Source organism: Eleutherodactylus coqui, chromosome 1 (genome assembly GCF_035609145.1).
Source record: "Eleutherodactylus coqui strain aEleCoq1 chromosome 1, aEleCoq1.hap1, whole genome shotgun sequence".
Lineage (NCBI taxonomy): Eukaryota > Metazoa > Chordata > Amphibia > Anura > Eleutherodactylidae > Eleutherodactylus > Eleutherodactylus coqui.
The window spans coordinates 129373788-129517966 of record NC_089837.1 but is presented as its reverse complement, the minus strand read 5'-3'; the positions used below and the strand labels follow the sequence as shown (position 1 = coordinate 129517966).

The window sequence follows — 144179 nt, the reverse complement described above, 5'->3', positions numbered from 1 at the left end:
AGCTCATATCTTTTCACCACTGCAGCCTTAATCTAGCGGGTGGGCCAATTCAACGCTGCAAACTCCCTTGCCACATTGTCCCCATACCACTGAGACTGCAGTTGTGATTCACCATAACTGCAGTCTGTCAGTGCATTGTCGGCCGCGTGATTGGTCTAGCCGGCGATGTCTGGTTGTGGAGGAGGGGAGCATGCTGGTATAATCTAGGTATGCTCTGTATATAATTACAGTATCTATGGACATATGGTATAAGTTATACTGTAGAACTCATACCAGCTGTATATATGTAATTATATACAGGAGATACCTAGGTTACGCCAGCATCTCCATATCACTATTTACAGGATATGTATAACTTGTACCAGCTATACATATATAACTATATACAGGAAATACCCAGGTTATACCAGCATGGTCCATATCACTATATACAGGAGATGTATAACTAATACCAGTTATACATATATAATTATATAGAGAAAATACTCAGGCTAGGCAGCTTTCAATTCTGCGCTGGAACTCAGACTACACCAGCATGCTCCATATCTCTATATACACGAGATGTGAAAAACAGCCAAACCTGGGTATCTTCTATATATCATTATATATGTGCAGCTGGTATAAGTTTTACACCTCCCTGTATATAGTGATATAATGTAAATGTATTTTGCAGCTGTTTAGATATGGGTACAGGTACAGATGTGTGTGGAGTGAGCTGAATTTTGGCCCCTGAGCCTTTAGCTATGCCTCTGCAGCAATATCTAGACACAAGAGCATTTTTTAATGATTCTAATAGAAAATATGATACAGAAATTAATATTTAAATGTGGGACTATGCCATCCGCCCAAACAATACACGCTAATAGGCGGGCATCGAAAAGGCATGGACTTTTGCTGGTTCGCTCAGACGTGCGGGTAGGAATTTTGGATTTCACGAGAGGCAGAAAACAGGGGGCCTCTTGGAAACCACACTGTGAGAGGGCATTCCCCATCACAGGTCCAAAATGCTTCTAACTCCCCAAAACTGTCTTTTATACCTAGTAAGTATGATCTATTGCTCGAATATTTGCATCGCAAATATCAATGCATAGAGTTGCTTGTCCGAAAAGGTCACAATCTGAAGTGACCATTAACCAGATCAGACAAACAAAACTGATTCTTAAAACAATGACAACACTAAGCTTCAAAAATACATAAAGTCCCATTTAGACGGGACGATGGACTAGCAGATCGCTGATCGCTTAGTGTAAATAGGAGCATTCAGTACTGAACGGCCGCTATGTTATGTCAATGGAAAGGGGCGGGGAAGTGCAAGGAGAGAAATCTCCTGCAGCCTCCCCGCTGTGAGCCAGCGATACTAGCTACCGTGCAGGTGCACGGGAGCTGGTATGTGCGGGGACGAGTGTCGGGCATCGTTTGCCCGACACTTGTCCTGTCTAAATGGGCCTTAAAGGGGTTGTCCCGTGAAAGCAAGTGGGGTTAAGCACTTCTGTATGGCCATATTAATGCACTTTGTAATATACATCGTGCATTAAATATTGGCCATACAGAAGTTATACACTTACCCCCTCCGGTGCTGGCGTCCCCGTCTCCATGGCGCCGACCGAAGCCTTCTTCTCCTTCTATTAGACGCGCTTGCAGCAGAAGACCTGTGCGGCGCGAGCACGCCGGAGCGGCCCCATTCATCAGAACAGAAGAGCGGACTGCGCAAGCGCGTCTAATGGAAAGAAAAGAAGGCTTCGGTCGGCGCCATGGAGACAGGAACGCCAACACCGGGGGGGGGGGGGGGGGGGGGTGTAAGTGTATAACTTCTGTATGGCCAATATTTAATGCACGATGTATATTACAAAGTGCATTAATATGGCCATACAGAAGTGCTTTACCCCACTTGCTTTCACGGGACAACCCCTTTAAGGCCCCAGTTCAGTCTTAAGACAATGATGATAGATTTGCATGATTAATTAGACAATAGAATCACAAGACTCAATAGACAATGGTGGTAGAATTACAAGACAATGGTGACACTGTGTGCCGATATCAACATGGTTCCAACAAGTCTATAAGACTCAGTTATACAATCCTTTTTATTTATACATTAAACATTTATGGCTGTTTGAATACAAGATGGAGGGCTACAAATAGCCAATTATCTTTGCACCACACTCGCTCACGAACTTCTCACTGGTTTTCACTCAGTGCTTCACCTTCTAAGTGAAGCGCTGAGCGGGGAGCATTTAGATGTAACGAGAAGCCAGCGATCTAGCGATAGTTTTTATGCTGACTGAAAGTCAATGATTACGACAAGTGAACAAATAGTAAGCAACTTTTGTGCATTGACACTGCATGATTGCTGCTCAAATTTGCTCGTTTTAATAAATGTTGAGCATTAAACGTTACGTCAGGGGCGTAACTATAGAGGATGTAGGGGATGCGGTTGCACCCGGGCCCAGGAGCCTTAGGGGGCCCATAAGACCTCTCTTCTCCATATTGGGAGCCCAGTACTATGAAAAAAGCATTATAGTTGGTGGCCCTATTACAGATTTTGCATGGGGGCCCAGAAGCTTCAAGCTTCAAGTTACGCCTCTGCGTTATGTGTAAATTGTCCATTAAACTAACCGTGAACTGTTTTTCAGTTATATAAATAACAAAAAGATTAATACTGAAAGTGTTGGCTCTTTAAAAAATAATGTAGGAAAAATTGAAGAGGGTGATGAGGAGAAAGTTAATCTATTAAATAGCTTTTTTTCCAGTGTATTCACAGAGGAGAATGAAATGTCAGATGAAATGCAGAATGATTAGGTAAACTCTCCACTAAATGTCACCAGTTTAACTCAGGAGAAAGTGCAGAGCCATCTTATAAAGATTAAAAAAAAACAGATCGCCGGGTCTCAATGGCATAAACCCAGGTTTTATGGGGAATTGAGTAATGTGATAGACCGACCCTTGTTTCTTATAGTTAAGGACTCTATTGTGACAGGGTTACACTGTACTGGCGTATAGCTAATGTGGTGCCAATATTCAAAAAGGGGTCAAAAAGTCAACCTGGAAAATACAGGCCGGTAAGTCTTACTTCTATTGTGGGTAAAATGTTTGAAGAGTTTCTAAGAGATGCTATCCTGGAGGACCTCAAGGAAAATAGCATTTATAACTCCATATCAGCATGGGTTTATGTTAGATCGCTCCTGTCAAACCAACCTGATGAGCTTCTACCAGGAGGTAATTTCTGGACTGCATTGAGGAGAGTCATAGGATCTTGTGTATCTGAACTTTTCCAAAGAGTTTGATATTGTACCGAATAAAAGGTTGGTATGTAAAATGAGAATGCTGGTCTGGGCGACTATGCGTGTAAGTGGGTAAGTAAATGGCTCAGTGATAGAAAGCAGAGGGTGGATATTAATGGTACATACTCTGATTGGGTAACCGTTACTAGTGGGGTACCACAGGGGTTGGTTTTGAGCCTTATTCTTTTTCATATATTTATTAATGGCCCGGTAGAAGGATTGCATAGTAAAATAGCAATATTTGCAGATGATACAAAACTATGTAAAATAATTAACACAAGAGAGATCAGAATGTGGTTACAAGAGGATCTAGATAAGTTAGGGGCTTGGGCAGAAAAGTGGCACATGAGGTTTAACACTGATGAATGTAAGGTTATGCACATGGGCAGGAAAAACATGTCACTATTGCACACTAAATGGGAAACCACTGGGTAGATGGTATATGGAAAAGGATTTGGGGAATTTAGTTACCTGTAAGTTTAACTGGAGCAACCAGTGTTGGGCAGCTGCTGCCAAGGCAAATTGGATCATGCGGTGCATCAAAAGAGGTACATGGGCACATGATGAGAACATTGTTCTTCCTCGTTACAAATCACTGGTCAGACCACACATGAAATATTCTGTACGGTTTTGGGCACCAGTACTCAAGAAGGATATAGCAGAGCTTGAACTGGTTCAAAGGTGGGCAACTAATGTAATAAATGGACTACAATATCCAGAGGGGTTATCAAAAATGTGATTATTTAGTTTAGAAAAAAGACAGCTGAGGGGCGACCTAATAACCATGTATAAATATATCAGGGGACAATACAGAGATCTCTCCTATCATCTATTTACACCCACGACTGTAACAAGGGAGCATCCTCTGCGTTTAGAGGAAAGAAGGTTTCTACAACAACATATAAGGGGATTCTTTACTGTAAGAGCAGTGAGAATATGCTACTCTCTACCTAAGGACATGGTGATGGCAAAATTGCTAAAATAGTTCAAGAAAGGCTTGGATGCAATATGTCGACACTTATGACTTCAGGAGGGTTGTTGATCCAGGGATTATTCTAATTGCCAGATTAGAGTCAGGACAGATTTTTTTCCTTAAATGGGGAAAATTGGTTGCTACCTCATTGGTTGTTTTTTTTTGCCTTCCTCTGGATCAACATTGGTGGTGGGGGTAATAGGCTGAACTGGATGGACATATGGCTTTTTTCGGCCTTAAATAATATGTTACTATGTTACTTCTAACTGCAGTGAGCCAGCAATGATGTCACTGACAATAGGGACATGTGACCCCAGCTGCCAATCACTGGCTTACTTCATTGTCGGAATGTCAGTGCCGCCGCAGCTGGAAGTGTAGGACAACAAGGGACTGAGCATTGGTGGAATGGGAGTCACAAGGATTGAGTGAAGTGAATATGGCTTCTTTTTTCTTTTTCCAGAGTTTATTTCAGTTTTTTTCCTGCCCATATAACTCGTTTAACTACCGTATTTTCCGATGTATAAGACAACTGGGTGTATAAAACGACCCCCAACTTTTCCAGTTAAAATTTATAGTTTGAGATATACAGTGGTGCCTTAACATACGAGTTTAATCCGTTCCGAGACAGAGCTCGTAAGGCAAAAAACTTGTATGTCAAGCACTTTTCCCCATTGAAATGCATTAAAACACCATTAGGCTAGGTTCACACAGGGCGGATTTGCCGCGGTTTTGCCGCGGCAAATCTGCCCGCGGCCGCTAATCTCGGGATTAGCCAGCCATGTGGACGAGATTTCTCAGAAATCTCGTCCACACGGGACGGCCAATCTGCTGCGGTAAGTCAGACTGAAACCGCGTCTGCGGCGGCCGCAGCCGCGGTTTCCAAAGATGCAGCATGTCTGTTTATTATTTACTTTCATCGCGGCCGCGCTCTCCTCTATGGGAGCGACGGCCGCAACGGAAAAGTGAGCGGCTGGCCTGCTTCAAAGCCGCGGCGGCTTTTTCCGCGGCACTTCTCCCGGCGGAAATCTCGCGGTTTTTGCTGCAGCCAAACCGCGGGATTTCCGGCGGGAATACGCCCCGTGTGAACCCAGCCTAAATGCGTTCCAACGCATTTCAATGGGGAAACTAACTACCTGTCGTCTTATATGCCAGACTAACCACCTGTAGAAAAAAAAAATCAATACTCACCTCCCGCGGCATTCTACGATGATCTGCGGCGCTGCTATAGGCTGTCGCTCCCTCCTCCACGCCAACAGAGCATTGCTTTCTGAAGGCGGGGCTTGAATGCCCTGCCTCCAGTATGCTAATGTTCTGATTGGCTAACTTAGCGCAACGTCAGCCAATGAAAGCCGGCCTGCGTTAACCAATCACAGCCATTCAATGATGTGGCTGACGCCGCGCTGAGTTTGCCAATCAGAGCATTAGCTTTCTGGAGGCGTGGCATTCAATTCCGCATCCAGAAAGCAATGCTCTGTTGGCGTGGAGAAGGGAGCGACAGCCTGCAGCAGCTGCGCCACAGATCATCGTAGAACACCGCAGAAGGTGAGTATTGATTTTTTTATCTACAGGTAGTTAGTCCGGCATATAAGATGACCCCTGACTTTTAAGAAGATTTTCCTGGGTTAAAAACTCATCTTATACGCCGGAAAATAGGGTAAGTTTAACCTGACAGAAAATATACATTTTTGCAGGAAAACAGGATGCTGTCTTGATGGAGAATGCCATCTCTAAAAACTAAGGTATCCTAGAACAAACACTTGGTGAGCTTAAACTTTCCAAGTCTGCATAAAAATCTAAATATCAGTTTCAGAACTTCAGTTGTCTGTGTACGGGCATTTGAAAGGTTCAAAGAATATGCCTTTTTAGTAGATAAATATATCTCCGGTTTCAATCAAGAATGCCTTAAGTGGAATAAATCTAATGTAAACATTTTGGGAATGTCACTGAGCAGTCAGATTTGGCAGGATGACATTAAGTTTATTTACTAGATTACTTGGTTAAACATCATGCTTTATCCCTGCTTATATTTGTATCTGCTAGTATGACAAAAAGAGTCATAAGGTAACTATATACTTACATTTGTTTATGTAGTGGCCCAAAACACGTCTATATCTGGCCCCTCCATAATTGTCATACATGTCATGTCTTCAGTGTGGATGCACTGTGCAAATTGCCTTGTCTCTAGTTATGTGTATTGCACAGCTGCAGCGTGTAAGAGGTTAATGTCTGAGAGTGGCTGGGATTTGCCTGGAAAATGTTACAAGTTTGTCTAGTCACGTAATGTTGAATGATAAATATGAGTGAGTGAGAGGTGTCTGGGTCTTTTGGATCTTGTTTCATCTGCTTCCACGGTTGAGAGAGGAGTGAGAGTGCCAGCCACATAGGGGTACCTTGAACCCTCATGTGGTGAAGGGATGGAAGCTGGAGAGAGGTACCCTGAGGTCTCCAATTCCAGGAACCCCTTTTGAGGAGTGAGAGAGGAGGATTGAGTCCGCCCTGCAGCAATTAAACTACTAATTTTCAAGTGAGTGTCTGCAGAGTGTTGTGTCCTCCTACGGTGTTATCCTGCATCCCGGAGTGTGTGTGTCCAGCAGCAGAGTCATACAGAGAGCAACTGTAGGCCCGGCCTTCTAAACTGTCTTTCCTGCACTGGCATGTAAAGCTGTATCTTGCAAACAAGAAGTAAAATTTCCAGTCACTGCCCATTCCTAGTGATTGAGTTTTCAACGCTAACAGTGTGTGGACTTTATTATTTCTACCGCCAGAGAATCAACGGTGTGAAGGAACGATGGTGTCACGAGTGACAATGTTTTCAGTCGATTACACATATGCAGGTAGCCGCTATCCCAGCATTGCCTGGAAGAGGCTTAGCGGTGCCTTGGCCGAGGTTGTACGCACCCCTCTGGGGAGGAGTTTGGTAGAGCCATCGTGTAAAATGCCATCTCTACCCCGCCAGCTCCTCAGCGTGGGCCTTGTGTCTCAATCGCTGCATTTATCTTCTGTTTTTGGCAACAAGCAGTGTATTTTGATCATTTGGATTAAGGTAAATGCACTGACAATAACTTTATTATTCAAGATCTTGAAGAAATTGCTAAAATTGAATCCTCTTGAGACTTCTAGTTCTTCTGGGAAGCCTGCTGTTTTTTTTTAAAAGATGGTAAATCTCTACTCATTTTTATAAGAAATGGATGGCTGTGAGAGGGGGATTAGTTTATATCGACCACATTTTTTTGACTGTAATGGAATGTTCACGCGGTAGATTCCATGGTAGAATTTTTTTACGAGTGGGATCTAACTGCAAAACCACGTCAGAAATCTGCAGCTATTCTGCAGCGGGTCCAAACGCAGATTTAGCCATATCACTGGGCAAAATTTGCATGCAGAATTACCAACATGTTTCTGCACAGATCCATGTGAAGAAGTGACATGTCACTTCTTCATGCGGATCTACACGAAAATGCATCACAAATTTGGCGTGTAGATTTTGCCCATTGAGAGTTTTATATCCACTGCAACACAATAGCCGCTGATTTCTGCAACGGTTTTATAGGCAGAAAATTACATGGCTGAATCTGCTATGTCACCATACCATAAGATGAATATTTTAGCAAGAAACAGTTTTACTAAAAAGTGCCTGTGCCTTATAGTCCACAGTCAGGGGGTTTGGCGTGCCAGAATCCCATGATTGCTGCCTTAAAAGGGTATCCTGGCAATTCAAAGTGAAAGTTATATGCTTCATAAAGTGCTAAAATGTAATTTTGCAATGGAATGTTATAACTAGTTCTACAAAGCGGCTTTATCTCTGGTCCCCCTCCCACCCTCGCTTAGGTCTCCATTGTATTCAATGGTTACAACCTGTATACTGCATTGTTTTATTAGTCAGGAATCCTCCCTGCCTTCAAATGCCGTAATGATCACACTGTTTGTGCAGTTGTGAATGCGCGCTTATCAGTAACTGGCAGTGGGGCATTGTGGAGATATAGTTTTTGCACTCCTGACGACCATTTTAAATAATAATGTGAAAATCTAAGACTGCCCGAAAAGCATCAGTGGCGCAGGTCGGTAAAAAAAAAGGTACTGGAGTTCAATTTGACAATTTAGATGGAAGTTTGAAATAATAGCAATCAGTGGAAATGTTAGGAAAATTTAGAAAATTTCACCCAGTCTCCAGATTATCCCTCTATTGATCAAGTTGACTGCTCATAAAGTGATCAAACACTAATGGGAGGATTGGAAGCACTGCGCTGTGCTGCTCATGTGCAGTTTAGAGTGCCGGAAGCTCTTCTTCAGCAGCTCTCTCTGGCACCCTTCGTGAGAGGGAGGTTGGTGCTGGTAAGTTGTAGGACCTGTAAGCTGGGGGCGGAGCTACATTGCTGGTCGGTAAACAAGCTCTATGCCTGCTGGGAGTTGTAGGTAACAGTCTGTTGTTGTGTTTACTGTGAAAGTGATACATGTAAAGACAGCGGCAGATTAGCGGCTGCATGGGATGAAGAAGAGGGTCCAGAGCAGCAGATAAAAGGTATAGGTTGTTGTTACTTAGCTGAACCTCCTAGATTTCAGAATTTTCAGATTTCACATTAGGTGCCTGGAAAACACCTTTAAAAAAGAACTGCAGTGAAATAAGCAAGAATAGTAACCTGTCCACTTAGGCCCAATCTCCACGGGCGGATTTTCATTGCGGAATCTACACGGGGCACCCGCGCGGATGATCCGCAGTTCATGCCGCCCATAGGGAAACATGGGCGTCCGCAGCTGAATAAAAAATGCGGATTTAAATGTGCATGTTTGCATAGGGAAATCAAATCGCAGCATACTCCATTTTAGTGCGGTTCCTGCATGGACGGCTTCCATTGAAGTGCGTCCTGGCCTCAGACGCATGTTATAATCAGAGCAATATGATATTTTATTAAAATAGATCTCTGTCAGTTATTAGCTTCCTTTTTCCTTTTAAATATGTTTTTGAGGATTTGATTCTTTGTAGAATTTATGTCATAGCGGCAAGTATCCCATGCAGCAGCTATGTAAATCTAAAGTCTTACTTCAAAGCAGCAGAGTGCTTCCCTGTGTGGGCTTATCGTCCTAAATTGACCTCTTTTTCAGCATCTGCCCAGTGATAAAGGATACAGTAATATCTGTTTCTGGGCATGCGAGTACCTTGATAGCCAATCATAGCGATCACTATAAAGTTTGTTTCAGAACAAGCTTCTAGTACTGCCCCATGTCACTCAGCCTCCTTCCCTCTGCTGTCAGCTAGCTGAAGAAGGAGAATGATTGATATAGGCAGCTAATGTGAAGAGTTGTGAAGAAAAAAAAAAGCAGTTAGTTATAAAAATAATTATATCCATATACAGTATATACACTGTTTCTGACAAAATATCAAGCATCTAGGAGAAGTGGATGTTTTGCTGCAGAACACAAATGATTAGAGTTGTGGCGTGGTTAGATGAACGGTCTTGTCACCTGAGGCCCTAAACGTGGTTCCACCCTTGGCCTATAAAATGCTTTCTGAGGCTACTTGTGTGTAGTAGACATCTTTTTCTGCTTGTGTAGAGCTTGTTGAAGTGAAAGGGACCTTGAACATTTGCTCTGAAGAGTTAGGCCTCAAGTCCACGAGTTGGTCGAATTCCGCAGGCAGGAGTCCGCAGCGGAATCCCACCCTGCCCACGGCAAGATGACACTGCTCACCTGTCCGGATCCTCTGCTTGGCTGTGCAGGTCCCTCCATCTTTGCCAATGCAGATGTGGGCTGGCGCGCCGGCTGCTGCACAGCCGCACATGCGCAGTGGAGGTTTTTGTTTAATTTAAATTTCCTGCGGGATCTGCGGCTGACACTGCGGACGTGCCGCAGATCGGACGGCTTCCATTAAAGTCAAAGGACCTGCAGAAAAATGGAGCATGTTGTGATTTTTTTCCCCGCGCATGCGATCCTCAAATCAGGAAAAATGACATCCGCAGGTATTTATTTACCTGTGGATGTCAAAGGATTGTCTATGGGCTGATTAAACTGCGGATCGCACGTGCAGATGACAGACGTGGATTCCACAATTCAATTATGCCCATGGGCATGAAGCCTTAAAGAAGAAAGTGAGCGCATGGAGCTGTACCTCAATATAAAGAAAAGAAAGGTAATGATGACAGCAAGTAATAGTACAGGCCACATAAAAATCAACAATGAGGAAATTGAAGCGGTTAAAGATTTCCTCTTCCTCGGATCTAAGATTGATGGCATTGGAGAATAAGAACCAGAAATCAAACGAAGAATTGTATTTGGCTACAGCACAATGCAAGGAATAGCAAGGATATGGAACAGCAAAAATATTAGCATTTCTTCAAAGATCCGAATGATAAATGCAATCATGTTTCCGATCTCCTTTTACACACGTGAAAGTTAGACACTCAGGAAGGCAGACAGAAGGAAAATTGATACTTTGGAACTGCGATGCTGGAGAAGAATGCTGCGTATGCCATGGTCAGCAATGGTTACCAAAAGATGGTCCTAGAGTGTATAAAACCAAATATATTGCTAGAGGGCAAAATCACCAAACGGCGGCTCTCATACTTTGGACATATCATGCAAGCCAATTCTTTGGAAACAACATTGATGCAAGGCACAGTTAGTGGGTCACGAAGAAGAGGATGCCAAAGAACACGCTGGCTGGATGCAATCAAGGCGGATACAAACACCTAAAAGAACTGAAAGAAGCGGTCAAGAATAGGAAAGCATGGAAAACGAATAAGGTGGACGAAATTCGGCCTCAACTGAATGGCTAAATATCATCATAAGAGCTAGCTGACCACTAGACATGCCTCTACGATGCATTCAAAGACATTTTGCCCATTTAACAGCGTTTCATAGGAGGTGCATTTTTGAAATGTGAGAAGCTGGATGGTTATATCAATGAATTCTGACCAAAGCGTTGGGACCAGTGGATGTATGAGGGCATACGTACAAGGCAACAGGACTCAGTATGCCCTCAACAGACCACCAGTATCATTTGGAGATTTGGTTAAAATGGTCAAAAACGGACCAGTGTAGAAGGGGAATGAGAATCATTTTAAGAAAGGTGCGTAGGGTAGATATGTGTTTTGTGATTTTTATTTTATGTTTAGGAGTTGATTCAGGTCCATTATTGTTTCATGCGGATGGATCTTTTCTATCAAGATTTCAATTTGAGGCAGTGCTTAATAAAGTTCTGGGAGTTTGGGGTTTGGTAAATTCGGGGGATTCGTCCCATTCCTTTAGGATTGGGGCAGCAATAGAGGACGCTGAGTGGGTCCAGCAGTGGTTCAAAAAATAAGGCGATGGGAATTTAGCCGTTTTTGGTTATATGTGCGACCGGATGGTTGGTTCAGGGGTCTGAATTCAGATAATTTAGTGCGGGTAGTGGTATAGAGGAATGTTTTAGTCATGCGATGGGTGGGGGATCGTGAGCAAAGATTTGAATGGACGTCAACTAGGCATTTCCAGGAGGGATGCGATTATCCGTTGGTTGGGATTCAGAGGCATGATGTGGAGGAGGGTCCTGCCAGAGGTAACACACTTTACAGAGTTGGACAGGGCTCTGGACATTTTGGTACTACGTGTTAGGGACAACGATTTGGGTGGTCGCCCAGCAAGGGAATTGTGTAGGGACATCCAACACTACTTTCTGAGGTTGCGCAGGCTATTTCCGAGTATGGTGATGCTTCCTAGAAAGTCATGAAGGAAGGCCAGGCCTGCGGAGAAAATAAATAAGGCTAGGATAAAAATAAATAGGCATATATCTGCATTTGTCATACGAAATAGGGGGGTATGAGTTCGGTATGTTAACTTGAAAAGGGGTGATGGCGGTTTTTGGTTAAGGGACGGGGTACATTTAAACAAGATGGGGACTGATATATGGACACTGGCAATACAGGAGGGGATAGAGAGGGTGCTGCTTTTGTGGGGGGCTGCGCAGAGTTAGGGGGTAAGTCGTGGCAGCCTGTGGCGAGTGGGGGGGTCCTTGGAGCCAGGTTTTTTATACTTGGTGGAAGTAGTTTGGTGTTTGTTCATCGCGGTTGGGTCTGGTGCATTGGGTAAGGCCAGGGAAGGGATCCCGGGTGGCCTGGATCGTTTTTTGATACTCTAGCCCCCCAGTGTGGGGAGGGGGCTAGTGGTGTCTCCGAGCTGGGTGTACGGTTGGAGGCAAGGTTCAGTTTTATGTGTGAAAAAACAGACTTTTTGTTGTGGCTCCTAGGACATCCTCTCCACCTCCTAAAAAGAGTTAATGTATCGTTATTTTGTTAAATAAAATGGCTGCTGTGGCCAAAATATAAAACGAATATGCTATGGTGTCAGGGTATCATTGAGGGGGTAAAGTAGCAAGGTGGTCAGGTCACAGTGGAGGTGACTCTAGCATATCTGGGTCAAGTACAGGGCAGTTCGGGGGTCCTAAGTGGAGGCCCTACATGATAGGGTTGCTAGATAGCCAGAAGGGGTGAAAGAGTTAATAAAAGAGAGTAGGAGGTAAAGGGGGGTGTGGAGGTTAAGGAAGGGAAAGATGGGAATTGGGGGAGATAGAATTAGGGGAGTGAGTTAGAGAAATTGATAAAAGGGAGAAGTTTTAGGCGGGAGCGCCACTTTAGGAAAGAATAAAGCGAGAAGAGTACTGCCCACCCTTCCTGGAGAGGTGAATGGTGAGAGGAAGTATTCCATGAGTTTCAAGAAGTTCAAGTGATACGAATATGTCTGGTGGTAATTGTGTATGTCCTGTCATAGCAGCCCATGGTGGGTGGTCCTTGGCGCCAGGTTTTTTATTATATTACATGGAGGAAGTTTGGTTGGTACGGCCTCAACTTTAAGACTGTATGGGCTAGTGGTATCTCCGAGCCGGGTGTATGGTTGGAGGCAAGGTTCAGTTTTATGTGTTAAATAAAATGGCTGCTGTAGCTAAAATATGCAACGAATATACTATGGTCTCCATGTATCATTGTGGGGATAAAGTAGCTAAGTGCTCAGGTGACAGTGGAGGTGACTCTAGCATACCTGGGTCATGTAGAATGTGCAGAGAGTCAGACCTCCACTATCTCATATTGATGACCTTTGCTAAAGATAGGTTTCATTTAACCTCTTCAGGACCTGTCTTGGGTTAGGACCTAAGAGGCTGCAGTGCTGTTTTGAGTTAAGTAGAGTAGCCATGTGTTCTTTTCTTTTTTTACTTCCATCAGCTGCACTGGTCTCCATACTTAGAAAACATAACGTTAGTTAATTACAGTCAAGGAGTTGGCCTCAAACTTCCCCATCATGACTTTCAGGAGATCAAGAGGCACTACACTTGGAAAAGAGCAGGGATGCCTTTGCATTTCGAATCATGCAGTTGGAAAACTCATTTAAATGATAGAAAGTGCATGTTCTTATGTTGTAGGGGCAGCAACGGACTACACAAGCCAAAGGCAGCAGGAGAGGGCATGAGCAGAAGAGAGCAACAGGTGCTGACTGCAGGAGTAAGGTATGGAGGCAGTATTGTATCATACTACAGAATTTCCCGATAGTTTAGAGGGTTATGGTTTAACAACCAACGTTTTAGTCCAGCTCACAGTCCAAATTACATTACATGTGCAAGCCTAATTTTCCACAGATATATATGGTGTGGGTTAACATTAGAGATGAGCGAGCATACTCGTCCGAGCTTGATGCTCGTTCGAGTATTAGGGTGCTCGAGATGCTCGTTACTCGAGACGAGCACCACGCGGTACTCGTCTCGATTAAACGAGCACTGACCATTGAATTCAATGGAGCCGGCAATACAGCCGGCTCTATTGAAAGCAATGGGCTGCCAGCGATCGCGGGATGAATTGTCGGGAAGGGGTTAAATATATAAGCCCTTCCCTGCAATTCATCCAGAAATGTGTAAAAATAAAAAATATATACATACTCACCTGGTCCCGGCAGATGGAGTTTAGCGCGGCAGGCTGCAGTTCTCCTGAACTGCTCTGAACAGCTGTGAGTAGTATTCAGCAGCCGGGGATTTAAAATCCCCGCCTGCTGAATGAGATGCCTCTGATTGGTCACAGCCTGACCAATCAGAGGCATCCCTCACTCACACCCATTCATGAATTCATGAATGGGTGAGTGAGGGCTGCCTCTGATTGGCTCAGGGGCAGCTCTCAGCTGTCCCTGCGCTGAGCCAATGAGGGGCAGCCCTCACTCACCCATTCATGAATTCATGAATGGGTGTGAGTGAGGGATGCCTCTGATTGGTCAGGCTGTGACCAATCAGAGGCATCTCATTCAGCAGGCGGGGATTTTAAATCCCCGGCTGCTGAATACTACTCACAGCTGTTCAGAGCAGTTCAGGAGAACTGCAGCCTGCCGGGCTGAACTCCGTCTGCCGGGACCAGGTGAGTATATATATATTTTTTATTTTTACACATTTCTGGATGAATTGCAGGGAAGGGCTTATATATTTAACCCCTTCCCGACAATTCATCTCGCGATCGCTGGCAGCCCATTGCTTTCAATGGAGTCGGCTGTATTGCCGGCTCCATTGAATTCAATGGGCTAACATCGTTCTGCCAGGACCAGGTGAGTATATATATATTTTTTATTTTTACACATTTCTAGATGAATTGCAGGGAAGGGCTTATATATTTAACCCCTTCCCGACAATTCATCCCACGATCGCCGGCAGCCCATTGCTTTCAATGGAGTCGGCTGTATTGCCGGCTCCATTGAATTCAATGGGCTAACATCGTTCTTCTCTGCCACAGCTGTTACAGCTGTGGCAGAGGAGAACGATCTTTACGCTGACAGGGGGGGGGGGTCTCACTCTTGCCGCTATTGTGGCTTAATAGTGGGACCTGGGAACTTGAGATGCAGCCCAAAATGTAGCTCCTCGCCTGCCCTATTCGTTTCTTTGTCGTTTCCATCACTTTCTTGTGTTTTGCAGATTTTCACAAATGAAAACCTTAGCGAGCATCGGCGATATACAAAAATGCTCGAGTCACCCATTGACTTCAATGGGGTTCGTTACTCGAAACGAACTCTCGAGCATCACTGAAAGTTCGACTCGAGTAACGAGCACCCGAGCATTTTGGTGCTCGCTCATCTCTAGTTAACATCCATAACATGCCCCTGGGTTCCTTTAACTAAAAGAACCCTTTTTAAGTGGAAAATGTTCTTAATGGAACACATTGTGAAAAATAAATATATAAAATGAAATTATCATTTGGATACAGGTTCGTATAAATGTTCAAACTCTTCCCATCCAAATGCATTGGCAGGAGGTTACTTGGCACTAATTGCCACAAAATGGTGCACACAATAACTAGGTTGTGATAGTAACCAATTATTTGCAATAGATAGTTTTAATCATTTTTTTCAGCTTTGCCATTTGATAGGTGACCAGACGGTGCGTGTTCACAGCAGACACATAAATGCCACCATTCTCCACTACACATATCTCTAGAATAAGATTGCTTTTGTTCCAATTACACACTGTGATTATACCCATACACAACAAAGACTTCTTTATAAAGAAATATTGTGCTTCTTATCAAACTAGCCATAACTTTCCTGTTTAACAGAAGATATCGCTTTATCATGGCAACATTGGCATATAGAAAAACAAGATACCAGCAGAATCATAAGTGCTGTTCTCTCAGAACTCTGTACACGTTATCATATCTAACTAGGAAAAGAAAAAAGAATTGTACATGTCATAAAGCTGGCAATGACAGAAGTGGCCGATTGTCTAAAATATCAAATCTCTACAAGGGGTTGTCGGCATATTGGTCCACATTTACTGTGACTGAGCTTCTAAATCGTGCAAATGTATAGGCTGTCAAAATTAGCATGCCAAGAATTTCTATTGGTGATAAATCTGGCTACTGGGCAGCCATGGAAGTGTGACAATGTTGTGGAGGCATTCCTGTGACCCCCTTGCTGTGTGCGGCTGAGCATTATGCCTCTTGGAAGCCCTGCCATGAGGGGCAATGTGGCTGCAGGATGTCCTAAACATATCGCTGAGCTGTCATTGTCCCTCGTACCACTACTAGGGGTGACCAGCTGTCATATGTGATGGTCCCCCAGTCCATCACATCAGCAGTGGTGAGCAATATGTCACTCCCCAGCAAAAGCAGGATTTAGGTGCTCAATCCTAGGTCTCCAGGCACAAACATAGAAGTGCCTAAACTAAACCTGGATTCATCATTGTAGACAACCCAGTTACACTCTCTAGCAGTCCAGTTTCGTTGTTCATGACACAACTGCAAACGGAGGCAACGGTGGGTGTATGTCAGAGGCAGTATATGTAATGGGCAGTGTGAGACCAAAAAATGTCCTTCAGCCAAGCTGATGGAAATAGTTCCAACAGACACGGGGCCTATAACAATAGTGCCACCTGTTTCTGTAGTGGTGGACAATGAAACAGTTGGAGCTGCTCTTGCTTGTCGGATGATCAACAGACCACCAGTAGAGAGGATTGTCTGAAGGGACCCTAAGCGTCCCAACACTTCCTAACTGTCTGGTCCGAACGGCGCAGGTGGCGGGCAATTCGTCAATATGACCATCCAGCTTCTCACATTCTAATAATGCGCCCCTATGAATCTCTGTTAAGTGGGTGAAATCTCTTTAATTGCATCGTAGAGGCACTAGTAGTTAACAGGCTCTACACAAGTGGAAGAAGAGGTCACTACATACTCTCTGAGATGTAACTGCATGCCGAGTTCTGCAGCAAAACATCACCTCCTACTAGGTGCCTGATTTTGTGTAACAAAGGCCTCATTCACGCAAGCGTATGCGTTTCTATGCTGTCTGCATGACGGCGGAAAATTGCATCAATGAAAAATAGACATGATTGAGTCCCGAGCTTAATTAGCATTTTCTCGTCCAATCACATATCACGGGAAAAATACGCAGCAGCGTGAAAATTCTTTAGTTGGCATAAATCCTCGGAATGACGTCTAGTAGCTTCAATAACTGAAATAGTGGCAGCTGTTCTCTTTTCTGAGCGTTGAATGCAGGTCAACTCCCTATCCCTCCCTTTTTTTTTTAAGCTCCCATAGGAGTCTATGGGAGTTTCTAGTGTTTTTTGGCAAAAGACTAATGTTTGTGCAGCAAGGAAAATCGGCAACCGAGAATGGCCGCTGATTTCTCGTTTTGACGGTGCAATTTTTTACACAACTGAAAATCGCTCACGTGAATGAATGTATTGGAATCAAATGCTTTATATGCTCGCAATTTTCGACCAATGTATGTACATGGATATAGCCACATAGAAACGATCGTGTAAATGAAGCCTAAGAGTGTGTAAACCATATAATTCAATATTATATTGGCAAGATTAATAAAATAGCTTTTATAGCCGTGATCGGAGGGTAGCTTTCATTTGAGGACCTGCAGAAATACAAAATGTATCATTCTTTTCATACTGTAGTGTATTATATATTATTTAGCTGTTCTTATCATTTATTATTGTTGCAGCACATAGTCGTCACAGCTCATCCGTCATAGCAGTTGCTGCCATCCTCTCCAGCCTGCACATCGCTCTCCTCCTCCAAGCCATGCTGTCTTCTCGTTGCAAGCAGCCTGTATGGTGCACACTCACTCCCATCCCTCCTCTTAAAAGGACAGTGCACACACTTCCATTAGATCCACCACCAATCCACCGCCCCTTTATTAGACATCTTCTTCCCATAGAGAATGCCTAAGCAATCGGTCTCCATCAGCCATTTTGACAAAGTCCCAGTTTGTGGGATTCCAGTTTACTGGACTACACCATTGTTTGCTGCCTGTCCTGACCTTCTGCCTGGACTTTGTATCTGCTACTCTGTCACTAGCCCCAACCTCTGCTATATCTTCGGATAAGCACCAGTTCACACCATCAGGTCCTGCTCCTCGAACCAGTGCAGAAAAAGCTGCCACACAACCAAGATTATCTTTTCGAGTGACGGGTTGGGGTCCTGCTTGGAAGGGTCAAGGGTGAAAACCAGGGTTACCCAAGTACTGCCCCAATTAGACAGCCCTAAGTCAAATTGGTGTGTGACAAGGTGGATCCACATCCATCTATTTGACAGTCTGTAACCACGTATAAGCACCATGAACTAAGTTATGGTGTTCATATGGCAAGTTCCCTGAAGTCTGGGAAGGTATTTCTTATACTTATCTGGCTCTCTGATCCAGCGCTTTTACCCCCGAAACTGCAAACTGTGCAAACCCATAGCTCATACCTGGTGACAGGAGCAGAGAGATGGAAACCCTGAACTGAGCCCTAACACAGGTATGAATTCTCCCTAAGGCCTGCTTCACACTGGCGAGGGTGATATTGGGCCATGAATCATGGGCTGATATCGCCCTCGCAATTCATGTGAAACCCATGGATGTGAGGAATTTTCATATGAAAACAGCCTTGCATCACTGCGGGAATCCCTCCAGTCGTAGCTGAAAAGGATTTCCCTCCCACGTCTGAAAGGGATTTCCCTGTCACAGCCGCAGCAGAGGATTGCAGAATTTTCCCATTGCCTTCAATGGGGCTGGCGCTGCTGCTGCCCGCTCCACTGAAAACAATGGGCGTTATCGCAGAAAAATAGAACATGCTGCAATTTTTTTCCCCACATAACATTGTGCGAGTGAAAACATCACAGATGGGAATAAAACCATTGAAAATCATTGGTTTCATAATTTTGCGTTTTCACTCACTTTCGCCAGTGTGAGTTTTCACACAGGTTTCTGTAGCAGTGTTTTATGTAGGTTTCTTTTAGTCAGGGCTCTTTCACACGGGCTTGGTTTTAGTGTAGTAGAGTTGTGTCAAACAATTACAGCTAAACTGCACTAAAAATCGTGTGAATGGGCAATTTTTCACACGCAGAAGACAGGAGCTTCATGAGCATGAAAATTGCGCATTCACTGGAGCAGCATGTTGTTTAAAAAAGTGCAGGTGCTCCTTGAGGAGAGAGAGATGAAGCCCCGCAGGGCTTCAGGATTTCCCCATAGAAGAAAAAGAGAGAGCGGGGCTATGAGGGTCCCTGAGATATAGCCCCATAGTGCAGAGAGAGAGTGAGCAGGGCTACAGGAGATCCCCGAGTAATATACTCATAGTGCACAGAGCGAGGAGGTGGACTAGAGAGAGGATGGAGCTAGAGGCCGCCTGCACACGAGCGGAAATCCCGCCGCGGGATTTCCCGCGGGATTTCCGCCACTGAAAGTTTGCATAGGAGTGCATTAAAATACGCACTCCTATGCAGACGGCCGCGGTTTGGTCGCGCGAAATCTCGCGCGGCAAACAAACCGCGGCATGTCCTAATTTTCTGTGGGGCACGCACTCACCTGGCCGCCGGCTCCGGTCTGCGCATGCGCCGGCTGCGCAGCAGCCGGCACATGAAAGAGTCGGGGCCGCCAGGCGCGGGAGAGTACGCGCTTGTCACTGCAGGCTCTCGGGTCGGATCGCGCGGCGAGAATTCTCGCTGCCGGATCCGACCCGCTCGTCTGCAGGCGGCCAGAAGGCTTCTCACAGGTATTCGTCATAGCAAGGAGAGATAGGGTGGGCTAGAGGGCAGATCCCTCTAGCCACGCTCTTGGGGAAGCCCTCTAACTGCTGCTCAGTGTAGTGGCCTAGTACATGCTTTTCTGGCCCCCTCCATAATGTCAAACATGTATGTCTTGTGTAGATGCTCTGTGCAAAACTGTCTTGTCATTCTGTTATGTGTATTGCACAGCTGCAGCAAATGAGAGGTTAATATCTGTAAAGTGTGAGCTGACTGTCTGGTATATGTATCAATTTATGTCCTGTCATGTGGTATGAGAGAGGCTATAAATTTGAGTGCTTGAGAGCGGGAAAGGGGTGAAGTCCATCTTCTGGAGCTGAGAGAGCAAACCACGTGTTGAAGATGGAAGGGATTTCCCTCATTCAGGCGCAGTTGCGCTCTGTGCTGCAGAGCATAGTTGCGCCTATGGCAATGTAAATAATCCCTTAGCATGTATTTTTCACCCATATAAATATACATATGTGACATGCATATTTGCTACATATGTTAAATCCCCATAGCATACATTGGTGCATATTACACACCAAAATAGGACATGCTGCGTAATACATGTAAGAAAAAAATGCAGGTTTGAATTGCCCAAAAAAAAAATCATGTGTTTTCTCATGTTGTCTCTCATAGTTGAGGTCTACCTGTGATGTCGATTACAGGCCTCTCTCATCTTTTTAAGTGGGAGAACTTGTACAATTGGTATCTGACTAAATCCTTTTTTACCCACTGTAGGTGTTGCCCGATTTTCCCCGCACGTAGTATTCACTACATGCAGGAAAGATAGGGCTGGTCCTATGTTTCCTCAGCTGTACAATTAACGGCCGAAAACGAAACCACTGAAATCCTATTGAAACCAGTGGCTTCGTTTTGTCCCATTATGCGGCCTACATAAGGGGAGAAGATCACGTTCGTCTGAATACACGAGCAACCTATGCCCATGTGAGTGACCCCATAATTTAGCTGACTTGCATTTTCACCATACAAGTCAATGAAGAAAAATCACTATTTAAAATCTCAGTTTTGAGGCTATTTTCAGCTGAGACAGACTTGTGCTTACTTTGTAAAGTTGCAAGGGTCACTTAATACCAAACTCTTGGCTTTGAATATACAACTTGAACTTAAAGGGGTTGTCCCGCGGCAGCAAGTGGGTCTATACACTTCTGTATGGCCATGTTAATGCACTTTGTAATATACATTGTGCATTAATTATGAGCCATACAGAAGTTATAAAAAGTTTTATACTTACCTGCTCCGTTGCTGGCGTCCTCGTCTCCATGGTGCCGACTAATTTTCGGCCTCTGATGGCCAAATTAGCCGCGCTTGCGCAGTCCGGGTCTTCTGCTTTCTTCTATGGAGCCTCTCGTGCAGGATGCCGGCTCCGTGTAGCTCCGCCCTGTCACGTGCCGATTCCAGCCAATCAGGAGGCTGGAATCGGCAATGGACCGCACAGAAGAGCTGCGGTCCACGGAGGAAGAGGATCCCGGCGGCCATCTTCACCGGTAAGTATAGAAGTCACTGGAGCGCGGGGATTAAGGTAAGCGCTCCGGTAAGCTTTCCTTAGGTCCCTGCATCGGGGTTGTCTCGCGCCGAACGGGGGGGGGGGGGTTGAAAAAAAAAAAAACCGTTTCGGCGCGGGACAACCCCTTTAAAGTCTGCAAAGTGTCAAACTACAACACGATCATCAAACTGTATCAGTGAGTGATTTGTTCTGAAACTTTTGTACATTTTTTCAGTAAATGAAGTTTATTTGACTACAGTTCAGGTACTAAATGGGTTAATATCCAGCAGAAACTGAAACCCATTAAGATGTTACAGGCTGTGTCCTTGACTAATCAGACTACAGAACTGATTGCTGTTCTCATTGCTGATCAACAGTGTTTTGCAATAAATTCATTACTTTTGCTTTCATCATTGTTACGACAATGGATGTTTAAAAAGGCCAAATGCCCAGTTAATGTCTTTGAAAACTAATGAGGCGAAGGATAGAGAAACATTCTGCCTCTCTATGCATGGCTGGCTGCTGTCCATGGTTACAGAATACCACTCAATTCAATGCAGTGCAAATAGATATGTGCTTACGTGTCCTCACTATTGTAATCCCTCCTGCATCTAATTTGGATGTTCTTCCTGATTGCATTATACTTTTAAGAGAGAACCTTTTTGGCCGTTCTATGTGTAGTAGATGTATCATCGAAACTACAACATTGCAATTATGTCTCAACTATAAGGGTACGTCCACAAGGGGTGGAGCAGCATAGTGGCTATGAGTAATGACGATACTGTCCAAAACGCGTAGGTACTATTTGTTTATCCCATGGATACTTAAGTTCTAAGTAATTCTTTCATTTCCTGTCATCTAGAAGGGAATAATTTTATATATATATATATATATATATATATATATATATATATATATATATATATATCCGTTTACCATAGTCTTTGGGGAGGCTTAAAAAAGGCCTTTGCTAAAAAGATTTTTAGATTTCTCTCAGTGTAGTGACTTATACTAACTTACCCGAGATCAGCTTAGAAAACTGGAATCCGAAGATGCTTGTTACATTACCACCTTTATGCTCAGCTTAAAGTAGTTTTCCAACACTAAGATATTGATAAGCTATCCTCGGGAGAGGTCATCAATATCGGATTGTTGGAGGTCCACCACTTGGGACCCTCATCGACCAACTGATTGACGTGATATTGGTGCTTCAGTCAGCGCCGTGACAGCTTTAATCCATACCACGAACAGCGCTGTACATCCACTTGAATGGGACTAAGCTGTTCTCAAGCCATTTTACTGATGAACGTGAAGTCATATGCCTAAGAAGAGGCTGCGGTTTACTATATTGTTAACTGTAAAGGTTGGAAAGGATAACTGATCTGCAAATTCATTCTTCTACCAAAAGGCTCAAGAAAGTCCAATTCTTTATACCAGTGTTCCCCAACTCCAGTCCTCAGGGACCGCCAACAAGTCATGTTTTCAGGATTTCCTCAGTGTTGTACAGGTAATGTAATTATTGTCAGTGCCTCACACATTGCCACAGCTGTTGTTACCATAGGATATCCTGAAAACATGACCTGTTGGTGGTCCCTGAGGACTGGAGTTGGGGACCCTGCTTTATACTATATTGTTCTGGTATTTGAACCAATATCTAAACATGTGTCCGGTCCCAATAATCAGTGACAGTTGCAATATCCACCATAAACTCTTATAATGACAGTGCCGCCATGTTTACATGTCACAGATTTTATAATAGTTAAGGCGTGGATTCTGCATTCAATGCACATGAATGGGGTTTTTGTAACCAGGTGACTTTTTGCCAACGTCATGGAATTCTGTTATCCATGGGAACACTGTGCATGCATATTGTTTCAGAAGATTCAGCACAGAAAACTTGCAGATTAGATATATTCAAACACTGAATGTGGTCACTTGCTGTTCATGGCTGTACCGCTGCTGATCCAGTAATTGGATGCAGTGGTCATGTGAATGATGAACAGCCGATGACCGCTGTAGGACCCTGCAGGACCACACCACTGGACACTGTGACGGCTGTGCTGGACGGTGGGGGTAGGCGCATTTAACAATTGAGGATATTTTTTCTTTTTTGTCATTTTAGCCCATTATCTGTCCATAATTTTTTTTCTAGTCTCCGAAAACACTTACAGCCACCATGACCACATAAAGCTTCACCGTCCTAAAAAACAGGGACAACCACGGCTTTCACCTTCCTCCAGCAGCATATTATCAAATCAGAAACACCAACATCCCACATATACAGAGGGGTCTGGATGTAGTGTTGTGTGGTCTCACCGATCCAGCCACATTTTTGCATTTAAAGGGGTTATCCCGCGGCAGCAAGTGGGTCTATACACTTCTGTATGGCCATATTAATGCACTTTGTAATGTACATTGTGCATTAATTATGAGCCATACAGAAGTTATCAAAAGTTTTTCACTTACCTGCTCCGTTGCTAGCGTCCTCGTCTCCATGGTTGCCGTCTAATTTTCGCCGTCTAATGGCCAAATTAGACGCGCTTGCGCAGTCCGGGTCTTCTGCTTTTCTCAATGGGGCTCCGTGTAGCTCCGTGTAGCTCCGCCCCGTCACGTGCCTATTCCAGCCAATCAGGAGGCTGGAATCGGCAATGGACCGCACAGAAGCCCTGCGGTCCACCGAGGGAGAAGATGCCGGCGGCCATCTTCACCGGGTAAGTAAGAAGTCACCGGAGCGCGGGGATTCAGGTAAGCGCTGTCCGGTGATCTTTTTTAACCCCTGCATCGGGGTTGTCTCGCGCCGAATGGGGGGGGGGGGGGGGTTGAAAAAAAAACAAAACACGTTTCGGCGCGGGACAACTCCTTTAATTGATCAATTAATTTAAATTGATCAATTTAATTAAATCAGCTGCTGCACATGATCCACCTCTCGCTTACCAACCCCAGTCATACATGTGTACAGTTCTGTACGGCTACAAACGTGCAGTTGCAAAAGACCGTTTAAGAAAAAAAAACATGAAAAATATTTTTTTTTTTATTTAGGCCATTTACGTCGGACAGCGAAAAATAAAAAACATCAATTTTTTACAAGATAGATGGACAGACAAAACCTTGATACATTAGATTTAATAAGCAATTTTAAAGGGCAACACAAAATGTAAATTTCAATAACCGTTGGATAGTGCATTCTTTAGCTTTGCTTGAGAGCCGCAACTTTAGTAAAAAATCATTAGTTTAGAAAAAAAAAGTCTTCCTGCACTGGAATCAAATATTCATGAGTGTATGTCCTTTCCACCTACTGGAAAATTCCTGTCAGCTTTTCTGCAGTGTGCGGTGAAGATTTATGACTTACAGAACTCCCCTCTTGTCCTTTACCAGTTTCCATTTCCTATCTTCAGCTACTAATGAACATTCTGCCTTACATATTAAACAGCTCTTCGCTCCTCATCCTCTACAAGCAATAATAATAGGCTCAGTTCAAGTGGCAATCTAAACTTCAGGGTCAACCGTGACTCTGGCCAACCATTTGATGTTATTAGTCACACGTCTCTAGTCAAACTCAACTTTACATATCTTTTGCGTAATAAATCATACAACAGTCCAAAATAATAAATGTAGTTCACATCAATCTGCAGATGCAGGAAGCTGCTACACCCTGTTGTGCGCGCCACGTTGTTACTTGGACAAGTCACTTTAAAGCACAACAGTCATGAAACAGAAAAACTTTAAATAAGCGCTGATAAAAGATGGATGCCTCAACCAGTGGTTGCTAAGGTCCCATCATACAACTACTAAAACCAGGGTCTAGGAGGCTTTATACCATGTGTAGCATACAGTTAAAAATGGCATCTGGGAGGAGCTTTAACCCTTTCCAATCCAATTTTGGATTTATGGTTTCCTAAAAGGCTTTCGTTTTTTACTGTTATACAACGGTGCCATCTGCTGGATAAAACCAGTGTGTGTGCACCGGAGAGGCTCCGACAGCATAGTGGCTGGCAATAGACGGTAAGAATACCCTGTCGGATGTCTTCTGACATTGGATCTATACAAGCTTCAATCAGAATGTAGGAAGATGTTAGACAAAGGATTGAAAAGGGTTAAGAGAAAATCCTTGTCTGTCAACTATTGTCAGACAATTATATGATTACCAACAGTTATGATTTTTGACATCCCATTAGGATTCCAAGGAGAAGGTTTGAAAAACTGGAAGACGCAATACTGCAGGGGGAGGGAAAGCCGAAGCCTGGACGTATTGATGAGACAGGAGGTGTGTCTTAGACTAAGACGGGGCTGGCCTTAGGAGTGTGCAGTCGCACAAAGCACATCAGCTACCCCTGCTCAAGGGGGCACCACTGATGTACAGCAGTTCTATTTAGACATTGGATAGTACAGATTACTTTGAATTTGGACCTGTTATTTGGTCACAGTAAGTTGGTATTATATGAACATTGTATGATGGTATTTACTTGAGCATTGTGTGGCACTGCTACTTAGGCATTGCACAGTATATTACTTTTGTAGTATATTGTTTTGGAGGCAACTGTATGGAAATGTTATGTGGTCAATGTATAGCATTGTTATTCGGGTACCATACTGTATGCAATGTAGAATTAGGCACTTTCTACACTGGCAATTTCTACGCTGTATGACTGTGCAATATGTGGGGAAAGGCAGCTGTAAATCAGCGGCATGTTGTTGGGATGAGCCAAGGTAATGCGGGACCACAGGCAACTCAGGGGCAATGGCACTCACCGGCAGGCTTTGGTTAATGGTAGGTTAGCTGTTTTAATCATATTAGTGCTGGGTGAAACATGGCATGTTTGCTGCTTAATTCAGCTTTATGGCATGTATTCACAGTAACAGCCAGTATTACGCAGCTGCAGCAGTGCGTGTACTCTGTTGAACAGGCAGTCTTCTTACCGCATCTTCTCCTTGCCAATCTTCTTCTGGTTCCTCCAGTTCACGGTTCACATCACAACAAGCCGTCCGGATCCTCTTCTTCCTGTGACGTTACATACATTCTCATCAGACTGCTTCCTGCATGTCAGTGTACCCAGTCACTAGTGACGTAGCGTTCACTGCCTGATAGGGAATACCAAATTCTATGCCGTGCTATTGCCATAACTGCGCATGCGCGCTGTCTCGTGGCAATAGTACATGATAACTCAAGACGATACAGCATGCATGCGCATTCTCAGCCCGGCATAGGATTTGGCATTCCCTGCTAGGCAGTGAACGTTATATCACTAGTGACCGGGTACACTGACCTGCAGGAAGGAGACTGCCAAGAATGGACGCTACATAACAGGAAGAAGAGGATCCGGCCGGCTGGAGGTGAGGTGACCCTGGGGACTGCAGGAGCCAGATGAAGATTAGTGAGGAGAAGATGTGGTAAGAAGACTGACAGGGGAGGAATAGGTAAGTATTTAACTTTTTTTTTCTAATGAAAGAACCCCTTTTAGCAATGTAGCTAAGCTGTAGTCACTGATCACAGTTTTGCCTTAATAGAGCTAAGCTAAAAAGCAGCCCAGAAGCAAATAAATAGCAGGTAAACTTCATCTATAAGTACTGACTTATATATAATTTTTGGCGTAATGACTGGACAATTTAGCTATTAAAGATAAATCTATTAAAAATGTACAAAGATTTCTAACATTCTGTATTCACATTGTCATCATACGGTTTGGAGTGCAGAATAATGGGGATAAACTTGAATTTTTATTTCAATTTACACAAGGTCACAAAATGTAAAAAAAAGTGAAAGGGTTTAAAAACTTTCGAGACCCTCTGCACAGATCTGAACAGAGCCTTAGGCTCTATAAGGGAAGCCATGACACTATGACAGATCTGTTTTCCAACCAATGTAGTGGCACAGATGGACCCCACCGACCAGTGTTTTGGATGACAAGAATAGCTCTGCATTGTTCTGAGCCCATGGATTAATATGGGACACATTCAAACTATCTAAAGAATATTTCTTGGCTTTTCTGCTTGTGTGGCACAAATGAGTTCTGGGCACTGCATAGCAACAACACTCTAGACCCAAATGGTAGCACTTTCATTGAATAGAAGTGTGGATAATAATGTATATTTATATGGTCTACCAGCACTTCTCATCCAGGTTGTCAGGATAACGGTGACTTTATTCCGGGCCAGAATTGTTGTTCTTTATTATTATTTATTTAAATAATGTAGTTGTCCAAATCCACCTAGTCCTAGGTCTACCACATCAGATGAGCTGATGTAAATCAAAGCGGTTCTCCAGGATTTATTTTGACTGCAATGTGAAATGTTGCTGTGAACATTTACGCATCAAAGGCCTAGTCAAGAAGAGGTTAAGTTGCTAATGGAGAATGAACAGGAAGGGAGACTTCTAAAGAAAAATATGCAAATAGACAAAGAGAAAACTTCTTTTAAATTTCCATTTACAAAGCTAATCTGTGAGTGTCTCAGTTCAAAAGACGTATTAAGGTGACCGTACACTATATAGATAGCTGCCGTCCAAACACTTGTTTGGGAGAGATGGGAATAAAGCAGAGAACTTAGTAAGGGGGTAGTTGAGATCAACTGCTTGCAACTATGAACCACACGCCCTTATCAAGTATGCCTGAGCTGGGACAGGTTGTGCACAGTTGTGTTATACAGTGTTGCCATTGTGAGCTGAAACCACTCTTCCTTGCAGATGCCTTGTACGCGTCATCGCGTAGCTCCGCCCCATGATGTGTGCCGGTTCCAGCCTCCTGATTGGCTAGAATCGGCACGTGACGGGGCGGAGCTACGCGATGACGCGTACAAGGGGGCGGAGCCAAAACGCCGATGCTTCCAAGACCAGCCGAAGGGAGAAGATCCATCTGCGCAAGCGCGTCTAAAAAAGCAAGAAGACACCGAAGTTAGACGGAACCATGGCAACGGGGACGCCAGCAACGGAGCAGGTAAGTGAATAACTTCTGTATGGCTCATATTTAATGCACGATGTATATTACAAAGTGCATTAATATGGCCATACAGAAGTGCATAGACCCACTTGCTTTCGTGAGACAACCCCTTTAAGGTGCTGTTAGACTGGACGATCTTTCGGAACATGTGCCTCACGGGTTGCCCCAGCAATAATCCTCCCTGTGCTCTTACACAGGAATGAGCATCGCTCAGTAAATGGAGGTAGCGTGGGCCTGGAATCGTTCCGGCCTGTCGGCCTCCATTTACAGTAAGCAGGCAATCGTTCATAAGTGACCGACTGCCTCTTTACATGGGCCGTTCTGTTGTTCAGTTGAAACCAAATGGCAAACGAGAAGCAAACAAATTCTCGTTAGTCATTCATTCAGAGCATGCTTCTACACTGAATGAATCATTCATATACTCGCTAGATCACGGGAATCTAAATCACTATCAGCCTGTGTAAAAGCGCCTTAAAGTGCAGAGACCCCTCTAGCATTCCTGTGTATTGTGACGTTGGTTTAGCTGATAGCATATTATTAAGGTTATGTTCAAAATTTTGTTGCAGTTTCCATTTCTAATAGAGACCACAATGTGCATTATCCCAATAGTGTGATAAGATTAATGAAAAGTTTTTAGAATTTTCAGTGATAGTCTTCTGATAAACAGACTAATAAAACACACAGCAGACAACTATGACCTTGCATAGGGTGTAATTGATTCAATGGGAATTGTCATTGTTTACCAGAGGATATAAGAATAGAGATGTTACAGTTAGTGCTCACTCACACAGACGTATTTTACGTAGCGTTTCAATGCATATTGCACTGCATTTTTAAGCATATTCGCTGCGTATGCGTTCTTTTTTGTGCGCGTATGCATGCATTCGCACTGTGTATCTTACGAACGCAAAAAAGGTGATGTCAGAACTGGGCCAACCCACAGGAAACTCCATGAAACAGTCACAGGACTGCACAGGCACTTCTTTTGTTCTTCCCTGCACTGTGGTGAGAGTTCTGAGGTAGCTGTGTTCTGGAGATGATGTCTGCTCTTGAAGATGACATGCTTTTGGCTTGGCTACTGTCTACCACTTTTGAAGCGGAAGAGGTGGAGACTCTGGGTTCACCTTCTGGTGTTACAGAAAGCCTGTAAGGGCCATTTCGCAAGACTTTACAGCGATTTTATAGAAAAGATCACTACTTTTTGCTGGCGTCCTTTTTGGATAAACACCAGACATGGTGTATGGGTGGCTGGTGGCGCATATACCGAAAAAGACAATATGAAAGCGAGGCGAGGCTGCATGCCTCAAGTATTGTCATTATATAACTTTGGGCCGGTATGGAGAATTCAGACGGCATATTTCTTATATTTTTTTCTACAGACCGAGCGAAAGCATCCGCCCAGTCCTCATGCTGGTGTGTCTCCAGGAACTACAGGACTCTCATCTGCACTTGCGTGGCGACACTTGCTGCTGCCTCCGTGGCAGCTGTAGTTGCTGTAGCTGATGGCTTATTTCGTTTTCTGCTTTCCTTTTCTAGAGGTGCCGTAGGGGGACTGGGTGACATTGGCAGCGGTTCACTTGTTTCCTCCTCAGCTTCTTTGTTAGGTTCTAGACTGTCATGGGTGCTGTGGTGAACAGAACAAAAAGGGTTTTAGAATAGGTTTATTAAAGGGAAAAACACCCTACCAAAAAAACTATGGGTGTGGGTCAACAATTCTGTCTAGACACATGAAAGTAGAGGTAGTGCCGTTTCTTCTTTAAGTGCGATCCACTGCATTAACCGCAGTACTGGCTCTAGCCAGCAGACGGCACCATTGTATAATGGCAGAAAGAGAAAGCCCCCTAGGAAACCCTGAATCCAAAATTGGATTGCAAAGGGTTAAAACTTGACACCGTTCATGCTAAATGCGGCTGTTGCGGATGAGTGTCAACTATACGCTCCACAGGATGAGCTCCCGATTCGGCTCCATACAAATCCCACACCTTCATCATGTAATGGTGTATCATAAGGAGTTTTAAAAAAATCAAAAAATGCTACTTTGCATAATATGCACTATGTTCACAACTGCAAAAGTGCAAGACACCAAATGTCCACTCACAAAGGGCTTTTTTCTGCTTTGCTGATGCAGATGGCCAGACGTCTGCATACATTTCTTGTGCGATTTCTTTCCCAGCTCTATGTTTAGCAAACGGATCTTTATACTCCGCACCATTGGAGTTCCAAATAACAATGTTCTGTTCCATTAGGGCGGAGATGAACGTGATAATGACGGCCATATAATGGGACAAAACCAAACTGATTTCAATAGGATTTCAGTGGTTTTGTTTTCATTATCATGATTCTCGCCCCTTAATTGTACGGCCGAGAAAAGATAGGACCTGCCCTATCTTACCTGCATGTAGTGAATACTACACATGGGAGAGATCGGGCGGCACCTATCATCATCCTGCGTGGGAGAGATCGGGCGGCACCTATCATCCCGCGAGTTTTTTTTTTCAAACTCTGACGTGGGAAGGGATTCCTATTGTTCAGACGCAACAGCATTCCGTGCTGCCGAGCATAGTTGCGCCCATGCTCGTCTGCATAACCCCTCAGAGAAGTTGTCTTCCCCAAATCTACTGGACCCATGTTTACAACAACCCTGTGCACAAACACAGTGACTGCAGCCAACTTCCCGTTTTTTCCACCCCCGCATAAAAAGCGCAGTAAATACATTTGCATTTTTGACGCACCCATTCACTGCAATAGGCGAATTACGTGTCCAAATCACTACAAAATAGAGCATGCTGTGTTTGTGCTAGCAAATTACGAGTACGAAAAATGCATGTGTGAGTGGGCCAATTATCTATGGAGGTGTAATGCTGCGTATTACACATAAATAATATGCAGCGCACGTACGCCCGTGTGAATGAGCCTTTACAGTATGTGTACCAGAGCTGTGCAACTATGCGGTCGTCACATCACAAGGACACCTTAAATAAACAAGGCTTCTCATTCAATGACTGCAAGCAGAGAATTCAGCCAGGGACGGATACAGCAAGTATAGTGAAGAACTGTATAACTTTCCATTATATAAAAATATTTATTTGCTGATACCATAATAGCCTTATAAGATGTTCGGAATGTGGAGAATGAAGACAAGAATAAGGCCTTGGGCAACAGAATAAGAAAAGCAGCCTTGTTTACTGTTTGTGTAGCCACTGACAGGGAAAAGTATCTTTCTTACTTTGTATATAAACTCTTTCATGCAAAATAAGTTCAGATTTAATTATTAAACTGCACCAGAGAGAGAATGAACTGATTGCCCGCTGTGACCGTCACTTACAGTGTGATGTCTGGGCTGATTAGCTGGTAATGTCACTCATCAGTGTCTGCGCACACGCACCACTTAATAGCAGCAAGCAGAAATGCTGGGAACAGGGAAAAGGGGGCTATTTTTTAGTCCCATTATAATGTAATTCACCCTTTGGGGGACAGTAATGACAATGGCTTTAAGGTCCCTTTTATGTCACTCCACTATAGCCTGGTTATACAGTGTTGATTTTGCATGTCCTATTCTATACCACCATGGTCTCCATACAGGGGTGTACACCTGGGGGGCATGGGTTTACCTCTTCATGCTTTCTTAAAGGGAGTTTGTTAGCTCCTATGAGCCCCATAAACTAAACTTATAGGCTCTTAGAATAAAAGGAATGAGCATTTCAGTTTCTATGTACGTGCCTAAGTAGTCTGCTGACAATGGACAGTGGAGTGGAATACTGAGGAGGGTAAGTATAAGGTATTAGTGTAATACGTCTCCACCGAAAGTGTGGGCGTGACAGGGCTGCGCTAGAGGTAACACCCAGGTCACGCTCACAGCTCCTGATTGGCTGCTGGACGTATACACCTTCACCAGGCTGGCGAGAGAGAGATAGCTCGGTGGAGGCGATGGTAAAGCAGGACGCCTATACCTGGCATCCTGTTGTCATGGCGACCCGTCAGTCCTCCGTGATTTTTCACGTGGTGGTCTGATCGCGGAATATAAGGGGTTAACAGCGGGTTTCACTGCTCTGATGCACCCCTAAGCTGATGCAGCAGAAGGCCAGCTATCACTTACAGCCGGCTTTCCTGCTGCTGGAGCTCGTCAATGTTGCGGCTGATGGCAAAGCAGGACACCTGAATCTGGCATCTCATTGCCATGACAACCCGTCGGGCCACTGCAATTTTTTATCGTGGGGGTCCGGTGATGAAAAACAGAGGGAGCTCCCTCTCTCTGTGAAAACTCTTTACACGCCGTAATCAACATAGATCGCGGCATATAAGCAGTTACCAGCGTCCCTATGATGCATCGAGCTCTGGGCAGCAGCTCGGAAAAGCTGGGTACCCCGCAGACAATTGGGAGCTGTGGGCATGACCTGGCAGTTACCTCCAACTCAGCCCAGGCACGCCCACACTTCCGGTGTCAACATATTACACTAATACCTAAGTATAATACCGAGATCCCAAGATTCAGTGTTTCAGTATATATCATAGAATGGTAGAGTTGGAAGAGACCTCTAGGGTCATTGGGTCCAACCCCCTGCTCAGTGCAGCATCACTAAATCATATCAGACAGATGTCTGTCCAGCCTCTGTTTGAGGACTTCCATTGAAGGAGAACTCACCACCTCCCGTGGCAACCTGTTCCACTCATTGATCACCCTTACTGTCTAATATCTAATCCGTGTCTCCTCCCTTTCAGTTAATCCCATTGCTTCTAGCCTTTATAACGTTTATTAAGTTTAGTGAATGCGGTTCATATGAGCCAACACATTCTGTTACTACTGTCTTTATCACAGCATAAGGCCGGGCTCACATGATTGTGTGAGCCAGCATGCCATGTGCACACTTCTCTCACCCGTGTAAATACGGCCCTAGGCCAGATTCACATGAACATATTTGCATGCGAAAAATTTGCGCGCAAAAGATAGAAAATAGAACCCATTGATTCCCATCGGTTCATTCACATGCACGTCTGTGACATGTGCAATTCCATTGTGAAAAATTACGCAACATGCTCTGTTTTTGCAGGGAAAGAACACATCTTGAACTCATTCAACTAATTGATCATTCCAATGGCGGAGAGCATCAGTGCGTGTTTTTGGAAATATGCAACGCCTGATGCACTAAAATGTGGCATAAATGCGCTCGCAAATAGGCATACGCTCGTGTGAGCTCGTCCTTAGGCCACACTCAGGCATGGCGTCGAAAAACGCCGCAATTTTTATCATACCGTTTTATTGCGATTTTTATGAGCATTTTTGATTGCAGGTTACTGCGTTCGACAGCGCTTTTTAACGCGCACCATCATTGTGACGGGTGATGAGGTGCGTTAAAAAGTGTGAAAACGCGCCAAAATACAGCAGATAACTCTCGAAAAATCGCAGCGTTTTTGCGCGTTTTCCGCTGCGTTTTTTGCAGCCCTCCATTGACAATCATGGGTGCATTAAGAGAAAAATAAGGAGACATATGCAACTGACAGTTCCTATGTGAAAAAACCCCACGAAACGGAAAAAAAAAATCCAGATGGACAAGAACACATTCTATACTAATTGCTCTTGAGAAAAAACGCAAAACATCACAGGAAAAAAGAATCGCAAGGGGGTAGGCGCCCTAACGCCGCGGATTTCCGCCGCGGGAGAACCCTAAAGTCACTGTGATTTTCGACAATGAACCTATCATTTCCGCTCTTGTACATCGCACTGCGCTTTACAAAGTTATCTTATGTTTTGTGCGTGTAATACGTGGTAACTAACTTTACATTACTGTCAACAGTGCCTCTCACACGGCGCAGGAAATGGATGCGCAAAAAACACAACATGTTCTACCTTGGTGCATATTATGGGCACATACACGCCAAGACATTGTACGTATCTGTCAACATGCAGGAGATACACTTGCGGAAAACTCTCGCGTCAGAGTGCCCTTAGGCCCAAGGTCCACGGGCAAACTAGAACTGCGGAATCTGCATGGGGCACCCACGCGGACGATCCGCAATTCAAGCCGCCCATTGGAAGACATGGGTGTCCGCCACTTAATTAAAGCATGTGGATTTGTTTTGCGTACCTTTGGGTCTGAAAAAACAAACCGCAGCATGCTCCATTTTTCTGCGGTTCCCACACAGACTGCTTCCACTGAAGTCAATGGAAGCCGTCCGATCCGCGGCCCATCCGTAATTTAATTGCGGACAGGCCACAGATTCTGCGGGAAAGAAGATTTTAAAGAAAAAATCTCTACTGTGCATTTGTGGGGCGGCTTGCCGGCCGGCGCTTCCTCACACATCCGCAGCGACGACCTGGACAGGTAAGCACAGTCCTTGGCCGCAGGCAGGGTTGTGGGCTCCTGAGGACATGAGGCCTCTGGGTAGTTTCACACGGGCAAGGGCGATAATGGGCTGTGAATCACGGCCCAATATCGCACTTTCCACTATGGGAAAGCCCCATGGATGCGAGGCGTTTTTCATGTGAAATCTCGCACGATTTTCTCGGCTGTGTGAAAGCGGCCTTATCCTGATGTGCTGTGGTTTATTAAAAGAACTGTGCCCTCACGAGTGTACCCACATCACCACAGCATCTACAGGGTGGGCCAGGGGGGATTAGTCGGGCACGGCACTCTTATGAAAGCTGTATTAACCAAAATCTCTGTTGTGCAAAGTGACCAATCAGAGTGCAGCTTTCCTTTCTTATACTGCTGAGGTAAAATGAAAGCTGCGCTGTGATTGGTTGCCATTTCTTATACTGCTGAGGTAAAATAAAAGCTGCGCTGTGATAGATTGCTATGGGCAACAACAATTTTGGTTTAGACAGCTTCCCTATTGGAGCATGGATATATCTAGAATTGTAGTCTCTAGTTTCCATAGACTACCTGAGGAGTGCCAGTGCCCACTACACCACCCATCCTCCTCCACAACATGGACGTTTTCCATTACTATCTCTGATAGCCAGGAGCCACAGAACCATATCAGTGCACATCAGGCCACCATGCCCCTTGTTCCCAGCATGCACTCGTCCCACTGTAGTGTCAGTGCGGAGTCGGAGGACATGGCAGACCACCCAGACGAGGGATGCGGATGAGCCTGGTGGGCGGCGGCACAGAGCCGTACGGGGAGGAGGCTGCCCATCTTCCCAGCACTGACCCCCGCCTAGAGGAGGGGCGGCCGGGTATTAGTAGCGGGCACGGCGCTCAGCACACACACTGGCAGCGCATCCCCCGGCACCATGCACTCCGCCGTGCTCTTCCTGGCATGCCTGCCCCTCGCAATACAAGCTCTGCCCTTCGCTGTGCCCTCGGGCTCCTGGTCCTCCCGAGACATCCCCCCCAATAACAGAGAAGCCAGGCAAGCTGCTCGACTGGCCATCACCTACCAGAACTACCTGTCCGGCTCCCCGCACCAGCTGCTGGAGGTGGAGGAGGTCAAGAAAGCCAGCCTGAAGGTAGGTGGCCGCCTGGCATCCCCGCTATGGTGCCCCCCTGCTGCATCCCAGCTTACACCGGCTGCTACATTGTAGGCAATTGTCTGCTAATTAACGGGAAATAGTGGAAGCTGTAATAGAAGTCTGCCAACAGGTGTCTGACAGCCTTATGTCCCCGGTTCTGTCACCCAGTGCCCACTATATGCCCAGTGCCCACTATATGCTCAACGCTCTTGGAGCAGATCTAGGCGACTTCACCCAATGAATTGCATTCCTTTGCAGGGATGTTCTGGTAGCCGGCGGCAAGCAGGGGGCTGGGGGAGTCACCAAAATGTCTCCAACAAATCAGCCACATGTGAATGTACCCCTGGTGCCCGCACACGGGGCGGAACTAATCCGCGCGGATATTTCTGCGTTACAGTGTTATCCCTGTGGGGCTCGTATTCCGCACCTGTGAAAATCTGTATCCGCATCAAAATCACAAGATGAAATACTGCAGAGGAATTAAGGGCGTCTCGCGGATTGTCGTTGCGGATTTCTAACCTACAGGGGATGTAATTCCGCTATTAATGGCAGCGGGAAAAACATGATGAATTCTGCAGTTAGCACAACAAAATGCGCAGTAACGGACAAAATCCACATCTGCGCTGCGTCCTGCGGATGATTCTGTGTCGTGCGACAGGTGGCTTTGGGCGTCTTCACCAGGACTGCGAATACAGGTTGCGCCGCAGACATTTCGCAGCATTTACAGCACAAGACGTGGAGGAAATCTCTAAACTCTCCTTCATACACAGCACCAGCAGATTTCTGCAGCTAACCTGCAGCACTTGTGACAACTGATTTGGATGTCTGTTTATGTTGCGGATGCAAGGGGAAAAAAGTGTTCATGTGTATGACCCCATTCAAAAAAATGATTCTCATATTCGTACGTCTTGCACCACACAAATCTCACGTGAGAATCTCAACCGTGTGATTACGGGCCTCCCATAGGAGTCTATGGAGCCGCCACCGTATTCCAGCCGGAAAAGATAGTTCCAGAACTATCTTTTCTGGCCAGCGTAAAAGCGCCCGACCAGAATGGCACCGTATGCACTATCTTTGCCGGACGGACGCTTTTCTGCAGCGAACCAACGCCCATCTGAACTGAGGCATGACCGGCCGATATACGCTGCCCAATGTATCAGATGGGTGGTGTATGTTGGCCGGTCATGAGAACAAGTCCAATATACAGTTTTGTGAAAGAGCCTTTATGCTGGTGTCACATGGACCCAAGATGGATATTACGCTCTGATCACACTTGCATTACTGATCCTTATGAGGAAATTCTATCTAATAGAACCGTATAAAGCTGATTGACCCATCATATGCCAATGGGTACAAAGGATCATGCCAGAAATCGCTCTGTATGTGTCTTCTTCAGAACCACCATGGATTTAATACTTTCCCACAATGACATTTTTGGTGCATATTTATTTAATGACCTCATTAGTTCTGTAGATGGTGGCTGTCAGGCAATGTGCAAACACTTGTCACTTCAGGGGTGACATCTTCAGTCCATGTCCTAACCACACGCAGTGGACTCGGGTTTATCACTTGTATCATACGCACTTTGCTTGGGTTTTCAGTCTGGACTTCCCGCCATAGAAGCAGTGTAGGATCCCCCATTAGTATTTCTCCTGCCTCTTTTGTATCAGCTGTTCTAAATACACAATCATCCTATTAACATAAAATAGACAAACTAGCTGGTTGCTATAGCAGTCATTGCATAGTTGAAATGTTGCCATAACAAATAGTCAATTGGTCTTCTGTTGGATGCTCCGGCTTGGATCTTGGATCTCATGCTTCTGTTTAACCAAATCATTTGCTTCTCTGCATTTTTATTGCAAAAGAATAAGTATTTGAATACAAAGAAGCTACAATGTATCCGAGTACTTGTGTGCCAGGTCTTATCACAAGGCATAGAGGAAATGCTGTTATTAAAATGTGTCTGTATAAGATAAAACACGCATATACTGGAAGTTTACCTGTGTGGTTGTTTGTTTTTTATATTTATTTTTTATACAAATGACAAGTATTTATTTTCCTATTAAAGAACAAAAACCACATTAAAAACCCCATGTGAGGACCTTCCTTCTAAAGTACTCTACAAAGGTGACTGGAAAACTAGGACACTTTGTAAATGGGGTACAAGGGCGGCTTCACACGGACTTATTTGCACGCGCCATATGCAGAGAATAGAACCCATTGGGTTCATTCTCACTTTCTTTTTTCGTGTGTGCGTAAAAATAGACCATGCTCTATTTTGTAAGCGTTTGTACACTGAAGGTTCCAAAGAAGTCTATGTATGCAGAAGGATGCGCAAAATACCGCGCAAAACAGGGGAAAGAAGATATCTGTACCTCATTAGACTAAATGGACTTTTAAAGCATGGTGGGAGGGTGTCCTGCACCCATGAAAACATGCCCTGTGAGTGCCTCATTCACGGTGCAAATGTGTTGCGCTAAGGCGCACGCAAAAATGCATACACACATCTGAAGAAGTCCTTGCATTGCACTTTTTAAAGCGATCTTCCAGGCCAAAAATTTTGATGCCCTATCCTATATAGTTCAGTGATGGCAAACCTTTTAGAGATCGAGTGCCCAAACTGCAACCCAAAACCCACTTATTTACCGCAAAGTGCCAACACGTCAGGGGGCGGGGCTTGTCATGACGTATGATTTTTACCTCCAGGGTTATGAAAAGGACCGGCCCGCTTTAAAATAGACAGGGAGCAGATTTTGACAGCTTTTTGGATGCGGAAATGCTGCAGAATTTGCCCCGGAAATTTCTGCTGGGGACATTCTGCACTATTCCTGCCACGTGTAAACATGCCCCAGCGGTAATAGTGACACCCCCCTCATGGCAGCTCCAGCGGTAATAGTGACAGCCCCCTATTGTGGCCCCAGCGGTAATAGTGCCCCCCCCATGGCAGCCCCAGTGGTAATAGTGACACCCCCCCCCCCCCCACGGCAGCCCCAGCAGTTATAGTGACACCCCCCCATGGTGGCCCCAGCGGTAATAGTGACCCCCACAGCGGCACCAGCGGTAATGGTGACCCTCGCCAATCACAGCGACCCCAGCGGTAACCGTGACACCCCCACCACCATCACAGCAGCCCCAGCGGTAATGGTGATCTCCCCACAGCAGGCCCAGTAGTGATAGTGACCAGCTGCAGCGACCCCCAGTAGTAATAGTGCGATTGTCGATGGGACTTTCTTATGTTAAAATGCCTCACAAGTTGGTGTTTTGCAATTTTTGTGCGATGCATTTTTAACGTTAGAAAGTCCATTGACGATCGCGTTAAAAAAATGCAGCGATATTGCAGCGTTAAAAAACCGCAAGTGGGTGTTCACCCTAAGGCTGGGTTCTCACAGGGCGTATGCCCGGCGGAAATCCGGTGGTTTGGCCGCAGTGAAAAACCGCAAGATTTCTGCTGGGCAAGCGCTGCTTCAAAACCCGCAGCACTTAGCAGCTGGTTTTGGAGCGGCTTGACCGCACGCTTTCCGTTGCGGCCGCAGCTCCCATAGAGGAGAGCGCAGCCGCAATGGAAAAGGAAAAAAAAATGGACATGCTGTGGCTGTCAAATCCACACTACAGTGCTGGCTTTGCCGCAACGGATTCGCTGTCCCGCGTGGACAAGATTTCTGAGAAATCTCATCCACATGGCTGGCCAACCCTGAAATTAGCGGCCGCAGGCGGACTAGCCGCAGCGAAATTCCGGACCTAATTTCCTCGGCAAATCCGCCCTGTGTGAACCCAGCCTTAAATTTTTCATGGTGGAGACAAGATACAACAGTACAGAGTCTAGCCACCGCATTTAGGATTGGAGAGGGGAGAGTCTGGTGCAGAGAAGGCCTATGAGCACCAAGTTACAGTAATTGAGTTGGGAGTGGATGAGGGCGACAACGAGTGTTTTTAGCGTGTCTGTGGTCATCAACGATTGGATTTTAGCAATATTCCTGATGTGCAGGTGGTGATGTACAGGCCAGAGATTGGACATGGGGGTGAACGATAGTCTGAGTCCTAAGGGCTTATTCATGTCTGCCATCCATTAAAGTCAATGGATACAAAAAAAAGACACGCAGATGACATTCATTTTTCATGGATCCTAGCTTGAGTTTGGTATAAAAACAAATTGGGCTACCTTCTGGGTTTTTTTTTTTCATGCGCATGAGCTGCGGATGGCACATAGATGACGTACAGAAGTATAAAACAGGCACACACAACGCATACAGATGCAACAGGGACATACATGCAGATTAAAAATGGTCCGTTTTTCACAGACCAAAATCGGACACTCCTGTCTCCCATTCTTAATGGTAACCTACAAAGACTATAGGTTATCGGGATGAAGTGGATTTAGTTTATTTTTGCAGTCGGTGTTGTTGGCGACGTCAAGGTAAATCATCCACACATGACTGAAGCTCATTGCATGGCCTGTTGGTTTTACCTCTTTTGATCCTTCGTGACTGTCTGGCAGTGAAAACTTGGAATAAATGAGATAAAGTTATATATTGCCGTCTAGAAGTAACATATTCACTGGGACTATTTATTATGATGACATTTGGTGCAGAATGTTCCAATAAAGGGAAGGATTGTAGGTAGCCGGCCCTGCGAGCCGATCTGTCATCACAAGCCTTAGATAAAAGAGGACACATGAGACTCGTTCTTGTTCCTACAGAAAGGTCACCGGCCCAATAACTTCCCTGCGTCTTCACTGCAAAGACTGGCATGTGTTTGTGAATTGTTATCTCACCCTGCAGCCATAACACTGCTGTGTTCCCAAGCGCTGTCCTTGCTCTGGAACTGACGGACATGGGCAGCGCGTACAAAGGCAGGACATTGAAAATGGACTTACTCTTTAATTTACGCAAATAATTTGGAAACCTTTGGAAATGCCTGGATTTCTGAATCGATTGCTAGTAAAATGAGGTCTGTTATCTGAAGCCCCTTTACATGGCTCGATCTAACAAGCGATTTGCACGATACTTGTGCAGTGTGAATGCATGCAATGAAAAAACAATAAATCGCTGATCGGATCTTTCATGCGGACTTAGACCTCTTTCACACGAACGTCATTTTGACGCAGAATAGGTGCGTCAAAAAATTGCATCTAACAGTAACGGTTTCCTAAGTGTTCTTTCAGACTAAGGCCCCCTGTCCACGGCCGTTGTGGAATATCGCCAGCAATATTCTGCCGCAGGGGCCGCTGTCAGTTCTCTGCAGTGTGCCTATCGGACAGATAGGCTCATCGTGGAGAATCGCGGCATGCCACGATTTAGATCTCACGAGCGGAGAATCGCTACGATTTTCCCCTCGTGGCCGCTGCGTCTGCGCTTTCCATAGCATTGCTATGGAAAGCGTTCACTGCGTTAGCCGCAGCCGGATTATCGCCGCAGGTAACACAATGAACATTTGCCTGTGGACAGGCAGCCTAACGTTTTTTGACTTGTCCTATCTTTTGCCGGTACAAACGCCAGCAGCTCTGTAGACTCCTATGGGAGACTATGCGAGCTGACCAGCAAAGGGAGGGGGAGGGAGTTTAACATCTCTGTGGCGGAGAACTGCCTTCATTGTCCTGGTGGCTTTAGGGATTAGGGATTTTGTGGCTGCGGCGTCAGTGCACTGCAAGATGCCACAGCCAGATGCATTAAAGCACGGCTATTCTTCATTCATGAGATTTATCACTCTGATGGCTGCAATTTTTTTTTAAACAGTGCAGCTATTGGGGTCTAAAACAACGTTCGTGGGAACGAAGCCTTAAGAATCATTGCTCATCTACTACTGCATTGTTCTGTGTAATCGGGCAGTCTGTCATCTATGAACAACAGCCTGTTTACTGTGAACAGAGGCAGGCGGCCATAATGATCCCTGGTCTGCTCCGCCTCCACTCGCTGAGCGATTATTGCTGGTTTAGCTGTTGGACGCTTCTGCGCCTGGCAGACCTCCTGTATAAGAGGCAACTAACTTGGTCATTCTATAACCCTGGTGTGGTTTAGATAGTTTAACGTCTCCTCAGCTTGAGGTCATGGACTGTTGCCCTTACATTCTCCTATAAAATGTTTTGATACACCTACGAATTCATTGTTCCCTCAATGATCACATGACGTCCGGGCCCTGAGGAAGCAAAGCAGCCCCAAACCATGATGCCCTCCACCATAGTTCAAGGTTCAGATGAGGCTTTGCTGTTGGTTTGTAGAGTTCTTTTTCCTCCATAGTGTCATGAAGGGGTAAAAAGTTCCACTTTTGTTCATGGAACATTTTTCCGGAAGCATTGTGCTACATCTGGGTGGTCTCTAGCAAAATTTAAGATGGGCTGCAATATTTTTTTTTTGGATTACAATGGTATGTTTCATGGCGTCCTTCCATGGACACCATTCCTGTTCAGTTTTTTCCTTGTAGTGGACATGTGAAGAGGCTTTTCCATTTTGTATGGTCTTGTAGGCCCTTTGCTGTTACCCGTGGGTTCTTTCTCCTACAGTACTGTGCAGAATTTTTGTCCACATTTACCTAAAACTTTTGCAAAGTAAAAATGCTTTCAAAAAGTGTTAATAGTGGATCTAGAGGGGCTAGCAGCTCCCTTCGACGCTAGACCCATCAAGTCTGTCTTCTCAAAGTTCTTCAATGTAGTTGTCTGCATTCCAGTAGAACTCTATCAGGTGGGAGCAATAGGTGTTGCATCTTATTACTTGGTCTTCTCATATTAAATTTACTACACCAGGGGTGCCAAACCTACTTCACTGAGGGCCATATCGGCTTTATTGTCGCCTTCAAAGGGTTGATTGTAATTGTAAGACTGTTTAGTAATAGTAGCCCCAGTAGTAAGTGTCCTCTATATTGGTGGCCCCAGTAGTCAGTAAACCCAATAGCAATAGCGACCCTCATGGTGGCCCCAGTAGTAATAGCACCTCCCCATGGTTGGTCCAATACTAATATAGTGTTCCCTACATAGCCCCCCCCCCCCGTAGTAATAGTACCCCTCATGCTGGGTCCGGTACCAATGGTGTCCACCATAGTAATAGCATACCTGTTCATCCTTCCTCCCCCCCCCCCCCCCCAAACTTCTTCTAATATTTCCCTTATAATTTACTTTGATTCCTAAACCTAACTTTTTTTAGCACGCCGTCTCCTGAACAACCTATTTCTCTCATTCCCCCCCCAGCTTGTATTACAATATTCCAGATTTGCTGACTGTATAATATTTGATCTTTGTAGATACTTATGTGCTGGATACAAATCTCACGTTTGTGTATTCCCGCCGGCTCCAGCTCTCCCAGAAATGACGGATATTGTTTTTGATAAACCGCCTGTTTGTGTCTGTTGAGCACATATGACATATCTATATGAATGACATATGAAATAAATGCGCTGGACTCTGAAGACTGAATCAAAGTGATATCCAGGATTGATCCTATCAACGAGATTACATAGACGAGCGAGAACTGACGAATGAACTCTCTCATGATTCCGGCATATGAGTATAAAGGAGGCATTACACATTAATCTTACCGCAGTGTAATTACTTCAATAGACCGTTAACATCCAATTAATTCAGCAGGTAATTACTCTTGTGTGAGAAGGTGCGAGGCCAGAATACAATAACCTGGACAATATAAACAGTCCTACAGAGTGCAAGCCTGTAGCTGTAAGGCCGGCGGCACACGATCCGGACGGATTCTGCGGATTCTGCGTACCTGCTGAATTCTGTAGCAGCAGCTTGCCATCAGTCATGTGCAGTATAGATTTTTTTTTTAAATCTTTGCTTTTTCCCGCGCCGTCGCTAGGTAATGACCTGGGTCCCCGCAAACAATCTGTTGACTCCAAAAATGGAACGTGCATTTTTAACCCTTTGCAATCCAATTTTGGATTCAGGGTTTCCTAGGGGGCTTTCTCTTTCTGCCATTATACAATGGCACCATCTGCTGGCTAGAGCCAGCACTGCGGTATGGGACATGCCAGAGAGGCCCCCAACAACAGAGCGGCCAGTAATATACAGTAAGAATACCCTGGTGGACGTCTTCCAACATCGGAGCTGTACAGACTTCAATCAGAATGTTTTCAGACGTCAGACAGTGGATTGGAAAGGGTTAAAAAAAAATTCTTTCTGCAATTCATTTCCACGAGTGTGTAGGAAAAAGCTATTTATTTATTTTTTTTGCATAGCATGCTCTGAATGGTATTTGCTGAGGACACTAGGTATGGACGCTGACCACGGATTCTGTAATGCAAATCTGTTTGTGTATTCCCTTTTTTTTTGGGGGGGGGGGGGGGTAGGGGGGTTGAGTGTAGCTAGAGCTTAGTTTCAGAGTAGGGTAATTTTTTAATGATGAAGTCACATTGCACGAAAAACACGATTTTGTATGTTGCGATGTGACAAAAATTAAGTATCCATAGGGAAACATGGGCTACGAAAAATGGCAAATCGTGGCAATATAGAGCATGACGTGATTTTTAATTTTTTTTTTTCCTTGCAAGATGGCATCTGAGAAAGCTTTGCTAATGTGAAGGAAACCATTGGAAATTATGGGCTTCACATTCATTTTTTTTATGTGACTTTTTGCTAATCCAAAACTTTTGATAATCCAGCATTCATCTAATCCTGTTAATAATTAAAAAAAGGACATCTTTAAAAAAAATAAAAAAATCTTTCTTGAACGTGTGTGTGCTAACGAATTTCCTGTAAATCCATAGACGTTAATATGGCTTAGTCCTAAGTGAGTGTAGTGAGATGTTACTATGGGTCTCAGTCTCCCGGGCGCTCAGAATCCTATTTCAGCGGTGATTAGGTTTGGGATTTATCATCTCCAGTCGTCATGGCAGAGAGCGCTCTGAGCAGCGTTATATCCCCTAACAGATGATATTGGTTATTACACCAGAATTATAGTCCACCCACTACTACCTTTATTTTCTTTCTAGGAAACTGGCGGCATAAATGATTTGAGGCATTTTCTTAATATAAATGGCGCAGTGCCATGCCTATTTAAACAATAGATTATTCCTTTGAATACTTGTAAATGTCTTAGCTGCTCCATCCCTAAGGACGAGCACACAAGCATCATTTCATCGCGAATCAAGTGTGCGGTGTACCTGCGCATAATACTTGATGATTGATCCAACGAAACTACATTGATCCATTCACAAGTGCGTATAATACACGCATGAAAAACCACTATTTTACCACGTTTTATGAGTGATAAAGCCCTATTCTTCCCCATGAGCGCGTAATAAATGCTGTACATCTGCAATTACCATACATACTCGAGTATTAGTCGATCCGAGTATAAGCCGAGTCAATAAGTTTTACCACAAAAAACTAGTAAAACTTATTGACTCAAGTATAAGCTGAGCGCTGTGTAAGTAAGTGCTGTGATTGGATTGAGCACCAGCCAATCACCACTGGCGCTCGATAAACCAATCACAGCCATTCAGTGATGATCGAGCGCCGGCTGTGATTGGCTGGCGCTCGATCCAATCACAGCGCTTACCTACACAGCGCTGACAGCAAGGGAATTCAAAGCCGAGCAGGGAGATGACAGCGGGGAGAATTCTCAAGCAGCTTGCTGCCTTGCCGGGGAGACCATCACACTGGGGACACAGACGCAGGCTGGGAGGTGAGTATTGTGGGGTTTTTTGCTTTTCTTTTTACCTCACTCGAGTATAAGCCGAGGGGGGCTTTTTCAGCATAAAAAAATGTGCTGAAAAACTAGGCTTATACTCGAGTATATATGGTATATTGTTTCACCTTTATACGCACTGTCGCTAAGTGACAGAGCGTAAAATTATTTTAAAAAAGAAAAACGGCTCATGACAGTGTACGCGACAAAACACTGGCTCACACAGCGGTAATATGCTGCGTAAGACAGGTATTGTTTTACGCATATGCTCACATGAGCCTGCCCTTAGACTGCCTTCACACGAGCGTTTTATGGCAGCAATTTAGCTGTGATAAAACGCTGTCCGAAAATCGCGACCATCTGATGCATTGGATTTCAATGCATCTGTTACGATTGGTGGTCTTCCAGGGCGTTAAAAACGGCCAGCCAGTAAAGAAAGCGCATTCCGGATGGACTATTTCACTTCTGGAACTATCTTCCAGCTGGAATGTGCTAGCCGGTCCCATAAAATCCTATGGGAGCCTATAAGAGCTGCTGGAAAAGAGGGGTGGGACGGAGTTTAACACAATAGCTCCGTGGGCGACGTGAGCTGCTGGGTCCATCCGCAGTACAGATTACCTGGCGACAGAGCTGGTACCCGCGGACACCGCAGCTGGCAGAGCTGGATTCTACTGCAGGATTCTACATGCGGAACCCGTCTTTGCAGTGTGCGTAAAAGCAGCCGGCCAGCCAATATAGCGCGGGGTGCTTGTACGTCGGGCCGGAAAGATGGTCCTGGAACTATCTTTCCGTCCGGAATACATTGGCCGCTGCATGGGCTCCTATGGGAGCCAATCACAGCAGCTGGAAAAGGGGGGGTGGGAGGAATTTTAGCAGAGTGACTGCTAAACTCCTTCCCCCTTCTCTCCTCTCCTCTGACTGTTTGCAATGGCTGCAGACAAGAGGAGGGGGCGGGTGCTTAACTGCATCCCCGTCTCGCCCACTCCCATTGCAAACAGCCCGAGGGAAGGAGAGAGGAGGTGAGCCGACGAGGGGGAGGCAATGGGACTACGGCCTCAGCGGGGGCCTGTGCCATCTGAACGGGCGCACAAACATTAGATTTGAATCGGTGCTATTTTTCACCCATATTACTGAGAGATTACCTTTTCTTGTATTTAAGTTAATTGACTGTCCAAATCAATTTCCTTATTTCTTTACAATCCAGTATTGTGTTTAACACTACAGGCCAAAGGAAGAAAGAAATTGTTTTGGACAAACAGAACTAAAAACACATAAGAATCTCAATACTCATAGTCTTAGGCCGGCTGCACATGGCCGTGACGGGCGGAGACCCCAATACTTACCTGCGGATCCGGCGTCCTACGTCCCGCATGACACGCCGGCCACGTCACATGACACGCCCACAGCGTCATATGGTTAGTTCTGGTACTGTACACTGCAAAGTTTAAAGGTACATTCACACATTTCATGTTTTGCTGTGGATCCACAAAAGAATTCGCCCCTTTACCAAAATCCATGACAAAATCCAGACTTTTTGGTGTGCATCCGCACCATGTGAACGTACCATTATACCGTGCAGTGTACAGAACAAAAACGAACCACCACGATCCACCCCAGAGTGGGAGACTAACCAGTATTATCTATAATGGAGTCATTTTTAGGGGATCCTATAGAGTAGGCAAGAGAGGGTAAGGGAATACAGTGAAATAGACACATGGCCTACAGTTCTTTAACTTGCTGTGTGAGAGGACTAAATCTGGGAAACCCAAATAGTGTGAAATTTATCTGGGACTCCTTTATGTAGGTATATCAGCCGTTTATGGCAAAGAAGCATTCATGCCCCTAACCTGCTCAAGTGTTGGAACTTTGTAAGCTTTGTAGCTTGAATCATGGTCGAGTGTAAAAACTGGCACTGAGACACTGAAAACTGGGAGGCCTCAACTAATCCCAGAAACAAACCGTAGGGGCTAGAGGGACAGGAATTCCCATCAAATCATTCATGAAACAGATCATTTGAGGCTAGGAGCCTTGTAAGTATGGACATTGCCATGTTAAATTGTAAAAGGACCCTGGCACATTGTACTTTTTTTTTGGGGGGGGGGGGGGGGAGTCATATATCTTATCTTCCTAGGCAGTATTTAGCCACCCTGGCCTTTGCCAAATACACTTGATAAATAATACCTTGAGTGGGCTACTCAATTATATATCTATGGGAGGTATTTTTGGGTACTGCCAGAATATCCTCCCACTCATTTCTAGAAATATCTCCCACCACGGATTCCCACCTGTTCTTGCTGCTTCTAATTACCTCATCTTGAGGAAAGAGAAGACTGCCATAGAAAGGGGGAAAATAAACCCCTAGAATTGCACCCCATAAGAAGAGATGTAAGTCGGGGATTCCTGTGCCTGAGCCCCATATTGAGAATAGTAGGCATGTCTCAATTGTACATTGTTAGGTAGCTCAAATTCCTACTTTAGTTGGGGTTATTATCTATCCCAAATTCTGTATTCCACTGGACCTTGGGCAGCTTGTTATACCATAGAGGAATGTGGGATTGTGATGGGAAACAAGGTCCATCCCTGCCTAGCTTGTGATAGGGTAAAGTTGTTTTGTTTTCTGGTGGCGCCAGACCCTGGACTGTTGATCAAAACTGCATATCAGGGATATGTTATCAAAGGAGGAAATAGATCTGTTACCAGAGCCTCTACTCACTCTAAACCACCCCATTGCACAACATGTGCTAATTGAGCTGCTATATAATATAGCTGGATGTCGGGAACCACCATTCCTCCATAGCCCCATGGGTTTTGCCTCACACGCCACTTCAGTTTAGGTCTACCCCCCTGCCAGAAAGGACATGGGTAGAGAGTTAAGCTCTTGAAACTGAGCCTGGTTTATATAAATCAGAGATTGATGAAGGACATAAAATAGTTTGGGAAGAATCACTTCAAGGAGATTGACATGGCAGAATACCGTCAAAGGCATCAGAGCCCATGAAAGCGTTTTGTGCTGGATATAGTTCTCCAAGGGTATCACGTTAAGAGCTAGAAAATCAGGCAAGTATTTATTTCAGTAGCGAGGTACCGAAAAGAACTGCACCATTGAGTTGAAACCTCAGCAATTTGAAGGGTAACCTGGCACCTCATGGGCTATTCTGGTGGGAACCAGGTACCATCTGAACAAAATTTTGAAGGATATCTCCATCAGAATATTATGAGTGCTCTTGCTAGTCAATTCACAAATCTGGGACCAGTGTTCATCGGCAAGTCTTTCACAGCTGGCATCTGGCAACAATAGCTGGGGTGGGAGATAACTCTGATCCCGGCCATTAAACCTTTAAATGCCGCTATCAGTACCAACCAGCATTTAAAGCAATCAAAAAGTGGTACGTAGCCCAACATGGCACCAATAGAAACTACAGCTCACCCTTCAAAAATGAAGCCCTCACACATCTATTGTCAGAAAAATAAAGTTAGAGAAAAAGGCAGTAGTACAGCAAAAAGAAAAACTATATAGATCTGGTATCGCCGTAATTGTACTGACCCACAGAATGAAATCATGTCATTCTTACCGTGCCATTAACCCTTTCCAATCCACTGTCTGACGTCTTAAGACATTATGATTTAAGGCTGTACAGCTCCGATGTTGGAAGACGTCCGTTGGGTTTCTCTTACTGTATATCGCCAGCCTCTCTGCTGTCGGAGCCTATCCAACGTGTCACCTCATGCAGTACTGGCTTGAGCCAGCAGATAGCGCCGTTATATAACGGCAGAAAAAGAGTAAGCCCCCTAGGAAAACCAGGATACAAATTAGACTGGAAAGGGTTAACCTCGTAATAATAACCCGAATTGCTTTTTTAAATTTTTTTTTACTTTCTCACCTTACTAAGAAATTTTGTAAAGTTTTTGTGTTGCATTATAACTGTATGTTGCGTTAAATGTGGCCATGTCATTACAGTGGAGGTAATTGAGAAGACAAGCAAGAAGAAATGCACCACAGGGCAGATGAGAGAAAAAAAATACAATTTACAACTGGCCTGAGGCATGGGGGAAAATGATACTCACCAGAAGAGGGCGCTCTATACTGTGTTTATATAACAGATGCTTCTATACATGGAGAACAAGAAAACACTGTTTACGTTTCCTAGTACAAGTGGAAATATATGTGGATTGTCGCCCCAGTTAGTCGTACTGTGAAGTCTGGCAAATAATTTAGTGTAGTAACCAATCCAACAAGGTAATGGGTTAAGTGGGAAGAGCACGTTGTACTGGACTTTGAATTTGCTGCAGAGTCTCCTCCCGCTCCTCGGGGGATATATTAGCCAGGATCAGCTTGGACAATCATCGTATTTGACGAAAACAGGAAATTGATCTGGGATGTGCGATTCTAATAATGTATTATGTAAACAGCATCGGGTATTACTGGGACACTTTTATAGACCTGTCCTGTATCTTGTGGAAGCTCAGTAATAGGCTCATAAACACTATAGTACAGTCACCAAGAACGGCACAATGCAATTCATGTACTACAAAACAGAAGTAGAGATGGGATGATTTATTGATCCTGCACCGAGCATGGGGTTGGACCCAATGACTCTGGAGGTCCTTTCCAGCTCTACCAGTCTATGCTGGTACACTGTCAGAATGCCAGGTTCACATACTTCTGTTTTACGAGAAGGCTGCTAATTTGGTCTATTTATATCCTCAGCAGATGATGAGAAAGCCTCAGAGATTAGGATTTAGCATGGATACCTATAAAAGTTATCCAAGACCAGCTTGTTGTAAAGGGTTTGTCTCATGAAGACTCCTCCTGTCCATGTGCCACAATGGGGGAGTGCCCCGCTCAGCAGCCCCCTCTGAGTCTGTAAATGTGACTGCCATCCTTGTATCACATGGATGGCCATTCATATTGTGACAGGATGACAGGAGTTGTAGTAGATGGAAGGTTTTTTTTCCCCAGACTCCTGTCATTCTGTTAAGCAGCAGGGAGCAGGTTCACCTGCTAATTTATGGCCAGCGCCAGTGTTTGTAAAAAGGGCAGAGGATATGTGTCTCTGCCAGGAGACTCAGACACCCAACGCTTTGGCAGCTGTTATGCTGTGAAAATCTGTGAGTACAGTATAATTGGCCTTGTGTTACTTATATGGTGAGGCTGGAGGAAGTAGCCTCACCAGTTTTTTTTTTTTTTGGAAAGTTAGAGACAGACTGGCAGTTGTTTTATAATCACCTGAAGAGGCTGATGTCTGTATAGCTGCACTGCACCATCTTGATTTTGGAAAGTCCGTGTCCCGGCTGCTTGTATTGTCTGTGTGACCTGTGGTACGCATCCTGGGTGATCCACAGCTAATTCCCTCACAATATGAACAGCTGCCATGTAATACTACATGTTCTCTGCAGAACCAGCTGCATGTGGTTGGCTAAGGTTTCCCTTCAGCAAAATCAGGCGTTTTGCGGAGTGCTGATCATCAGATTGCCTCGGCAAAGCCATTTTGAAAGGGGTTGTCTTTAATGCCGTATAGAACATGCAGGTATTAGTGTACCTTGACGCCACCAGGAAGTAGTGCTGAAGAGAGCACTGACAGGCTGGTGACGCCCCCACTACCTCATTGGCTGCACAAATGGCTTCTCTGTAGGTCCTGGAATCTGAGTGTTATTCTCCCCTCTTCTCCCGGCCAACACTTGTCCTCCCCGCTCCTACTATGGGCGCAGCTGCCACTTCATCCCCGTAGTTCCAGCCGATGCTGCTGATGTTGATTGGCGGTGTCACACCCCCCCCACCACCACCACCACCGATGTCCTGCAGTCCCTACTTTGTCCAAGCCAGTTACTCTTTATCCCCCCTGGCGCTGTGGGTTCCGTGCTGTCCTCTTGGAGCATGCGCCAGCCGCCAGGCAATTACTGTTCCCCGGGACAATGGCCCTCCCTGCTGTCCTCCTCCTCCTCCACTCAGCGTCCGGCAGCTGTGAGTTTGTGTCCCGGCCCCAATGTGGCCTTCATGCTGTCCTCCTCCTGTAGTGTGCGGTCCGTCTCTCCTCCCTGCAGCCGCGGGTATGTCCAAGTCACCTCTTCTGAAGCGGCGACGGCGCTGCTGGACAAATCGCTTCTCCACTCTTTTGGCACAGCGCTAATACAGTCAGGCAGGTAGCGCTGGAATTATTTTCTCGTAACTTGTAGTGGCCTTCCAGGACCTATTCGGCAGCCTGCTCTGCAGCCAATCGGGTTCAGGGGGCGTCACCCTCCTGTCAATCTTGACTGCACCAGGGGTTCATGGTGGCGTCAAGATACACTAATACCGAACATGAACTTCAGTTGCCAAAAAAAGTTGTCAAAGATGATGACAGCTTAAGGGGAACAGCGCTTCGGTGAGCCCTTCTGCCCCTTCATTTTCAGCCATCAGTAGGGGTTTCAGTACCTGGACCCCATCATCAAAATTTGAACATGTTGCTATGACATATCAAATGTATCTTAAAAGTGCAGTTCCTATTTAAGCACTAGGGTTTGCTGCTCCTGAATAATCTCTTCTTCTTTTCCAAGCCAGTCCAGAAATAGCATAAAACAGTAATTACAGGTATGCTTAAAATGAACATAAAGCTTTTAATTTAGTTAAATGTAGCATTTTTTTCTCCATCTGCTAGGCACATTTTGTATTTGCTTTTCTAAATGCTCATGGGGAGCACATCATCTGTACACATTCACCCAGTCTACAGTATAGTCTTTCAGACTGTAATTCTTTAAAGGCTCGCCTTAAAACTGGCTCCAGAGTTTATTGGTCTAGAGCTTTTTTTTGGCTGGTGGTCCTTGCAGGTCACAATAAATCAAAGCCTCACTGCTCCATTTTGGAAAACCTCAGTGGACAGACATCCCAACAGCACCATCCAACTCTGTGTGCATCAAAGCAGTGATTAATTTCACATAGCGAGTTTTTGTTGGTATCCATGTGTATGCAGCAAGTCGATAATGGTGATCATGATTTACACTTGCTCTAGTCCTTGGCCACTCACTTACTGGAAATACTGTACTACAACTAATCACTTAATTTAGGTGATATTCAAGGGGTATCGTAGCCTTATCAATGAGGGTAAGCCTAATTATTATTCGATGCATCAGAAAAGAGTATAATGAGAAACACTTAAGTGATGTTTCCACGCTTTTCTGTTTTATCGTTACAATGAAACAGGTTATATAGTGTGACATCCCCCACAAAATCAATAATTCTAAGTCTACAGCATGTGTGATACTTCTCTCATAGTAAAACATTACAAAGGTTAACTGCCTGCTCAGTGTCTGAGATCCTGTTAGTGAAATTTCATTACAATGCGTCTTTTGCACACATACATCTTGCTATGCACACAACACTATTGCATTAAATATAACTCGATACTTTCACAAGTCCTTCCAATCTGACTAGTACAGAGGAATTATGAGCAAGGGACCAGGTCTATGATATGCCATAAAAGATTATATGGACATGGCTTGTTGTTCTGATGGAACAACCCTTTTTCTGCCAAGCTTTAGATTGTTTGCCAAAATTTTAAAATACCCCATATTAGATGTAGAGTGCAATTCTGTTAAATGTTATAATTCTTGTTTGTTTATTTTTTTTTACTTACGGAACTATTCACATTTGTTTGCTTTCATACAGTGACCTTTTTTTTTTTTTAACTACAGTAGCAACAGGAAGTTCAGCTATATTGTTTGGTACTTGGAAGTTTGCTTTTCTGAAACTGTCGCTTATCGTCAGCATTGTTTGATCAATCACCTAGGGACAATTATACCAGAAACTAACTCAAAGTGACAAGTAACATTGCTGCACTTACTGTTAAATAGAAAAGAAAAACATTATCTCTGTAAGTACATTAAATATTATTAGCAAACTTTGATTATGTCTCTAAATGCTGATGTACTAAAATATGAACATGTTTATATTTTGGGCAGAAATTGGAGTTTCCCACCCTAAGAAGTGATGGCATCACTTCCTAAACATTGTGGGTCCAACTACAGGGGTCCCTGCAAAACCTTAGAATTTAGAGGTTGCAGCACTAGTGAACCAATGTTGCTTCTTGCATGGTTTCTGCCTCTTTAGTACATTAATTGCATTTATTTTTTTCTCTTAGTTTGTTCCTGAAATTGGACATAAATACTATGTGGAGTTTACTGCTCGAATCTCTCAAACTATGGTAAGTTATCATACTTTGACCTCAGATGCATGGGGGTTGGGACTCAGTAGTACATGAGTAATCTAAATAATTTGTTAAAATATTCCATAGTTTTTAAGTCTTTTAATGTGCTCAGCAATGAATTCCATAGAGTGAGGGCTGCATGACCGGACGCTCCCGCTCCAAATGTTTTATGGTGGATCCTGGGTATGGAAAGCTTATCCATGCCTGTTCACCTGAGAGTATAGCAAGAAGCGTGGGGCTACAGTAGAGCTTTCCGGTAGCTGGGCCTAAAGGGTTTATGGCTACAACTAGAGATGAGCGAACGTGCTTGTCTAGGACAATTACTCAATCGAGCATTCCCTTTTTCGAGTAACTGCCTACTCGGTCAAAAGATTCGGGGGGGCGGCGGGGTGGAGCGGGGGGTAGCAGGGGGGAGCTCTCTCGCCCCCCCCCCCTTCCTCACTCCCCACCGCAACCCCTCGCTCACCCCCCGAATCTTTTTGCCCGATTAGGCAGTTACTCGAAAAAAGCGATGCTCAATCGAGTAATTGCTCTAAACGAGCACGTTCGCTCATCTCTAGCTACAACCCCTTACAAACAAAGGACGTTCAGGATTTGTATGGAGCGAATCCAGGAGCCCATCACACTCCATACAATGCTGGTCCTGGCTGTTTCTTACAGCTGACACCTGCCGACAGCATCCATGACCACGTTCATGCTGTTAATCCTTTAAATGCCACTTCGTTTAAATCTCCTGATTGAAGTTTGGGGGGCCCCGAACGGCCTTTACCTGCAATGCAATCCCAAAATAGGGAGGAAAAGCAAAAATGAACAAAATGGGAGTCCTTAACGAGGTTGGCAAGTAAACTTTAGGTTCCTCTTAGGTTTATGAGCAGCCAGTTCAGTGAGCGAAGGATTAGTGTTATGCGAGTAAGTCAAGGTTGGTTGGCTACTACCTACCTGCACCATTTTGAACTAACTGAATACTAAATACTGATTTGTTGGGGTGCCTTATGTATAAAGCAATATAGTAGTCCAGCCGTGACGTTATGAAGGTGGGTTTTAGTGTTAATGGATCTTCTGGTGACATGAAGTGATACATTCTTGTTCCTGAACTGGAAGTATGAATAAGATTTAAAGTGACCCTCTGGGCATAGACAAGCAAAGCTTTTTTGAATACCTGATACACATTGTACATTAGTATGGATTGCTCATATGAGCAGCACTGAGCATTGCAGAGTTGTTTCCTAGAGATAGGGTTGTTGGATGTGGAAGTCACCATTTTTCTGCTCGGCTCTGACCTCTCGTCAGGAGAACTTCAGTTTTGTCCGGGTTCAGTTTTAGCTTAACTACAAGAATAGATGAATGCTGCCGGCTAAGTAGGAATTGATAGCTGGAGATGGGTCGGGTCAGGTACAGTTGGCTATTGTCAGGTTTAGGCTCGGGTTGCATGCTATTCTGTGTAGACAAATGCTTGCTGTTACTTGTAGTGATTAGTGCCAGCTATGTCTGTACAAGATGGTTGAGTTGTTTTTTTTTTCTGTTTGTAGGAAAATATAGGACTTTGCACAGCAACCGTTTTCTTCCAAGAAGACAAACCTCGACCAGCCATCAACGTCAACTGTTCTAGCACCAAGATCCAGAAGCAAGCCAACGACGATGACTACAACTTCTATAAGCTCATGAAGTCTCAGACTATACCGATCACTGGAGAAAACATCCCTGGTGAGAGCTTATAGACGGTACCGCCAATAACCATTTCACGAAAACCACTGTGAAGCAGATTGCTTAGACTGTCGTTAAATATGCTGGTCTAACGGCCATTTAAAGAAGCCGATTCTCGTTCTAACGAGTGAATGACGTCAGCGCTAACTCGTTAGAACTGATTCAGTCTGTTTAGATGGGCAAATGCATAGTTGGCTCGTTCAAATAAGAATCATTTAGTTCCTGTATAAGTGAGTACAGGGACCGAACGATCGATGTTTAAACTAACACTAAGCGAACAAGGCTGGAAAAAAACCATGAAAGAAAAGTGAAGGAATCTCATTTGTCATTCAGTTGCGTTTAGACGGAATGAGTATCGTTCACTTTCACTCGTTTGAAGGATGTTTTTGAGGAGATTATAATCGTTACATTTAAAAGCAGCTCAAATAGAGATTAAGCTCCCGTGAAGTGCGACAAATGTATTAAAACGCGAAAGCCTCAATACATTTGGTGAATCCTCTGGCCGTCCGCGCAGCAAATCTGACATCTACACCAGCTAAGAGCCAATTATAGTCCATCCAGTGGCCTGCAAGCAGCTGTTTTTTTAAAAAGTGCACGAATGGTGTAAAATAGCAAAGATTGCACATTTTGGCACACAAGTTGTCATCAGCAGCCAGTGGGATGGGGGGGCGGCGCAGCCGATAGAAGTGAAGACTTGTCTCGATGTGTAGATGGTAACTGCATCAGAACCTGCGATGATGACACAAGGGCACAGAGCTCAGCAGTGGATGGAGACTGAAGGAACTCTGATGGTGTCTGGAGGCGGTGGAGCTCAGCATTGGATTCCAAAAGCCTTTGTAAGGGCTCAGTCACACAGGCGCATCGGCACCCGCACACCGGCGCCGATGCGCCCGTGTGACTGACAGTTAGAAGACGGACGTACCTGAAGACGGCCGTCTCTCTCCAGCGCTGATGAAAGAACACATGACCGGCAATGAAGCCAGTCACATGTTCTTTCCTCCGGCGCTGCAGAGAGACGGCCGTCTTCAGGTACGTCCGTCTCCTTCCTGCAGTAACACGGGCGCCCATGCGCCCGTGTGACTGAGGCCTAAGGATGGATGTTTCGATAAGATCTTATAGCCAGAGCAGTGCTGGGACTTGAAGTCTCTCCTCTTATACCTTCTGAACATGCCATAGTATGAGCTTGGATATGCTGTCAGTTTTAAGTCCCTGTAGTGCCCTTAGGATGTCTTCTAATATAAGACAATGACAACATAGACTTGCTGGGACTTGTAGTCCCCCTCTTATATTAACCCCCTGTAATTTCCTTTGATAACCCCTATTGTTCTGGACATGCTGGTAGGTCTTGCCTGGGGTATGTTCACACGTTGCAAATACCTTGCAGATACAGCAACAGCAGAAAAGTGCATGGGATTTTGAGAAACCCCATTCACATGCTGTGGACCCATCAACATTTGTTGCGGATTTTCATAGCGGATGTCATCCCTTAAATGTTAACCCCTTTAATGACGCTTTTTAAAAAATCTATTCTCCCCGCTTTTTTTTCCATTGATGTAGCGGTCTTAGGATTTGTTTTTGTGGGATTTCTTTTCCAATGTGCCATATAATGTACTAAAACTTTATAGAGTGAAATTGAAAAAAAAAAGCAATATCGACATCTATGGGGAAGGGGATGAGTGCTCCAAGGGCATTATTCCAAAAAAAATTCACTGAGGCAGGGGGACACGTAGAGAAATTTTAGTAGAAGATTCACTGTATGTGTCCCCTAAAATATAACTTTTATTTAAAGATTTTTTTTAAAAACGTTAGGTGCCTCACAGCACACAAATTCAACAAAGAGACAAACAACGGAACAATGAGTTCCACACTGAATCAGAACCAATGCGGTACAACCACAGCCCCTCGACAGGATAGGTCGGGAGGCCGGGTTGTGTCCGAGGCCACGGAAAACAGGAGCCGTGGCCACTCAATCAGCCCCTCAAAGGAAGGGGTTGACCCACAATGGGGAATCGTTACACAACTGTGTATTTCTGGGCGAAGAAAGGCCCCGTTATAGTCTGGGCCAACAGCTTTATTAAATGATCCGTTACTCTCAATAGTTCCTAATCCTGAAGTACAGAAGTACGGAAGATTATTGGATATTGGTGGAGAAAAAACCAAAGTGAATTTCACCAATCAGGATAGGGAGACACAGATCATTGATGGACGCCCAGAAGGAACGGGTCTGATTCAATCAGGGTATGAGCCCTTGTTTCTAGAAAATGCAACCGGACGATACCAGCAATAGATAGGAGCAGGGCCAGGCAATGAAAAGGCCCAGTCGGAAATGACAAATAAGGTAACGGTCAATAGGAATCAATGTTGAATTCCCACCGAGTGTAAACCCAATGATGACACAGTAAATAACGGTCTGTGAGGATCAATAAGTATTAGAGATTCCCACCAGGTATTAGTTCAACGCGTTTCTGTCTTATTCAGACTCATCAGGAACCTTAGTCTATCCGAAAATATGTCATCTAGTAGATGTACCGATAAGGATGCTCAAAAAAATACCCTTGATGTAAAAGATTAGATAAATGCTGCAGGTGTCCAACGGGGAGGAAACCATTGAAAATCATTGGTTTTATAATCTGTTTTTTTTCTATCGCATCAGGCAAAAATCACGCAATTTTCTTGCCCGTGTCGAACCACCCGCAGGGTGTGCATATTTATGCAACCACATGATTTTAGTTTCCTTTTTGAATTTGTTCAAATTTAATTTGTTTTTCAATGGCATTGTACAGATAATGTCTCACATTGAACGTGGGAAAAAAAACAAAGATGAAGAATTTCAGATTTAACAAGACAAAAACATGACATTTTGGGGATGTGTAGACTTTTTTTAATTTGTCATTTTCAAAGATTACAACGAAAACCTTTTTCTCCTTTTTTCATTCTTCCTTCTCTTTCCTCTATCTCCGTTTTCTGCAGCAGCATTATGATATTGGTGGTAAAAATGACAATCCATTCCTGTGGAACGCTGCTGTCATACATCCTCCAGTTTTGATGGGTCTATATTTTGATTAGGCACGTTCTTGCACAACCGGATTTGAATTGCGGATTCTGCATTAAATTACACAGTTCCACTCACATTAGCATGACGGAATTGCATAATCCGCTCACTGACAATAAAACGCCTGCGAGTCTGGACTAAGGCCTTAAGTACACGGGGAAATTATATTTATCAAATCCGCATCCCATAAGAAAGCATTGACCATCCGCGGTTAATGAAATAGCTGCGGAGGGTATTTTAATTAATTTGCGGATTTGACGTGCAGGGAAAAAAAAACGCAGCATGCTCTATTTTAATGTGGCTCACGCGCAGGTGGGCTCGTTTGTCTTCTATTTCAACAGATCTCCCGCATGCAAAAATCATTAAATAGCAACGCAAATTTGTTGAGATGCAAAAAAATAAAAAAAAGGAGACTCCATAAAAATTGCAGAAGAGCACACTGTGATTTATTTTTGTTCTCAATTGCATCAGTGAATACACAGATAGGAAGGAAACCATTTAAAATCATTGGTTTCATAATCTGCTTTTTTACATAATCTTACATCAGGCGAAAACCGCGCAGTTTTCTCACCCAGCTGAAACCACCCTAATGAACAGTAAGAAATCTCACAGTCCACATCATGCTTTACCCTTGAGGATCTACTGCATACGATGCTGTTAGTGTGGTGATGGTGTGAGATGTATAAACCCCTGTCTCTCTTCTGTACTCTCTCAGACAGCTTTGGATACGTTGACCCACAACTAGAACCTGTGTGGAATCTGGCTAATTTGGGCTGCAGCTACGTTATATGGGATAAGGCCATAGAGGGCCATGAATACAATATGCAACAAATCAAATCTGCAAAACAAGTGGTAAGAAAAATACTAAGGTTACTATTCAAAAATGTAAAAATATTTCACCTTTCACCATTGTCGTTATGATTACATGGAGACTTGTTGTTTTAAAAGGATCAGGATAAGGGCGCGTTCAGATGACCGTATATCGGCCAGGTTTTCACGCCCGGCCGATATACGGTGTCCCTCGCTACAGGGGAGGGGGCTGAAAGAGACGGGAGCTTTCAGCTCCCGCCCCCTCTCCACCCCTCGCCATTATTTGCAATGGGAGGGGGAACTTAGCTCCGCCCCTGTCCCAACCCTCCCATTGTAAATAGTGGTGAGGGGCGGAGAGGGGGCAGGAGCTCAGAGCACTGCTCCTGGCTCTTCCAGCCTCCTCCCCCTGCAGAGAGGGACTCCGTATATCGGCTGGGCGTGAAAACCCAGCCGATATACGGTCGTCTGAATAAGCCCCTAGAACGATCAAAATCCTCTTCTTACATTTTTTTTTCTAAACAAAACCTGCCATTTTGTAGAGTAAGGGTAAGTTCAGACAAGCATATGCGCAATTGTGCACACTTCAGCGCACTGTATTTGTGCAGTGACCTCTGATTTGCGCATGTACTATACTTTTGTGCACACAGGGCCTGTTCCCATGCGCAGACATAACACCCCCACCCTGATTTAAAAGGCTATTTAGCCTAAAGAGGTCGAGATGTGTTCTTTTCCCTGCAGTTTTGTGCAATGTTTCACATACCCCTTTGCATTTTGTGTGTGTATATATTATTAATATTATTCTTTCTTTTTTTTTTGCACAACTGCAATGCGCAGGGAAAAAAATATGTGCATGTGAATGAACCCATTGAAATCAATGGGTTCTATGCTTTGGGCATTGTGTGCGCAAATACGTCCGTGTGAACCTGGCCTTAGTATAAGGATCACAGACCATGGTGGATCAGAATTAGAATGTTTTAGAAAGTCTATGGGATTGTGAATAGCAGGGCTGCAGCCTGTCATAGCTGGAACTAGTCTGTATTAGTAAACCATTCTCCTGTACAGCCAACCCTTAGTATATTGTTTGGCATGCGAATGGAAGTGGTGAACAATACCGCTGTCCACATAAAGACCAGAACTCCAAATTATTTCATTTTTGTTTCAGCTTCGAAAAGACAATTTAATCGCCTTTGACTATGAACTCTATCTTCATGAAAGACCATCAGAAGTAAGTGACTATCTACTAACACCATACATAAATATCCGTCTCCAATTACACTTGTCTTTTAACCATTTACCGCTGTTTTCAGGCAATGGTGTCTTGTAGTGTCCATGTTGTCTGGATTCCTGGAAAGCCACCCAAAGTGGACTATAGTTGTCCAGAAGACTCAGAAAATGGATCTGGAAACAAGGCAGAGGATGGATCCGCTTACCTGGGAAATTTTAAATAAAGAGAATATTTTCATATTTCATGATAAAGGGGTCATTTATATTGTGTAAGGTAGGGCTGTCACCTTTTTGGACACCACACATCACTGTAAGTTACGATCTTTTTACAATATTAGATATAAACTTTTTAAGTTCTATTATCACTCAATGATACCGTTTAAGAAACCTCCATAACATAACCATTAGATGAAACGCATAATGCAGCAGGATTTGGTCGCATCAATGTGGCTTATGACCATAATGTAGTCCGAAACAAACAGAAGACAAACCTTGAAGGCAGTGGTTGGTGCTCAGCAGTTATCTCATACATTTCGGGATGGTTGAGTGTTGGAGCGGAATCCCTGTCACTCATTATGTTGTCTGCATCCTTTTTACCATATTAAAGGGATTATCTTAAGGATAGCTCATCAATATCTGATCAATCCCTTGCCAATCTGCTGTCTGAAGGGACCATGGCACTCGGGTGAGCGCTGTATCCTAGTCATAGCGCCATGCTTTTGTAGAAGCTGTGTCTGGTATTGCAGCTGTATCCCATTTACTTGAATGGGATGGAACTGCAGAAAGGCCTTGGGACCATTGAACATAATGTCATAGGTTGAGGAAGAGGCTTCAGCACATAAGCTTGAGCGCCACAACCCCTCCAAGGAGTGGATTGGTGGGGTTCTGACTCTGCACTCCAGCCAATCTGTCTCACATAACCCTTTTAACATATTGTGTGGACAGCATGGTATAATTGGCTGCCATGTATATACATAAAGTACAGTAGTCATGCCGTAGCCGCCGCTGATGCCTGCAACAGTGTAGGCACTATAGAAGGTAACACCTACCATATAGAGAAAATCCTATATCAATATATAGAAAACTAAAGTAACCCTTTATGATTGAGCACAATAAATAGGCAGCATGTAATGATATGTGGATGTATACAGATTAGAACATTTGCAGAGATGTCTATTTAGAAAAAAAAATCCATTGTGGGGATGTCTCCTACCCAACGCTGTTGATAGTGTTCAGTTCCAAATCGGTTTTATGGAAATAAAACATGTTACTATATAACAGTAATTTATGTAACTTTCTGGCAGTTTGTACTTCAGTTCTGCATCATTTTCAACATCTCTGCCTACTGTTGATGAATGGATAAAGATCAAGTTCCATGGCTGAAAATCTGTCCTCATCATTCGCAGCTGATGTACATGTAGGGCTCACTAAGTTTATAGTAATAAGCAAGACAGGTTTTCAGCCACCAGGCGCTCTTACACGGCCGTAGGCGATTTTACATGCACCTGGCAACACCGTAAAAAGCGTCAATGGGCGCACAAATCTAAGGTTTGTGCACCCATTCAGACGGCACAGGCCCCGATGCATACATTCTGAGCCTGCAATGCCGCTGGGCCTCCTCTCTCCTCCCGTCTGACTGTGTGCAATGGGAGGGTGCGGAGCTAAGTTCCCACCCCCTCCTTGGAGCCAGCAATGAGAAGGCGGGACAGGGGTGGAGCTAAGCTCCACCCCTGTCCCACACCCTCCCATTGCAAATAGCCAGAGAGGAGGAGATAAGAGGGAGGGAGTTTAGCAGTCACGCTGTTAACTCCCTCCCACCTCCCTTTTGCAGCCGCTGTCATTGGCTTACATAGGTGCCCATGCAGCGGCCAACGTATTCTGGCCCGAAAGATAGTGTCAGGACCTTGCAGGCCGGCGTGAAAGCGCTCGGCGCTATATTGGGAGGCCAGGCACTTTCAGGCTGCAGGAATACAGCCATGTGATCTGATGCATTGGAATCCAATGCATCAGATCATAGCGTATATCGACCGGCGATGATATACGCTCGTGTGAAAGAGCCCTCTGGCTGTAAGTAATGACTGTTTCCATTTATTGACACAAAGCAGAGCTCTTGAAAATTCTAAGACAATAAAACTAAATATATTAGAAAGTTGCAAAACTTTTAATTACAGAATCAATAAGCTTTATTTACTGAATGTTGAAAATCAATTTTATTTCTGTTTCTCTCTACTTGAATTTGAAAATACTTATGCAGAAAGACCAATGAAGGTCGTTTAAGAAGGCAAAACCGCAATTAGCGGGACAAACTAATTGTCTATCACTTTTAGCGAAATTGAAAAGTTTACTGTAATAAAGTTGCCTCTTATGCTTTGAATAGTCTGTGGTGAAAACAAAACCAGAAGTGGAACCTGCAGAGAAAGGATAGGGCTGGGGGTACGTATCCCACGTGTGTTGTGCACAACAGGCTCGGGAGTAACTTGCATCCGACAGCACACAGACAGCTGTCCATTCGCTGTCCGATTTACAAATACAGCACATAGACATGCACTAGCATGTCCAATTTCTCATCTCTGATAAAGCCAGAAATAGGATATGCATTGAGGTGTTTTGTTTTTTCTCATGCAGACCAATGGTTTGTATAGAAAAAAAAAGCATGCGGATTTGTTTTGAGGACCTTCTGGTCTGGAAAACAAATCGCAGCATGCTTCATTTTGCTATGGCTCTCGGACAGCCCGCGGATTTAAAAAAAAAAATCTCTACTGCGCATGTGCGCCGGCAGCACTTACGCACACATCCGCAGTGAAGACCTGCACAGGTACGTAGGGTCCTCGTCCGCGGGCAGGGTCGGGTTCTGCTGTGGTCTTCCACATGCGGAATCCAACCGACCCATGGACAAGAGGCTAAGTGAGAGATTTCCATCTCCTCGGCCTTCTGGACCCGTTCCTAGTTTTGCTTACAAATCTTGATGCAAAATAGTGATCTAAATATTGGTCTGTATAATTGGCCTTACGGTAAATAGAAGGAAAAAGAAATCCACAATGTTGGGGCAAAACAAACTACATGTGGCTGAAGCAGCCATATTGTGGACCTTCCAGAGAAAGCATATTTGACCTCCAGGATGGCTGTAATCATTCTGCACATAGGTGACAAGATCCCTCTGTAAGTGGGTACATTTGTAGATCCTCTGCTGGATCCTTGCGACTGTTTGGTGCAGTAAATATGCCGCATGTATCCAAGTGGTAGTAGAAAATACCTTAAAAAAAGCACAAGAGTACATTGTACCCAATTATGGGCAATAAGCTTATAATACCGAGTATGATATTTCACTATAGTGACTAGTATACGGAATAGAAGCATAAGAACGCACTAAATGTTCTACCCCATGCGCCGGCAGAACAGATCTTTTTCTCTAAGACTGCGGCCAACACACACCAGCACTTCTGGGCGTCATATATGTGGCATAGACTGATATTCTGTTCAGTTTGGTTGGGTGACATGAATAATCTAGGGTAGTTTCTGGGAGCACAAGAGCTTTTAATATTCACAAACTAGAATAGATCGCAGCAACAACGCCATACACACCAGTCTCCTTAATGCTTGTGACCAAAAACGGTTTGAACTTGACATTACTATGCTGATGTAGTGTTCATTAATCTCTCATACCGGCTAGTGAGATGCATATAGCTGTATACCCTGGAGGGAAATATGGAAGCCAGCGGCCCTGATCTGACCTGTGCGTATTACCAGCATCTGTATGAACTTAGTCTATAGAGAGCCTATATAAAGACTTCTGAATGTACCAGAACAGCATGTGTGAAGAAACCAGCTTTTATCAGCGTAGCCTGTCTGTTAATCCTCGCCCAGATGCTTCTTCCATTCACATAAAATCTCCAACATAAAAATAAAATGTCTACGATTTTAAATAAAGTGTCTTCTTTTAAATTTGTACATCTTTTTTGTATATTTATAGCAAATCAATGCAGAGTTCTCTATAAATGCTCATTAGCTGTAGCGGATTACCAGGTCACTGCCTTCTCTTTTCAGCATGGGTGGATTTAGGGTTGCCACCTTATACAGCCTGTATGAGTTGTGCATTTTGGCTGAATATTAACTCCAGACTGTACTTTTTGGGTATTAACAATCAGGGCAAATTTTTGTGTGCTCATTTATTCCTTTCCTCCCTATATGCTTCTTGTTTACATCAATATACTATAGAGGATAACAGGAAGAGGCTTGTGATTGGGGTCTCCTTTATCAGGGTGGGTGCTCTGCTAAGGTAGGATGCATGCCAGGGTTATATTAAGTTTTATTGTGAATATAGTGTAAAGCCAGCATTAGGCTAACTTCACCCAGGTGAACGTGATATCACGCTCACCAACATGAAACTTCCTACAGATGCGAGGCGCTTATGTTAAAACCACCGCACATCACTTGACAGCCATGGCAGAGGATCCGTGAGTTTCTTCCATTGTTTCAATGGGGGAAGCCTTACATTGCACTCGTGTGCATCTAGCATGTCGTGCAATGCAGCTGCCAGTCCCATTGACAAGAATGGGCAATATGAGGGCACACCCAAAGATAGCATGTGCTGCGAGACGGGAAATGATCACTTATATGTATGACTTGTGTGCACCTAGCCTGTGCTGCTATGCTGCCAGCGGCCCCATTCAAAAGAATGGGGTACACATTTGTGCATCCCGCAATACATAAGTCTGACGGGATTTTCTCGCCTGTGTGAAGCCAGCCTTAGGCCCCATGTCCCATGTTCATGGGCATGCACGGTGGAATCCTACAGCAGTTTCCACCCGTGCCCACAGCCATTAGGCCAAAGACGACAGCATAAGCACCTGTCCAGACCCTGCGGGTCTGCCCTCCACTGTGGACCGATCTTCTTTCTTCAACACGGCGAATGTGCTCAGCGTACAGCACAAGGACAGCTGCGGGTGCGCTGCATGTCTGTACGGCTCCCATCGACTTCAATGGGAGCTGTCTGCGTGGGAAATCCGCAGGAAAATGAAGCATGCTGCAATTTCTACCCGCTCGCTGGTTAAAAAAAAACAAAACACATCAGCATGCATTTATTTGCCCTGCAGATGTTAATGCATCTCTATGGGATTCTGGAGCTGCAGATCTCCCGCCCAGGAGACACGCAGAGATTTTATTATTAAAATCCACATGTGTGCAGTGGGTCTTAGGGTGCATTTAGATGTTAAAAAATTACCTAAAAGTAGTTTTTCTACTGAAATTTGAAGCAGATCATGGCAAAAAAAAAAAAAAAAGACCTCCAGAACTGGCAAGGGTAAATACACTCTAATACACATAAAAAGTAAATGTGATTTTGGGGGCATAACTTCACAGCATGTCTGGAAGCCTCAGAAAGACAAAGACTCACTGTAAGGGCGATTCATATTTGTGATAAGTATATTTCACAAGTTAACTGCAAAATCGGCACGCCTCACATACAGATTACATTTTGATGTCCGCATCTTCCTACTCCATTCTTGACTCTCAGGCCTGCACTTCTCAGGCTACTAAATGTGTCCCGCGCGCTGCTGCCTCGACTGCTGGAATCTCACGCCCAGAATAAATCCTGCACTTGACCTATTCCTGCTGCTGACATTCCTAGGGAAGGGCAGCCTGGCAATATACGAGGACCCTCAAGTAATGTGACTGAGCGCTGGCCATTTTTTTTCTATCTGCATTAGATTTGCTAAAATATATACATATGCTTTAGAAACAGACGTTTATGTAATGAATCTGCTGCATGTGACCTTATGCACCCAATTTCATTTTTTCAAAATATAAGAAGCCTTGTGAGAGCAGAGAGTCTGTTCTTGTTTGCAAGGCTGAACCAGTGCACCTAGGAGACGTTTCTGACGTTTCAATAGAAAAACCTCCATATGAAATTGGAAGCACAAGCAGGTAATTGTTAAACCCCATTGCCCAAATGTTCATGGCGTTTCTAAGGCTAGTTTCACACAGATGATATCGGGCTTTGAAACTCGATATTGCGCTCGCCAAACTGCGATTTCCATCTGCACTTGCTTCAGTTTGTCTTTTTTAAATTGTGGTGCCCAGAACTGGACGCAGTATTCCAGATGAGGTCTGACTAAGGAAGAGTAGAGGGGGATAATAACCTCACATGATCTAGACTCTATACTTCTCTTAATACATGCCAGTTTGTATTGAGCTGCTGCATCATACTGTTGACTCATGTTCAGTCTGTGACATATTAGTATACCAAAGTCTTTTTTTTATGTATGTGTTTTTCCAGTCCAGATGTAGTACTTTACATCAAATACCTTGTATACAAAAGGACAACCCCTCCAATATTTTAAAAACAGAGTGCGATCAAATTGTCCTTGCTACATTCTGTACATACAGCAGATTCTACCAGCAGAAGTGGGCTGCCACTGAGGAAGCGAACGCAATACAAGGACCACTACAAAAGCTGAAAAAAATGAATCTGTTTTTAAAGTTCTTTGCACCACCAACTGTAAGCTATGGTGCTATTAAGTGTCCGAGAATGATGGATCTTCCCTTTGGTTTGACATGAAACAAATGAATGACCATCCATGCCACAGTTATGCTTAACTGTAAAGAAAATTGTGCATTTTCTTCATCTCTTGGTGCCCAATTCAGGCATAGGTTTTACCCCTGAATGCTTCTAAAACCACAGGTGGTCCCTGCAGGTATCAGAAGACCAGTCCATTGCAGGTCCTAAAACTAGGCTTGCGAGGATGCTGGATGGCCTCCTGGGGAATATGCTACAACCGTCCTCCAATAAAGCACACATAGCTTTCCTAGTTATTAGACTCTAACCACTTCGTACAAAATGCCCAAGAAAATCCTATAAAATGTGTTTGCCCTTAAAAAGTGGAAAACAAGACGAAGGAACACACAAGCAGCTTAGGAGTAACACCCATCTTAGGGCCTCATTGGCAGGATGCACACTTGTAAAATAAAGGAACAGACTTACCATGGACATTTTTCCTGGGTTAGGTCACTCCAAAGTAATCAGTATTCAAACCAGACACTCACCCACATCTCTCGCATACAACATGGTCTGCATTTCCTAATTCAACACTCAGATGTCACAAAGGAATTGTAAACTGCCCCATGATTCCAATTAACAAGAGAACTCTGAGGCCTTACACACATGCATATACATAACAAGTGGGAGATTCAGACAATGCCTTTTGCCGTTCCTTGTATGCTCTAGGACAGGACTGAGGTTCTTACGTACCATATGCCGTACCACTTTTTGCAAGTGACTAAATTCCTTTTTGCTTTTTTTTAGATGTTTTGCTATACTCCCTGCTAAGTCACAGTACCGCACCCTTGAAACTACATAACATGTGGCCGGGTGTTCTACTAACTAGCAGCTGCATGTGTTAACAAGTCACATTTTATGATGGTGGTTGTGCCCATGAATGCCATTACATTTAATAGTGATGCTCCGCACCCAACTCTATAGGGTTTTGGGAAACTGAAAACAAAAGCAAAATAAGCCACTTAGGTACATCAGTGTGGGACAGCTGGGCAAACAGACATTACTATAGGTGTTGACTCCTGAACTACAAATCCATCCACATACTCATTGCCAATTTTTACATCACAGCATAACTTGGCAGGCTTGCCATTCGGAAAGCTGGGAAGTTTTGGTGTCAAACACTTGGAAGATGTGATTTTGATTACTACACCTAATCAAAAATAAACTATATACTTTTGTGGTTTTTTTTTAATTAGGGGGAAATGGACCTGGACAAGTGACACAAGCAGGCTATAAATAAAGCCTTTCTTTTTTTACATAATTATAGGTCTTTTTTTAACAATTAAAAGCTCATCACAAATGAGCGACACACATATAAAACACTTTATTCCCTGGTGGATCATTGCTGTGATATAGAGGGTTTCAATACACCCATAAGAACATTATAGTGCAATTGTCATTTCATTTATTTTTCTGTCTAAAAAGCGATTTTAAGACTTTTTCTGAAATATTTAATAGTTTCAGGCTACATTTAACTGAAAAAAAAATCACTCAAGTGCTCCGCCCCCCCCCCCTCCCCCTTGTACAGCTATGTGGCGGAGGACTATTGCTAGAGAAAATCTGTCTTCAACTGCATAGCTGAATACAGCCCCTGAGCATGGACGGCTCCTTCACTGCATCACTCTTCAGGGCACAAAAAGCTTTTATTTTTTAAACATGGTTTTAACCCTTTCTAATCCACTGTCTGACGTCTGAAGACATTCTGATTGAAGGCTGTACAGCTCTGATGTCGGAAGATGTCCGGCAGGGTATTCTTACTGTATATTACTGGCTGCTCTGTTGTCGGGGGGCCTCACCAGCAGGTCCCATACGGCTGTACTGGCCAGCGGATGGCGTCACTGTATAATGGCAGAAAGTGAAAGCCCCTTAGGAAACCATGAATCCAAAATTGGCATTGCAAAGGGTTGATCCTTGCAATGACTTCAGTTCCCTCTGCATGGTTATCTAATCTCTCTGACTAGCTGTGAAGGGCAGCTGTGTTCAGAGAGAAGAGAACAACTTCAATTCCTTCTGTACCTTAGGAGCCTAAAAGCCAGATCTTATTTCCCTTTCTCAATGATAATCGTCCCGTGTAAATCGTTCAAATTCCCACGCTCTGGCGAGAATCTGAATGATAATCATCCCGTGTAAACGCAGCGAATAAATGAGAATTGTTCAGTCATTCAGTTTCTGCATGCATAAAACAGAATGACTGATTGTTTAGTGTAAACAGCAGTCGTTTACTTTTAAACAACTGTCCGTTTACTGTGAATGGAGGCTGGTGGGAAAAGAACGATCCCCGACACGCTCCGCCTCCATGCCAACAGAAGAGTGAGCGATGCCAGTGATACTCCCTCACTCCTGTGCCGTTACACAGAAGTGAGCATCACTGGGACGACCCGTCGGGCATAGTTTGCCTGACAACTCGTCCAGTGTAAAGGGACCATTAAAGTGGTATTCCTGTGTTGGCTTTTCATAGCCAAGATAGGAAACCACTACCTATCACCTAGCTGGAGTCCATGGTAAGAGTTGAGCAATTAAGCTGCACTCTTTCCATAACACTCATTTACGTGAATGGAAACATTGTAGCACAATGTGCTACGCTATTTCGATTGCTCCCATTCACTTCAATGAGAGCTACAGAAAGAGTGCAACACTAAGCGCTCCTCTCTTTTTGACAGATGGTTGGAACAGAGCTTCTGGGCTTTCCCATCTCGGACATGAAAATGCCCCTTTAAAATCTCCAGAGAAGTGCCCAAACAATTGAGAAGTCTGCATATGCACAATAAAGGAGCCATTAGTATTCACGGTCTACATTCAGCTATGCAGCTGAAGACGGATTACCCCTAGCAACTCTCCTCAGCCACATAGCTGAATAGGAATAATGGCAGTACTTCAAGAGTGATTTTAAATTAAAAGCAGCCTGAATCTGAAAAAGTCATTAGATTAGAAAAAAATAAAATAAATGACAATTACGCTTATAGCTCAGAAGTAGCGATATATACAGTGATCCATCCAAATAAAGTATCGGATTAAAAAAAAAAAGGCAATCTATCCAGCTATGAAGTTCAACACCAGTTAGAAGTCAGTTGGTCATTCAGAGAAAATAAAATGAAGATTCTTCTGTTTTACAACACAAATCATTGCAGCAAAATGTTTTCTTCATGTATCAGATCATCTCTGGATTTGCAGATATTAGAACCCAAGTACAGGTCCAAGGGGCTTCACAAAAACCAGCTATGGATCTTTAATGGCGGCTGTAACTGCACCCCTGAGAGGGCCAGAATGTACATACATAGTATAAATAGGATCTGTGGGGATCATTTCACAATAAAAAAAAGCAGAGCAGAACAGCTCAAGTGTCTATAAGGATCACTATAAGAACAGAGATCAGTTCTTGTACTTTCCCTTCTTCACTGGAAGTTGACCCGTGGCTTCTAGATACTTGGTGACCAATTCCTCCTGGGTGCGAGGTAAACAAGGTTGGTATTTGAGGTACTCCATTGTGTATTCACCCTTTCCCTAAAAACAAAAAAGCCAGGATTGTATTAGAGCATGAAGATGGGATCTACACACATACAAAAAGATCCCTACATGAAAACAGCCTTATTAAAACACATCCTACTTTCTGTAAGTGAGGGCAGTTCATTAACGGTTGGGAGGGATACTTTGATATAAAAAGTTGCGAAACCGACGGGAATTAAAGCTGCCTGATAGAGGACTGAAACAAAACCTCATGCTACTATATTGTTCATATTAGGGGCCCTAGACCTTTAAGGCACTGAGCAGTAAAGGCAAAATAACTGACATATTAGATGTAAAGGTTCAATCCTACTGCCAAGATTTTGGTGAATGGTATCTATTGAGCAGCATATTTGTTTACACCCCCCTTTACAGCTGATGTCATATATAGTATATACATTATATTAAAGTCAATTTACTAATCCAAATAGGAAAGATGGAACAATACCTCTGCAGCGCCACCTATTGGAAGGCAGCATTCCTGCAAGTCAATGTCAATGTCACTACTGCACACTGATGAAACACTTGTCTGTGTATGGTATTCTGGCTTTTAGTTTTCAATTCCCAGTCATTGTTATAAGGTTTATGTAAAGAGTCTGCTATTGACTTGCAGGAATGCTGCCTTCCAATAGGTGGCGCTGCAAAGGTATTGTTCCATCTTTCCTATTTGGATTGGTAAATTGACTTTAATATAATGTATATACTATATATGACAAAGTCAATTTACACGCTGCAAAACTTCCTCCCACCTCCCTTCTCCGGCCGCTGTCATTGGCTCCCATAGGAGCCCATGCAGTGGTTTACGTATTCCTGCCCAAATAGTTCCAGGACTATCTTTCGGGCCCAACGTAAAAACGCCCAGCGCTATATTGGCCAGCCAGGCGTTTTTACGTCGTAGGAATACGGCTATGTGATCTGATGCATTAGAATCCAATGCATCAGATCACAGCGCACATCGGCCGACCGTGAAAACAGCGGGCCAATATACGCTCGTGTGAAAGAGGCCTTTGGTGTAGATTTCACCCGTTCAATTTGAATTAAACTGAAGGGGTGCAATCTACTGCAGATGTACCCCAAAATCTGCAGCAAATCAGCTACATGTGAATGCATCCGTGATCTAAGCCATACAGATGAATCCCTTTTAGTGTTGCAGCATCCACTGATAAAGGTATGTATGGTGGCCTCCTGAATGTTCCCTGACAGCAGATGCCTCAGAAAACAAGGACTGGGCATTTTGAATTTTTAAGGATGCTTTCATTGTGGATTTTGGGGCGAACCCACACCAAAATATGTCGATTTTGACGAGGCTTTTATACTGCAGAAAATCTGCACCAATATTGCTAGCACGTTAAGGTACTTTCACATTTATGTGCTTTGTGGTGTAAGCCTATACCAAAGATGTTTGTCAGCAGCTTGTCTGCCTTTTAAACTCATGTATGTATAATGCAAAGTATGCATGTTTATGGGGAGGTCAGAAAACATAGCTGTGGGCGAGAGAGCATTCAGCCAACAGCCATCACAGGTGTACGGCATAAGCTATAGCATTCTATGATCATATAGGATGCCGGCTAGAACCTGCACCCAAATCCACTATGGATTAATAAGATGCATTGATCTGACTTGGTATCCGGTAGCACTTTACAGAAATATCTAATTAGGAGAAATGCTATGACAGCTCTTAATACACTTAGCAGCACATACCTCTGTGCCGGAGCGCAGCTCATTTGCATAACCAAACATATCATTGAGGGGAACCTAAAGAAAAAAAGAATAAACATACAACAATGTAATGCCAAGCATTATGGATGGTAGAGCACCACAACCAGTTTGATTCTATGCGGTGGCTGCATTTATTGACATAAAAACAAAAATTTATGTAAAAAACATGTTTTATCGTGCTGCCAGCAGAACGTTGATGAAATGCAAAAAAAAAAGTTATAGTTCACGAAAAAATACTTACTTGTATCATCATCAAAGTAATGGATTATTTCATATGGGGATAGAGGTCAAATTTAAGGTGCTTTTACACACAACAATTAGCTTTCGGATTCCCACGATCCAGCAAGAATCTGAATGTATCGTTCAGTGTAAATGCATGCAGCGACTGGACGACAAATGAGAAGTTGTTCGGCATTCAGTTTCTGCATGCAGTGACCTGTACGACGTACCGTTCCATCTTAGGCCTCATGTCCACGGATAAAATCAGGCACACTACGGATTCTCCATGGAGAATCTGCAGCGGGTCCCTCCTGCCCCGCGGACATGAGGCATTAAAATAACAATTACTCACCTCCCGCACGCTCCGGATCTTCCCTTCTTCGCGGCTTGATCTCTTCGTCGCGGCCGGATCTTTCTTCGGCCCGGCGGATGTGAACGGCACGCTGGCTGCGTGCCGCGCGCATGCGCAGGGCACATCCAGCGGCCCGAAGAAAGAAGATCCGGCCGCGACGGAGAGAAGATCAAGCCGCGAAGAAGGGAAGATCCCGAGCGTCCGGAGCAGGTGAGTAATTCTGATTTTAGGTCTCCCGCAGGAGACCCGCACCTAAATGGAGCATGTCCATTTTTTTTCATGCTCCATATTTTTTTTAAATTCCCTTTTATTGACCATATTTATCTACCTGCGGGTGGTCAATGCATCCCTTTGGGGTGCGGATCCGTGTGCAGGAGAAGAGTTAAAATCCGCTGCAGATTTTAATTCTTCTTTTCCCCGTGGACATGAGGCCTAAACAGGCAGTCGATCATTTATGAACAACTGCTTACTGTGAATAAAGGTGGGTGGGTCTGAACAATCCCCAGCCGCCCGCCTCCACCCAGTCAGCAATGCGCATTCCCATGTAAACGCACAGGAGTGATCATCGCTGGGACCACCTGTTGGGCATCTGTTGCCCCATCAGATTGTCCCGTGTAAAAGCACCCTTAGAGGAATGATATTTTGTAAAAACCCATGCATTTGCATAGTACTGGCATTCACACCAAAAATCTTCAACAAACTCCCTTCAGAGGACCATTCCTGCTTTTTCCAAAGAAGAATGAATGCGACAAGTCCACCACAAGTTCAGTGTGTTTATGCAGCTCTAATGCTTCCTGAAACGGCTGCTACCGAATACATATATATTGATATAATCAGGCCTCATGTCCACGGGCGGGTCGGATTCAGTGCCCACAGCTGGTGACCCCTGCGTACCGGCATCCACGCATACCTCACTACTTTCCGTTTGCTGTACTGTGCATGGTCCTCATGGCGCGCCGTCGGACAACGCAGAACAGATTTATTTATTTTTTTAAATTTCCTGCGGTATCCGCAGGCTGTCCGCAGTGCCAGCTGCAGATGGGCCACAGATCGGACAGCTTCCACTGACTTTAATGGAAGCAGTCTGTGCAGGAACTGCACTGAAATGGAGCATGCTGCAATTCACCATCAGGACCAAAAGGTCTGCAAAACAAATCTGCATGCTTTAATTCCAGTACAGACGTCCACGCTTCCCTATGGGGGCTCGAATTGGAATTCATATCTGCCCGTTGACATGACTTCTGGAATCTTCATTGCGAGCATTCCCTCATGTCAGTGTGTGACCACATGAAATTTTAATGCTTATCTGTAAAGTTTCAAAAAGTCAGCATTATAAAAACTGGTTCAATGCAGTTCTTGGCAGAACATGAACCGTGACTGTTAGTAAAGTGGAGATGGAAGTCATGATGGATAACAGCAGGCTTGTTTTTAGAAGGGGAAAAATTCAAATGATAAACATATATTATGAAATTCCTGATACATAAATACATTTAAAAAGGTACACTAAACATAGAATATGGACGAAAAAAACTAATTCCTCCCTTCATCTCAGTTGATCATGTTTTGTATTACAATTACAGTGTTTCCCCCAAAACAAGACCCTATCTTATATTAACTTTTGCCCTAAAAGTGGCATAGGGTCTTATACTCCCCTAGCAGGTGCCGTCTGGGTCCCATTGAATAGCTATGATTGGTTCTTGAACGCCGCCTCAGCCAATCATAGCCTGCGCTTGATGAACCAATCAGAGCAAAGGCTATTCAAGCCTTGTCACCAGCAAGAGATGATCTGTCGGCACTGACAAATACACTGGAAGCCTGAAGGAGTGCCAGAGACCATTGGAAGGGACACAGACTGTGCCTGCTAGGAGAGTATTGCTTTTTTTATGTAGTGTAGCTAGGGTTTATTTTTGGGGGAAGGGCTTATATTTCAAGAATCAGGGTAGGGTTGATCATCAGGGTAGGTCTTTTTTTCAGAGAAACACCGTATATAAAGAAATTTCTGTTTAAGGAGATCAGCCATATCCCCCTCCTCCTCTGCACTATCCGGTGTCGGACTGTAAGACAACTGCATAAAGCAGAAGCCTCCCCCCCCCCCCCCCCCCGCTGCCCTGTCTGCAGTAGAACAAAAGCATCCTCTAGTAAGCCCGACCCCTAAACCAGGTCTCCAGCCAAAAATGAAACAAATTAGCAGGAGATCAATCCCGTGTTGCAGGATTTCTACAAGACTGTTTATTTCAGGGACATGCAAAGAGCGCTGAAGATTGGCAAACTGCGTGAGCAAAATTTTCTCATATTTACTTTTATTATTCATTTCTAGTTTGGCGTCCTTTTAATTGTGGGGCTACATGGAGACAGGCAACGCACAGTATCCCCTGCACTGCTGACGTGGCTCCATAGTTAAAATTGGACAGTTGAGCTACAAAAAGTATCCATGTAGCCCAAGCTTAAAGGTTGAATAAACGTACACCTCCATGTTCACTATAGATCACTATCTGTGCAGACAGAATCAGAAGGATATTTAAGGGTCACAAACTTCTCAAATACATAGCAAAGGTAACTACAAATACAGATTTGATCAATATATCTAGAAGGCACCAAAGCTACGGTCACAGCACAGGATTACCAGGACAGGTCTTAAAGGGTGTGTGTGAAAATCTAGTATAAGGATCTCCTTAATGTACTTACATTGCAATAAAGTGTGAAGTAGTCCTCAGACCCGTCTTGACCAACAATCACTCCGTGTCTCCGGTTAATCCCAGCAATCACAAGACCTTGGAATTCATTAGGTGCAACTACCTCAACAGACATTATTGGCTCCAGGATGGTAACAGTTGTTTGCTGAAAAGCTGGTACAAAGCAAAATGAAAGTTACAGTTCAGCTGTACAAAAAAAATAAATAAAAATTCCTTGTTCCCCAAAATTGTGTTAAAGGACCACTCTGGTGATCTTTAAAAAAAATTCATTCTCAAATGTAGCTAGTCCACTCGGTATATATAAGGGAGATGGTGTTACCTTGGTTAGTTATTCCATTCTATATGAAACTCCTGGCCTCTTTCTCCTCAGATGGTCATGTGATCTCAATTCTAACTAGCTCAGATTTACTTGGGGTTATGTTGTCAAACTAGTCAATTTCATAGTCTGTTATGCCATTACATGGACCCTACCACAGAAACTGCCTAGAGAGGGTACACAGACACTACTATCAAAGCTATTGATTATGATTAAACAGCTTCTGTCACACAGGTATAATAGAGGAGATCACGGCTCATTCTCCCCGACTGTATAGTCATGGGGTTATTTAGGTGAATATAGAAGGTAATGATAATTAAAACTGTCCTCCAGCAGGCAGAAATAGCATAGCCTTTAACTAATGCTGTACTGATGCATCACGGGATTCATTTGAAACTGAAGGTAAAAAAAAATCTCACCATTAAGATGGTGGATGATAAGCATCAGGAAAGGGGCTGCACTACATAGAGGAGACCTCCAGAGTGTGATAGACAACCAGGTGAAGTGGCCCTTTAAACCGTCCATACACAAATGTGCAGTACATTGGATGACCTGCAGACCATCTAACGTGCATGCTGATTCTTCCCCAATGGCAGGTGTGAAGGAAGATGAGGATAGGTAGTTGGATTTCAACTTTTTCAATCCTTTTGTTCTTGGTGAGAAGCCACAACCGGATGTGCCTCGCAGCTGCGTATTCCCCTCTTTCCATTCAGAATACATGCATGCTCAGCCAAACATCCATGTATATCGGGGGCAGGAGAGAACGATAGAGTGTTCGGCTGACTGCTAATGTGCATGGCTAGCCTTAGTGTCCTGTGCTCTGCAAGTACTTAAGCCAAGTTTCATTGGAAGAAATAGAGCTTCCAGAGCAAACCGATCCTTTTTGATCAATTGTGGATAAAATTGATAACAAAGCACCATTATCGATGTTTCTATAATACAGCAATATACCTTATATCAGCAGCAGTCATATTAAAGATTTCTTTGCTACAACAAATTTTTTATAGGACACCGTTTGCAATACACAGCATTCTAGGCCTCCGGTCAGTAATAGTCAAAGCCACACACCTCAGTGCTGCACTTTCCTCCTCGAGTCAGACCAATTATTCATGCTAGTTATGTACACCCACTCCGTTACAGAAACCAAGATCTCCAGTGGGTCCAGAAACCTAGATATCAGAAGGTTTCCTGTAAGTGTGAAGATGTGCAGCTGGGGTGTCTCGAAGGCCGATTACTAAACGGAGGTACTTGCCTCTAATATTGTAATATAGAAACAGGCTTCTCTTACTAAACCATAACATGTTAAAGATTAGTTATAAAACTGGAGATAAGCTGTAAAAGTGAATAAATCAGATGCCAGAAGAAAAGCAATTCTTAGGGTGGTTTCACATGTATGCTGGGGATTCCGCTTTCCTGCTTCGTTTGGGAATCAGGAAAGGGGAATCCCCTCAGATCCCCTCTGGATGGAACTGAACAGCATCGAACAGACCCCATTGAGTCGCCCAGCATTTGGATGGAAGAAAAAGTTGCTGAGATTCCAACGCAGATGTGAAAGTGCCCTTTGTGTTACAGCAGGACTGGACTACCTCGTAAAGAGAGAACATTTTATAATATAGAGAAAACAGCCAGACTTTACAATGAATGCTATCCCATCCAGTTAGGGCTGCAGAATATGTTGGTGCTACAGAAAGATTATTAGAGTGATCCGCCTCATGTACCTTGTTTCAAGGCTCCTTCTCCTGCCCTGATGAAGGAGATTTCATTGGAATCCACCAAGTGATGGGCGCCATCTTCCAGGACAAAGCGTACACCAGAAATCTTGTGTCCCGTTAAAGGCCCTTTCTCGCAGGCATCACGGAAACCCTTCAAAACACAGAAAATGTACCTCATCAGCATTTAAAAAAAAAAAAAAAAGTTACCATGTTAACCAGTTTTTATTTTTTATAAGTATGGTGCACGTTTACATGCAGAAACGAGACTGTGCAGTTTGGACTCCTTTGTGAACCATAAGGCCGCCTGCACATGGGCGGGTTGGACCCCGCATGCGGGATTCCCTCAGCAGACTTTGACCTGGTGCCGAACCAGTGTCCCCAGCTTATCGCTTTGCCAGTCTTCTCCTATGCTGCGATTGTGCCGCCCGGCACCTGCGCAATAAAGAGAACGCCGCGCCTTCGCTAAGGCGATGACACGGCTCCTGCAGTGATGATTGCAGAATGGCCACACAAAATCGCAATGCAAATCTGCCCGTGTGCAGACGGCCTAAAGGGGTTCCATATTAATATTTTGCTACGGCTGGGCACTAAACTATGAGCAGTTCAACGTATAAAGGCTGCAGGCACGATACAAATAGGTCTACTTTAAGAGATTGGGATTAGCTGCCCTAAAATGTAGGAGTCTGGTTGGATGTGTACGTTAAAAGAAAAACTCTAAATAGGAACTTAAAACAATCAGATTCCTTCACCCCTTCCTACCCTGCGATGTACTATTACGTTACGGCAGGCAGGTAGTTACGTAAGTGCCAAAATAGTATAGCGCTACATTAACAAGGCTTCATTTTAATTTGAGTCCCAATGGAGCTGCAATACAAATGTCCAACACAGCAGCCCATTACAGCTCGTCGCTGAGAGACCAATCGCCATCGTCCCACCTCGGTGGTCGCGGCTATTGGCTAGTCAGTGCTATCAACTAACGGCTGTGAGGTCAAAATAGCCATAACACCCCCCAGATTCATTCCCTTAAGGCATGTAGATTCCATAATGAGGACTTTGGGAGGAGGCTTATTATATTTTGGAACCACGCTGCCTTTGCAAACGTGAAATGTTGCCTGGAAAATGTCCTAATAAAAGGAAAACCCAAAAATTCCCCAAGGTGCTCCTTTATTTTCAAAGCCTGTGTGTCTGTTTCATTTTGCACAGTAGGACCATATGTGAGGTTTGTCAAAAAACTGCAGAATATTGGTACTGCAGGTAGTAAATATTGATGATTTGTTTCTCTAACTCCTGCTCTGATAATGAAAAAAAAAATGGTTTAAAATTGAAAATCTGCAAAATAAATAAATAAAATTTCACCTCCAATTAGCAAAAATTCCTGTGAAACACATAAAAGGTTAACAAAACTGTTAATCATCACTTTAAACACTTTGCGGGTGTACTTTAAATCTTAACATAAGATAATTTATTGGAGGGGGTTGGGGTGGTGGGGGGTGATATTTCAGCCCCTCAAAAGTCACTTTAGAGCTGAAGATTCCTGGTGGGCCGCTGGTCTTAAGTTCACAGTGGGCCATTATTTCTGGGTCCTGTGCCACCCCCTGATAACCTCAGGATGCTGCATGTAGCTAAGGTGAACACACACAATCCTCTGCTGGATGTGCAGACCGGTCCCTCATGATATTGGCTGTGCCTCTCTTACTTCCTTACTAATGCTTTTCTCTCTACTTGCAGCCCGAGCAGTCAGCTCCCTTGGTGAAAAGGTGAGCCCAGTAGAGAGTAAGGGCCCTTTTACACGCAAGGATAATCTTTCAAATGATTGAAAGATTTAGCAATTTTTTTTGCATAGTGTTAATGGCCACTAATTGCCATTAACACTTAATCATCTTCTGCTTTGCATGTAAATGGGCTTCCAGGAGCTGTTCGCAGAGGCCAGTGTGTGACTAATCACGTGCCCAGCTGTACACACAGCTGCATTGTTCTCGTCAGGGCTGTCCACGGGTTACAATGTAATCTCCCAACTCCAGTGGAGAATACAGCATATGGTCTGTTGAAAGACGGATTTTAAGTTAACCCTAAAATCATCGTTCAGACGAAAAGTGCACAATGGCAGCGTTTACATGTAATGATTATTGCTCATTTTTGGTCGTTTGAACCAATTTAATGTATAAATGGGCCTTTATAGACTCACTGTACTGTCAAAGTTTTTGCTGTTCCTCATTGTATGGGCTACTGTATGGTTTACTTGACCAAATATGACTTCTTTAGAGGCCAATTAGTTCCTACAGAACTCATATGAGCCCTTACAAAGGGTTTGTTCTGACCTTCAGTAAAAAAAAAAAAAAAAGTTCCCCTAAGGCTGAATTCCCACATGACAGATTTCTTATAGATTTTCCGCTGCGGAATCTGTATCAAAAGCTGCACGTTTTGCTCTGAATTTGCTGCAGATTTTTTGCGGTGGGAAAAAACGTACAGCAAATCCATCACATGTGAACACATTCTTAGGCCACAATTACACAGGGGTGGATTTGCTGCAGATTTTCCATGCAGAGTTCTGTTGTTGGCTGCAGCACCTGTGACAACCCGTAAGTAGATTGGGGAAGCCCGTAAACATTGGGGAGCAGTAGTTGTATTCAGGTTAGTTATGCTATAACATGGGGAACAAGGTTTTACTGAAAAACAACAACTTCAAGCAACCCCTTTAACACTTAGTGTAACTTCTGGTGCCTACGAAGGCATTACTGCCAGGCCACTAAAAACGAAAGCAAACAGACTGGAGTGGTTCTAGTAGTGTCCAATATGTCCAGTAAACCCATCCCTGGTTAGAACATACAGCGGTCAGTGACTTACCTCCTCCACAGCAGGGATAAACGTTTTAGGTACATTTGTTCCGACAGTTCGGTCTTCAAATTCCACCTTTGTGTAATTTTCACCATCCAGCGGCTCAAGAAACCCAATGACTTTACCATACTGGCCTGCCCCACCGGACTGCTTCTTATGAGTGAAGTCAAACCTGGAAATACAGAATACATCAGAAGTCTTCCACGGCAGACATACACTACCCATTAGAAAGGGCATAGATGAAGTCTACAGAAAACATCTTGCCCATTATAGAGGAGAGCTGCATTCCCCACTCCGCAGGATCCAGAGCCTACATGGCTGCACAGAGCGAGCTCCGGTGATCGGTATTCTGCACCAGCTGATGAACTAGAATAGAATGCTTGCTTCTGCGCTCTACTTTTGGGACAGTTACTTTTCCCTACATGAGATTACATGCACAGCACCTACTATACAGACTGCACTTCACCAGAGCAAAGCAAGACAGCCAAAGAAATGGCGGAGATTTCAGCTCTGAAGCCTGCAGAATTGGCACTGCTACCCTGTGATGTAATATAGGCTGCAACTCAGGACCAGCAGAAGATAAGTAACTTAAGTTCTTCAGTGTCATAATGAAAAGCTATGTTTCTGTATTGCATTTCACAACATTTATGCTTCGGTACACAAACCTTCCCAGCAGTAATAAGAGTGCAGCCTGGAAGCTGGTAATCTTGAGAAGTCCAGAGTTGAACTCTCCTCCCAGACAAGTCCTCCCTTCCCCCTGTGATGTCATCCCTCCTGCTTCCTGATTGCAGCCATCTACGGAACTGCTGTATGAGGGTTTTGCAACCTCATTCATTACATAGCAGAGCAAGAGACACTCAAATAGCCCTGCAGTGCATTGTGTCCTAGGCAAGCCGTGTCATGGAAACTGTAACGCTCCCCCATTTTTCGGCCTTCAGAGCAGCTGGCGTGGTCCTAGACTACATCAACTATATACTGGGGGGGCCGAACCGCTATTTTGGAAGGGAGGAAGTGATAAGTTGCAACAGGCAGGTAAGACTGACCGCACTGGGCAAGATGTTTCAGCACGCAAGTACACACTTCATATGGAGACATGGCAAAGATACTCTTCCTATTTGTGTCTAGTTTATATAGTCTTCCAACAATTGTTACTATGAGCTTTCATGGATTACAGAAATAATCGCTGCATTTCATTCTCTCTAACAGAGTCTTCCCGGAGAGGGCACCAAATATTATCTGGTATTAACGATAAGAGATGGCTTGAATGAAGTAAGTGTTTGCTTGGGGGTCAGTCTGACTGCATGTATCACAACGACGCTATATGCTGGGATCACTCCTCGTACAACTTCAAGTTCTACCGGTCTGACCACTTCTGTTGAAGTGCAGGAGTTGGCATGATTTAGGAGTAGTCAGGTTTATCCAAATTGTTCTGGAATTCAACACGGACGAGTGAGATATGGGACAGATATCACGCTCACCAACGTGCGATTTCCCTGCGGATGCAAGGCGTTTGTGTGTTAAACACGCCGTGCATTACTTCAGGGAAGAAGTGATCCTCCGCTGCGACTTGTTTTCAGTGGGAAACCTCGCATTGTATTCGCGTGCACTTCACACTCTGTGCAACGCCTTTCCGGCCCCATTGAAAACAATTGACAACGCAATAGGGGGCGCTCTAAGATAGGACATGCTACAATTTTTTTTACCCACACCGCAATGTGGGGAAAAAAAAATGTGTAACACTGCAACTCAAAAGAATGGGGTTCATATTCATGCGAGATTTGTGCATCTCGCGTGACTTTTCTCAGCCGTGTGAAAGTGGGCTAAGGCTAATTTCACATGTGGAAGTGAAATACCAGGCTGTGCAACACGGCTTGCCAAAGTGCGATTTTCCCACAGATGAAAGGCGTTTTTGTGTTAAAAAGACCTTGCATCACTTTGTGGAGAGAGTGATCCTCCAGCGCTGCAGACAGCCGTGGCAGAGGATCGCGGGGTGTTTCCCGTAGTTTTTAATTGGAAACCTCACATGTACCTAGCACACGGTGCAATACTTTGCTGGCTCTATTGAAAACACTGGGTGATGCGAGGGCACGCCCAAAGATAGGACGTTGCGATTTTTCTGGCAATGCACAAAGCTTGCACGATTTTCTCAGCCATGTGAAACCGACCTAAAGAGGTTTTCTACGAGTAAAGGGTCCTTTGCAAATGAGTCTGTATCAGTGTTTAACGAGCACTGATTAACTTTTAGACAGTTTGAGGAGTGGACAAACATTTGCCCCTCACTTCTGTCAGCAGCATTCACCTCTACGGGAGGTGCGCGGGCAGACTCTACTGAAGAGTCAGGCTGGCTGTGTGCATGTGGACTTTGTCGGGGTACAGCGCAGGAACAGGAGAGTATGAAAAATGGCTCCCCATACTCCATAACGTAGTTTGGCCATAAGTTTACATGTTCAGATGCCAAAAGGTTACCCCTGTCAGTGGCAGGAATCCCAAAGCTGTAAATTCCAGTATGAATAGTGTTCATGTTTGGTGGCAGTAATGAATATGTACATAACAATAACGGTTTATTTTCTCCCGAGCAACCAATCCTAAACTGTACTGCTACGGTCCTATACTACACAAGTAAGAAAGCTCCAGATGTGACCTACACACTACAGCCCGAGCCGCAGAACTACACCGCCGAAAAAGACAAGGAATTCTACACCAAAATGAAGAGTCGCTCTGAACCGCTAGTTGCAGAAAACATTCCGGGTAATTAGTGCTTTTAATTGGTAAAAACAGCTAAGAGTCAGTGATGATACATTACGGGACCATTTCATATTGTAGATAACTTTGGCAAATGTACCCCCTGATATGGAGCCCGTACGGAACCTGTCACTGGCGGCTTCTGGTTTTATCAAGAGCCAACACGCCACAGAAAACACGTTCTACTTGATGACGCTCATTAAAAGAGTTAAGCAAGTGGTAAGTTCAACAAATATATTTAGTTTTTTTCCGGTAAGGTTGGAGAGGAAAAAAGGTTGATGGACTGGAGCCCAAGAGGCGTATAATACTTCGTAATGAGGTTATGTAGTATTTCATTTCAGGACGGGCCTTTAATGTGTAATCAGTAAGGCCTTACTCACATGACCATATACACACAGCTATTATAGCTGCGTCCAAAAATTGCGGCCATCTGAAGAATTGGATTCCAACGTGTTCATTCAGTTGAGCGCCGACAGAAATAGCACATTAGCCAATTTTATACGCTGCATCCACAGTTAGGTCTTACCCTATCTTTTGCTGATATATGCTGGAAGCTCCCATAGACTCCTATGGGAGCTGAAAAAAAAAAAAAAGAGGGGGAAGGGGGTTTAGCTGCATCCAACACTGGGAATAGAAGACAGGTGACATTATTTAAAGCATTAGTAGTCATTCCGAGGATTTCTGCCAAATGAGGCATTTCCACGCAGCAGCGTATTTTTTCGCCAATACGTCACAGCTGCCCTTGTGAATAGATGGGAAAATGGTAATTAAGATTGTGACTAGATCACGGCTATTCTTCATTCATGTGATTTGTAGCCATGATCTGCCAAGTGTAAAAACGCATACGCCTGTGTGAAGGAGGCCCTAGCGTCTGAAAAAAGATGGCTTCTAAGTTTTACTCAACAAAAGGAAGATTGATAACTATCCGATGCAAGGTTTCATTATAAGCAACAGCACAAATTACAGCCTACAAATTAGCAAAACACGAAACCCCGGCATAAGAGCCTTCCCAGCTGGCACTCGCCGTCGTCGGTCACTCACCACATTAGTAAATACCAGCTGGGGTGCCGCAGCTCCCCTGCTGGTATTCACTCAGCAGCGCTGCTAGAGGCGCTGATCCCGGCGCACTGTGATGTCAGTGTGCAGATGGGATCCTCCCCCCCCCTCCTCTGACGTCTCATACTTGGTTCCGCGAGAGCAGGGGATGGAAGGAGGTGTCCGGCAGCACGTCACAGTGTGCTCCTAGGATCAGTGACAGCAGCAGCGCCAAGCAGAGGAGGGGGGGGGGGGGGACGCTATTACTACAGGGGCCACTGTGGGATGTTGCTATTACTACTGGGGGCCACTGTGGGATGTCACTATTGCTATTGGCTACTGTGGGATGTCACTATTACTACTGGGGACGCTGTGAAGTGTCCCTTTTACCGCTGGGGTCGCTGTGGGATGTCACTATTACTACTGGGGGCTGCCCCTATTACTACTGGGCTGATGTAGGATGTCCCTATTACTACTGGGGCCACTGTGCGATGTCACTATTACCACTGAGACCACTGTGGGATGTTACTATTACTACTGGGGGGCCACTGTGCGATGTCACTATTACCACTGAGACCACTGTGGGATGTTACTATTACTACTGGGGGGCCACTGTGGGATGTCACTATTACGGCTGGGGCCACGGTGCGGGGTCACTATAACCACTAAAGTCGCTCTGGGGGTCACTATTAGCGCTGGGGCTGCTCTGGGAGGGGTCACCCTTACTGCTCGGGCAGCTCTGGGAGGGGTCAATATCACTGCTGGGATATGTTTACACGTGGTGAACATGCTGCAGAATGTCCTCAGCGGAAATTTACGTGGCAAATTCCACAGCATTTCCGCATCCAAAAGAAGTCAAAATCTGCACGCTGTGTATTTTGAAACAGCCTTGTCCTTTTAAGAACGATTCAGGTAAAAATCATATGTGGTGATAAGCCCCGCCCCCTGACATGTTGGCACTTTATAATAAATAAGTGGGTTTTGAGTTGCAGTTTGGGCACTCGGTCTCTAAAACGTTCGCCATCACTGCTCTATACGCTCCCTAAGACACATTGAGGGTATGTTTACATGTAGCGCATGTGCTGCTGAAAATCCACAGCACTTTACAGTACCAAGAAATCCCACCCACACACTGCGAAAAACCATTTGCAGCATAAATTAACATGAAACGTGAATTTTAAATCTACATTATGTTAATTTATACTGCAGATTTTAAGCGTGAACTTGACCTCTCCAAATGCCAAAATCCGTGCAATGATCAATCAGACAACAGTGCACAATGCGCATCAGAGAGCCGCAGCAATTTTCTAACTGGCTTGGATGAACAGTAGTGCAGGATGTACAGCAGATAATTAGAAAGTTGCCGAGGTCATCTTGGATGACCAAAAACAGGGCCTGAAACTAGCAGATTGGAGGTGTGGGAGAGAGGAACTGCAGGTAATATATCCTCCTGTCCCTGGAAAGAATTTAGTCCTGAAACTAGCGGTTACCTTCAAGAATGGTCATCAATATTGGATTGCTGGAGGTAAGACGCACGGGATCCCCATCAATCAGCTGTCTGAAGTGTCTGCAGCTTTCATGCGAGTACCACTACCACCGCACTACATAGCAGGCACAGGACCGCCATACAGTACAGTGTGTGGTATAGCAGCTCAATCCCATTCACTAGAATAGGACTGAGCTGTACTTGGGCCATGTGACCGAGGGTGTGATATCACAGTCCCAAGAGGCCGTTGCGCTCACCCAAGTGCCGTAGCCTCTTTAATCAGATGCTTGGCAAGGGACCCCATTGATATGATATTCATAAGCTATCCTGAGGATAAGTCATCAGTATCTTAACCCTTCTGTGACTACCTTACTTACTGCACAAGTATTTAATATTAGACAATATGTATCCACCTTTGAAGTCTCTTATAGTTTACATATACAAAAAGGGTTATTAATGTCTTAATAGTTCAAAATTTCCCAGCATTCTCTGCTCGTACAATATACGCAGGAAAGTGCCAGCTTTACACCAGAAACTGTAGAGTAATCTGATGGGAGGAACAGCAGTTGGCTAATGCCCCAATATACATTCACAAGTGGCTCTGCTACATGTCCTCAATGAGGAGGGTCAGCCAATGCCAGACACCCCTGTTGTACGCAGCTCTCAAAATGGAGATCTGGAAGGTTGAAATTTACCATGCCCGACACTGGAGAGTTGGGACACCATCATATATATTCGATCATTGCCAAGCTTGACTATCATTCATCTGGTGTATATGGCCACCATAGCTCCCTCTCCTAAAAATGCCCAACAGAAACCTCCCCCCCACTCCTTCAAAAAACAAAACAAAAACACATTTGTCCCAAATTGCTGCAACAGATAGTCTTGACTACTTTGGCAGGAAAGCGGTCGTACAGCTACCTTCCAGTAGTATCAGTGGTGGAATATGCAATGCAGCCAGCTTGTGCATATATAGTGTACATCTATGTAAGATTTAACCATTATGGGTACATTCACATTGGGGTGGGGAAAAAAAACGCACCAAGATCCGCACCATCGGTGCAAACTTTGACGCAGATAGACAGAAGACTTTGCCAATGAAATGAAAGGGCAAAATATACTGTCGATTTTGGTGCAGGGCTGTTCCAAACTCCGACACATGTAAAGGTACCCTACAACAGGTTTGGCCCACCCTGTTTGAGGTGCCCTACGTATAGTGACAGCTGTCAAGGAAGTATTAAATAGGCAATGGTTCGAGTTTTCACCCATACAAGAGTGAGTATAGTATGTATAGGGGAGTTCTAAATACCAGGAAAAAAAAAATAGTAAAGACAGCTCTAATTCAATGATTTTTCACTTGCAGATAAGCGACAATCCCTTCCTGGAACTCCAATATGAAATGCTGATCCATGACAAGGTTTCAGAGGTGAACATATACAGTAACTTATTAACAAATGGGATAGTCTGCAGATATTTGATCACATAGTATAGCATGGTTGGCATGCATGGTCTGGTCCTTGAACAACAGTGAATTCTATACTGGGTTAGAAGAAATTTACGGACCACAGCAGTTTCTTTATCACAGGCAGAAGAGTCTCAGGGGAAGGACTCCTACAATAATGCCAATAGCCAATAAGTGGTAGTGACTACGGAAATGTTCCAATATAGCACTTCATTGAATACTTTGCAGTGCTGAAGCTTTTAAAGGGCACTCTCATCAAAGACAATCCCTTTCAAAATGCAGGTGCCATGACAGTCATGTGCTTTAGATCATCATCTGATCACACCAATAGACCCTCTTGATGCTATAACAATACTATGGCCCTTCACAGATATAGATAAAAATTAATAACGTTTATTAAATTACTTAAAAGACATTGGTTTACACTGACAAAAAACAACACACACATCAAGACGGAACAGGGAAGAAAACCCAGAGAGAATACCCTGGTTCGGAGTTAGGTGGGGAATTCAACACCTCAGTAGTACATAGAGGTAAGTATATTCATCCCTTATAGTCTATATAGGAATAGTCCATAGGTGTTAGCACAGACAAGTTTTGTCCAAGGATAGATGGTGCAGAGCACGTCAAATCTAAGTATATGAATCGTGCTGGGATGTATTCGGACAAGGTGTGTATAAATCCTTATATAATCCTATGATGAATCCCCAGTGGTACCACCATAATTGTTCGAAACTAGAGTTATTGTTTTCTGGGTCTGGTTAAAGAGTTATTTCGATATTAACCAGAACCCGCGGAAACAAGCTCTTTGTACCTTGGTAGTTTTAAATCTACCAGTAAGAGGCCAAAATTGGCCCGGCATGCAGCAAGTAGGAGTCTACAAGCTCACAGCTTGCTGTTATGCCGAGAGTATATTCGTGCTCAAAAGTAGGCTCGACGCGTTTCCCTATCCGATTTTTTGGATAGTTCCTCAGGAGCAAAAGGTACGTATACCGTCAGTTCATATATAGTCCTTTTTGCTGTGGACCAATCAGCACCAAGGTAGGTGAAGAACTGTAGACCAATCAACACCAGGATAGGTGAAGAAACCAGTATTTAGCGCTTAGTGAGAGCATGAGAAATAATACATAACCGTATTTCACGGTATTTCTCAATTAAGGAACGGGTGGTTAAATGATAAATCCACCAAAAAACTTTCTACTTAGATACTGATACCAATCAGCACCAAGGTAGGTGAAGAACTGTAGACCAATCAACACCAGGATAGGTGAAGAAACCAGTATCTAAGTAGAAAGTTTTTTGGTGGATTTATCATTTAACCACCCGTTCCTTAATTGAGAAATACCGTGAAATACGGTTATGTATTATTTCTCATGCTCTCACTAAGCGCTAAATACTGGTTTCTTCACCTATCCTGGTGTTGATTGGTCTACAGTTCTTCACCTACCTTGGTGCTGATTGGTCCACAGCAAAAAGGACTATATATGAACTGACGGTATACGTACCTTTTGCTCCTGAGGAACTATCCAAAAAATCGGATAGGGAAACGCGTCGAGCCTACTTTTGAGCACGAATATACTCTCGGCATAACAGCAAGCTGTGAGCTTGTAGACTCCTACTTGCTGCATGCCGGGCCAATTTTGGCCTCTTACTGGTAGATTTAAAACTACCAAGGTACAAAGAGCTTGTTTCCGCGGGTTCTGGTTAATATCGAAATAACTCTTTAACCAGACCCAGAAAACAATAACTCTAGTTTCGAACAATTATGGTGGTACCACTGGGGATTCATCATAGGATTATATAAGGATTTATACACACCTTGTCCGAATACATCCCAGCACGATTCATATACTTAGATTTGACGTGCTCTGCACCATCTATCCTTGGACAAAACTTGTCTGTGCTAACACCTATGGACTATTCCTATATAGACTATAAGGGATGAATATACTTACCTCTATGTACTACTGAGGTGTTGAATTCCCCACCTAACTCCGAACCAGGGTATTCTCTCTGGGTTTTCTTCCCTGTTCCGTCTTGATGTGTGTGTTGTTTTTTGTCAGTGTAAACCAATGTCTTTTAAGTAATTTAATAAACGTTATTAATTTTTATCTATATCTGTGAAGGGTTTCAAAAAGTACATATAGATTCTCATACCACTGTGACTTCTCCTATAACAATACTATGGTTATTAAAGGATTCACAGCAGTAGACATTTCCCAGCACCACAATGTGTGTGTCTAGTTAATATAATAATATGCAATGTACTGATAATGCTTTACAGGAAATTGAGCGATGGTCGATGATTGTTGAATGGAGCCCATCACAAGGGGTCAGAGTCAAAGAGCATCACCAACTGCCAAAAATCAACCCAGATGAGAACAGAAGAAGCAGACCGACATGATCGTAGAAGGGATCTAGCACCATATATCGAATATTCCAAACAGTACTCACGGAACAGAATTTGTAATAGTCTCTCTGAAGGCAACTTTAGGTTTTCCCATAACACAAGGACAGTCATATTCCCTCTCCAGTCGCTGTAGAGTAAAAGTAATGGAAAAGTTTATTAATAAATATATTAACCAATCATATGTGTTATTTTAATCACATGCAGCCAGATAAGACACTACGGTCCAGCTTCTGCATCTTATTCAAATTGATTGACTTTCAAGTTACCTGAGAGTAAATCTCCAGGTGCAGCTCCCCCATCCCAGACACAATGGTCTCTTTGCTCTCTGTATCATAGTGTACTCTGAAGGTTGGGTCTTCTCGTGTAAATCGATTGATGCCTTTAGAAAACTTGTCCAGATCATTCTGGTAGAAATGAAACAAAAAAAAGGACCGTAAATATACAGTATATGTAAAAAGGACGTGAAGTTATCAAATGGTCTCCATTTATCCAGCCCAATCATAGCACGCAACATTTTGATCTGCATAAGGGTCTTTGTCTGAGCAAGTAAATATACGGGAATCAAAATTATTCTAGCTAGAAGAGTAGAAAAAGAAAAACGAATAGAGTGCAATGGTGTACTAAAGCAGGAAGCCTTGTCTCTAGATCAGAGGCTTGGGTCCCTTTCATGTGGCTCCACAATTGGTTGCTCTAGATGAGGGATGCACAACCTGCGACCCCCAAACATCTGAATACAGAAATGCTTGTCTGTGGATGGCTGCTCACATGTAGTTTCCATGTCAAAGAGAAGAGAAGTCATACACAACTCAGGAGCAAGGACGAGAAGATACTAATGGTATGCTTTGCAGTTCTCGCCGAGTCCAGCATACACTAGAAGAATGGAGTCCTTTGACCCGTTTGGCACCCGGACAGCAGTGTACGAGTCAGGTGGCCATCTATATATGCAACCCTCTCGATTGTAGTTTGTGGTAACAGCCTAGCATTTCACAATTCCCAACACCTACCATCTACAATGGAAAGCCACGTGTGCTCTCCTCCCCTCTAGAAGGCTGATTGGGGGAGAAGGGGACTCCCATTTTCTTGATAGGTGCATGTTCGATTTCCATATCATATTGTACACTATTGGCATCAGGGTAAAAGACCTATCATAGAAAGCTGCCAGTTGGTAAGAGCAATATGACTTGGTCATAGCCGTAGTAGGTTTTTCCCTTTCAATATTCAGTGTGGCTCAACACCATCAGTCATATTGGGAAGAGCAGCCTAGAAGAAGGTTGGAGACCACTATTCTACACCAACCAAAGCTTCGTGCCTTCCCCTATAAACAATTCTTGACAAAGGAAGCAGCAGGGTTTCCAGCTGTCCATAAACTACTGGATAATCTGCAAAAGCTGGGTGTTATTTTCTGCTGTCCATAAGGTTCGGCAGGAAATAATAAAAAAAAAAAAAAAAAAAAAAAAAAAAGCTAATTTCCTCCCCCCACCCCAGGTTCTGTACTGCACACGTGTGACCACTAAGGCAGCCAGACGTAGAGTGTGTAAGGGAGAGGGAGGTCGCTCAGCCATCAGCCAAGGCTGCATGTAATACAATGGAGACAGGGAATCAAGTGTGTCAAGCACGGTATGGGGGGGGGGGGGGGGGGGGAGTGGGTTATGTCAAAAACTGGCGTTAACTATACCAGAAATCTACTCTAACTCGAAGGTGGTGTAGATTTCTATGTAGGTGCACAGACAGCACAAGATGTGCCTACTAAATGAAGGAATGTTCACCTTCTCATGCATTATGCGCCAGCAGGGATTATAAGATCGGAATTTGTAACACCGGTCTTAATAAATCTCCCCCATTAGGTTCATACAGAGATGTCAAGCTATTTTCGGCTATGTATGTAGTACCCACATATAACACAGCATTGTATTCGTTTTGAGGCGTGGGTTTATTAATTCTGCAGGACTTCAACATAACCGTTACAAACAAATATCAAGGCATACACCAAGATCAGGAATGCAATTAGAGAACTGCTATTTCACCAGTACTTGAAAGGCAAGATGGCTTGCAAGGTTAAGCCTTAGGTTAAGACGATCTCAGATAGCATCTTACCTTAACACTGGGCATTAACGACACAGAAACGACTGGGTCGGGCACATGGATGGACTCCTGTGATCACAAACAATACAAAAGATATCTATTAATTCTGCACACTCTTTATTACTTCTATATTGTAAACCATCATGAAATGGTTAAAAACAAAACATACAGACATGCCATCACAAACTACAAAACATCTGGGTGAAGTAGAGGTGAGCAAATTATTTTTCTGATTTTTTACATTAGTGAATAGCTTGTCATCAAGCAGGAGCCATCTACTACTACAGCAATACTAGCAAAAAAAAATATTCAGATTCCCCATTTCTTCCAAGTCATCTTAGTAGGTACAGGTCTTGCATTTGCAAATGTTCTCACAGGAAGAATAAATGCTATTGTAAGCTACCGGACTATGTTCTGCCGATTGAATTAAAGGGCAAAAAGGCAAGAAATCTGAGCTGCAGCGATGTACATGTAAAGAAGACTGCGCCAGTAGTTACAATACAAGTTGTGTTTGATATACATTAAGATGAATTGGAAAGCGATTACAATAGTCATGTGTAGAGAAACCCGGTTTTCATGCATTCACATTTTCAACTAAAGTTATCAGGAGGGGTGTCTGTGTGGTTTCCTGGCTTGTTTCCTATTCCCAATTATTGTTAAGACTTGTTTTAAAAGTCACACTGATTTGAAGGAATGCTGCCATCCAATAGGTGGCGCTGCAGAGGTATTGTTCAATCTTCCTTATTTGCATAAACTAAATCTTATAACACCATGACACCTTGATTCTCATGCTTTAGTGATCATCTCATACACTTGCACAATTGTGTTCTTTGCGCTTTGATTCCAAGCCGTCTCCAATGCTGCATAGCGCCTCAATTGCTTTTGCAGAAGAACAAACCAATGTCCTAATCCTAAATTGATATTATTTGGCGGAGCCATAGCATGACCCTGAAACTATGTAACTAGGAACAAGTGTGGGTGGATACATAAAACTAGTTATGGAAATCATTTACATTTCTCCCAGAAGCAATGCTAAGAAAGAATTGTATGGCTTAGTTTTATTTTCATTCAAAGGGTTCTGCCACTTCGAGCAATTGATGAACCATCCTTCGAATAGGTCGCCGATAGCATATCAGCAGGGGTCCGCTGATCAGGACTCTATAGCGATCGGCAATTACCCCAGTCCAGTCACTATGTACGGAGCTATGTTTCTGCTGGAGGCAGACAGCTGCTTACATTGAGCATTAGCCCAGGCTGGTACAGCATGCCGATTACAATCACTTAAGTGGGACTCAGCATGCAATACCAGCTGGGGCCACTGTGCAGTGTACGGAGTGGTCTGATTCAAGCAGAAAGACAGTTCCGAAAACAGTGACCAGCCTGAGGTACAGCCGATTGCTGTGGAGTCCCGAATGGTGGACTCTGACCCTTCTGCTATTGGTGACCTATCCTGAGGATACGTCAATAGCTAAAAGTGAAAGACTCCCTTTAAAGGTGTTTTACCAGAATGACACATTATCCCCTATCCACAGCCATCCCCTTCACCAGCAAGACCCCCACCAATCTTGAGACCGGAACTCCTGTGCCCCGTTCTCCTGTCACTGAGTGGTTTGCTTCTTCCCCAGCATTGATGTCACTCTGAATGGAGCACTGTCCGATCTATCAAAGTAGTGCATTATTTACCCCGGACGGTGAACGTTGTCCGAAAAAAAAATAAAGAGCACCAAAAATGCATTATTTCAGCTACCCTGTCTCCCAGAAAAAAAACACAATAAAAAGTGATCAAAGTTGTATGTATTCTGAATTGGTACTACTGGAAACTACAGGACTTCCCGCAAAAAATGAGCCCTCGCATAACCACGTCATCAGAAAAATAAAAAAAGTTATTGCGTGCAGAAGATGGCGGCAGAAAATTGAAAAAAAAAAAAAACGACATTTAATTTTTTTCAAAGAGTAGTACAGTAAAAAAAAAAAAAAAAAAAAAAAAAAAACCTATCCAAGTTTGGTATCGTAGTAATCCTACAGACCCATAGAATAAAGTTATCATGTCGTTTTTGTTGCAGTTTGTGCTTCATAGAAACAAGACGCACACTGAAAGATGGCGGAATGTTGGTTTTTTTTTTTTCCATTTTACTCCACTTAAGAATTTTTTTTTAAGTTTTTCAGTCCATTATATGGTACTTTAAATAGCACCACTGAAAAATACAACTTGTCCGCAAAAAGCCCCCATACAGCATCGTCGATGGATAAATGAAGGAGTTACGATTTTTTTTAAAGGGGGTAGGAAAAAACAAAAATGGAAGAAAAAGAAAAAGGGGCTGCGTCATTAAGGCCTCATGTCCACTCGAAAAATACAATCCGCGCAGAATCTGCATGCAGATATCCGCACACATTGCGATCAATGTGATAGCAATGTTGCCGATCCACTGGAAAATGGAGCATGCTGCGTTTGTTTCTCCCGTGCGTGAAAAACGCAGTTCTTCTAAAATGCCATCTGCGGGTGCAAAAATCAATTTAATGGACCGCGGATGGCCAATGCTTCCCCACGGGCAAAATCCGCTGCAGAATCCGCAATTCCATTTAGCTAGTGGACATGAGGCCTAAGGGGTTAAAGAGCAAAAGTACAGCTTACCATTGAGAGATTGTCATTTGATTTGCTGGTAAAGGTGTCCCCGCTAGCACAGTCAATACCAAACAAGGCACAGATGTCTCCAGCATAAGTCACTTCCAAATCCTGTAGGAGAAAAAAGAAATAAAAGGATACAATAAGCCAAAGATCTGGATTCATACTCTCCAATTAGTAATTATGTGAAATGCACGATGAATGGATTGATGTGTAAAATAGAAGTACAGCAGATTGGTGGTATAATAGAAGTAAAGTTTGGATAATATTTACTCCTTTATAAGACCATTGCGTAATTAATGCGTACTAAACCACTAGATATCAAAACTGTAGCAACCAACACTGAGGGCGCAGAACAGAAGTATACCTCCATTGAGTCTGCATGCAGGCGAACCAGCCTCTGTACACGCACTCTCTTGCCAGTCCTCGTGTTGTAGATGTAGTCACCTTTCTTCAGCATTCCCTGATACACTCGAACATACGTTAGTTGACCAAAGCGACCGGCCTGCAGCAGACATCAAGAATACAGGAAAGGCATTAACAAAATTGAGCTGAATCTTGTTAATATTCCTCTATCAAACCAAATATGTTCAGGACTGAGCTGGCTTCACAGCAATATCCAGTTTTATAAACTCTTTAAGGGGGTTCCCAGGGAGAATACTACTGATGACCTATCCTTAGGATAGATGAACAATAGTTGATCAGCTGGGGTCTGTCGCTCGGGACCTCGATCGATCAGCTGATTGTGCACCCGATGACAGCTTCGCAACTACACAGGGGTTGCAGCAGCTTAAGTCTCTGCTCCGACCTCTGTGTAGTGGCCGGCACTTGTTACTGCAAGCGCAGCTCTCACGGAAGTCAACGTGAACCGTGCAGGCAGTTACAAGCACTGGCCACTACACAGAGGTCGGAGCAGAAGCTTCTGCTGCTTCTGCTCCCGCTCCTGTGTTATTGCATTGCTATCAGCGGGTGCACAATCAGCCGATTGGTCCGGGTCCCGAGCGATGGACCCAATCTGGTCAATTATTAATGACTCATCCTGAGGATACATCATGAGTAGTATTCTCCCTAGAAAACCCCTTTAAATTGTACATTATTCTTTGTAGATGACAACAAATACACCAGGAACAATCCAATAACCCCCCAACAGTCATGTTAAAATTGGAACCCTCTCAAAAACATCACTTTTTTATTGCAGACTTTAAATTCATGTTTCGTGTAAATATATTTGACGTAGAACTCAATTGCCTTAAGTGCATTTTTAACCCTTTAGTGACAACTAATTTTAGCCTTAAGAGCCAGTAAATTGAATACCCTTTTGTGTTCCAGCAGTCGCAACTTTTTTTTACCTTGTTGTCAATGTAGCTGTATGACACCTTGAATTTTATGGGAGGAGTTCTAGTTTTTACAGAAACCAATTTCGTATACATATAAATTTATTGATTAACTTTTATTAAGTTGTTTTGCCGGGGAAGGGGGCAATGGAAAAAAGCTATTTCACCATTGGCTATTGCAATTTATTTTTTATGACATTCCTCATGTGGTAAAAATATTATGTTAACTTAAAGGGGTTGTCCCACGAAACAAAGTGGGGGTATACACTTCTGTATGGCCATATTAATGCACTTTGTAATGTACATTGTGCATTAAATATGAGCCATACAGAAGTTATTCACTTACCTGCTCCGTTGCTAGCGTCCCCGTCTCCATGGTGCCGTCTAATTTTCAGCGTCTAATCGCCCGATTAGACGCGCTTGTGCAGTCCAGTCTTCTCCGTGTTAAATGGGGCTGCTCGTGCTGGAGAGCTGCTCCTTGTAGCTCCGCCCCGTCACGTGTGCCGATTCCAGCCAATCAGGAGGCTGGAATCGGCAATGGACCGCACAGAAGAGCTGCGGTCCACCGAGGGTGAAGATCCCGGCGGCCATCTTCACAAGGTAAGTAAGAAGTCACCGGAGCGCGGGGATTCGGGTAAGTACTATCCGTTTTTTTTTTTTCAACACATGCATCGGGTTTGTCTCGCGCCGAACGGGGGGGGGCTATTGAAAAAAAACAAAACCCGTTTCGGCGCGGGGGAACCCCTTTAATTCTACTGGTCATAACAATAATGACAACACCAAATATATAGAGGTTTTATTCTGTTTTATCACTTTTGCACAATATAAAACTATTTAAAAAAACAAATAAAAAAACAAAACGAAAAAAAAACAAACTGCGGAACCATTTTGCAGGACCAGAGCATTTTTATTTTTCAGTCAACAGAGCTGTAGGAGTCTGTTTTCTGTGCAACCACTTGTAGTTTTTAATGGCACCATTTTCTATATGCAATTTTTTAAATTATTTTTATTCCTGTTTTGGTGAAGAGAGATGAACAGAAAACTACTATTTTGGCATTTTAGTTCTTTTTCTCTTTTTAACGGAATCATTAACATGCTGGATAAATAATGTAACATTTTATAGTACGGGTTGTTATCAATGTGGTGATATCAATTGTGTGCAGTTTTTTGGTTCTTTTTATTTTTTCAATATTTAAAGCATCGTGTAAAAGCGGAAAAAGGTTTACACATTTTTTTTCTGTAAAAACGCTTAGATGCCATGGTTAACCAAGACTGCAGGATTAAATGATGTAAAAGAACGATTAGATGAGCAAAGCACTTGTCATTTCAGTCCTTTTCTGGAAAAAGCCCCATATGTGACAAAGTGCCAGCGAAAACTAGGAGTGGATCCTAAATACAGAATAGATACAACAGACGTGACGATGATCATTCAGATAATGGTCTTGTGTAAACACATCCAGCGACTAAGTGAGATTTGTTCAGTCGCTCAGTTTCTGCATGCAGAAAACCGAGCGACGAGCTGTTCAGTGTCAACAGCAGTCATTCACTTCTGACAGACTGTCTGCTTACTGTGAATGGAGGTGGGTAGAGGGAGAACGCTCCCCGGCCTGTTCCGCCTACATGCCATAGCGCTGTGAGTGATGCCAGCGATACTCGCTCCTATGTAACAGCAGAGGAGCAAACATCACTGGGACGCGCTGTCAGGCATCGTTCCCCCCACAGTTCAGCCACTGTAAATGGACCTTAAGAATAGGTGGAATAGATTACAGTCATCTCAGAATTTAATACCTACTTCTAACTTGAAAGCAAGTCCAACAAATGGATGAGAATCATCTCTTAGAGGGTTCATCAAAATCTTGGTAGGTTCTTGTGAACTCCTAAAAGAGTAAGCAAATCTTCATTAAAATCATTATTGATTCCTTTTTAGATATACGAAAAAAATGTCCCATATATAAGGCCATCTGCCCTGTGGTTTTTATCAATATACAGGGTTATTACAAATGATCTTCCTGGTAGAAAAACACTCGTAACAGCAAGATTTCCTTGTCACCCATAGCAACTAATCACAGCGCAGCTTTCATTTCTGAAGCTGCTGAGGTAAAATGAAAGCTGCGCTGTGATTGGTTACTATGGCCAACAAGGACAGTTCTGCTACATTAGGCCCAAGATGTGTTATTACACCATAATCGTCGCTAGGAGAATCATCCGACCGCCCACCAGTAAGCGTGGATATAGTGGAGCGTGTCCATGCAAGTTTTACACAAAGCTCTCAGAAATCCACCATCAGAACAAGCAGAGAATTGGACGTCCCGCAGCCAACTGTGGGGAAGATCCTGCGCAAACGCCTGCGATGTTATCCCTAACGAACGTAATTGTTACTGATGCTGAAACCGGATGACAAAGTGAGGTGATGTTATTTCTGCGAGAGTATGCAATTTCCAAGGGCTTATGTTGACGGGCGTATGCGTACAACGGTGCAGGTCTCCTACACACGGAGCCTTTTCGCAATGCCGCATACGGGCCCAGTATGCACTGCAGATGTCCAGGACTCTGACGTCACGGACATGCGGTGTGATTTTTTTTTTCTTCAAAAATCCCTGCTCTGTTCAGAGCATGGAATCCGTTTCGCAAAGTTGCGCTCTCAGAGTGCGTGCGTAGAGGCAGTGTTTCGATATGGAGCCCATAGAACGGCTCTGACATATGCAGTGAAATAGAGCATGCTGCGATTTATCAGCCGTATATAAACGCAGTGTCTGCATGCTGGTGTGCATGGAACAACGAAAGTCCATCGACTCTCATTGCCTCCATTCCCAGTGTGTCACGCATGTGTAATGTGGTTAAAAAAATGCTATCAAAAACCGCTGTGGACATTAGCCCTAATGGAAACCGATTGCTTCATGGAATCTTTAGTGTTTAGTGATTAGGCCACCTTCCACCTTTCAGGCACAGTTACCAAACATAACGTCAGAGTCTGGGGGACGTAAACCTACCTGTGTGTTGAGTGACAAAGGGGACCGCATTGAACACCACTGATGTGGAAAACAAAATGTTTTTGAGTTTGTTTGCACTTATATCAAATTCATGTATCCGAGTGTCATTAAATGTGATTTATTAGGGTTTCAAGTCTGGAAGATCATTTGTAATAACCCTGTGTAGAACATGTTTTCAGCAACACTTTAAAAGTTATATTAACATATCTAAAAGGTAGAAATAAATGAATTCCAACACATATGAAAGCCAGAAAACGAATATGGAAATATATCCGAATTGAAATATAGTACAGGTGTACGAAGAGACGCATGGCAAAACATATACTGTACAAGGCTTATGCTTAGGGTCTGGTACCTGTGCAACACTATGTTGATACTAAAACTGCACACTTTTTTTAAGCCAAAGTCTGCCTGATTTATATGTTAAGCAGATGACTATGTTACAGTACACAATATAAAGGGCAGCTCACCATATTTGTAGTATGCTCAAGGGCACAGTAAATTTCAGTAGTCAAAGGGGGTTTGGTACGGTGTTAGCCAGTAGAGCAAAGTGTGATTGTTCCCAGTAAGAGAAATCAAGTAATCTTGTGGATATGATACCTTTAAAGGAGATGTCTCGAGGAAGCAGTTAATTTTTTTTTTTGCCCAGTCCCCCCCATTAAACACACATTACTAAGCCCCCCTGTAAATGACATTTCTAGCTGGTTCGTACTTACCGTTCCAGCGTTTCAGCAAGTTATAAAAGTTTCCTCAAGATGGCCGCCGGCTCTTTCCCAGTCGCTCGCTGCAGCCCGACGTGCGCGCTCCCGAGACGCCGCCAGCTGTGTCTCCATGGCAACCGGACGCATCGCAGCCGCCGACCAGACGCCCCGCAGCCGCCGACCAGACAGCAGGTAACCGGCGCTAGCCCCCGGCTCCCCAGCGCTAGCTCCCCCGGCGCAGCGACAGCCCCCCCGGCCTAGCGCTAGCTCCCCCGGCCTAGCGACAGCCCCCCCGGCCTAGCGCTAGCCCCCCCGGCCTAGCGACAGCCCCCCCGGCCTAGCGACAGCCCCCCCCATCGCAGCGACAGCCCCCCCGGCCTAGCGCTAGCTCCCCCGGCGCAGCGACAGCCCCCCCGGCCTAGCGACAGCCCCCCCCATCGCAGCGACAGCCCCCCCGGCCTAGCGCTAGCTCCCCCGGCGCAGCGACAGCCCCCCCGGCCTAGCGACAGCCCCCCCCATCGCAGCGACAGCCCCCCCGGCCTAGCGCTAGCTCCCCCGGCGCAGCGACAGCCCCCCCGGCCTAGCGCTAGCTCCCCCGGCGCAGCGACAGCCCCCCCGGCCTAGCGCTAGCTCCCCCGGCGCAGCGACAGCCCCCCCGGCCTAGCGCTAGCTCCCCCGGCGCAGCGACAGCCCCCCCGGCCTAGCGACAGCCCCCCCCCATCGCAGCGACAGCCCCCCCCGGCCTAGCGCTAGCTCCCCCGGCGCAGCGGCAGCCCCCCCGGCGCAGCGGCAGCCCGGCGCAGCGGCAGCCCCCCCCCGACCCATCACTTACCTGGGACGCTTCTCGGGGCGGCTGGGCTGGGCTGGTCTTCTCCGCTGGGCAGCTCCAGTTTCTGCACCTTCCTCTAACAGAGGATGGTGCAGAATGGCCACTTCAGCGCGCTCCCGAGCAGTGACAGCTCGTCTGCGCATGCGCAGAAGAGCTGTAGCGGGGAGCACACTGAAGCGGCTCGTGCTGAATGGAGAAGACCGGACTGCGCAAGCGCGTCTAAAAAAGCAAGCTGCCAGCGAATTTAGACGGAACCATGGAGACGAGGACGCTAGCAACGGAGCAGGTAAGTGGAATAACTTCTGTATGGCTCATATTTAATGCACAATGTACATTACAAAGTGCATTAATATGGCCATACGGAAGTGTATAACCCCACTTGGTTTCGCGAGACCACCCCTTTAATGGCTAACAAAAATACACGATGTTATAGCGAGCTTTCAGACCTGCGCATGGTCCTTCCTCAGGCTTATCTTCAGAGGAGGTTTCAGTTCCACTTGTGTACGGTACATTCTGGAATCCTCCGTTAGGTAAAATGAAAAAAAAACAAAAACAAGGAAGGACTCCCACCCCGGTTTCCGCAGCAAAAGAGGCCTCACGCACATGGGCGGATAACTGGGCAAACAACTTGAAATATATTGCCGACGCGAGCTTCTGGCACCAGGCTTATACATCAATGTTGAAAAGATTTGTAACTACAGAACACACGGCCATGAAATCATATGCTGCCTTCCCTATATAACTATGTATACAGAGTTCGATGTATGACCACCCACTGAATGTATAACCATCAGCCTTTTCCATGTACAGAGGATCACGATTGTATATTCGTTCACCCAACCATCTGCCCAATCATCAGGAACATAGGAGTAATGCTCATCACTCCTTGTCAATAGAGCTGAACGAGTGCCGATTAACTTGCAAAAACGTTGGTTGAGACTCGTTCCCGTTAGAAAACCTGCCAGTTTAATGCCCCTTTTACACGATGCGATTCTCCTTTGAATGAGTGCGCGATTAAGTAACATCTCTGCTAATTTGCTTGCAGTTGTCCGCACTCGTGCAGAATGTTTAGATGGGCAGATCATAGTTGAGAATGGTTCACTTCCCGTTCTCTTCCTGTTCAGCGCTTCATATTCCTATGTTACACACTAAGCAGCAAGTGTTTAAAGGTAACGAGAATTGAGCAAGCCGCTGATTCCAGGCTGAAACTGAGCGGCAAACGAAAAGCAAATGAAAAGTGCGTGATGGCTCGCGTTTAGACGTAACGATTATCACGCACTTTAGTTTGTTTGACCTACAATGTAAAAGAGCCTTAAAGAGACTATTAGCAGGTAATTAATGTTACAAAGTAATTGCAAGTGATACAATTTGTGGGAAAAGTTTCCATATATCAATTTGTTTAGCTCCTCCTTCCCCATAACACACTATTCACAGAGCGGACAGCATTTGTGTTAAGTCAAGATACAACTTACTCTTCATTCAGAATTGCATAGTTGGGAACTTCTGATGGGTTTGGAAGATACTCTAACACAGCATCTAGAAGTGGCTGGACGCCCTTGTTCTTCAGGGCGCTCCCTACTAGTACAGGAGTAAATAACCTCTTCATCATGGCTCTTCGGATAGCCAACTAAAGAGAAAATGAGCAACATCAGCAAGGAACCTCGTTTAAACATGCACACGCTACACGCATTTAGTTTAGCCGACGACCTTCAGATCAGTAACCGTAGGGATCTTCTCCTCCAGAAACATCTCTCCTAAAATATCATCTGAATTCGCCACGCTTTCTATCAGTTCTTGCCGCCTGTCTCCTGCCTCTGCTCTGAAATTGGCTGGAATAGCGTCATAACGTATCTGCTGCCTGAAAAGACATTCAGTGCATCGTTATACCACAAAGGAAGAAGGGAAGACATACAGAACAATAATCCTCCATGACACAGACATACATACCCAAACTGCCCATCAAAATATATGGCACGCTCATCCAAAAGGTCTATGACTCCTGTGAAGTTGCCCTCAAGTCCAATAGGAAGTTGGACAAAAGCGGCATTGTGGTTTAATTTAGACCTATTAAAAAGGCAAAGAAACATTTAGCTGATATATACACCATGTATAATGTAGGGATTCTGTTAGCTGCCTGCTCACCTCAGCTGCTGCACCGCCCTATAGGGATTAGCCCCCAATCTGTCACACTTGTTGATGAACGTTATGAAAGGGACATTATATCTCTTCATCTGCCTGTTCACCGTCATGGTCTGACACTGAACCCCACCAACAGCGCACACAACAAGTATGGCTCCGTCCAGCACTCTCAGGGCTCTTTCTACTTCGATAGTAAAGTCCACATGTCCTACAGAGTGAAGAAAGCAGAATATTAGTATTCGTAACACTCCACGGGGAAATATGCATCAACTAAGTGCAACTACAACGTACGTAGAGAAGAGCCAGTTACAAGAATGCTCTTAATTACACAGCTAAATAAAAAACCTAATGAGCAGCCTTCAGTTTTTAACGCTGAGCCAGACAAAATGAACGTATTCCAAGTATATCCTTGCAGCCATATTTTGGACACGTGTCCCAGCCCAACCGCATTCACAGAATCATAGATCCCTATGATGCTATGGGTTCAGGTCAGTGGGCCCACGGTGGGGGTCACTCATCCATAATACAGAAGCAAAGACGCATCTGGAATACGCTTACCTGAAGCTGGCCTAACGGAACAGATGCGGCTATAGGAGATACACCCAGTCCAGCAGGACCCTGAGGCACATATACTTCTACAGGACTGGTACGGAAACATGCACCAAGCTCCAATGACCAGCTTTGGCTGGGGACTGAGCAACTGAAATCATGGTCTACTCCTAGTGTTAAAAGGGTTTTCAGACTCCTAAAAAAGGACAAATTCACTGCTGTCCCCAAGACTGCATTCCCCCTCTACTTCTTATTGCCATAGCATAGGGATGATGTGCTGTCAAGCATTTGGTGGCCATTGTAACTGTAACACAGCCACCACATCCAAAGACTAGCTGCTATGGGCACAAGGTGTTCAACAAATCATCAGCATACGGAGGTGACAACAGAAAGCAGCAGCGCATTCACCTGAAAGTCATTTATAGTGGTCAGAAAAGATCCATAAAGTCATTTAGCTTCTATAATTTTATGAAAAGTGACCCTCTAACTGGACACACGCTTCAAGTAAAACATTGACAGAGAAATTAATTTGCTTCCCCATTTCCTGTAGTTCAGCAATGACAATCGGCTCACAACATAACGCCACTATTGAAGCAGACCAGTCATCAGAGCGTGCCACCGCTACTAAATAGCAACATGTCATAGGGACAGATCAGCTCTACTATTCGTATATATGAAAATGGGCACTACAGGGTTCTAGATGCTGAGCAAAATGGTTGCACCCAAAAATATGCAAATGGCAACACTATAAACTCGCCACCATTTGCAACTAGCACCACCGCCACATTATACATTTCTGCTGCAGTATAACTGTAAAAATCTATGCTCTGTCTGCAGCTAGCCAGGTTGTGGATGTGTGAGGAGAGCGAGATGAGCCATGCTGTGGTGTGACCACATCTCGCTGGTGAGGCTGTGTGCATGGCAGGATGCCTCCAAGTTGGTATCATCTGTCAGTGGGTTTGGGGGAGGGAAGCAGTAAGGTGCTGTGCTGGGCAGTTATGAGGGGCACCGCATGTTCTATCTTTGGGCGTTCCCTCAGTACACCCTGCCCATTGTTTTCAGACATTGCAGATTGCAATTTCACAGAAACATTGTAATTTTTAATTAGAAAACCCTTTGCATTGTTGTGAAAATCGTGCTCGCCCAAGTGAATGCAGCCTCAGAATAAGCAGTAAATACCAATCACCTTCCTTTGAAGCTATAAAATGCAGAAATTCGCCTATTGTTTCTTTAAATTACTTTTGGGCAAATGATTGGATATGAATGTCATAATAAAGGTGCAGGAAGACCAGAGGGGTTTAACCCCTTAATGACATGGTCTATTTTGGCGTTGAGGACCAAGCGATTTTAGGTATTTTTCCATCTTCATTTTTCAAAAGCCATAACTTTATTTTTCCGTGGACGCGGCCGTATAAGGGCTTGTTTTTTGCGTGACAAGCTGTAGTTTTTATCGGTGCCACTTTTGGGTACATAGGCTATATCGTAAAACTTTTATTTTTTTATGATAACAGGGAGAGAAAACGCGTCAATTCTGCCATAGATTTTTTTTTTTTACAGCATTAATCATGCAGCATACATGACACTAAATCTTTTCTGCGGACCGGTACGGTTACAACGATAACACAATTCTTATATTTTTTTTTAGGTTTTTACATTTTTTTTGCAATAAAACCCCCTTTTTTTGGAAATCTTTTTTCTCTATAGCTGCATTCAAAGTCCTGTAACTTTTTAATTTTTTTTTATGTACGGAGCTCTATGACGGCTTATTTTTTGCGAGACGAGCTGTAGTTTTTATTGGTACCATTTTGGCGAATGTAAGGCTTTTTTGATCACTTTTATTGCATTTTTTGGGAGACAAAATGCTAAAAATTAGCATTTTGCCTCTGTTTTTTAGTGTTTGTTTTACGCTTTTTGCCGTACAAAATAAAAAGCGTGTTCAACTTTTTGTACACGTCGTTACGGATGCGTCAATACCAAATATGTGGGGTTTTAATTTTTTTTTAACCATTTTTTATGCTAATATTAGAAAAAGCACAAAAAAAAGGTTTTTTTAAAAAATTATTTTTTTACATTTTTATTATTATTATTATTTTTTTTTTACACTATTTGAGTCCCTCTGAGGGACTTGCACCACTGTGCCTATGATCACTGTGATAAGGCATGGCAGAGCTACTGCTCTGCATGCCTTATCGCTTATACAACGATCATAGGCATAGGCAATACAGGACGCCAGGGTCTGGCGTCCTGTTGCCATGGTGACAGGCCGGGCTCTCGTAATAACATTGCGAGAGCCGGCCGGAGACACAGAGGGGGCGCGCTCCCTCTGTAAACTGCTTCCCTGCAGCAATCTATTTAGATCGCGGCAGGGAAGGGGTTAACAGCGGGGGGCGCATCTCCGATGCTCCCCCGCTGTTGCAGCGGGACGCTGGCTGTGACTGACAGCCGGCTCCCGCTGCGGGATAGCGCGAGACCATGACTGACCTCGCGCTATCCCGATGACGTACGGGTACGTCATTTTGCGCGAAGTACCAGCCTGCCATGATGTACCAGTACGTCATGGAGCGGGAAGGGGTTAAACTCCTTCTCAGTAACGTCCTGTGGCGTAGTGTGAAGACAGCCCAGATGAGTGGACTTACCAGAAATAAGCCCCAATAACTGATCTGATGAACACAAAGTAGTATTGTACTTTATAAACCTACAACACTTGTGGTAGTGTACAGTAATGGCTAATTATACGGGACGGTCATCGCTAAAAACTCGTTCAAATGAACGAATTTCAGGGATAATCGTGCAGTGTAAATACAAAAAAAACCAAAACAAAACACTATTCGTTCACCGTTCTTTATCGATGACTTTCAGTCAGCATAAAAACCATCGCTGGATCGCAGGCTTGTCGCTCCGTGTAAACGCCCCCTGCTGAGTGCTTCACAGAGAAGCTCGCAATCCAGCGGCGACATCCGTCAATGTAAACGCTCTGAGCGAGCGCTAAACGACTTTAGCGGGGACATCAGCGCTCGTGCAGACGTTTACCCGACTGTTCTCCCATGTAAAAGGGCCACTAAAGGACATATAGTACTTACCTGGTGTGTCTATGAGGTTGATGTTCATGTCCTTCCACATCGTGTAGGTTGCAGCGGATTGAATGGTAATGCCTCTCTGCCGCTCTAATTCCATTGAATCCATAACAGCGCCAACACCATCTTTACCTTTTACCTGAAGACAAAGCAATACCACAATGAAGGTGACAGAACTGCGTTACACACGCTGAGACATTACCAGCAACAGCCATTAAGCCTTGTGCTCCATACACTGGTCTCATCACAGCAAATCCAGAGGCCAGTCGGCTCCAGGAAACTCATATGGCTGGCTTCAGTGGCTATTCATTCTAGCGCATGGAGGGGTTCCGAGGAATGGGACCATGCCCCCACGACATCTATATGTCCTAATAGGGGACACCCCTTTGAGAAACATATGGTACTATCAAACAACCACGGCCATTTTTAATTCAAGAGGTCGTTCATAAGTGCCAAACTGAACAACAAATGCGAAGCGAATGACTTCTTGTCCGTGGTTCAGTCGGTGCGTGCATTTACACTGCACCATTATTATTCAGTATATCGCTGCATCGTGGGAATCCAAACCATTATCGGCTTATGTAAACGCGCCTTATCTCTTCTATACAGCAGGTCCTATCGGACGTCTCACCTCGTGCATCTGCGCGATGCGGCCAGTGTAGTACAGGATACGCTCCGTCACCGTGGTTTTGCCAGAATCAATGTGGGCAGAGATCCCGATGTTGCGGATCCTTTCATTGGGAACCATGCCAGAGGAACAATGTCTGCAAATGGTCAGCGGCAGCTGCAAGACAGAAACTAGTCAGATCGGCTGCCGCAAGGAAATCTATAGGGATAAAACACATATGGCTGCTCAACGGCGGCACAGTTTATGGTTTAACCCCTTAACCGTGCTTGGTCATGGGCTTAAATCCTCGCCAATAGCAGATGACAGAAAGGGATGGAATCCTCTGTTCTGCAATCGAGCAGAAGCAGGTTAGGTCTTCGGCTGTCAGACACAGCAAAGAACCCAGAGGAGAAGGGAAAAGCGGTTTTTAACGGCTTCTGCCTTCTCCGGGTATACAGCGCTTAATGAGTGCTATGTACTAAGAAGTGAAAGGGTTTCTTCCACTATGTGATCCAACATCATGTGACCGCTGGGTCCCCCTGTTACAGCAGGGCTGCAGGGTCCTCGCAACCCCAGATCAGCTCTGCCAGTGACTATTGTCCCTATAGGGGATGTTTTCCCCTGTAACTGGGGCTCTTACAGATGCTGCTCCCATGGATGCCCCAGCTACAGCAGAAAAGTGTGAAATAACAAGAAATAATCTGAATGAACCCCAGAGGTCTTATATGACGTCATAGGGGGGCAGACCGGTAGATGCTAAAAAAAAAGTTGAAAATGAATAAACACAAAAATTACAGAATGAAAATATATACATAAAAATGAAGACGACCCACTGCTGACGCCCACCACAACAGTCACCGTACGCGCCCTGTAATCCAAAACTATACATCGCATATCAAAACGTCCAAAACAAAAAGAACCCATTCTTGCACTTTATTTTAGCGTAAATATACTAAAAAATACAACAAAAAAATTAAATTCTTTTTTTTTTTACCTTCCGTAAAACCAAAGGAGAAAAAAAACTAAAAAAAGGTCAGTTGAAAGAGTTATTAATAAATATCCCTAAATGTCACGGGGGAAAAAAGGGCAGCAAAAATTAATTTGACAGCTAAAAGGAAAAAAAAAATAAAGGCAGTAAAAACCAGGCTCGGGTCTGAGCGTCCATGACAGATCTGATGGCAGGATCTGTCAGGTCTCTATGTAGTTTCCCCCGGCCGCACCATACGGGTGTTCTCACACGGGGCGGATTTACTGCGGACGTTCCACAACAGAAAATCAGATGCCAAATCCACACCGGCAGGAACCAGTATAGCTTGGACCTGTTTGCAGCGGGACACAACCGACTCCTCCATGTGGTGGATTTAATAGCACCACTTTCATCCTGGGGCCTTATTGCTATGTGCCCCCTTATCATCACAGGCCGGTCATATATCACTATAGTTAGAGGACCTATCTAGTGCAACACTTTATAGCCATGTGCATGGTGGTGTCAGTATGAACTGCAGTTCTGAAGTTCCACTCATGTCCAGCTACAAGCAACAACACAGTTATCTCGTGTCTCCGTCTCACCTGGCCCCCCGCGATGTGACGAGCCAACCAAGGACCCACCACGGAGGCTGCTCGCAGGACTCCCATAGCTGCTGGCTCTTGTGAAAGTCACGCAGAACACTCTGCAGCAGAAGAAAATCACTTCCGGGGGTCACTGAAGCCGGCAAAGGTCAAAAGAGTGATAACTTCCGATAAATGGAACGCACGGCTTACATACCGGAAGTAGCGTGCAGGAGACGTCCGCGGTTCGCTCAGACGTTCTGTGCTTTACTGCTCGACTGCAGGTTCCCCGTGTTGCTCGGGGGACGCGGAGCCTGAAGTGACCTCAATGCGGCCCACAAGCACAGGACAGCGGCAGGATATGCGCCTGTCATCTGCTTGTAAGCGAGCGCCCTCTGGCGAGGAGGCTGCAGAAGACACCACACTGTATCAGCATCTGCTCCATCATACTGGTTTTAATAAAGCTCCCCAAACATCTCCAGGATCTCCCCAGGACGCCATTAATAAAGCTCCCCAAACATCTCCAGGATCTCCCCAGGACGCCATTAATAAAGCTCCCCAAACATCTCCAGGATCTCCCCAGGACACCATTAATAAAGCTCCCCAAACATCTCCAGGATCTCCCCAGGACGCCATTAATAAAGCTCCCCAAACATCTCCAGGATCTCCCCAGGACGCCATTAATAAAGCTCCGCAAACTCCCCAGGACGCCATTAATAAAGCTCCCCAAACATCTCCATGATCTCCCCAGGATGCCATAATGTTGTACTGCCCTATGTGTAAGGCCGCTTTTACACGGCTGAGAAAATCATGTGACATTTGTGTGTTGTGAAAGGCATCTTTAATAGAGATGAGCGAGCAAACTCATTAAGGCGATTTACTCGAGAGAGTGTCGCCTTTTTCGAGTAACTGCTGGCTCGTCCCTGAAGATTCGGAGGGGGGAGGGGAGCGGGGTGGAGAGTGAGAGAGATCTCTCTCCCTCCCAATCCCCTCCGCAACCCCCTGCTCGCCCCCGGAATCTTCAGGGACGAGCCAGCAGTTACTTGAAAAAGGCGGCGCTCTCTGGAGTAAATTGCCTTAACGAGTATGGTCACTCATCTCTAATCTTTAACTATTATGAACCGCACTCTTGAATAGGGTTATATACATGAGCGATTTTTTTCTGCACCGCAAAAAAATCGTGGCATGTTCTATCTCTGGGCTTCCCAGTGGTAAAAGCTTCACCCATTGTTTTCAATGGAGTCGGAAAAAGCATTGCCAGGCGTGCGAGGTGTATGTGAGTGCGATGCAAGGTTCCCCATTGAAAACACTTGCCGATCCTCCTGCGTGGCTGACAGCCGAGACGGAATTTGCTACTACCCTGAAGCGAGGCAAGGGTTTTTTTTAACACAAAAACACCTTGCATCCGGCCACTACACAGGGGTCGGAGCAGAGACTTCTGCTCCGACCCCTGTGTAATCGTGGTACTGTCAGCGGGTGCAAAATCAGCTGATCAGTTGGGGTCCCGAGCGACAGACCCCAGCTGATCAAAAATTGGTGACCTATCCTGAGGATACGTCATCAATAGTATTTTCATATTGCCCCCTGAAAATCCCTTCAAAGTTTCACCTCTGTCCGCCGATTTGATTGGCTGTTGCTTTGGGTTTGGACCCTATTGTGCATGCAGACATAAGATTAGGGCCACAATGGGTATGTTTCTAAACACGGGACAAACAGGGGTATCCATTTTGGGGTGCAAATCCTCATTTTCATGTGCACTACAGAAAAAAAAAACTCTTTAAAATGTCATATTTGCAAATATATAAAATTTTATTTTTTTCTCCTCTAAATTGCATTAACTCCTGAAAAAAACTGTGGGGTCAAAAAATACTCCTGACCCCCCTCAGTGAATATATTAAGGGGTGTATTTTTTAAATGGGGTAATTTGTGGGGGTATCTATCACTCTGACACCTGTGAGCCTTCGCAATCTTGGCTTGGTGTAGGAAAACAAAATGTTCCTCAAAATGTTATAATTAATGTTAAATTTGTACGTCTCCAAAATGGTTAAATAACTAATTTTTTTTTGAATGTGGTTCCAGAATAAAGTAAACAGATAAAAATATATATCCCATCAAAATGTCACCTTAAATGTGTGACATTGTCCTTGTGTATGGAACTGTCCCGTAAGCATATGACGATCGCGTGAAAAAAAAACGCGCAAGAAAAATGCAAGTGTGCAGGAGTCCAAATATGCGGAATTTCTTTTTTCTTTTCATTTTACTCCACTAAGAATTTTTAAAAAGTTTTTCAGTACATTATATGGTACATTAAATAGTAGCATTGAAAAATACAACTCGTCCCGCAAAAAACAAGCCCTCATACAGCGACGTCGATGGATAAATAAAGGAGTTATGATTTTTTTAAAAGGGGGTAAGGAAAAAATGAAAATGGAAAAAAAGGACCATGTACATAAGAGGTTAATAGAAGAGGATCTTGACTTCCCACTCATTGCTTATAAATTCCATGTACCTTATTAGTGCCTATTAAAAGGGGTTCTCCTGATACACACAAGGATATTTCAGTTTGTTGACAACAAGCAGAGATCTTGAGAACAGGGAAGCAATAAACTATAATAGAATGTTGCACTACTATTGTTACTCATTTGTAAAAAACTAATCAGTGTACATAACACACAACATGCTGCAGCTTGCTTGATACACAGGATATAGTCAAGAGGATGACTTTTGCGGTCGTAGAATAAGGTTCAGGGTGCATTCAAGAGAGGCTGGACGGGGGCGGAGCTAATTCACAGAACTTAGCCCCGCCCCTGTTCCGCCTCCTCTCACTGCAAATAGTGCAGAGGGGGTGGAGAGGAGGCAGAGAGGGGGCGGGAGCTCAGTTCCTGCTCCTGGCTCTTCCAGCCCCCCCCCCACCTGCAGAGAGAGACGCGTGAAAACCCATACGTTCATCTGAATGCACCCTCAGGCTGACATACTCCGGCTCTGCTATGTATTTGGAAGAGTAAATGTGAGATTGCGAGCCAATGGCACGATTATAGCTCTGATCCGAGGGTAGAGTGTCTCATGTGCGAGTGAAGATTAGAATTTGTGTAACACTGGAGATGTAGCATCAGAGGGGAGATAATATTACTACAGTAACGTATGAATCACTCATATATAGACTTGGCTGATACAGCCTACACATAAGCAAGTCTGTGGAGCCGTCCACCATGACCAAACATGGTAGACGGATACAATAGGGTGGATGTGAAACGGAAGGTTATATATAGCTGGAACGATGATATAGAAATGATGCATTAAATCAAGGCTAGGTAGAAGGGCTTATTTAGACGACCGTATATCGACTCGGTTTTCACGCCGAGCCGATATACGGTGTCCTTGTCTGCAGAGGGGGGAGGATGGAAGAGCCAGGCGCAGGACCTGAGCTCCCACCCACTCTCCACTATTTGCAATAGGAAGGGGCGAGATGGGGCGGAGGTAAGTAACGGTGCCTAGCTCCGCCCCATCCTGCCCCTCCCATTGCAAATAGTGGCAAGGGGCGGGAGCTCAGTTCCTGCTTCTGGCTCTTCCATCCTCCCCCCCCTGCAGACAAGGACACCGTATATCGGCTCGGCGTGAAAACCCAGCCGATATACGGTCGTCTAAATAAGCCCTAAAGGAGGCATTTTCTTGGAAAGGCTAAGCAGATCTTTGCTTGGCATACACAGAGAATTCCAAAAGGCTTGAAAAGCTTCTATTAATCGCCAGCAGGAACAGTGAATGAAGATTGTCAGGGCACAGAGGACATCTTCTTGGCAGCCATTGTGCAGGGGTGGAAAGCGTATCATAACAGGATCACATATACCCATATGACCTGCACTACCATCACTTTGTAACAGAAAACCCAGACACCAATCTGATATGAAAGGCGCTTCCTCTAGAACTACCTCTGCTTGCTTTATTTTAGGTTCACCTCGTAGGACTCCAACTAAGAATAAGCTGGAAATGCAAATATATTATTATATATGTATACGCATACAGTGTAATATACATACTAATGTTTAATTGTGAGAAAATTGTCAATAAAATCATCATCACACTTAACTTTTATGTGTTTCTGTTGAGCAATTCCAAGGAATCCACAATGTGCTTTCCCAGTAAAAATAAATAAAAGCTGGGAAGGATGCGGGTAGCAGGGAAATTGGATTGGAAAGGGTTAATATATAATGTGACAAGCAGGATGGGCAACACCTTTACAGCCATGTCCTCCCTGTCCATGGCATCTAAGTGGTTAGACACAGTGAGAGAGTTCCCTCCGTCACCCCATTGGCCTCCCATGACAGTTGTCATATCAGCAGAGGCCTAAACTCATTTGGCGCTAAATATGGCGCTGTATGTTACATGATGATTTTATACGACATACAGCAATTATGCTAAATGCATCTATAGGGCGCCATTTCCCCTTTGTATGTGGGGGTATGCCCCTGCATAAATTCTATTCAACTTCTGCAACAAGGTTTGACTTCACTTTTGCGGTTGAGACACTGAAACAGTATACTTTTAGGCCGCATGCACACAGGCGGATTTGCATTGTGAAGTCTATGGTGGGCGCCCGCCTCTGGACTCCACAGCAAATACTGCCCCATAGCATGTAATAGAAATACAGGATTCTCCACGAGCGGGAATGGATTGCGAGGAGGAGAAATCACAGCATGCTGCGATTCTGTGCGGGCTACAGACAGACTATCTTTATTGAAGTGAATAGAAACTGTGAGTCCCACGGCACTTCCGCGTCATTGCCTAGCACCAGCCCCTAACGCACATGCATGACACACGCGTCGGCCTGCACATCCGCAGCGCAGAAGGAAGACACCGTAGAGGTACTCAGGGGTCACAGGCCGGGCATCGGGTTGAACTCCGCTGCGGGTATCCCACACACTGGGTCCGACCTGCCCATGTGCAGTCGGCCTTATTTTATTAAAGGATCCTATGGGCAACAGAATGTATACATAAGTGTCAAACATAAAGTCTAAACACAGTGTGAACATGGCCTAAGTCCCCATAAGTTTCTTAATTCAGTCTATCCTTCTAGTATAGACTATTATTAGACTATTATCCTTCTGGTATAGACTATTCCTATGGCCTTCAAGTCATTGTGGATCCATTACACTAATACCAATATCAACTCCTGGGAGGCCCACAATGAATCATATTCTTATAAAGAGGTGATCATAACAACATAAAGAATATTATGGCCTTCAAGTCATTGTGGATCCATTACACTAATACTAGGGATGAGTGAGTATACTCGCTAAGGCACTACTCGCTCGAGTAATGTGCCTTAGCCGAGTATCTTCCCGCTCGTCCCGAAAGATTCGGGTGCCGCCGCGGGGCGGGGAGCTGCGGGGAAGAGCGGGGAGGAACGGAGGGGAGATCTCTCTCTCCCTCTCTCCTGCCCGCTCTCCCCCGCTCCCCGCCGCAACTCACCTGTCAGCTGCGGTGGCCCCCAAATCTTTCGGGACGAGCGGGGAGATACTCGGCTAAGGCACATTACTCGAGCGAGTAGTGCCTTAGCGAGTATACTCGCTCATCCCTAACTAATACCAATATGAACTCCTGGGAGGCCCACAATGAATCATATTCTTATAAAGAGGTGATCATAACAACATAAAGAATATTAATTATCTAATCCACAATGTGGTTGTTGTGAGCGTCACAGTACTAAATGGAGAAAATCAGTGTGTAATGTGTAATACTTACTTATATATGAGACAATAGACGATTCCAAGTATGATCCCTAACAGAAGAACTGTGCCAGTAGTGACTGTGGCCACAGGAAATCCATAATGGGGAATAGCTGGTGTCCCAGGGTCTGGAAGCTGGTAGACGATGGTTTCCAGACTTGGAGTAACTAACAAAAATGGATAAACATAGATAGTATTTAGTGATAACCATTCTGATTTACTAAGGCCGCCTGCAGACGGGCGGAAATTCTGCGGCGGGATTTCCCACGGAATTTCTGCCCCTGGAAGCTGCCATAGGATTGCGTTAACAAACGCGCGGCAAACAAATCGCGGCATGTTCTATTTCTGTACGGGGCTCGCCGAGCCCGCACAGAAACGTCACTCACCGTCCGCCAGCCCCGCTCTGCGCAGGGGAGTGACACGCTGCTCTCTGCAGACGCTCAGGTCGGGGCCCGCTGCGAGAATTCTCGCAGCCGGATCTGACCTGGCCGTCTGCAGGTGGCCTAAATGTTCATTAAGTGTCACAGCAATTTATATTACATGAATGTCCAGAAAAGCATTTCTGAACATTGGGAAAGCAGGAAAATAAAGACAGTAGGGTTGGCGCTAATGAGGGGGGGGGGGGGGGGAGGGGGAGGGGATAGAACATTTTTTACAAATTTCACTATATTATTTATACTAATGTACAAATTTAGCAAAGTTGAACTTGGCACCTAATGCATTAAGAAAAAGTTCAGTGCAACAGTTTGTCTTCTCAATAGCTTTTCAATGGCTTTAGTTGCGTTAAACAGTGTTAATAAAGTGTAATAACCCTTTTGCTGTTGCAAACCTTTTGATATTCTGGACACAAATAAAACGTGAGTTATAAAATACCCTATAGGGGGTCTGATCCCACTGCGAGATGAGAACCCATGCCGCTGCAGAGACCTGCGGCTCACCCATCTCTTCTTCTCTGTGATGTGCCGACTGCCTGCCAGCCGGCGCATGCGCAGAGCGGAGCCGGCGGGTCTCTACTGACATTTCTGTGCGGGCCCCTGCCGTGATTTGTTTTCCACGTGTGTTTTCACGCAGACAAATCGTGGCTGTTTGCATAGGATTGCGTGCATGAATGCACTCCTATGGCAGCGGCACGGGTGGAAATTCTGCGGGAAATCTCTCTGCGGAATTTTCACCCATGTGCAGGGGGCCATACCTGGAAAATTTATGAAAGTAAATACCTTAAAAAATTGTAAAAAAAAACAAACACCCAGCACATAATGCTTATGGGAACCTTCATGTAATTTTGCAACAAAGCCTGACAGGGAGATGTACATCTGCTGTATATAGTAATACTAGTAATTCTTAGGAAATACTACCAGTGTTTCTGGTGGTGCAATGTGGCATGCAACTCTGCTACATGTACATCACATACAGCTCTGCTACATTCGTTCTTTATACAACAGGGATCAAAATCAGCACAGCAAAGAGTCCTGCACACACTGATCAGCCCCTGGTCATGCGACCTGGACTCCTCCCACGCAGATGACTGATCACATGACGGTGACATCATCACAGGGCCTGTAAGCACGTGGCCTCTGTAGGTGTTTGTTAGTATTCCATCCCCTACAAACCCCCACAGCCTCAGTTGCTATGGAATACTAACAAACACCTAGTCGGACAGCATCTATGTGCTTACAGGACCTGTGATGACATCACCATTGTGTGATCAGGGGCGGAGCATGTAACACACGCACGGATGGACGGACAGGTGGTTGTCAGTATTTTGATAGTCCATGCTGGTATAACCTGTATATCTCCTGTATATAATTATATATGTGTAGCTGCTATAACTTATACCAGCTATACATATATGATCACATGGGGTACATACCTACTTACACGGCATGGTCTGCTTCCCTCCACCGTTGGCTACACCAATCAAGCAGCCAGCAGTGCAGTGGTTGACTGCAGTTGTGACGAAACACAACTGCAGTCTGTCAGTAGAAGGGTAGGCTGTACGCGAGTGGAGTCTGCAGTCTGGAACTGGTTCCCGGCTGCCTTGTGTAACAGACCTCTCCTCTCTGACTGCCACCAATAGTCTACCTGCGGGCTGCGGCACTGACACACTATATGGTGGAAGCCCATGGGCCCCCATCTGCTAAGTAACTGGTCACAATTGCAAACCCTGCGACCCTTAGCGGTACGCCGGTGGTGACAGGGGCTCTTTGGACATTCAACAGAGATTCCACAACAGAAGACAGAAGATGAGATGATCTCTGTGTGCAGACTAATGGGGACTTATCATTTGCAATTTTCTCAAGGTCAATGAGCCCCTTTTTTAATATTTACGACTTGGCCCCTGATGAAAGTACCTACCCTGCTGTACTGATGGTGTCCCGGGAATAGTTTTTGATTAGCAGTGATAGCACAACATGTGCCGCCATCTAGTGAATTCCATACGAAGACGTGTATACCACAGTATGGAATCAGAAGCATACTAACATACAGTAGAACCCCACAGAGGTCTATTCTTACCATATGGAGCTGCTGTATGTCCATGTGCATGATTCATACAAAATCCAGATTTTCATTTGGCCACTTTGCAACAAATCTGATGCTCCAACAGAAAATATTGTATTTAGCAGATGAGCTTGTATTGCACAAAGGACAAAATACACAATGGCTACTGTACAATTGCTTCGCTCCCTAGAGTCTCAGTATTAGGGCTTATTCAGATGGATGTATATTGGGTTTTCACACCCGGACGATATACGCTGTCCCTCTCTGCAATAGGAGGAGGGTATGAGTAAGACTAGATCCTGCCCTCTGCCACTGTTTGCAATGGGAGGGTAGGGGCGGAGCGGAGCTAAGCTCCGCTCCGTCCTGCACCTCACATTGCAAACAGTGGTGAGAGGTGAGAGAGGACACTAGTGTCAAAGCACACTAGCACCCCACCCCCCACCCCGCCTCCTTCCCTTGCCAAGAGGGGCAGCGTATATTGGAAAGGCGTGAAAAAAACCAGCCGACATACGTCCATGTGAATAAGGTCTTACCGTCTCATAATCCATAACATATCTAAGGACAAATATGTTTCCTTCACTGTATGCATCACAGAAACCTTCAAGTCAAACTGTTTTAAATGCATTGCATCGCTGGACTTGCCATTTTCACACCCATGAAAACCACATGTAGATCTAATCATAAAAAAAAAAAAAATCACACTTGCATGAAAATCCATGTTTCTTCCTCCCACAGGAAATAAGGGGAATCCTGGAACAGAATTGCCCAAAAATAGGACATGCAATGATTTTCGGATCTCACACTGTCTGTGCAAGCAAAAAAATTGCTCATGTAAATGAATCCATTAAAAATAAATGGGTTGTTTTCTCATGGAAATTCTGTCCATATCGCAATTGGATGGAACCTGCACAGTAACATTTTGTATAGATGCAGCATGATACAAGGATACAAGAGCAGGTAAAAACACCACTTCCCAGCAGCAAGCAGAACAGGCAAAGTGCTACATGGGGGGGAGGGGGGCACAGGTGCAAAATACTGATGAGCAAGCACTCACTTACCATACATCGGAGGAGGGGGGCTACTAATGTTGCGCTTGCACATAGATTAGGCTTGTATAGGGTGCCAGTTACAGAGATAAGTGTAGCGCATCATGCTGGCTTTTGGTCTATCAATTTTAGGGAAAAAATGCATAAGTCATAAAGATGAAGGTTTCAAATGTTTTTATTTAAACCTTAATATATAAGATTTAATATGAAGCTGTAATATATGTTTTTTTCAGTGGTGGTAGACAAGGAATTGTTGGTAATCGGTGCCAGATCATGGAAGTTGAGGTCCACAAGAGGTGTAATATGGTGGTCAAATTCTTCCACAAAACAAGCACTTTGTTGGATCACTGAAGATGAAGTCAACAACAGGTATAATATGGTTGTCAGATGCTTCCGCAGGCATTTTGTTGGATCATTGAAGTTGAAGTCCACAGCCAATGTAATATGATGGTCAGATGCTTCCAAGAGCACTTTGATGGATCACCGAAGCTGAGGTCCACAATAGGTGTAATATGGTGGTCAGATACATCCAAGAACACTTTGTTGGATCACTGAAGTTGAAGTCCACAACAGGTGTAATATGGTGGTCAGATATTTCCACAAGCACTTTCTGGGACCACTGAAGCTGAGGAACACAACAAGTGTAATATGGTGGTCAAATGCTTCCAGAAGCACTTTGTTGGATCACTGAAGCTAAGGAACACAATAGGTGTAATATGGTGGTCAGATGCTTCCACAAGTATCTCAATATAAAGTTGAGGTTCACACAATAGATGTAATACAGTTGTCTGATGATGTTTTTATCTAATGAGAAAAACAAAATTGATTAAGGAATTAATGAAAACTCCCATATAACATAATTATGTTAAAATAATACTGGAGTCATTAAATGTATTTAAATATACGAGAACTGAAGATGATTATGCATATAGGATATTCTATATATAGTCATATCAATAAAACTGGGTACTGCTGGCATGGGTTGTGGGGTTGGACCGTTACCAAACAAAACATTGATGCTCTATCCTAAAAATGTTCTACACTTTGGACAATCCCTACTTATCTCTTGACAATAAGCAGATCACAAAATTGCCCCTACTGGAACCCCAGGTTCCCACATCTGCTTTAAGGACATTCCATTAATATAATGATCCTAACATCTAAGAGCTTTTTGGGTGCCATTTTGTTTATTTACATGCTTTTTAATATGTTTTCTTTTTTCTGGTATTTTTCATGTCCAACAGAGAAGCAAAGCGACAGCCGACTTGTGATCGTCCTTATGGAATAATTACACAGTATGAAAAATACATACTGAAAATAACAACCAAATAAAGCTGATGTCAGATTGTACGTTTTCTAGGATGTTCATAGTGTGTTGGGACAATAGTGAATGTCTTCACTGATAGATCTGATGATGACTGCCGGCAATACAGCGTTGACATGAGTAAACCTGTTCTGATGGTGTGAGGTGATTCGATAAAGTCTGTCAGCTATGAAACCAATTTCAGAAGCTGGGTATAATAAGAATCACCTACACCATAAGAATAGGTACAGTATATGAAACTAATATAATACCCACTATACAACCGTAAATGAGTACCTACCATGTGAAGGAAGCATAGAGGCATTAGCAATGATGGATGTTATGAGATGTTGAAAAGAAGGCTGGCAGATGTCAAAGCCGCCTCCTTCTTTGGCCTCTCCCAGATGTTTTTCCGCCGTAGGATCTTATTTCGGCGTGTACAGCTGCTCGCGACCGAGGGCAATGCAGCACTCACAGTCGTGACCCAGGTCTGATGGTGGGGGCTCACCTGTAAAACCAATGTCATAAACTGAGTACAATAGGAATCACCTACATGATAAGGATAGGTACAGTAGATGAAACTAGAAGGATAACTACTATACAACCGTAAATGAGAACTTACGAACTGAAGGTAGAACAGAGGCTTTAGCCATGCCTGATGCTGTGAGCTGTTTGGAGGAAGGCTGGCTGATCCCATAGCCGCCTACTTTTTTGGCCTCTCCCAGATGTTCCCCAGCTGTAGTTTGATTTTCTGGGGTGTACAGCTCTTCATGACCACGGGCAATACAGCACTGACATCCGTGATCCGGGCCTGATGGTATGGTGCGAGCAGATAAAGGTTTGTCACCTGTGAAACCAATGTTATAAGCTAAGTACAACAGAAATCGCCTACATGATTTAAATAGGTATAGTATATGCAACTGAAATGATAACCACTGTAGAACCATAAATGAGAACTTACTACGTAAAGTATGGTTAGAGGAGCCATAAGCTATGATGGCTGCCATGAGCTGTTGGAATGACGAGTGGCAGATATCATAGCTGCCTGGTTTTTTGGCCTCTTCATGGTGTTCCTCAGGTTTCATGATGTTCATGGCCTTTTTAGGACTTTCTTCAGGCATGGTGACTTTAATCTCATCAGGTTCTGAAATATAGACATATTGGATGTTTCTACAGTTTCGAAGTACAGATCATACATTGCGTGTATGTGGAGTTGAATATACAACGCCGCTAAGAAACAGAGCAGTGAATTAAAAAAAAAACTTGTCACACTGTACATTACAGCGATAGCCGCCTCACAGAGCAGTAATGTGCAGTGTTTTATGCCTACCACCGTGTGAATGAGCCCTAAGTATTACACTGCATCGTACAAGCTATGAAGAGATCACATGTTCAAATCCCACTACAGGGCTAAAACAAATTTTAAGCTTTTTTTTCAATACATTTAAAAAGAAAAAAATATATATATACATATATATAATATATTTACATTTTTAAATCTAATAAAACATAATTCTATATAAATTTGGTATCGCCATAAAAGTACTAAATCCTTGTTATTGTAATCTCCTACAACAGGAATATGGTGTATTAAATTAGAATTTATAGCCGTATTTCAGTTGTTAGAAGTCTATATATCACTTGGTATGTTATATTTACCGTCAATATGGTCGTCAGCTTTGATGATGTTTTTCTTGCCCTCTTTAGGTGTTTCTTCAGGCATGGTAAGTTTTATCTCATCAGGATCTGTAATACAGACATATTGGATGTTTCTAGAGTTTCAGAGTAGAGATTATATATTGCGTGTACGTGGCGTTTAATATGAAACGCAGCTATGAAACAGAACGGTGAATTAAAGAAAAGTAACTTGTCACACTGTACATAACAGCTTGCGTGAGATACGCTATCATGTGCAGTGCACAATCACTGCCCTATGGAGTCATAGCCGGCTCACAGAGCAGTAACATGCAGTGTTTTATGCATACCACCATGTGAATGAGCTCTAAGTATTACAGTGCATCATATAAGCTATGAAGAGATCACGTGTTCGAATCCCACTACAGGGCTAAAACAAATATTACGTTTTTTTAAGGTTCTTATAAGTCTATATATCATTTGGTACATTATATTTACCGTCAGTATGGTCGGCTCTCTGATTGGTCGTCTCTCTGGTCATTGTCTCTTTGGTGTTCTTTCTATGAAGGTTATTGTAAAGAAGATAAAATTGTAGGTTAGTGTATTGGCACATTAGTTTTGCAGCATATAGTAAAACATCAGAAGCCATATGCATAAAACAAGGGTGGGTGTAACCCCTAGATTTCTGGCAGACTGGAAAGTCACCTGGTTGGCAGATGAGGGCATCAGCGTTCCTTTTTGTCTAAGTTCATATATATTAGGCTACAGATATATTCTTCATTATCTTGACTTTCATGGCAGTTTGGCCCTTATTATAGTATGTCTACACTATTTGCATAGCGTGGCAGTCAATACACTACAACGGGCTATGTAATAGTGTACAGTGCCAAAAGAACATTTGGCATATTAAACAAATAGTTGTGGCACATTGGACATTCATTTGGCACTGAATATACAGTATCAGTATGTTATATGATGTTTATACACTACATTTAGCAGATATGCTAAATGCATCTATAGGGCCCCATTTCCCCTTTGTATGTGGGGGTATGCTACTGCCTAAATTTATTCAACTTCTGCAACAAGTTTTGACTTTACTTTTGATGTTGAGACACTGAAACAGTATACTTTTATCTTATAAAGGGATCCTATGAGCAGCACAATGTATACATAAGTGTCAAATATAAAGTCTAAACACAGTGTGAACATAGCCTAAGTCCCCATAAGTTTCTTCATTCAGTCTATCCTTCTAGTATAGACTATTATTAGACTATTATCCTTCTAGTATAGACTATTCCTATGGCCTTCAAGTCATTGTGCATCGACCAAACTAATACCAATATGAACTCCTGGGAGGCCCACAATAAATCATATTCTTATAAAGAGGTGATCATAACAACATAAAGAATATTAATTATCTAATCCACAATGTGGTCGTTGTGAGCGTCACAGTACTAAATGGAGAAAATCAGTGTGTAATGTGTAATACTTACTTATATATGAGACAATAGACGATTCCAAGTATGATCCCTAACAGAAGAACTGTGCCAGTAGTGACTGTGGCCACAGGAAATCCATAATGGGGAATAGCTGGTGTCCCAGGGTCTGGAAGCTGGTAGACGATGGTTTCCAGACTTGGAGTAACTAATAAAAATGGATAAACATAGATAGTATTTAGTGATAACAATTCTGATTTACTAAAAGTTCATTAATCATCACAGCTCTTTATATTACATGAATGTCCAGAAAAGCATTTGTAAAAGTGTGAAAGCATTTTTTACAAGTTTCGCCATATTATTTGTGCTAATGTACAGATTTAGCAAAGTTGAACTTGGCACTCAATGCATTAAGAAAAAGTTCAGTGCCACAGTTTGTCTTCTCAATAGCTTTTCAATGGCTTTTGTCGTGTTAAGATAGCCTGTTGCAGCAAGTTATCAGCATTGGGTTAAACTTTGCTACATTTGTAATACTGTGTTAATAAAGTGTAATAACCCTTTTGCTGTGGCAAACATTTTGATACGTTGGACATACACAAATAAAACGTGCGTTATAAAATACCCCCATACCTGGATATTGTATGAAAGTAAATACTTTAAACATTGTAAAAAATGCCACCCAGCATGTAATGCTTATGGGCACCTTCATGCAATTTTACAATAAAGCCTGACATTATGCAAACACTACATACAAATTCATATTTGTGGCTGTAAATGTGACCCAGGCAGCGCCATAGACGCACACCACCTCCTAAATATAAATGTCCAAGATGTGCAGAAGTCATACATGTCACTTCCCCTGCGTGTAGAAGAAGGTGTCTTTCTATAATCACCATAACGAAATACACCAAAAGAAATCTTTTGAATGTAAACTCATATATGCAGATATGATGTATGTCTATGGCTATAAAAGGGTTAATTGTCACAATATATCAATATAAGGGCTAATTCACCGTGTTGTCCTTGTTGTGTCTGGAAAAAGCAGATGCAAAACAAAATGACATCCCTGCAAACACCCCAAATTCCCTGACACTGTGCTTTATCTATTTGGGGGATTTACCAGGAGAATATGGGGTACTTGTTGATGTACTTTATCTATGTGGGGGATTACGGGAGATATATCGGGTATCTAACACTGTGCTTAATCTATATGAGGTATTACCGGGGAGATATGGGGTAACTGACGCTGTGTTTTATCTATTTGGGGGATTTACCAGAAGAATATGGAGTACTTGTTGATGTACTTTATCTATGTGAGGGATTACTGGTAGAGATCAGCGAGCACACTCGCTAAGGACAATCGCTCGATCGAGCATTGTCCTTAACGAGTATCTCCCCGCTCGGGAGCAATGGTTCGGCTGCCGGCGCGGGTGACAGGTGAGTTACCGCCATGAGCAGGGGGGAGTGGGGGGGAGAGAGGGAGAGAGAGATCTCCCCTCCGTTCCTCCCCGCTCTCCCCCGCCTCTCCCCACCCGCCACCGGCAGCTGAATCTATGCTCCCGAGCAAGCAGGTACTCGCTAAGGGCAATGCTCGCTCAAGCAATTGCCCTTAGCGAGTATGCTAGCTCATCTCTAATTACTGGGGATGTATGGAGTACCTGATCCTGTGCTTTATCTATGTGGGGGATTACCAAAGATATATGGGTACTTGACTCTGTGCATTATCTATGTGAGGTATTACCGGGGAGATATGGGGTTCTTGACTCTGTGCATTATCTATGTGGGGAATTACTGGGGAGATATGGGATACCTGACGCTGTGCTTTAGCTTTGTGGGGAATTACCAGGGAGATATGGGATACCTGACGCTGTGCTTTAGCTATGTGGGCAAATTTCCAGATTGTATATACTGATAAGCTTACCTCTTGTAGTAATGTCTTCCATTTCGGGATCATAGTCTTCCCAAATAATGGGCGCTCCTTTCACTGTTGCCAGTAAGAGGTTGAGAATAAGGACAGTAATAATCCTCATTTTAGCCTGGAGGTGAGTAGCCATGTGTGCTCAGACAAATAGCCTCCCCGGACAAGGTCTCTAACTGACGCGTCACTCAATATCACTGGAGTTTTGATGATGTCATAATAGAAGCCTATGACACAATAGGCCAAAAGAATAGCTGAAGATTCCGTGATGTCATAATAGAAACCTATGATATGTGAGACCTACAAAACCGCTAAAGATTCCGGGATGTCATAATTGGGGCCTAAGACTAACATAATAAGGAGCTAGTTTTTCTTAACCCCTTAGTGACCAAGCCTGTTTGCGCAAAATGTCTAAATATAATTATCAGCAGCACTCATACTCTAATGTAGCTAAAAAAGCTAATTGGTGCACGCCTTACAAACAGGGACTGGATCCAAATAGTCCCAAATAAACCAGAGTAAATGTAATTAAAGGCAGCACTCCTTACAGCGATCAAGTAGAAAAAAGATACAACCTTTATTTCAGTCCATTGTCTTTAAAAGAGCCTCAGCAACGTTTCAACCTCAATGCAGGTCTTTGTCAAGCTGACCGCTCAAGAGCAAGACATCTCAATAAAAATACATAAACACCCCCCCCCCCCCCATCACCACAGTGACCAATAAAACACAGGGAGTAATTACCCACAGGTATGCAGAAGTCCAGTTGGTACATTTCTAATCATGGCTTCCATGTTGCAACATGAGGTATGCACATCCTCCCATCCGATCTGCGCATGCGCGGTATTTACAGAATCCTACGAGAGTCAGAGGCTCTATTTTTATCGAGATGTCTTGCTCTTGAGCCGTCAGCTTGACATGAATAAACAACTTTAGTTACATCTTTGGCTCTTGTGGTTATGTGATTACATTTGAATACGTTACATTAACATATGCAGGTAATGAATACAGTGAGGTTGTATGTTTGCTCATGGTGTCAGTGGAGGTCCATGATTTTCTCGTGCTTTACCTGTTCGTTCCAGGAACGTTTGCGCTTAGTAGACTTTGGAATCGGTCTTGCGTAAATATTGTACTTGTCGATCCACACCATCTTTCCCATACTTTATCGAATTTTTCGGGGCATTTTCTATTTTTGTACACTATTTTTTCATATGGTAGGATGGCATTTACTATGTTCTGCCATTTTGAGAGGGTCGGGGGGCGTCTATCCAGCCATCGCAGAGCTATCGTTTTGCGGGCATAGAATAGTGTCTTAGTGAGGAATATCCTGTCGTGGTATTGCCACTGTTCTTCGTCTAGGATGCCCAATAGGCATACTTCTGGGTCCTATGGTACCGGTATACCCATCAGATGAGTTAGGAACTCTGTAACTTCTCCCCAGTATGTATAAATATTGGGGCAGCTCCATATTAGATGGTTGAAGTTTGCATTGGGAACTCTATATCTGTGACATTGGTTTGTGGTTATTCTATTCATTTTATGGAGTCTGATCGGTGTCAAATAACACTGGTGTAATATATATAGTTGGGTTTATTTGTTGTTTGCGGCAGGTGATACCGCCGTGTATGTGGACATTGCAGTTTCCCAGTCCTCATTAGTGAGGGTGGGAATGAGCTCTCTCCATCTTTCTACCACTGTCATTGGCGTTTCGGGGATCTTGGATTGTAATAGGTGGGTGTACAGTGCCGATACCAGGCCTTTGGGTCCTTGGTGCGCAGTATACCTATTAATGGATACTGCGAGAAGGGTTGTCTGGGTTCTGGGAATTGTGCTGTTAAGGCGTGTCTAAGTTGTAGGTACCTGAAGAAGCCCGTTCTTGGAATTTGGTATAGTTGCTGTAGTTGCTCAAAGGATATCAGTACTTGGTTAATATACAGGTGTTCTAAAGTAGTAATTCCTAGGTTTATCCAGAACTGTTTGTCTGGCAGGTTCACCAGATGTGGTAATGCTCTATTGTCCCATAATGGGGTGTCCAGAGGGGTGCCGTCCCGTTTGGTCAGCAACTTGCATGCCTGCCATACATTAGCCGCAAGTCTATGGATGGGTAGCATCTGTTTAGTCAACAGTCCTGGTTTTTCCAGGAGCATCCAGAGTGATGCCTCCGAGAGGAAGAACATCAGGTGGTGCTCGGAGTTTGGGAGAGAAGAGCCCGACAGCCAGTGGCGGATATATCTGACCTGTCCCGCTAAGTAATAGAGTGTGAAGTCTGGTAATGCCATTCCCGCCAATTCTTTAGGTCGCTGTAGTGTATCCATCCGAAGTTTGGCTCTAGTGTTCCCCCAGATGAACGATACTATTAGGGAATTAGTTTTTTTAAAGAATTTCTGTGGTATTATTGTTTCTGCATGTTCTAGGCAGTATAAGTATTTGGGGAGTATTATCATTTTTATGAGATTTATTCTGCCTGCTACAGACAATGGCAGGGAGCTCCAGGATTTTAGTTTTAGTTGTAGGGTTGTCAGTAGGGAGGTGACATTTAGATCAAGGCTCAGGGTGTGATCTCTGGTGATATGGATCCCGAGGTATTTAAATTGGGGGGTGACTTGTAGTTTGCAGAATACCCCCCCCCCCTGTCTGCCAGTTCTCTGGTCTTAGAGGCATATATGCGGATATCTGCCAGTTTATGCGTAAGCCTGAGAAGTTTGCAATAAATTCTCTTTCTAGTAGTTGGCATTGCTCCACTAATAGTTCTCCTTCTCGTGAAGAGGCTTTTTTTTAATAAAGGAGATTGAGGATCTGAAGCATCCTCTGAGGTAAGACTTAAATGCATCCCATACTAGCGTTTTGTCTGAGTGTGCTTCATGTGCCTCATAGTAGATTTGAATCTGGTCTGGTATGCGATCATTAGGGCCGAGCAACGAGAGCCAAAATGGATGTATTTTAAGTCTTTTATCTATGGTCAAACTTGGGTTTTTAAGGGCCATACTGTCGGGGGTCCTTCCAAGGGGGACCAGATGCTAATGTTGCCTAGGTCCAAATTGGTATAAGCAATCAACGAGCGCTCGGAGAAGACACGCTGATCAGACAGAGTGTGATCAAAATGGCTTCTAGTTTATTGAAGCAAAAACATCATATTATATAGATCATAGACCACTGCCCAGTCAGGAAGGGCTTGTCTTGTGGTCAGCAAATAATTGCAAGAATACATTCCTTCTTATTGAGCTATTGTAAAGAGAAAAACTTGAAACAGAGCATCTTGTTACTTTACCTCAAATGTCCTTGGTACACTAAGTCCGGGGAGAAGGACAGATAAGCAGACCTTGGATGTCTGAGACAAACTATTTCCTGACCACCTGGTTCCCGCTTTCACTATCTAAGGCATACATTTATTTTTCTTACTATTTTGGTAGCTTAGAAACAAGATTAACCCCTTACATACTCCCCCATTTTGGACATGGAGTCAAGACAAGTACGACTCCTAGTCCATAAACACGTAATTCATATCGGCGCAGAGAAAACTTTTTCAGTACATTTAGAAATACATGAGATTATAACCTTAATTGCTATATAAATGCATAATAAAATCATCACAATTTGTAATATACTTTGTAGAGTCCCCATGAACCAACCTCCTAAACCAGAAAACCAATTGGCAGGGTTCAAAGACTAAATGTGTTACCCCACCAGCTATCTCTGGTTTCTGAGTTTTCATTTGTCCATGCAAACAGTTCTTTTGACGGAACAGGAACAGCCAAGAAAGGAAAACTAGGAAAACTAGTGGCACCAGGTGTGTGTACAAGTCCAAAAGTCTTTCACCTGTGAGGTGTTCAGTCCATCTACCAGTATTTGGTGGTGTCTAACAAAGTGGTTCTGGGCATCGTCTTTTTGCACCCTCTCATAAGGGTGAAGCATGGAGTGAGGAGTCCAAAAGTCCATCAATAAACAAAATGTCCTTCATTTTTCCTTCTCATGGGGGGGCAAAGTAGGGCGTGAAAAGTCCCATTAGTCTCAAGACAAGCAACAGTTCCTTCAACTTTACTGAAGTAGGTGTGGACAGCAGGACTTGATAGGGCCCCTTGAATCTGGGCCCTAGGGATTTCCGGACACGCCTCTTTACGACCACCCAGTCTCCAGGTTGTAGGGAGTGAGATCCCTCTAGGTTGTCTGGGTCTGGAATGGGAGAAAAAGACTAGATTCTGGATTACTGTTAGTTGGTCACACAGGTGCTTTACATATCTGGGTACTATGTCATAGCCCTGCTGCAGGGCCTGTGGATGACACAGCCCCAATCTTGGCATAGAGCCAAACAACACTTCTTTTAACTTAAAGGGGTTGTCCTGCGGCAGCAAGTGGGTCTATACACTTCTGTATGGCCATAATAATGCACTTTGTAATGTACATTGTGCATTAATTATGAGCCATACGGAAGTTATAAAAAGTTTTATACTTACCTGCTCCGTTGCTAGCGTCCTCGTCTCCATGGTGCCGACTAATTTTGGGCCTCCGATGGCCAAATTAGCCGCGCTTGCGCAGTCCAGGTCTTCTCCTGTTCTCTATGGGGCTCCGTGTAGCTCCGTGTAGCTCCGCCCCGTCACGTGCCGATTCCAGCCAATCAGGAGGCTGGAATCGGCAATGGACCGCACAGAAGAGCTGCGGTCCACGGAGGTAGAGGATCCCGGCGGCCATCTTCACCAGTAAGTATAGAAGTCACCGGAGCACGGGGATTAAGGTAAGCGCTCCGGTAAGCTTTCCTTAGGTTCCTGCATCGGGGTTGTCTCGCGCCGAACGGGGGGGGGGGGGGGGGGGAGGTTGAAAAAAAAAAAAACCCGTTTCGGCGCGGGACAACCCCTTTAAGCGTACCATTTAGTCTTTTAACTTTGTCTAAACTCTGCAGGTCTTCCCTATCTTTCTATTGGCCAGAAAAGCGCGCTAATGTCTCAGAGATGAAAGTGAAAGTAACTCGAACATCGCGTGGTGCTCGTCACGAGTAACGAGCATCTCGAACACCCTAATACTCGAACGAGCATCAAGCTCAGACGAGTACGTTCGCTCATCTCTAGTAATAACCCTTTTGCTGTTGCAAACCTTTTGATATTCTGGACACAAATAAAACGTGAGTTATAAAATACCCTATAGGGGGTCTGATCCCACTGCGAGATGCGAACCCATGCCGCTGCAGAGACCTGCGGCTCACCCATCTCTTCTCCTCTGTGGTGTGCCGACTGCCTGCCAGCCGGCGCATGCGAAGAGCGGAGCCGGCGGGTCTCTACTGACATTTCTGTGCGGGCCCCTGCCGTGATTTGTTTTCCACGTGTGTTTTCACGCAGACAAATTGTGGCTGTTTGCATAGGATTGCGTGCATGAATGCACTCCTATGGCAGCGGGCACGGGTGGAAATTCTGCGGGAAATCTCTCTGCGGAATTTTCACCCATGTGCAGGGGGCCATACCTGGAAAATTTATGAAAGTAAATACCTTAAAAAATTGTAAAAAAAAAAAAACACCCAGCACATAATGCTTATGGGAACCTTCATGTAATTTTGCAACAAAGCCTGACAGGGAGATGTACATCTGCTGTATATAGTAATACTAGTAATTCTTAGGAAATACTACCAGTGTTTCTGGTGGTGCAATGTGGCATGCAACTCTGCTACATGTACATCACATACAGCTCTGCTACATTCGTTCTTTATACAACAGGGATCAAAATCAGCACAGCAAAGAGTCCTGCACACACTGATCAGCCCCTGGTCATGCGACCTGGACTCCTCCCACGCAGATGACTGATCACATGACGGTGACATCATCACAGGGCCTGTAAGCACGTGGCTTCTGTAGGTGTTTGTTAGTATTCCATCCCCTACAAACCCCCACAGCCTCAGTTGCTATGGAATACTAACAAACACCTAGCCGGACAGCATCTATGTGCTTACAGGACCTGTGATGACATCACCATTGTGTGATCAGGGGCGGAGCATGTAACACACGCACGGATGGACGGACAGGTGGTTGTCAGTATTTTGATAGTCCATGCTGGTATAACCTGTATATCTCCTGTATATAATTATATATGTGTAGCTGCTATAACTTATACCAGCTATACATATATGATCACATGGGGTACATACCTACTTACACGGCATGGTCTGCTTCCCTCCACCGTTGGCTACACCAATCAAGCAGCCAGCAGTGCAGTGGTTGACTGCAGTTGTGACGAAACACAACTGTAGTCTGTCAGTAGAAGGGTAGGCTGTACGCGAGTGGAGTCTGCAGTCTGGAACTGGTTCCCGGCTGCCTTGTGTAACAGACCTCTCCTCTCTGACTGCCACCAATAGTCTATCTGCGGGCTGCGGCACTGCCACACTATATGGTGGAAGCCCATGGGCCCCCATCTGCTAAGTAACTGGTCACAATTGCAAACCCTGCGACCCTTAGCGGTACGCCGGTGGTGACAGGGGCTCTTTGGAGATTCAACAGAGATTCCACAACAGAAGACAGAAGATGAGATGATCTCTGTGTGCAGACTAATGGGGACTTATCATTTGCAATTTTCTCAAGGTCAATGAGCCCCTTTTTTAATATTTACGACTTGGCCCCTGATGAAAGTACCTACCCTGCTGTACTGATGGTGTCCCGGGAATAGTTTTTGATTAGCAGTGATAGCACAACATGTGCCGCCATCTAGTGAATTCCATACGAAGACGTGTATACCACAGTATGGAATCAGAAGCATACTAACATACAGTAGAACCCCACAGAGGTCTATTCTTACCATATGGAGCTGCTGTATGTCCATGTGCATGATTCATACAAAATCCAGATTTTCATTTGGCCACTTTGCAACAAATCTGATGCTCCAACAGAAAATATTGTATTTAGCAGATGAGCTTGTATTGCACAAAGGACAAAATACACAATGGCTACTGTACAATTGCTTCGCTCCCTAGAGTCTCAGTATTAGGGCTTATTCAGATGGATGTATATTGGGTTTTCACACCCGGACGATATACGCTGTCCCTCTCTGCAATAGGAGGAGGGTATGAGTATGACTAGATCCTGCCCTCTGCCACTGTTTGCAATGGGAGGGTAGGGGCGGAGCGGAGCTAAGCTCCGCTCCGTCCTGCACCTCACATTGCAAACAGTGGTGAGAGGTGAGAGAGGACACTAGTGTCAAAGCACACTAGCACCCCACCCCCCACCCCGCCTCCTTCCCTTGCCAAGAGGGGCAGCGTATATTGGAAAGGCGTGAAAAAAACCAGCCGACATACGTCCATGTGAATAAGGTCTTACCGTCTCATAATCCATAACATATCTAAGGACAAATATGTTTCCTTCACTGTATGCATCACAGAAACCTTCAAGTGAAACTGTTTTAAATGCATTGCATCGCTGGACTTGCCATTTTCACACCCATGAAAACCACATGTAGATCTAATCATAAAAAAAAAAAAATCACACTTGCATGAAAATCCATGTTTCTTCCTCCCACAGGAAATAAGGGGAATCCTGGAACAGAATTGCCCAAAAATAGGACATGCAATGATTTTCTGATCTCACACTGTCTGTGCAAGCAAAAAATTGCTCATGTAAATGAATCCATTAAAAATAAATGGGTTGTTTTCTCATGGAAATTCTGTCCATATAGCAATTGGATGGAACCTGCACAGTAACATTTTGTATAGATGCAGCATGATACAAGGATACAAGAGCAGGTAAAAACACCACTTCCCAGCAGCATACAGAACAGGCAAAATGCTACATGGGGTGGGGGTGGGGGGCACAGGTGCAAAATACTGATGAGCAAGCACACACTTACCATACATCGGAGGAGGGGGGCTACTAATGTTGCGCTTGCACATAGATTAGGCTTGTATAGGGTGCCAGTTACAGAGATAAGTGTAGCGCATCATGCTGGCTTTTGGTCTATCAATTTTAGGGAAAAAATGCATAAGTCGTAAAGATGAAGGTTTCAAATGTTTTTATTTAAACCTTAATATATAAGATTTAATATGAAGCTGTAATATATGTTTTTTTCAGTGGTGGTAGACAAGGAATTGTTGGTAATCGGTGCCAGATCATGGAAGTTGAGGTCCACAAGAGGTGTAATATGGTGGTCAAATTCTTCCACAAAACAAGCACTTTGTTGGATCACTGAAGATGAAGTCAACAACAGGTATAATATGGTTGTCAGATGCTTCCGCAAGCATTTTGTTGGATCATTGAAGTTGAAGTCCACAGCCAATGTAATATGATGGTCAGATGCTTCCAAGAGCACTTTGATGGATCACCGAAGCTGAGGTCCACAATAGGTGTAATATGGTGGTCAGATACATCCAAGAACACTTTGTTGGATCACTGAAGTTGAAGTCCACAACAGGTGTTATATGGTGGTCAGATGTTTCCACAAGCACTTTCTGGGACCACTGAAGCTGAGGAACACAACAAGTGTAATATGGTGGTCAAATGCTTCCAGAAGCACTTTGTTGGATCACTGAAGCTAAGGAACACAATAGGTGTAATATGGTGGTCAGATGCTTCCACAAGTATCTCAATATAAAGTTGAGGTTCACACAATAGATGTAATACAGTTGTCTGATGATGTTTTTATCTAATGAGAAAAACAAAATTGATTAAGGAATTAATGAAAACTCCCATATAACATAATTATGTTAAAATAATACTGGAGTCATTAAATGTATTTAAATATACGAGAACTGAAGATGATTATGCATATAGGATATTCTATATATAGTCATATCAATAAAACTGTGTACTGCTGGCATGGGTTGTGGGGTTGGACCGTTACCAAACAAAACATTGATGCTCTATCCTAAAAATGTTCTACACTTTGGACAATCCCTACTTATCTCTTGACAATAAGCAGATCACAAAATTGCCCCTACTGGAACCCCAGGTTCCCACATCTGCTTTAAGGACATTCCATTAATATAATGATCCTAACATCTAAGAGCTTTTTGGGTGCCATTTTGTTTATGTACATGCTTTTTAATATGTTTTCTTTTTTCTGGTATTTTTCATGTCCAACAGAGAAGCAGAGCGACAGCCGACTTGTGATCGTCCTTATGGAATAATTACACAGTATGAAAAATACATACTGAAAATAACAACCAAATAAAGCTGATGTCAGATTGTACGTTTTCTAGGATGTTCATAGTGTGTTGGGACAATAGTGAATGTCTTCACTGATAGATCTGAAGATGTCTGCCGGCAATACAGCGTTGACATGAGTAAACCTGTTCTGATGGTGTGAGGTGATTCGATAAAGTCTGTCAGCTATGAAACCAATTTCAGAAGCTGGGTATAATAAGAATCACCTACACCATAAGAATAGGTACAGTATATGAAACTAATATAATACCCACTATACAACCGTAAATGAGTACTTACCATGTGAAGGAAGCATAGAGGCATTAGCAATGATGGATGTTATGAGATGTTGAAAAGAAGGCTGGCAGATGTCAAAGCCGCCTCCTTCTTTGGCCTCTCCCAGATGTTTTTCCGCCGTAGGATCTTATTTCGGGGTGTACAGCTGCTCGCGACCGAGGGCAATGCAGCACTCACAGTCGTGACCCAGGTCTGATGGTGGGGGCTCACCTGTAAAACCAATGTCATAAACTGAGTACAATAGGAATCACCTACATGATAAGGATAGGTACAGTAGATGAAACTAGAATGATAACTAATGTACAACCATAAATGAGAACTTACGAACTGAAGGTAGAACAGAGGCTTTAGCCATGCCTGATGCTGTGAGCTGTTTGGAGGAAGGCTGGCTGATCCCATAGCCGCCTACTTTTTTGGCCTCTCCCAGATGTTCCCCAGCTGTAGTTTGATTTTCTGGGGTGTACAGCTCTTCATGACCACGGGCAATACAGCACTGACATCCGTGATCCGGGCCTGATGGTATGGTGCGAGCAGATAAAGGTTTGTCACCTGTGAAACCAATGTTATAAGCTAAGTACAACAGAAATCGCCTACATGATTTAAATAGGTATAGTATATGCAACTGAAATGATAACCACTGTAGAACCATAAATGAGAACTTACTACGTAAAGTATGGTTAGAGGAGCCATAAGCTATGATGGCTGCCATGAGCTGTTGGAATGACGAGTGGCAGATATCATAGCTGCCTGGTTTTTTGGCCTCCTCATGGTGTTCCTCAGGTTTCATGATGTTCATGGCCTTTTTAGGACTTTCTTCAGGCATGGTGACTTTAATCTCATCAGGTTCTGAAATATAGACATATTGGATGTTTCTACAGTTTCGAAGTACAGATCATACATTGCATGTATGTGGAGTTGAATATACAACGCCGCTAAGAAACAGAGCAGTGAATTAAAAAAAAAACTTGTCACACTGTACATTACAGCGATAGCCGACTCACAGAGCAGTAATATGCAGTGTTTTATGCATACCACCGTGTGAATGAGCCCTAAGTATTACACTGCATCGTACAAGCTATGAAGAGATCACATGTTCAAATCCCACTACAGGGCTAAAACAAATTTTAAGCTTTTTTTTCAATACATTTAAAAAGAAAAAAATATATATATACATATATATAATATATTTACATTTTTTAATCTAATAAAACATAATAATTCTATATAAATTTGGTATGGCCATAAAAGTACTAAATCCTTGTTATTGTAATCTCCTACAACATGAATATGGTGTATTAAATTAGAATTTATAGCCGTATTTCAGTTGTTAGAAGTCTATATATCACTTGGTATGTTATATTTACCGTCAATATGGTCGTCAGCTTTGATGATGTTTTTCTTGCCCTCTTTAGGTGTTTCTTCAGGCATGGTGACTTTTATCTCATCAGGCTCTGTAATACAGACATATTGGATGTTTCTAGAGTTTCAGAGTAGAGATTATATATTGCGTGTATGTGGCGTTTAATATGAAACGCCGCTATGAAACAGAACGGTGAATTAAAGAAAAGTAACTTGTCACACTGTACATAACAGCTTGCGTGAGATACGCTATCATGTGCAGTGCACAATCACTGCCCTATGGAGTCATAGCCGGCTCACAGAGCAGTAACATGCAGTGTTTTATGCATACCACCATGTGAATGAGCTCTAAGTATTACAGTGCATCATATAAGCTATGAAGAGATCACGTGTTCGAATCCCACTACAGGGCTAAAACAAATATTAAGTTTTTTTAAGGTTCTTATAAGTCTATATATCACTTGGTACATTATATTTACCGTCAGTATGGTCGGCTCTCTGATTGGTCGTCTCTCTGGTCATTGTCTCTTTGGTGTTCTTTCTATGAAGGTTATTGTAAAGAAGATAAAATTGTAGGTTAGTGTATTGGCACATTAGTTTTGCAGCATATAGTAAAACATCAGAAGCCATATGCATAAAACAAGGGTGGGTGTAACCCCTAGATTTCTGGCAGACTGGAAAGTCACCTGGTTGGCAGATGAGGGCATCAGTGTTCCTTTTGTCTAAGTTCATATATATTAGGCTACAGATATATTCTTCATTATCTTGACTTTCATGGCAGTTTGGCCCTTATTATAGTATGTCTACACTATTTGCATAGCGTGGCAGTCAATACACTACAACGGGCTATGTAATAGTGTACAGTGCCAAAAGAACATTTGGCATATTAAACAAATAGTTGTGGCACATTGGACATTGATTTGGCACTGAATATACAGTATCAGTATGTTATATGATGTTTATACACTACTTTTAGCAGATATGCTAAATGCATCTATAGGGCCCCATTTCCCCTTTGTATGTGGGGGTATGCTACTGCCTAAATTTATTCAACTTCTGCAACAAGTTTTGACTTTACTTTTGATGTTGAGACACTGAAACAGTATACTTTTATCTTATAAAGGGATCCTATGAGCAGCACAATGTATACATAAGTGTCAAACATAAAGTCTAAACACAGTGTGAACATGGCCTAAGTCCCCATAAGTTTCTTCATTCAGTCTATCCTTCTAGTATAGACTATTATTAGACTTTTATCCTTCTAGTATAGACTATTCCTATGGCCTTCAAGTCATTGTGGATCCATTACACTAATACCAATATCAACTCCTGGGAGGCCCACAATGAATCATATTCTTATAAAGAGGTGATCATCACAACATAAAGAATATTAATTATCTCATCCACAATGTGGATGTTGTGAGCGTCACAGTACTAAATGGAGAAAATCAGTGTAATGTGTAATACTTACTTATATATGAGACAATAGACGATTCCAAGTATGATCCCTAACAGAAGAACTGTGCCAGTAGTGACTGTGGCCACAGGAAATCCATAATGGGGAATAGCTGGTGTCCCAGGGTCTGGAAGCTGGTAGACGATGGTTTCCAGACTTGGAGTAACTAATAAAAATGGATAAACATAGATAGTATTTAGTGACAACAATTCTGATTTACTAAAAGTTCATTAATCATCACAGCTCTTTATATTACATGAATGTCCAGAAAAGCATTTGTAAAAATTGTGAAAGCATTTTTTACAAGTTTCGCCATATTATTTGTGCTAATGTACAGATTTAGCAAAGTTGAACTTGGCACTCAATGCATTAAGAAAAAGTTCAGTGCCACAGTTTGTCTTCTCAATAGCTTTTCAATGGCCTTTGTCGTGTTAAGATAGTCTGTTGCACCAAGTTATCGGCATTGGGTTAAACTTTGCTACATTTGTAATACTGTGTTAATAAAGTGTAATAACCCTTTTGCTGTGGCAAACATTTTGATACGTTGGACATACACAAATAAAACGTGCGTTATAAAATACCCCCATACCTGGATATTTTATGAAAGTAAATACTTTAAACATTGTAAAAAATGCCACCCAGCATGTAATGCTTATGGGCACCTTCATGCAATTTTACAATAAAGCCTGACATTACGTGAACACTACATACAAATTCATATTTGTGGCTGTAAATGTGACCCAGGCAGCGCCATAGACGCACACCACCTCCTAAATATAAATGTCCAAGATGTGCAGAAGTCATACATGTCACTTCCCCTGTGTGTAGAAGAAGGTGTCTTTCTATAATCACCATAACTAAATACACCAAAAGAAATCTTTTGAATGTAAACTCATATATGCAGATATGATGTATGTCTATGGCTATAAAAGGGTTAATTGTCACAATATATCAATATAAGGGCTAATTCACCGTGTTGTCCTTGTTGTGTCTGGAAAAAGCAGATGCAAAACAAAATGACATCCCTGCAAACACCCCAAATTCCCTGACACTGTGCTTTATCTATTTGGGGGATTTACCAGGAGAATATGGGGTACTTGTTGATGTACTTTATCTATGTGGGGGATTACGGGAGATATATCGGGTATCTAACACTGTGCTTAATCTATATGAGGTATTACCGGGGAGATATGGGGTAACTGACGCTGTGTTTTATCTATTTGGGGGATTTACCAGAAGAATATGGAGTACTTGTTGATGTACTTTATCTATGTGAGGGATTACTGGTAGAGATCAGCGAGCACACTCGCTAAGGACAATCGCTCGATCGAGCATTGTCCTTAACGAGTATCTCCCCGCTCGGGAGCAATGGTTCGGCTGCCGGCGCGGGTGACAGGTGAGTTACCGCCATGAGCAGGGGGGAGTGCGGGGGAGAGAGGGAGAGAGAGATCTCCCCTCCGTTCCTCCCCGCTCTCCCCCGCCTCTCCCCACCCGCCACCGGCAGCTGAATCTATGCTCCCGAGCAAGCAGGTACTCGCTAAGGGCAATGCTCGCTCAAGCAATTGCCCTTAGCGAGTATGCTCGCTCATCTCTAATTACTGGGGATGTATGGAGTACCTGATCCTGTGCTTTATCTATGTGGGGGATTACCAAAGATATATGGGTACTTGACTCTGTGCATTATCTATGTGAGGTATTACCGGGGAGATATGGGGTTCTTGACTCTGTGCATTATCTATGTGGGGAATTACTGGGGAGATATGGGATACCTGACGCTGTGCTTTAGCTTTGTGGGGAATTACCAGGGAGATATGGGATACCTGACGCTGTGCTTTAGCTATGTGGGCAAATTTCCAGATTGTATATACTGATAAGCTTACCTCTTGTAGTAATGTCTTCCATTTCGGGATCATAGTCTTCCCAAATAATGGGCGCTCCTTTCACTGTTGCCAGTAAGAGGTTGAGAATAAGGACAGTAATAATCCTCATTTTAGCCTGGAGGTGAGTAGCCATGTGTGCTCAGACAAATAGCCTCCCCGGACAAGGTCTCTAACTGACGCGTCACTCAATATCACTGGAGTTTTGATGATGTCATAATAGAAGCCTATGACACAATAGGCCAAAAGAATAGCTGAAGATTCCGTGATGTCATAATAGAAACCTATGGTATGTGAGACCTGCAAAACCGCTAAAGATTCCGGGATGTCATAATTGGGGCCTAAGACTAACATAATAAGGAGCTAGTTTTTCTTAACCCCTTAGTGACCAAGCCTGTTTGCGCAAAATGTCTAAATATAATTATCAGCAGCACTCATACTCTAATGTAGCTAAAAAAGCTAATTGGTGCACGCCTTACAAACGGGGACTGGATCCAAATAGTCCCAAATAAACCAGAGTAAATGTAATTAAAGGCAGCACTCCTTACAGCGATCAAGTAGAAAAAAGATACAACCTTTATTTCAGTCCATTGTCTTTAAAAGAGCCTCAGCAACGTTTCAACCTCAATGCAGGTCTTTGTCAAGCTGACCGCTCAAGAGCAAGACATCTCAATAAAAATACATAAACACCCCCCCCCCCCCATCACCACAGTGACCAATAAAACACAGGGAGTAATTACTCACAGGTATGCAGAAGTCCAGTTGGTACATTTCTAATCATGGCTTCCATGTTGCAACATGAGGTATGCACATCCTCCCATCCGATCTGCGCATGCGCGGTATTTACAGAATCCTACGAGAGTCAGAGGCTCTATTTTTATCGAGATGTCTTGCTCTTGAGCCGTCAGCTTGACATGAATAAACAACTTTAGTTACATCTTTGGCTCTTGTGGTTATGTGATTACATTTGAATACATTACATTAACATATGCAGGTAATGAATACAGTGAGGTTGTATGTTTGCTCATGGTGTCAGTGGAGGTCCATGATTTTCTCGTGCTTTACCTGTTCGTTCCAGGAACGTTTGCGCTTAGTAGACTTTGGAATCGGTCTTGCGTAAATATTGTACTTGTCGATCCACACCATCTTTCCCATACTTTATCGAATTTTTCGGGGCATTTTCTATTTTTGTACACTATTTTTTCATATGGTAGGATGGCATTTACTATGTTCTTGCATTTTGAGAGGGTCGGGGGGCGTCTATCCAGCCATCGCAGAGCTATCGTTTTGCGGGCATAGAATAGTGTCTTAGTGAGGAATATCCTGTCGTGGTATTGCCACTGTTCTTCGTCTAGGATGCCCAATAGGCATACTTCTGGGTCCTATGGTACCGGTATACCCATCAGATGAGTTAGGAACTCTGTAACTTCTCCCCAGTATGTATAAATATTGGGGCAGCTCCATATTAGATGGTTGAAGTTTGCATTGGGAACTCTATATCTGTGACATTGGTTTGTGGTTATTCTATTCATTTTATGGAGTCTGATCGGTGTCAAATAACACTGGTGTAATATATATAGTTGGGTTTATTTGTTGTTTGCGGCAGGTGATACCGCCGTGTATGTGGACATTGCAGTTTCCCAGTCCTCATTAGTGAGGGTGGGAATGAGCTCTCTCCATCTTTCTACCACTGTCATTGGCGTTTCGGGGATCTTGGATTGTAATAGGTGGGTGTACAGTGCCGATACCAGGCCTTTGGGTCCTTGGTGCGCAGTATACCTATTAATGGATACTGCGAGAAGGGTTGTCTGGGTTCTGGGAATTGTGCTGTTAAGGCGTGTCTAAGTTGTAGGTACCTGAAGAAGCCCGTTCTTGGAATTTGGTATAGTTGCTGTAGTTGCTCAAAGGATATCAGTACTTGGTTAATATACAGGTGTTCTAAAGTAGTAATTCCTAGGTTTATCCAGAACTGTTTGTCTGGCAGGTTCACCAGATGTGGTAATGCTCTATTGTCCCATAATGGGGTGTCCAGAGGGGTGCCGTCCCGTTTGGTCAGCAACTTGCATGCCTGCCATACATTAGCCGCAAGTCTATGGATGGGTAGCATCTGTTTAGTCAACAGTCCTGGTTTTTCCAGGAGCATCCAGAGTGATGCCTCCGAGAGGAAGAACATCAGGTGGTGCTCGGAGTTTGGGAGAGAAGAGCCCGACAGCCAGTGGCGGATATATCTGACCTGTCCCGCTAAGTAATAGAGTGTGAAGTCTGGTAATGCCATTCCCGCCAATTCTTTAGGTCGCTGTAGTGTATCCATCCGAAGTTTGGCTCTAGTGTTCCCCCAGATGAACGATACTATTAGGGAATTAGTTTTTTTAAAGAATTTCTGTGGTATTATTCTTTCTGCATGTTCTAGGCAGTATAAGTATTTGGGGAGTATTATCATTTTTATGAGATTTATTCTGCCTGCTACAGACAATGGCAGGGAGCTCCAGGATTTTAGTTTTAGTTGTAGGGTTGTCAGCAGGGAGGTGACATTTAGATCAAGGCTCAGGGTGTGATCTCTGGTGATATGGATCCCGAGGTATTTAAATTGGGGGGTGACTTGTAGTTTGCAGAATACCCCCCCCCCCCCTGCCGTCTGCCAGCTCTCTGGTCTTAGAGGCATATATGCGGATATCTGCCAGTTTATGCGTAAGCCTGAGAAGTTTGCAATAAATTCTCTTTCTAGTAGTTGGCATTGCTCCGCTAATAGTTCTCCTTCTCGTGAAGAGGCTTTTTTTTAATAAAGGAGATTGAGGATCTGAAGCATCCTCTGAGGTAAGACTTAAATGCCTCCCATACTAGCGTTTTCTCTGAGTGTGCTTCATGTGCCTCATAGTAGATTTGAATCTGGTCTGGTATGCAATCATTAGGGCCGAGCAACGAGAGCCAAAATGGATGTATTTTAAGTCTTTTATCTATGGTCAAACTTGGGTTTTTAAGGGCCATACTGTCGGGGGTCCTTCCAAGGGGGACCATTCACAGTTATAGACTAAAATAATAATTTTTATTAAGATCCTTTTAAAAAGACATGCATGGGCTATAGGACTAACAAAACAAAAACACAAAGGGATGTCACAATATCCCTTCACACACAACAGTTCCGTATTTTTGGGGTCAAGAGGTCCTGAAGGTAAGTATCAATGACACGATAGTCGGTAGTAGGGACACTCTTTGATCTTGACTTATAGTGTGTCTGATCAGTAGATCGGATCGAAAGCAAAGCACAAGTGAGCTGCAAAGCTCTTCACTATGTTGTGTTTGCAGGTAATATAGGTGATCAAGGTAGATTCATTCATGAGATCTATAGAAGTGTATATGGACTCATAGAACTTCACTCAGATCACTATTTATAGTCTGAGAAGTGCAAACGAATCCATCAGTTTGAGCTCAAATTCAGGCTCAGTTCGAGCTCGACGCGTTTCCCCACAGGTACGTGGTTCATCAGGAGCAGAGCCTATGTTGGGCTGGCTACTTATGTCGATGTGCACACTACTGTGTTGCGTGATAAGTAGAGATCGCTTATGAGATAGTTAGATAGTTCGTTCAACCTCTGACGGTAAATAGATCACCGTACAGATATGGGATCCATTCAGCGTTATATGCTGTGTTTCATACAGAGCGTTAGAAAAAAGGAAGAAGAGTAAGTATATTCCTCTGCCTCACTTTTTCATGAGACGCTACCACTTAATCCTTTGTAGAAAGATATATTTCAAGGTCAATGAGCAAAGGACCATCTGTTTAACAGATAAGAATAGTCACCTATCTGGACTGACAGAAGGTGCTAAAAGATAGCAGTGGTACCTACAGTGCTCAAAGCCAACCAAAGGATAAGGATACGGCTAATTAGTAATAGCTATTACAAGCAGTAAAGGCGCCTCATGGATATATCAAATCCTATTAGAGGGCCGTTGGCTACAGGTGCATAGCGTAGAATGGCACCGCAGATGGCAACTGTATTGCATGCCAAATCAGCCGCAACATAGGTGGAAGACAACCTATATGAGGTATTGTTGAGGCTGATTAAATCAATATTTTTAGCTAAGGGTGCAAATCGCACCAGTTCATCTAATGCCTGTCTGAGAGTTTCAGGATTGAACGAGAGATAGATCAAATGATAGAGAAAATAAAAATAAAAAAGATGCAGCGCCTGTGGCTCAAATGGTGAGCCAGAAGGATATGAGACGATCTCAGATTGAGTGCATTATATAGCCCTTAAGGGTACGCCCTTCTGGGAGGGATCCATGAATTGGACCAATCCTGACTAAGTTCAAATAGTCTGGAGGAGTGGTCTTAGGCTATTCATGCAATTTGCCTGGCAACCGATAAACGACACGGTTGCTTTACTTCAGGCGTCCTTACGGCACAGTGGAACGCATGGAAGGCACAACATGCGTAATGACGTCATCACGGCGCCCGCGCATGTGCATTTAAACCTGGAAGTGTTGGGCTAGTATTCCCTATGCGACGGCGTCTTCTCACAAGCGTAATGACGTCACCGCGGCGCTCGCGCATGCGCAGTTGAACCCGGAAGTGTTGTGCCAGTATTCTCTATGCGGCGGCGTCTATTTATAAGTAATCGGCTACTACATACAGCGATCGCAGAGCACCAATTTTTGGCCAGAGAAGGGCCCTATCGGTAGCTCTATCTTTTGTCTCCCCCAGTTTGCTATACAACCTATTATGGGACAAATTGCATGAATAGCCTAAGACCACTCCTCCAGACTATTTGAACTTAGTCAGGATTGGTCCAATTCATGGATCCCTCCCAGAAGGGCGTACCCTTAAGGGCTATATAATGCACTCAATCTGAGATCGTCTCATATCCCTCTGGCTCACCATTAGAGCCACAGGCGCTGCATCTTTTTTATTTTTATTTTCTCTATCATTTGATCTATCTCTCGTTCAATCCTGAAACTATCAGACAGGCATTAGATGAACTGGTGCGATTTGCACCCTTAGCTAAAAATATTGATTTAATCAGCCTCAACAATACCTCATATAGGTTGTCTTCCACCTATGTTGCGGCTGATTTGGCATGCAATACAGTTGCCATCTGTGGTGCCATTCTACGCTATGCACCTGTAGCCAACGGCCCTCTAATAGGATTTGATATATCCATGAGGCGCCTTTACTGCTTGTAATAGCTATTACTAATTAGCCGTATCCTTATCCTTTGGTTGGCTTTGAGCACTGTAGGTACCACTGCTATCTTTTAGCACCTTCTGTCAGTCCAGATAGGTGACTATTCTTATCTGTTAAACAGATGGTCCTTTGCTCATTGACCTTGAAATATATCTTTCTACAAAGGATTAAGTGGTAGCGTCTCATGAAAAAGTGAGGCAGAGGAATATACTTACTCTTCTTCCTTTTTTCTAACGCTCTGTCTGAAACACAGCATATAACGCTGAATGGATCCCATATCTGTACGGTGATCTATTTACCGTCAGAGGTTGAACGAACTATCTAACTATCTCATAAGCGATCTCTACTTATCACGCAACACAGTAGTGTGCACATCGACATAAGTAGCCAGCCCAACATAGGCTCTGCTCCTGATGAACCACGTACCTGTGGGGAAACGCGTCGAGCTCGAACTGAGCCTGAATTTGAGCTCAAACTGATGGATTCGTTTGCACTTCTCAGACTATAAATAGTGATCTGAGTGAAGTTCTATGAGTCCATATACACTTCTATAGATCTCATGAATGAATCTACCTTGATCACCTATATTACCTGCAAACACAACATAGTGAAGAGCTTTGCAGCTCACTTGTGCTTTGCTTTCGATCCGATCTACTGATCAGACACACTATAAGTCAAGATCAAAGAGTGTCCCTACTACCGACTATCGTGTCATTGATACTTACCTTCAGGACCTCTTGACCCCAAAAATACGGAACTGTTGTGTGTGAAGGGATATTGTGACATCCCTTTGTGTTTTTGTTTTGTTAGTCCTATAGCCCATGCATGTCTTTTTAAAAGGATCTTAATAAAAATTATTATTTTAGTCTATAACTGTGAAGGGCATAACTAAAAATATATAGACTTACCTGCTCCTGTGAATTAGTCTAATACTCTATGGCAGGCTTTCTTTCTAAAGACCTTAGTTCCACCCAGTGGCTGTCGGAGGCTGGGTCGGTGTTTTCCGAAGGAGACTTCAGAGCTTCCTCTCAAACCCCCTCTATTCAAAAGTGTTTTAAGGATTTGACCCATCAGTATAGAGAATTTATTCGCAATTGGTGGGAGGTACAGGGACTTCAGAAATATCTAGAGCATCGTATAGTTCCAAGAGGGCTCCGGAACCCCATATTACCACCTAAGAGGTTACAGAACCAAAACTTCCTAAAGAAGTGGGAAGAAGAGTCAACTGCCTCTTCATTAAAATTAATTCATTTACTGCTGGAAGAGGAGAAGTCAACCCTGAGTATTAACCAAAAACAACTAGAAGAGCAAATCGAACGGGCCAAATCGTTCAGTGCAGACCCGGAGTTTCTAGAAAAAGAAAAAACCCTTCATTCTAATATCGAAAAATATACTATCCAGATAAAAGAGAGAAAACACTCTCAATTTGGCCGCGATTTGCTTGACTTCAAGGAAAATAGAGCTTACGCCGAAAATAAAAATCGGACAGATACAGATATCAGCTCCTCAGACCTTTCGGAGGGTGACGCCTCCTCTTCCAGCAGATTCACATCTAGACGCTACAGGGGTCGCCACCTTTCTCGAAATAGAGGACGTGGCAGGAG

At 43.9% G+C, this 144179-nt stretch overlaps 3 protein-coding genes across 3 annotated transcripts; 2 read left to right on the top strand and 1 right to left on the bottom strand.

Moving 5' to 3' along the window:
* The first annotated feature begins 35287 nt into the window (after nucleotides 1-35287).
* On the top strand, nucleotides 35288-62604 carry LOC136625849 (retinoic acid receptor responder protein 1-like). The gene is made up of 6 exons (XM_066600401.1): nucleotides 35288-35628; nucleotides 53375-53437; nucleotides 54970-55144; nucleotides 58912-59048; nucleotides 60169-60231; nucleotides 60314-62604. The coding sequence occupies exons 1-6, from the start codon at nucleotides 35413-35415 to the stop codon at nucleotides 60452-60454; spliced, it is 795 nt and encodes a 264-aa protein (XP_066456498.1). The 5' UTR covers nucleotides 35288-35412; the 3' UTR covers nucleotides 60455-62604.
* Nucleotides 62605-67953: 5349 nt separating this feature from the next.
* GFM1 (G elongation factor mitochondrial 1) lies at nucleotides 67954-107877 on the bottom strand. Its single transcript, XM_066600389.1, has 18 exons — nucleotides 107763-107877; nucleotides 106218-106370; nucleotides 105593-105725; nucleotides 101967-102171; nucleotides 101772-101888; nucleotides 101532-101682; nucleotides 101297-101451; nucleotides 97097-97181; nucleotides 94338-94475; nucleotides 93980-94081; nucleotides 91360-91416; nucleotides 89532-89669; nucleotides 89310-89392; nucleotides 80140-80302; nucleotides 77302-77446; nucleotides 75260-75420; nucleotides 71986-72039; nucleotides 67954-70284 (listed from the first exon to the last, which is right to left on the bottom strand). Exons 1-18 carry the CDS (start codon nucleotides 107826-107828, stop codon nucleotides 70153-70155), a joined length of 2238 nt encoding a protein of 745 aa, XP_066456486.1. The 5' UTR covers nucleotides 107829-107877; the 3' UTR covers nucleotides 67954-70152.
* On the top strand, nucleotides 80902-89442 carry LXN (latexin). The gene is given in 7 exon segments (XM_066600414.1): nucleotides 80902-81162; nucleotides 81337-81399; nucleotides 82707-82878; nucleotides 82954-82964; nucleotides 82966-83091; nucleotides 86757-86819; nucleotides 89140-89442. Coding segments are annotated over 7 exon segments (687 nt in total). The 5' UTR covers nucleotides 80902-81030; the 3' UTR covers nucleotides 89260-89442.
* Nucleotides 107878-144179: the final 36302 nt, after the last annotated feature.

Excerpts from the sequence above, each read along its gene's own strand:
- LOC136625849 (XM_066600401.1), top strand. The coding sequence starts at position 35,413 with ATGCACTCCGCCGTGCTCTTCCTGGCATGCCTGCCCCTCGCAATACAA. Across the intron at positions 59,049-60,168 it reads TCAAATCTGCAAAACAAGTG|CTTCGAAAAGACAATTTAAT; the intron begins GTAAGAAAAATA and ends TTTTTGTTTCAG. Across the intron at positions 60,232-60,313 it reads TTCATGAAAGACCATCAGAA|GCAATGGTGTCTTGTAGTGT; the intron begins GTAAGTGACTAT and ends CGCTGTTTTCAG.
- GFM1 (XM_066600389.1), bottom strand. The coding sequence starts at position 107,828 with ATGGGAGTCCTGCGAGCAGCCTCCGTGGTGGGTCCTTGGTTGGCTCGT. Across the intron at positions 94,476-97,096 it reads GACTTGCTTTCAAGTTAGAA|GCCGGTCGCTTTGGTCAACT; the intron begins GTAGGTATTAAA and ends TGTCTGCTGCAG. Across the intron at positions 77,447-80,139 it reads TTATCCCTGCTGTGGAGGAG|GGTTTCCGTGATGCCTGCGA; the intron begins GTAAGTCACTGA and ends TGTGTTTTGAAG.